The 144,179-nt window shown below is 45.0% G+C and overlaps 1 protein-coding gene and 1 non-coding gene across 4 annotated transcripts; one reads left to right on the top strand and one right to left on the bottom strand.

Annotated features, from left to right (window-relative positions):
- Positions 1-14,611: 14,611 nt before the first annotated feature.
- Positions 14,612-100,878, top strand: IRF2 (interferon regulatory factor 2). 3 transcript variants are annotated; one of them, XM_050792358.1, is made up of 10 exons: positions 14,612-14,820; positions 14,942-15,089; positions 59,985-60,077; positions 69,536-69,635; positions 70,396-70,572; positions 70,891-70,937; positions 80,796-80,913; positions 89,888-90,052; positions 97,864-97,910; positions 99,546-100,878. In XM_050792358.1, the coding sequence occupies exons 3-10, from the start codon at positions 59,991-59,993 to the stop codon at positions 99,852-99,854; spliced, it is 1,050 nt and encodes a 349-aa protein (XP_050648315.1). In that variant the 5' UTR covers positions 14,612-14,820; positions 14,942-15,089; positions 59,985-59,990; the 3' UTR covers positions 99,855-100,878. The 3 variants fall into 3 exon arrangements, with proteins under 3 accessions (XP_050648315.1, XP_050648314.1, XP_050648313.1); XM_050792357.1 differs by lacking the exons at positions 14,612-14,820; positions 14,942-15,089 and adding an exon at positions 15,157-15,211; XM_050792356.1 differs by lacking the exons at positions 14,612-14,820; positions 14,942-15,089 and having other exon boundaries at positions 89,894-90,052.
- Positions 57,049-57,132, bottom strand: LOC126955851 (small nucleolar RNA SNORD79). Its single transcript, XR_007726138.1, has one exon. It is a non-coding gene; the product is annotated as a small nucleolar RNA SNORD79 (small nucleolar RNA).
- Positions 100,879-144,179: the final 43,301 nt, after the last annotated feature.

Consider the following 144,179-nt stretch of genomic DNA (forward strand, 5'->3'; position numbering starts at 1 on the left):
TTTTTAAGGCTGGATATGAGCAACAGATACATATACACACATAAATCGATTTTCAATTACTCTGCTCTTTATTTTCAACCTGTTTTGTAAGGTAGACCTCAAATCCCACTCCCTGGGGGAAGCTTTCTGCACCTTTCCTTGGGTGTCCTCACTGGCTTCCTTGTTTACGATTGGCAGTTGGTCAGCTCTGTGCTTGACTGATGCCAGTGTCACCTTGAAATGAGGGACCTCTATCTCCTGTACCTCAGAAGGGTACAGTGGAAACTGGATGAAGACACGTGCTCTTCCCGAGGCCTCTGAGCTGGCGCTGTGGGCTTAGAGTAGTGTTGAGCAGAAATGTACATAGCACTTTGTTCTCCATGCACACTCAGTGCACCCGGCCCCACCAGCGGCTTCCTTCCTGGGGATGCATCCAGCCGGCCTGGAAGGTGCCAGGTCAGTTCTCTAAGGTGATGTAGGCGAACTCCATGGTATAAGGCAAAGGACTTCCAGAGCAGGTGCAGGACTCAGGCCAGCATGAGAGGAATGTCCCTTCACTCCTCACAGTTCTACACGTTAGGAAATTCTCATCCTTTAGACAGCAGAGATACACGGGAAGGGCTAAGATGGGCCGCTGTCACAGGGAGAGCCGGCAGCCTCAGAGAGAACTGAGATGATTGCTGGTTAAAAGTCTCCGTGTGGATCTACTGGGTGGCTTTGGGTAAAAGGACTCCTGCAGCCGGGCACGGTGGCTCACACCTGTAATCCCAGCACTTTGGGAGGCCGAGGTGGGTGATGACTTGAGCTCAGGAGTTTGAGACCAGACTAGGCAACATGGTGAAACTCTGTCTCTATGAAAAATACAAAAAATTAGCCAGATGTGGTGGCACACGCCTGTGGTCCCAGCTGCTCAGGAGGCTGAAGTGGGAGGATCACTTCAGCCTGGGAAGTCGAGGCTGCAGTGACCTCAGACTGCGCCACTGAACTCCAGCCTGAGCAACAGAGTCAGGCTTTGTCTCGAAAAAACAAGCAAAAAAAGGAACTTCTGCCAGAAGGCCCTTGGAGTGATATAAACATAGTTGGCAGTAAAAAAATATTTATAATTAATTACCCAGGGCAGGTCACACACACAAATACACACACACACACACACACACAACCTAATAAAACAGAAATCAGAAACTAGTGATTTTATCTTTTTAATTTTTTCATTTTCACATTTTCATTTTGTTTTAAAAATTTCACTTTTTTCAATATAAAAAGAATAACTGACCTATCGTCAAGGTAACCAACATTAATAGCTTGGCATGTCCACCTTTTTATCTTTTCTTAATTCAAACTTTTTGGGGGGTGTCACTGTTGCTTTTGCAAAAAGGAGATTATAATATGAACATTTATTTGCATCTTGACTTTCATTCTTTACACTACATCCTGTCCTCTTTCTAGATCAACAGATTTTTTTTCTTTTTTGAGACAGAATCTCACTCTGTCACATAAGCCAAAGGGCAATAGTGCATTCTTGGCTTACTGTAACCTCTGCTTCCCGGGTTCAAGTGATCCTCCCAACTCAGCCTCCTAAGTAGTTGGGACTACAGGTGCACACCACCAACACAGCTAATTTTATTTATTTATTTTATTTTTTATTTTTGTAGAGACGGGATTTCACTATGTTGCCCAGGCTGGTCTCAAACTCCTGAGCTCAAGCCATCCACCCACCTTGGCCTCCCAAAGTGCTGGGATTACAGGTGTAAGTCACCGCACGCAGTCAACACATAGTCTCAATTTGTTCATTTTTGTTGGTGCATAACATTCCAGAGAATGGATCAACCACAGTTAATTCAATTATTTAGTTACAAACAGACATTCAAGTTTTTTCCAGTGATTTTATCATTACAAATAAGTCTGTAGTGCTCTAATGTTCTACTATAATTATGTATTATTTATTTTAGAAAAACATTTAAAATATATTGATGAAAAAGAGATTAAAAGAAAGATAATTATACTATGAAGCTGGGAAACACCATACTATGTAATACTGTAAAGTCAATGATTTGGAATGAATACATAGAAGAATGCATTAAAATGTTACCTGGGAATGAGCTCCATGCCACTTCTCTCTTGCAATAATGATCTTTTCATTGCAGTGTATGTCTCCCAATGCACACTGCAAACACCTTAAGGTCATAAACCAGGCCTTTCTTCCTTGGCTCCTCCAAAGCTCTGAGCATAGCCTTGCCAAAGGCAAACAGTCCCAGGCCCACACATCCCACGGTGCCCTAACAGTTTCTTCTAAAAAAATAGCAGTTTAGACTTCAGAATGAAATTTTCCCAAGTATACAATGTTATAAACTGGTATAGTCTCATGCCAGCCCACAAACCCTTCTTTTAACCCATAATGAAGCTGAACTATGTACTTATAATATTATAGTTTCTTATTATTTCTGTGGGAAAAAAATGTTCTGAATTCCAAATGAGGATCTGGGCAGAGGAGCCCTACTCTGTGTGTGTGTGTGTATATATGCGTGTGTGTGTCTCGTGTGTGTCTGTGTGTGTGTGTCTGCGTGTGTGTGAGAGACAGAGAAGGGGAAAGTCCTTTCCCTCACTGCCCTCAAACAAGATGTTCTTGTCTTTCCTCTTCTGCCGATCTGATTGGGTATGGACATGGAGCGAGTGAAATAGACAATATGATAAGTAAACATGAAAATGCCAGAAAGAAAGCCAAAGAGCAAATTTAACATAGATGTCTGATATTTTTCTTTGAGTCCTCATTCATTTTTGAGATTTAAGAATTTGAATTTGATTGCTAAGAATATAGTAATTGAAATTTAATGTCAGCGAAATGAAATTTACAGTTAGAAAAGACATTTAGTTGTTACAGATTTCTTGGAATTCTTAAGCATATTTAAAACATGATAGTCATCAAAACAAAATATTATTTAGATATTGATGATGAGCATGGGATGTATCATTTATTAATAGCTATTGAGCTGGTCACACGTTAATTGATACATTATTTTTATACTTTGGGAGCACTGAATCCCAGCAAGTTTGTTCTTATATGTTATCATAAGTTCCTTCGGAGAGTCAATATTTGAACTGCTAAGATAAAAACAAATGCTTCTAAAAAGGAAGTATCTTGATGAAATGAAAGACTGGGAGAAACTATACAGCACTTGTAGAAAAAAATTTTCATCTATGTAACTTGAATATACACATAGATTTAAAAATTCTTAAAAGATGTGTTAATCAGTGCTTTCTGGTTTGAAGCATGGTAGAAAAACCAGCTAAGCATTACAGACAGATAATATAAAAAATCGTAAGCATATCAGGAAATAGGTTCTGAAATCACCTATAAAATTATGTAATTTTTTTTTTTTTTTTTTTTTTTGAGACCAAGTCTTGCACTGTCGCCAAGGCTGCAGTGCGGTGGTGCAATCTCGGCTCCCTGCAACCTCCACCTCCCAGGTTCAAGTGATTCTCCTGCCTCAGCCTCCCAAGCAGCTGGGATTACAGACACCCACCACTATGCCCAGCTAATTTTTTGTATTTTTGTATTTTTAGTAGAGATGGGGTTTCACTGTTGGCCAGGCTGGTCTCAAACTCCTGACCTTGTGATCTGCCCTCCTTGGCCTCCCAAAGTGCTGGGACTGCAGGCATGAGCTACTGTGCCCGGCCAGCATTTTGTCTTAACAAAAGTCAAATCTATTCTCAAAAATATTAACTTTTCAATAGGAACAAGAATCACCCATACATAGCCCATCACTCGGAGACACCCACTGTTCATGTTTTGATGTACTTCCCTGTGGTTTCATGTATGTGCCCATCTTTACGGTGGTCATACTCTTCTCCTCTTACTCTCAATGTATAGCAGAAATATTTCCAACTAACATGCTTAAGCTCATAATCAGCAAAAGTATCAACAAATGAAAATGTTATCTATGTGGTAAGATATTTCTAAGCATTGTGAGAGATGATAGAATGAGAGATAACGTTCCTCTAATTTCTCCATCAGCAAAAAAGGTTTGTCAGAAACTGTCTTAACAGTGTGACATCCACTGCACACATTGTGACACAAGTGGCCATAATGCTGTTGGTTCTGTGGAGTCTGGATAAGTAAGCAACGAGGAAGGGGCCCCATGGGGGGTGGGGGCTCATGTCGGGGAGGGCCCTAAGTGGGGAAGAACAATGAACAGTTGTAAGAGATGGCTAATCACAAACATCTGTGGGCACAACGACCTCTGTTTTGCACGTAGCCCCTCCAGCACGACCCTATTAGATTTCCCTCCAGCCCGTTTCTTTGCAGACAGCCCCTTCTCTGCTGTGCTGCCTGTTGCAACCTTGCAACGTATTTTCACACTTTCTCTAATCAATCTGCCTTTTTTTTTTTTTCCTACAACTATCTTGGTAAATCCTTTACCAACTGTGAAGCCTGCCCTGGTAGTAGCACCCATGACACATTCTGCATCATCAGAAAGACCAAAAGATCTTATCAAGATAGGAAATAAAACTAAATAAAACTGGAGGCATTTTGAGCATAATTTGACGATGATGGCCCTGTAATGTGGGTATCTCACAAGTGACTGCCTCTGCCTGGCTGCCCAACACGAACTTGCTAACTAAGGTGATGCTGGCCAAGCCGTCTGCTGTTTGCAGTACTGTTTCTTCTCTCCTTCAGTCTTACAGCATTTCAGTCATGTTTGGCTGTGTTTTCTTTCTTCTCTCTAATTATTTGAAATGAAGTAAAACTAATAGTTGATATTAATGATTTTGATTTTTTTCCTATTTTTTTAAGAAACATTATCTTTTTCCTAAATGACAGTCTACCCAGAACTTCAATATGTAAGACAGAAAAAAGCAGACCTTTGTTTGGAAAGGAGCGGTGCCTAAAGCCAGGATCCACAGTTTTAGGTTGAGAAAATACATGATGGGCTGTTGAAACCAGTATTTTCTTTCAAATTACAGCGCATTCAAATTTTACTTATGCTGATTGTTTTGCCAACAAAAATTCAGTTTTGCATAAACCATTTATCACACAAAGAGTTTCTGATGGAAATATCTGAAAATTTTTAGAAATCAAAAAAGTGAATACATTTGAAAAGTTTGAAATGAATGTTGGTTTTGTGGTGACACAATCTCTGAAAATTATTACTGTTCATTCAAGATGGAATGAGGAAAACTGTGTGTGCCTGAAATCCACAGTTGAATATACTTCTTCTTATTTTTTTTTGACACAAGATCTTGCTCTGTTGCCCAGGCTAGAGTACTGTGACACCATTGAAACTGACCCAATAGTCCCATAGACAGTTTTTTTTTTTTTTTCTTGGAAAACCATATACGTTGATCCTTCTGTTCTTAAAGCTTGAAATTTATATTTGTTTTATCTGAGCTTCTTCCTCAGGAAAGGACCTCTAGTTCTGGCAAAAAGTACCTAAGAACTGAAACTTACCAGATAATCGTATCCAGACAATGAGATGCCAGGCCCTCATTCATCATGATTGCTTCCTTGCTCCTCCCTAGTTTCTGCTTTCTTACACATTATTATGCTTCTTCCCTGCCACATAAACCCCTGATTTTGGTGGTCAGGGAGATGGATTTAAGACTGATCTCCCATCTCCTCGGCTGCAACACCCCATGAAAACCTTCTTTCTTGGCAATAATTGTTGTCTAGTGATTAGCTTTCTGTGAGGTGAGCAGCGGGACCTAGACTGAACCCCTGGCATTTTGGGGACATGGTCATGGCTCACTGCAGCTTTGAACTCCTGGGCTCAATAAATCCTCCCATCTAAGTCTCCCAAGTAGCTGAGACCACAGGCTCGAGCCACCATGCCCAGCTAATTTTTGTTTTTTGTTTTTTTTTTTTGGTAAAGACAGGGTCTGTTTGTGTTGCTCAGGCTGGTCTCGAACTCCTGGGCTCAAGCGATCCTCTTGCCTTGGCCTCCCAAGTACTAGGATTATACACGCGAACCACCACACACACCTGGCCTAGCTTTTTTTTTTCTTTTTAAAGTTGTTGTGTATTTGTGTGGGTGTGTTTCGTAAAATAACATTAATTAACTTTATTTGTGGAAATGGAAATTGGAGAGAAAGTTAAAGGGGAATAAATATTTTGAGTTAGGAATTCAAAAATAGAATTAAAAAGACTGAATTATTTTAGAGTGTTATAAATGTGTCATGCAACAGACTGAGAGGGCAATAAAGAACAGTTGGAAATTCCTCTAAGAAATCAATGATTTGTCAGGTGCAGTGGCTCATACCTGTAATCCCAACATCTTGGGAGGCTGATGCAGGAGGATCATTTAAGGCCAGAAGTCTGAAACCAGCCTGGACAACATAATGAGACCCTGTCTCTACAACAATTATCAAGGCCTGGTGGTGCGCACCTGTGGTTCCAGCTACTCAGGTGGTTGAGGCAGGAGGATTGCTTGAACCCAGGAGTTCAAGGCCGCAGTGAGCCGTGATTGTGCCATTGCACTCCAGCCTGGGTGACAGGGAAAGACCCCAACTCTAAAAAACTTAAAAAAAATCACAACTGAAGAAATCCTTGCATTTCATTGATGTTGGAGAGACAATTGGGAAATATAGTGTCAATTTTTAAAACCACAAGTTGATCTTATTTAGAACCCTTCAAAATCTTCCTGTTGCTCTTAAAATAAAATGCAAACCCCTTATTCTGGTCTCTTCCACCTATTCACCACATCCCTGTCCTCTTTCTGTCACATAACTCTGAAGTCAGTCATTTCCTGTCTGTTCCCAGAATATTGCCAGGCCCTCTTGCTTCCCAGACCTCTGTCCCCACTCTTTCCTCTGCTTGGGTGCAGTTGGTATCTGTGGAGGGTCGAATTGTGTTCTCCTCCTGCAAATTCATATGCCGAAGTCCTAACTCCCAGTACCTCAGAACATGGCCTTATTTGGACATAGGGTATTTGGAGATATAATTAGTTAAAATGAGGTCCTGTGGGAGTAGGGTGGGCTCCGTATCCAATATGATCAATATAAGTGTCCCTATAAAAAAAGGAAATGTGGACACAGACACATGTGCAGGGAGAACACCCCATAACCATCAAGACAGAGAGCGGGGTGATGCATTTACAAGCCAAAGCAAGCCCAAGCTTGCTGGCAAACCACCAGAAGCCAGGAGGTGTGGAAGTCTCCCCCAGAGCCTTGAGAAGGAACCAACTCTGTGGATGCCTTGTTCTCAGACTTCCAGCCTCCATAACTGTAAGACAATACATTTTGGTTATTTAGGCCACTCAGTTGTGGGGCTTTCTTATGGCAGCCTTGGCAAACTAATACAGGACCACATCATTCTTCACGTCTTGACTTAAATCTCATTTCCTCAGAGTGAGCTTCTTGACCACCTGGTTGGCACAGTATTTTCTACCAAAGCTCCTGTTGATTTCCTTCAGAGCACTGAGACAACCTGTGACTATTGTGTTGGTTTGCTTGTTTATTTGTCTGTTGCCTTCACCTTCACTAGAGCATCAGGGGCATGGGCGTAGAGGTCTTGTCTAGCTCTTGCTGTCTTCACAGCAGCTCTCAGAGTGCCTGGAGCATCCCAGTGCTCACTAAACATGGATGGTAAATGACGCCAAGATGAATCAAAGGTTAAGGAGACTGTGCCAAGAGTTGTGCATGTGAATTGCCATGCACATTTGGTATTTAGCAGAGATAAAGTTCTTTAAGGAAGTGAGAACTTTTAAAATGTTCTCAATCCTTTGTTTTATGACACTCTTCTGTCTTTCTGATTGGCAAATTTCCAAACATTTTCAAATAGAATAAAGGTGTATTATTCAGAATGCTATGAAGTTTGGGAAGGAAGAGAACACACTGAACATCATCACGCTTCATATGCTGAGACCAAAGGCTTACAGAGAAATAGTAAACGTTGTAGCACATGAACAAAGAACCTGAATAGACATTTTCCATACAAGACATACAAATGGCCAACAGGTGTATGCAAAAGTGCTCAACATCATGAATCATCAGAGAAAATGCAAATCAAAATCACGAAGAGATACACCTCCCTCCTGTTAGAAGGGCTATAAAAGGGAACCTTTGCACACTTGGTGGGAATATAGAGAGTTGCAGCCATTATGGAAACCAGTATGGAGGTTCCTCAAAAAATTAACATGGAATTACCATTTGTATGACAGTACCAAATGAAACCACCATGCAATCCAGCAATCCCACTTCTGGGTACATATCAAAACGCAATCAAACCAACATCATGCGGAGATGTCTGCTCCCTTGTGTTCACTGCAGCGCTATTTCCAGTGGCCAAGATGTGGAAACAACCGGGTGTCCACCAATAGATGAACAGATAACAAATTGTGGTTCATATATACGATGGAATATTATTCAACCATAAAAAAGAGAAAGAAATCCTATCTCATCTGCAACATGGATGAACTTGGAAGACATTATGCTAAGTAAAATAAGCCAGACACAGAAAGACAAATATTGTGTGGTTTCACTTACATGTGGAATTTATAAATGTTAAACTCATAGAAGCAGAAAGTAGAATGGTGGTTGCCAGGGATTGGAAGTGGAATGGAGAGATGTTAGCCAAAAGATAAAAAACTTAGTTATGTATAATATCGTAAGTTCTGGGAAGCTAATCACAGCAGGGGGTTCGCGGATGTTTTAATTCATTTGTGGTAATTGTTACACAATATATGTATCTCAAATAATCATGTTTACTTTGAACATGTTCAATCTTTATTTGACAATTACATACTTTATTTTTACTTACTTAAAATATTTATTTATTTATTTATTTATAGACAGGGCCTCCTTCTGTCACCCACTCTGGAGTTCAGTGGCATGATTACAGCTCACTGCAGACTTGAACACCTGGTCTCAAGGGAGCCTCCTGCCTCAGCCTTTCAAGTAGCTAGGACTGTAGGTGCACGCTACCACACCCTCCTAATTGTGTGTGTGTGTGTGTGTGTGTGGAGACTGTCTCGCTATATTTCCCAGGCTGGTTTTGAAATCCTGTCCTCAAGTCATCCTCCTGCCTTGACCTCCCAAAGCTCTGAGATTACAGGAATGAGCCACCATGCCTGGGCGACAAATATTTTAAAATAAGAAAACAAACATAAACACTATTAAAAATTTCTTCAAATATACAGATGACCAGTGAACCAAGTAGTCTCCTAAATTTAGGTTACAAATTTGAAATGTATTCTTTAAACTATCTTTAATACCCGAAACTATTCTAGTAATTGCTCTGCAGGACGTCAAGGCAAAGCTAGAGACACTGTGTCCCTCTGTCTTTAAAGGTAAAAGGACTACTTTATAGTTTGTCACCAGAAATAATGAATATTTCACATATTTCACAGCCATTTGGGAAATTATGCCAAAAAACACTTCAGGAAGTTTTCAAAGTTGAAAGCCTTCCTTTGGGGAGGGAAAAATGCACGCACGCACGCACGCGCACACGCACACACACAGACACACAGACACAGACACACACACAGAAATCCAGGCAATTTTAGAGAATGTGTTTTCCCTTCAGGGCAGAATGAGTATTACCCAAAACTGGGCAATATATTACTCAATGTAAACTCATGATTTTCAGAAAACAGTTGCAACGAAATGACCCCACTTCCCGGTTTCTTATAAAATGGAAGGAACTATTACATAAAGTAATAGTCAAACATGCTCAAGAATGGTTCGACTTGAGGCCAATGACCTTTGAACTTTGACTGATGGTTCTTTCAATCCCATCACTGTTCTACTGTCGCACAAAATTTAACTTGACTTTGTGTTTATTCAACTTGGACTTCACAATAATGTTCTTTGCAAGGCAGGACTGTTATCTGTGGCTTTTGTATTGGCGACTGCTCTGGCAAGCGTGGAACTTTCGTTTTCCATGACTTTCTAATCCCCTGAATTGCAGCACCTCGGAGGGGAGCCCCAGTGGCCAAGACAGAAGTGGTCCTAGTGATCCTGGGGAGAAAACTGAGCATCAGCTTGCAGACCTAAAAGTTCCTGATTTAATCATAGTTATAAATACTTAGGTTTTCACGCATATGCCTTCACGTTACGCATTCCTAGGTTGAATGTACAGTTCTAAAGTCTGTGATTATAGGTGGAGATGATGTTGGTGCCATTACTCGGATGCTACGGTGGAAATCAACATGTCAACCTACCAGACTGTAAGCAAACGGCTTAGAAGGCTGGGACTTTCATTCATTTGGTTCACTGCTGTATCCCTAGTGCTGGGAAATGTTCCTGAGCGCTCAACAAATATGACTTGAATGATTATTTTCTGAAACTTTGTTTCAATTTTAGGAAGCTAAATTAAAAACCCATTTGAAAGGGGTCAACTTTGAAGTGTCTTTACATTTCTTCCTTAGTTAAGATCTACTCGGAGAGATCCGGCACTATTGTGGTCAAGTAATACTGTCCTTACCCGACTCCGCTGAAAACAAATGAGTCCTAAGGCAGCCAGGCAGATCTTTTAGGATGTTCCATCCCACAAGTGAAATAGAAACATGCTTCACCCAGGAGATGACTCTAGTTTCACTATACAAGACCCTTCAACTTTTTTCACATTAGACTGAAGCGTTAGGTCAGATTTCCTCAGTATGGCAAAGGTGACTCTTTGTTTTGAGACGGAGTCTTGCTCTGGCTCTGTCGCCCGGGCTGGAGTGCAGTGGCACAATCTGGCTCACGGCAAGCTCTGCCTCCCAGGCTCACATCATTCTCCTGCCTCAGCTTCCTAAGTAGCTGGGACTATAGGTGCCTGCCACCACGCCCGGCTAAGTTTTTGTATTTTTAGTAGAGATGGGGTTTCACCGTGTTAGCTGGGATGGTCTCGATCTCCTGACCTCGTGATCTGCCCGCCTCAGCCTCCCAAAGTGCTGGCATTACAGGCATGAGCCACCGTGCCTACTTTTTTACACAGGCTTCCAGAAAGGCTGTAGTTTCCACAGAGATTCATTATTATATGCATCTCATCAAAGGGCTAAGAAATACTTCTTGACTATATCAGTACCATGCGGCTGTTTTGGTTCATTGGTACATATTTGGTTTGCAGTGATATGTCATCAAGGGCCTAAGAACAGAAATTCATTCTATCTTATGTTTTATGAGTTTAGGGGCCTGGAAAATTGCAAGCAACACCCATGCTTCAGGGAGGCCCCGGGACTAAGGAAAGGGGGCAGTCTGTGAGTCCTCCAGTTTCCCAGCTAATCAATGAAGTGAACAGTGCAAGGTTGTGGAAAAGATGTTCTCTCTGATTTGGGACATATATAATTTGTTGCGCCTGAGGCATGTGTAGGAGTTAATGTGTCCAGAGCTCAGAAGTTACAGATTTTGGAGTCATCAGCAAATAGTGATATCTGAAGCCCTGGGCGTGGAGGAGAGCACCCAAAGATAAAGCATGTAGAATGAGAAAATAAGAGGGTTGAGGATAGAATGCCTGGAAACACCATAATTTAGGGGGCTGGCAGCAGACGAGGAGCCGGCCAAGAACTAGAATAGGACAGCAGGCTGTCACATGGGCATCGCGGAGAGCAGGCTGCACAGTCAGCATTCTTAAATCCTACACAGAGACGGAGGAGATGACGATTGGAAATGGTCCCTTAGAAAGATCACTAGAAGGAAATACATAAAAATATCCACAGGTCTATTCCTGACTAGTGAGATGTCAGGTGGCTTATGTTCTTCTTTCACCATTCTTGCATCTTCCAAATTCTGTACAAAAAAAATGTGTTACATTTATATTAAAAAGCTATTAAAATATAATACAAGGCTCTGATCAAGTCTGAAATATTTTATGAGAGCATGATGAAAAGAGCAAGTACTTATTAATTCACAAGTATTTCGGTGCCTGTGTGCCGGGCACCATGCTAAGGATAAAACAATGAACAAGAGGACAGCTCTGTTGTTTGACAAAAAGGAAGGGAGGCTCGTTTGGCAACGGAGGGATGCAGGGCTTGTGGGGCACAGTGGCAGGAGATGAGGCTGGAAAGGTCGTTTGGTGCCAGATTACAATGGACTTTATGTGTCTTGTCAAATAATATGGCCTTTATTCTGAAGGTTACAGAGAGGCTTTTGAGGGGGCAGTGTTAGGTTTGGAATTGTGCTTTACCTGAAGTTAATTTTCTACTGAATTTTGGCAGTAGTGTGGCTGCTGACCTGAGGGAGTCCAAACAGGAGACCAGGAGCACAGGCAGCAGGCAAGTGCAATAACTGAATGAAGGCAGTGCCCTGGGCATAGGCCAGGCCCAGAGATATTTAGGGGTAGTGTCAATAGGATATGACTGATTGGATGTATGTTGAGCATCACAGAAGCTATCTGTACCCAGCAAGTGAGTTTCCAGTTAGCCTCATGCATGGATAAGTGGTTAGGATGCAGGATACAGGTTCATGGCCCCAGCTCCGTCTGGCTCCCCTGAAATCACACCACAGAGACAGCTGCCTTTTATAAACACAAGGCAGGCGGTGTTAGCTGGTCCAACTAGAACTCTTATTTCTTTCACCTGGGGCCTGTGCATGGAGGCTGATGACATGAGAGTGGAATCCCACGTGTGTGGTGAACGAGAAGTTCAAAGTGACACCTTGCATTCCTCCCTTCCTCTAGACTCTCCTCTTCCCGCTCCAGGGAAAATAAAGGAAGATGATTGTTTTGGTACAGAAAAAAAAAAAAAAAAAATACTAGGTTTTTAACTTGTGTCCCCGGGTTGGGTAAAGAATGACAACTATTCTACAGTTTGTATAGACTTTACCTTAGTGATCATTGCTATATGACATAAGACAGTCAGTGGCTGGGCCAGGCGCTGTTGCAGGCCTGTAGTCCCAGCTACTTGGGAGGTTGAGGCAGGAGGATTGCTTGAGGCCAGGAGTTCAAGGTTACAGTAAGCTATGATATAGCACAGCCTGGGTGACAGAGCAAGACCCTCTCTCTCTCTCTTCTTTTTTTATTTGTTTTTGAGACAGAGTTTCCCTTTTATTGCCCAGGCTGGAGTGTAATGGCACCATCTCGGCTCACCACAACCTCTGCCTCCTGGGTTCAAGCAATTCTCCTGCCTCAGCCTCCCCGAGTAGCTAGGATTACAGGCATGCACCACCATGTCTGGCTAATTTTGTATTTTTAGTAGAGATAGGGTTTCTCCATGTTGGTCAGGCTGGTTTCGAACTCCTGATCTCAGGTGATCCTCCTGCCTCGGCCTCCCAAAGTGTTGGGATTACAGGCGTGAGCCACCACGCCCAGCCTACCCTGTCTCTTAAAAAAAAAAAAAAGTGAATATTACAATAGAGGGAATAAGGAATAACGTGTATGTGAGGTCTATTTCTGAGACCAGAGTCACAAAACAGAATCCTGAACCCTTAGCTATTTCCTTACCACACAGGTGTTGGATACTTCCATTTTTCCAGTCTATATAATTCAATACTTTTGTGACAGAGAGGTGTTGGAGTTTTTTTTCTCATTTTTTTTTTTTTTTTTTTTTTTAGGCAACTGTTTACATACAAACAGCTATGGTCTCCCAGGAAGGAACTTTCTCTGTTGAATACAGAAGTCTGGGAAAAGACTGATGAAACTGCATGCGAGGAAGAAACAGGTCTAACTAAATGTGAATGTATACTTTTTTTAAAGCAAGGAACCACAAAGGGTAGGTCCCAAGGAAGCTGCATTGCTTGCTGCACCTATCACGCGGGCTGTACCTTCTTCTCTCATTTATTTCCATTTACAGCCTTGAAAACTGAGGCCTTAGGCTTTGGTTGAAAACCGAGGCCAAGGGTGCCCAGCCGGTGAGTTAAGGAGGCCCAAGCCGAATTTTGCTGGAAGTGCTCCAGTATAAAGCCTCTCTCAGAACCAGCCGCCACCAAGACGTCTTGAAGTCAAAGTAACTCACACCCTTGTCCACCTCGCCCTGCAATGAAGAAACTTCGGTCGCACAGGCTCCATAACTCATCTTGGCGTGAGCTGTGACTTACTGGGGGATGGGCCTCCTTTTCGTTCTAGCTACCAAGTGGAGCGGAGTGCCAGGTGGTGTCAGAGGGCGGGGCGGCCCCTCCAATGGTGGCACCCTCAACCACGGATAAGGTTCCAATTAGGTAAGGACGCAAGCAATGCTGTCGTTTCGGTTGACTGCTCCTTTCATTCCTTGGAAGTGGTCAGCGTCACAAAACGAATTTTCATTCGCTCTAAGCTGTCACACCAGCCTTGCTAACCGGATGGTCGGAGCCCCGTGCTTTCGCCGGACGCCCTCTTGGAACCTTCAGGCCACCCTGAGGATGGGCAGTCGGGTGCCCGCCCTCCTCCCCTACCGCCGCGGGCCTGCGCCCCCCACCCCGGACCGCGACTCGGGCGCTCTAGCGGCGCGTGCGGGCGCCCCTGGGTGCGAGCCACCGACTCACGAGCCGCTGCTTGTTGCTCCCGCCGCCGCGACCTGGGGAAGCGAAAATGAAATTGACTTTTCCGAGAAATGATGAAAGCGGCGCTGCCCGCCAATGAGCTGCGGCGGCGAACTTCCGCACCTCCCGGCCGGGCCGCTCGCGCCCTCCCTCCGCCTCCACCTCCTGGTTGCACAAGCTTGAAACAAACACTGGGGAGGAAGGGCGGAGGGAGGAGGGCGGAGAGGGGAGGCGAGGGAGGGAGCGCGGCCGGAGGAGGGCGGGGGGTGGGGGGATTTCCAGCCGCGGCTCTTCGCAGTTTCCTCTCCTTGTTTTGCTTTCGATCTGGACTGTTCTCAGGCAAGCCGGGGAGTAACTTTTAGTTTTGCTCCTGCGATTATTCAACTGACGGGCTTTCATTTCCATTTCACACACCCTAGCAACACTTATACCTTGCGGAATTGTATTGGTAGCGTGAAAAAAGCACACTGAGAGGTAACATTTTTCAAATAATAGTTGTGACTGTGCGTGTGTTTCTCTCGAGGGCATGTTTCTGGGGACTGTGGGGGGCCGTGTGTGTATGCGTGTCCTGATGCCTTGACACGATGTTTTGCAGACGGAAAATGCCGGGGTTCATAAATATTAATACCGATTTTTGGAGGAACAGTCGGCGCAATTATGGATCGCCTGATTTTAGGGGAAGCAGGTTCTGCTGCTGTTGCTGCTGCTACTGGGGCTGCTGAGGCTGCGAGGAGGAGGAGGAGGTAGAGAGGGAGGAGGAGGAGGAGGAGGAGGTTGGTGGAGGTTTAATTTCACTTTTGGATTTGCAGATGCGGAGAGGTGGCTCCATGGACACAGACCTGCTGTGTGTGCTTCTGCGCCCCAGGTGTTGTGTGTGGGGGTGCAGGTCCGCTGGAGTCGGGCCTCATTTAAAACAAAATTGTGTGTATGTGCGTGTTTGTGTGTGCGCGTGTGTGTGTGCAGCCACCGCCGTCAGCGGATCCGAAGGAGGGGAGCGGGTCCTTCTCGGTGCCCGCGGCGGCGTCTCTCCAGGCTGCCTCCAGCGTAAATAAGCAGGCACCGCCGCCCGCCCGGCTGCCCGCGCCCGCGCCCCGGCCGGGAGGAGCGCCTCCAGCCACGGCCAGAGGAAACTTGCTGGGGCGCCCCGCGGCGGTCCCGGGGCTCGCCTGCCTGCCGGGCTCGGAGTCGGGTCGCAGGCGTCGGGTGCCAGCGGCCCGGGCGGGACGGCGGGCTCCGAGCCGGGCCGGGCGCCGGGCCTGGCCGACGCGCCCTGCTTCCTGGGGGCTGGGCCGCCGCCGCCGCCGCCGCTCGGAAGGGACGCCGCGTCCTCCTTCCCGCCGGCCAGCGCCCGGTCGGGCCCTGGGGCTTTGTCATTGCACTTGTCCCGGCGCGCGAGGGGCTCGGGCGGCGCGTCCCGGGAGGGCACCGCGCCGAGGGGTCAGCCGCCCGGGCCGCGGCCTAGCGCCGTGCGCCCCCGGGTCTCCGCAGGCGCCCCCGGCCGGCCTCGCGCGCTGGGCCTGACCCGCCTCGGCTACGGAGCGGGCGAGGTGGGGGCGGGGAGCCTCCGGGGACCGAGCGGCGCCGTGGGGGCCAGCGTCCCCTCGGGGTCCCGGGGCGCGGGCCGCGGCGGGGTGGGGACGCGAGTGCCCGCCCCGTGCCCTCCGACCCGGCTCCGGGCGCCGGGTGACATTCGCCCGCTGGCCGAACATGGTTGGTGCAAAGCCGCGGCGGCCGCCACTTCCTTTCCGCCTCGCCGGTAGGGCTCGCCCACCGAGTGAAGCCGGCGGCGGCCAATCGCGGCGCCCGCCTGCTTCCAGTGGCACCGTCTGGGGGCCAGCGCCCGCCAGGGCTGGCGAAGCCGTTCCAAGTTCCAAGGGTCGCGGGTGTAACTCATGCCCCTCCCAGCACGCGCCGGCGTCTCCCCTTGGCCCCCGGTCTGGGTGCGTTTGCCACCGTCTCCTCCTTGTTCCCTAAGAAGCGGGGGAGGGGAAGGAGGCTGGCAGCCTGGGCCGGGCGCCAGGGCCGTGGTCGGGCACCAGGTGAAACGCCCGGGTCAGTCTGTGTAGGCCGGACCCTTGGCGATCGGCTGCGGATGTGATCCCGGGGACTGGCAGCCGAGGTAGCTCAGAAGAGCGAGGTGGCTTTCGCTCGTTTCTAACCCGCTACTGTCTGAAACTTGGGGACATATTACCCGCCCCCTCCCTCTTCAACCACCTCCCTCCCGTTGCTCCTTGTCCTTGGTTATGGAAGGAGAAAACTCAGTTCTAAATGAGGAAAAGTGGTGCTGGCATTTCGTCTTCAGCCACCGGCCTCCCTATGGCTGTGACTCGTCTGCTTTTGATGAATGGCCAGGAGGGATGGAGGATCGTTAGATTTCCTGTTGTGGATTTTCAGGAATCACCGAGACTGCTGTCGAGCCTGCAGTCAGTTACTAGTTTTCCTATCTACTGTAGGTTCTCTTCGAGCAGTTCAGTTTTTGGTGCTTAAGGGCAGGTGCACAAGGGGGTCTGGGGTTAGACCAGGCGGTGGATAACCTTGATGCCAGGCAGATGCAGTTATCCCCACCAGGCCCAGAGGGTGACTCTTTAACTTCACCGCGCACGAAGATTCAGGATTCTCTGATTTCCCCAACTTTCCTTTATTCTTCTTTTAGGGGGAGAAGGGGCAAAAATAGAAACCTAAAAAACCCTGGGAAAAGGAGCCTTTTCTGAGGAAACTTCAGCAGATGAAATATTTAAGACTTGAACTGGGATCTCTAGGGGGAACGTTGGAACATCTATTGATTGATGTGTCAAAGTCCGGAATTTCACGTAATTAGTGAACGATTATAACTTGTAACTTTGTTGTGTAAGAAATTACATTTTGGTCTCTTAGATCCAAGAGTTCTTGTCTGTTACGATTTGTAACTGCTTGTTAAAATTAAACATTTACATATTTCATTCTCAGTGAGTTGTCATTTTTTTGTTAGAGAAAGTTCCAGTTATTTCAGATTTACTTACCTGTAAAAATGTCATCATAATCAAAAGCAAGGATTTGTAGTCAAACTGGAAGCAAATTATGGCAAACACATGTGTGCCATGAAGTTCTGACAGCCCTATGAACAATGGTCCCACCTTTATCCCACTTTCTGAAACACTTTATTAGGCAAATAGCGCACCAGAGCGAAAGATGTTTAAACTTACTGGAAAAATAGAAACTTTGGATACTCCACATTTGATGTGCATCAATTTTCTCATGTTACCAACGATTTTATGTTTTTATTCTTAACCTCATCTCGTACAAAACTCTGTTGTTTTTAGAGCATTTTCACATAATATGCTTTTGATAGTGAAAAACCACTGTACTCTATCTAAATTGAGTATCTGGGTTATAGTTCCCTTATCTACCTTATACCAAAAAGGGCTTAACGCAGACGAGATAATTTAGGTAGACACTCAATAAATATCCTTAGCACATCTATTAAAAGCCAGACACAGTGCTAGCCTCTGTGTACTCAACTGACAGCGAGAAAGACAGTATCTTTACGCTAGGTTGTGTTCTGGTTAGTGAGCTGATCATTAACAACAAAAAATACATACAGTTACTACCTTTTGGGGTTACCTGTAAGGAGGGTAATAAAAATTCTTAACTATGTCTCATAGTGTTGCTTTCATGAACAATTGAGATACTGTATATGAAAGAACATTGCATAAATTATGGCAGTCTACAAATGTGTAAGGCGTTAACTTTCAAAATTCTATCAGATTATTCTTAATGTAAAAGGGCCAGATAATCATGACTGGATTAGACACTGTCTTTCTCATGGAATTTCCAGCAAGGAGGGATTTTACTTCTGAGCGTATATAAATAATGATAAAAGATTAAACATGGAATAACTGTTTTATGTAAAGTATCAAAAAATATTTAACAGTGAAACCCGATATTGTCAGTGAATTTCTTCCTTTCAGAAGAAAAGTTAGGTGGTATCCATGGAGACCAAATGATATGGAAATAATAGTGATTGGACCAATGTATTTTCCCTCTTTCTATCAGATAAGAAAATCTTCCCAAGCCTCTCTGTGGTTTAGTCTGAATCTTCTTCATTCTTGTGTCAGCTTCTTCATTATCTGCCATTGCAGGTGTGCACTGGGCTGATTTTAGTATTTTGCTTTTACCATCTTTTTTTTTTTTTTTTTTTTTTTTGAGACAGCGTCTTGCTCTGTCGCCCAGACTAGAGTGCAGTGGCACAATTTCAGCTCACTGCAGAACTCTGCTTCCAGGTTCAAGCAATTCCTGTGCCTCAGCTTCCTGCGTAGTTGGGATTACAGGCGTGTGCTACCATGCCTGGCTAATTTTTGTATTTTTAGTAGAGACAGGGTTTCAGCATGCTGGCCAGGCTTGTCTCGAACTCCTCACCTCAGGTGATCTGCCCACTTCAGCCTCCTGAAGTGCTGGGATTACAGGCATAAGCCCCCGCACCGGCCTGCTTTACCATCTTGGCTCATGTGCATTTATTGAATGCTTACTGTGTGCCCAACACTGTATATGTGACAACATACATGAAAGTAAATATAACTGATAGTATATATTTATAACCTATATTAAAATACATAATATATGCAAATAAACAAAACTGTGGTGAAATGTCAGTTATTAGTAAAAATTAGTTCTTCTTTTCATCTGTATGGGACATGATGTTCCTTCCTGCACAGGCATAGGAGGTCAGGACCTTCCGTCTCTGCCTGCCCCGTTGGCCCCCTGTGTTTGGCCTGAGTGTAATCAGTGGTCGGTGCACGATGCCAGCTAAATGCATAGTGTGCTGAATTGAGGAGTGGCTCTGGTGGCAGGAATGACTGATGGAAAAGTGGGTGAGGAGGTTCCATCAAACTTTAATTTATCACCAAAGAACAAAGAATGATGAATAACATATAGGGTCCAGATTTGAACATGAAGCCAGTATTTTTTATAGAGTACCAAGGAAACTCACAGGTCAAGGACCCAGCTCACAGGTCCCCTTTGTCCCTGGGACTCCATCTGGGGCTCTTTGGATTCAGAGCAAGCAGCAGGCCTGAAGTCTTGGCATTGACCTTCAAAGATCCCCTCAAAATAACGTTTCCCCTCAGAAGCTCCATCTTACGACAAACTGTCTCTAAAACAAATTGTGTTTATTTAAGAAGACTTCATGTACCCTTTTTCTTTTATTAGAGTCAAAGTGTCACTCTGTCGGCCAGGCTGGAGTGCAGTGGCTCGATCATAGCTCACTGCAGGCTCAAACTCCTGGGCACAAGTGATCCTCCTGCCTCAGTCTCCTGAGTAGCTGCGACAACAGGCATGTGCCACCCCAAAGCCCGACATACATTTTTGTGTAGAGACAGGGTCTTGCTATGTTGCCCAGACTGGTCTCAAACCCTTGGCCTCAAATGATCCTCCCTCCTTAGCATCCCAAAGTGCTGGGATTATAGGCGTGAGCCACTGCACCTGGCCCTTGTGCCCATTTTTATTCCTCAGAAACACATATGACTTTCAGTCAGAACTCCTGAATGCCTTGAGAAAAACGGGTGTTATCAAATCTAGTTGATCTTGTTTAGCCAAATGTAGAGACCCGTGGTGTGTTGGACAGGCTGGCCAGCTCTGTGTAGAGAAACTCACCATCCCGTGAGGCTTTCTGAGGCACTGAGACTAGCTGGGGCCATCCATCAATAACTTGAGGTCTGCTTGGGGATCCAGGGACCCCAAGCAATTATTTTAAATGAATAATTGATTTTGTTAAACATAGTAACACATTCAACAGTTTTCTTAAATGCAGACATTGTGTTATTATTTCATTTGTTTATTAACTATTTGTTGACAGCCAGCAGTGTACAAGGCTCTGTGGTGGAAGGTGCATGAACTCAGATGCCTAGAGTGGCCTTTTAGTAATCCAATCACTTCCCCCTCTGGAAGTTTTCACTCTGTAAAACGTGGCTGGATAGTTCTGTCTTCCTTAGGAGACAACCTATGTGTGTAATGAAAATTGCCTGGGGAGGGGACTTTTAGAAATTACACAGGACCCTTTAGATTTGAGATTATCTATAGCCCCCTTTCCCCTCCTTCCCCTTCCTGCCCTGAATAGCGAGCCTCTTATTCACCATTGGATCCCTGTTCCCTAGTCTCCCTCAGGTGTGTGGCCAGAGCAAAAATGGAAAGCCACTGAATCAAGGATCTCTTCCCAGGGCCAAATAGTTGATCTCTTCCTTGGCTCAGATTAAACCTCTTTCCACATTTTAAAGAGCTCTTTGGACAGGGGCCTGTGGTCACTGTGTTGGCTCTGCCCACTCGACCTTGCTTGCCCTACAGAAATGGGACTCATGTTAAGTTTGTGATACATTGAATTTTCCTTTTTTTTTCTTTTTTGAGACAGAGTCTTGATCTTGTCTCCTGGGCTGGAGTGCAGTGGTGTGATCTCGGCTCACTGCAACCTCTGCTTCCTGGGTTATACTGATTCTCCTGCCTCAGCCTCCTGAGTAGCTGGGATTACAGGTGCCCCACCATGCCCAGCTAATTTTTGTATTTTTAGTAGAGACAGGGTTTCGCCATGTTGACCAGTCTGGTCTCAAACTCTTGACCTCAGGTCATCTGTCTGCCTCGGCCTCCCAAAGTACTGGGATTACAGGTATGAGCCACCACGCCCAGCTGAATTTTCCATTTTGAAGAGGCAAGAAGGACTTTATTTTATTTTATGTATTTGCCTCTTTGTCCAGGAAGGCCATGGATAATTAGGTGTTTGGTTTGGTTTTGCTTCTGTTTTGGTTTATAACTCCTTTATCAGTTTAGTGTTCCCTTCTGATAAGCAAGAAAGAGCAGAGTTGACAGAGAATGGCTGCGGATGAGAAGCAGGTATGTGTGGTTCTTTCTGATTATGGATTCTAAGTATTTTTATCCCAGAGGCAAGACTAGTTCAGCAAAATACCTTAATTTAGGATTTTGTGTGATAAAAGCCTGTCCTGTTTTCATTAAATGAAGATTTTTTGAGAATTAACTACTTTCTGTGTCATTTTCATAAATAATTTCGTTTGGGCATACTTAACACTCTGTTGCTATCTGCTGAAGGCATTTGATACTCGCACACCTAATGCCATCAAAGGAGAGATGAGCATACATTTTAATTTGTTCTTATTGAGCGTACATTTTAATTGTTCTTATGAATGTCAGATTTTGGGAAGATCCAAAGAAGTACTCTGTAGATAGAATACGCTGTCCTGGCCCCCTAACCTTACAATCCTACCGATTTTCCCATTTCATGAGATTGACCTTTCAGATGAGGAGGAACTGCATACAAATTGCTTTATTTCAAGTAATATCTACCTTGTTATTTTTGAAAGAGTTCTTTTGTCCTTTTATCCTAGATCTATTGGAGAAGATGAGAAAAATTACAGTGGTGATAAGAGAGCGTCTTAACACCTAGATATGATGGGTGTGTTGGGTGATAGGAATGGGAGGCTGTTGGAAAGTGAGAGTTGGGGGATGGGGTGATGAAAAGGAAACGGGTGACTAGTGCCTCCTGGATTCTTGAATGGGAGAGAGTGAAGAGAGAATCAGGCAGGAAGATTTTCTGCACAAATGTCACTGAAAGAGTGTTAGAGGTCGGAGGGGTGAGTTGAAGTTGGTTAGGTAATTAGTAATAACCCAAGGACCAGTCAAAAGACTGGAGGACCGTCCACTGCTGACTTTGGGGTTAGACCCTTTTATCCTGGGGATGATAAAGACTGATGGGAAAACTGCTAGGCAGCTGCTGACATTATTCTACAAGGAAACATGAAGTTGTGAGTAGCTGTCACTTGGAGACGTGGTTGAAGTCACCTTAGGGGTACAGTTATGTTGCTGCATCATGACATTTAAGTCAACAGTGGACCACATGCATGACTATGGCCCCATAAGGTTATAATATCAGAATTCTACTCTACCTTTTTCTATGTTTAGATACACAAATACTTGCCATTGTGCTACAGTTGCCTATAGGCCTCAGTACAGTAACCTGCAGTACATGTTTGCAACGTGGAAGCCATAGGCCATACCATAAGCCTGGGTGTGTAGGAGGTTACACCATCTAGGTTTGTGTAAGTACGCTCTGTGATGTTCACACAATGACAAAATTGCTTAATGGTGCACATCTCAGAATGTATAACTGTGCCGGTGTTGATGCATTGTTTGAGGATGGGGAAATTGATACTCACTATGTGAGGTCCCAAACTCAATCTAAAGTTGCCTTTGGAGGCATCCACGGAAATACCGTAATGGCTCTCTTAGGCCCTTCTCCCCCCATACCAATCTTCCTTGGTACTGTTTTTATTTTATTTTTAAATCCTTGAAAGAATACATAATAGATGTACATATTTTCAGGGCACATGTAATAATTTAATGCATTCATATTTGTAGTTTGTAATGATAAATCAGTGTAATTGTGCCATTCCGATTATGGGAGTTAAATATGGAATCAGGGACATAGAATGGGCTGATAATGTGTTTTCCTAAAGAACAGATGGGACAAGTTAAAACTGAACTGTGAATTCCATAACTGGGTAGTGTGGGTCACTGAGTTGGGCACTCGGTACTCCACAGTGACTGTAGTCAGGATTCTACATTGAAATAAACTTTCTGGAATTTACCTTGGTGCTATATACTTAAAGTCTTAAAAATATTAAGCTCTCTGTTCCAGTAATTCTGCTTCTTGGAACCTACTTACGTGAAGTAACCAGAGATGGGAACAAAGATTTATGTACAAGGATGTTTATTGAATTAGCTTCTGTTATATAAAAACTTGGAAACAACTTAAATATCCAACAGTAGGGATACATTTGAACGAATTACGGCACATCCAGACAGAGTATAGGTAACTTACAAAGCTCGTGTTTTCGAGCAGCATTTAGTGACGGGAAAATATTTATGATCTATGTTGGTTGGGTGGGGAAAAAAGAATGTGAAATTGTGCTTCTAATTTTATTTTAAAAACGTGTGTGTATATTGGTGTATTAAAAAAAACCTGGAAGGAAACATACCTTTTTGATGGTGGAATTGTGAGTGTTTAGCTTTTTTTTCCTCCTTGAAACATTTTTGTATTTTCCAAATTTAAAACAGCAAGCACAATTACCAATTACCCTTTTAACCAGAAAATATTCTCAAGACAGTGCTCATAGGGCATCTCTGCCCTGACCTCTGGTCCACGATAGGTTAGGAAGAACACACTGGGTGCTGCTGAGGAGGAGGCTGTGCAGGGACGGGCCATTCTCGAGCCTTTCTGCCTCCATGTGTAGACCAGGCTCTAGAGCCAGGGCTTTCCTAGCGGGGCTGTTGGAAGCCCTTGTCCTCAGACAGCTGTGGCTACTTGGAGACACTTAGATGGGTGGCTTTTTGGTGAAGTTGGGACATAATGTTTTGTCAGTAACTGTGAAGGGCTTGAGATATGATCTCACTTTACAGTTAACATTCTTTATACATATGAATACTACAGAAACACAAAACACCTGGGTAGGAGAAGAGAGTGCCTTGTTGATATTTACAACTGGGGCAGCAGTCTCAGTGACACTGCTGTGTCAGGCCCCTAAACCTGGACCCTTAGGTGACACTGAAAACTGATGGAATGTACATGTGGGCTGCACTCTGTTGACAGGGACAGAGCAGCTGTCCCTCTCCCGTCCCAAAAGGAGAGAGAGAGAAAAGAAAGAAAAAGAAAAAGGAAAAACAAACAAACAAAAAACACCTTAGCTCCCCTGACATGGGATGAAAAGGTTCCAGGGGTCTTATCCTGACCTTTTAGAATGTGAGACACTTACAACCTGGGGATGTCTCCAAGGTCTGTTTTTCATTCCTTTTGAAACACACATGCCTAGGGAGATAGGTCTTCCTAGCACCTTGGGAACCAGTCCAGGCTGAAACTATTTGGTCCTCTTGAGGAGATTAGAGGTTTTATTATCCTTTTGGAAAAGAGCATTTAATGTACACAAATGGCTACAGACCTAATTCTCATGGTAAGTGAAGTATCAAATGTTTGTAGGGGAAGTGAGAGTGAACTTTCCCTATCTTCACATCCTATACTTTCCCTGTCTTCATGTCCTATATAGTCCCTATCTTCATGTTCTGTACATTCCCTGTCTTCATATGCTATACAGTCGCTATCTTCATATCCTATATGGTTCCTATATTCATATCCCATACATTCCCTATCCTATACATTCCCTACCTTCATGTCATATATGTTCCTACCTTCAGACCCTTTATGGTCCCTGTCTTCCTACCCTATACATTCCTTATCTTCATGTCCTAAACAGTCCCCATCTTCATATCCTATACATTCCCTATCTTCATTTCCTAAACATTCCCCATCTTCATATCCTATATAGTCCCCATCTGCATGTCCTATACATTCCCTATCTTCATATCCTATACATTCCCTACCATCATGTCCTAAATGGTCCCTGTCTTCATATCCTGTACCTTCTCTATCTTCATGTCCTATGTAGTCCCTACCTTCATGTCCTATACGGTCCCCATCTTCATGTCCTAAATGGTCCCTATCTTTGTATCATATGCATTCCCTAGCTTCATGTCCTATACATTCTTTCCCTTTGTATTGTATTCATTTCTGTATCTTAGGAGGTGAAGGCATTTTATAGGAACTCTGAGGAGTCTGGAAAGAAGCCTGGGAAGCTTTATTTTCCCCTCACACCTGCCTTTAAAAGACCTCTGTTGGAGAATGACAGTACAACTTAATCAGAGTGTGACCTCTGACTCTTCACAACTGAAGACCTCAAATCTCCAATTTTTATCTGAAAAAAATATTAGAATAGTTTCACTCTCTTTATGAATGTGGAGACGTTTTTAGATTGCTATGGAAGTAGGATTGGGCGTGACCATTATGAGTTCAGAGGCTGAATGCCGTAGCATAGCCCATCAAAATACATATATATACACACATATATATACACACACATTACACATATGTACATATATACACATATGTATACATATATATACACACACATTGTCCAATACGAATATAATGTGAGCCACATGTATAGTTTTAATTTTCTAGTAGCCACTTAGAGAAGTAAAAAGTATGTAAAATTAATTGTAATAATATTTCTCATTTAACTCATTTTATCTAAAATATTTCAGTATGTCGTTAATGTAAAAATATTAATGAGATATTTTACATTCTTCTTTCATACTGAGTATTTAAAATCCTATGTGTCCTTTACACCCATAGCCTGTCTTAATTCAGCCCAGCCACATTCCAAGTGCACAGTAGACCCATCTGGCTGGTGGCTACCATCTTGGTTGGTGCAGCATAAGGAAATGAATCAAGGTGTGAAGAGAATACAGGGGGAAAGTTTTAGTGCAGTCCTGAAAGGACTGAAGGAAAGGAGAGTTGGAGTGGTTGTTTTGATCACAACTGTATGAATCTCCTCGTGCCTCTCCCCACAAACCGTACCTGATCTCTTTAGCCTAAAACAATGAAATGCTCTGAATTTCTGTAGAAGCAGCATACTATACGTCCCATTCCTAGGGTAGTTAGCTATCTGCATCTTGATGAGATGAATGTTTTCTAGACTCTTGAACTGTTAAGAACATCTTTGATTATTTGGATTTTTCCATTTGTATCGCCTATGTGGTAAGTTATTTGAGAGCCGGGATCCAGTCCAATTTATTTGCATTCCTCACCAGTGTTTGACACCTTTAAGACCTAGATAAATATTAGTTTATTTGATTTTCAGCTGTAAAGCAAAGGTTAGCTTGAAAGGCTGAATTCCAGCTCAGGAAGGATGGCATCTAGTTTGTACTGGAAACCTAATGGTATATGAATTGAACACATAAACATTAGGATTTGTCACTTTGCATTAGGATTTGTCACTTTGTATTAGGGGTTCCATACCCAGAAGGTGAAAAATTGTTTGGTTTTTCTCCTTTGTATCCAGACCTTTAAAAAATCTTATCAGTTCATTCCTTTGATATTTAAGTTCCAATGATGATACTAGTACCTTCTGTAAGTATAAATAAGCTATATTTGGTGATGAACCAGAGATAAACATTTGGAAGCTGCAACTTTTTCCATGGGTTCTTTGTTAACAATAACTTTGTTATTAACAAACACAGCCCATGACATCTACGCCATGAAATTCTTTTGAAATCAAGTATAGTATTTTACAGTTGCCTTCATTTGTTCTCTTTGACTGTAATTGTTGGGTTGAAGCAACAGACTTACCAGAGAGCCAAGGCAATTTATTTTTACTGAAGACTACCTAAGAACTGCTTAGGTAGCTTTTCTCTGCAAGATTAAATGCAACCTTCATGGAATCATGTTAGCAGGGCCAGCAGCTAGAAAAATAAAGACTAAACCAAACCTTCAGCAACGAAATTCCCAGCTGCTCAGTGGCTCAGAGCTTTCCTGATTGCTTTCTTCCAATGAAAACACTGTAGATTAGTTTTAAGTGAATTCTAGTAGGTTTGGGGATTTGCAACTGACAGAAGAACAGCAAAGCATAATCTCACTTTAAAATAATAGTCCTGAAGGTAAATCTTTATTGGCTTTTTCTTGGGATGCTGGGATTTTTGTTCATATGGGAAAACTTAACTCATACACACTGTTTAGCTGACCTTTGAAGGTAAGGCCCTAGAAGGCAGACAGAGGCTGGACACCTGGGGATGTGCGTCAGGACTGCTGCTCCTCTTTCTTCTCTCCATTGTAGAGGCTGGAAACTTGGGGAGCCTGCGAGGAAGGCCCCTGTAGGGAATGTAGATGACCCGCTCTTTCCACTTTTGGGTGCCGTCATCCTGACGATTGGTGAAGTCAGGGCGAATTGAAAATGTTATAGGAGAGGATTTACTTAACTTATAGGTGCTTTTAATGCATTACGATTTTTTTTTTTTCTTGAAAGTCGTTGCAGTTTGGGAGATGGGGTAGAGGAGAGTGCTCAACTGAAACAGTTGACTATTTTGATCATGCATCCATTCAGTCATTTATTTAGCGGGTGTTTATTCCGTGCTAACTGTATGTAGAGGGAGATATAAAACGAAAGAAAAGCAATCCTTTTGGATTTGAGGTAGCCAGGTAGGTAGATGGTCTGCATTCCTTAGAGTGAGGAGCCTAATTTATCCAGATAGAGAAAACACAATGAGGCAAGTAAGATGACAGTTCCAGAAACGATTTTACTTATCTGTGAATCCCTTTTAGAGTTCTTCCATGGGCCCTGTGGGGTTGTTTCAGATTGTAGGGGAAGCCACAGTGCTAATGTGACAGATTTTTTGCCAAGTGTATACATTTTATTTTATTTTATTTTAAGAACAGATTCTTAATAGACTGTAAAATAGGCATAAAACAATGTATTGTTTTGTTGTTCTTTCTGTTTTCCACAATTGTCTCACATTGAGTTTGGAACGTGGAACTATGGTCTGGTGTCTTTTGTCATTAAGGAAAACTGATGCGGTTAAATCCTGATAATTATCTCCCCTCTCTACTTCCCCTTCCCTTGTGGGGAGACACTGTAACCAGCAGAGCTGCAGAATCAGTACTCCTGCCCCCCACGGTAAACTGAAGGAAGCTGATGAAAGATATCCAGGAACTCTTGGCACTATTTTTGAAATTTTTATGTGGATTTGAAATAATTTCAAAATAAAAAGATTTTTTTAAGGCTTCCCATTAGTGCTCTAGAGTTACTGTTGCTTATTTAAAATAACAGCCTAATAGAGTATATTTGTAAGTTCCTTTGTTTGCTTCCCCACATGGATCTAGAAGGGATTTTATGTAGCTCTTTTTCTAGGTAGGTCCTACTTTCACCTTGAAGGGAAAAGTGGCCCTTACTTCATTTTGAAAATGCCTTATTTTCTCTCTTTGCGTGTGTGTGTGCGCGTGCGTGTGTGTGTTTGACCATAGTGAATATTTAAGTTGCCTGAAATTAAGGAATAATTATCATCCATAAAAGGACTGAAGGAAACAGTGGCAGCAAGTAGGGAAGTCATAAATGCATGTTGAAGCATTCTTTTTTAAACTGTGGTAAAATTTACATAACAAGATTTACCATTATAATCATCTTAAAGTGTATAATTTGGTGACGTTAATGACATACACAAGGTTGCCTAACCATCACCACCATCCATTTCCAAAACTTTTTCAGTATCTGGATCAGAATCTCTATACCCATTAAACAATAACTCTGCTTCCTGCAACCCCTGGCAGCCAGCATTCTACTTTCTGTCTGTGAATTTGACCACTCGGGGTGTCTCATGTAAGTGGAATCATACAGTCTTTGTCTTTTCATGTCTGGCTTATTTCGCTCTGCAGAATGTTTTCCAGGTCCATCCATGTTGTGGCACGCATCAGAACTTCATTTCTCTTTAAGACTGAGTAATATTCCCACATTGTGTTCGTCCATTCATCTGTTGATAGACACTGGGGTTCTTATTAATTTGGCTATTGTGAATAAGGCTGCTGTGATCATTGGTATAAAAGTATCTGTTTGAGTCCCTGCTTTCAGTTATTTCGATTCTGTAGAATGGCCGGGTCATACGGTAATCCTATGTTGACCGTTTGAAGAGCCACCAAATTGTTTTCCATAGCTGTACCATTTTGCATCCCCACCAGCAATGCACACAGGTTCCAGCTTCTCCACACCTATTGCAAACATTTGTTATTATTATCTTTTTTTTTTTTTTTGGATAGGGTCACCCTAATAGGTATGAAGTGGTAGCTCATGAAGGTTTTGATTTGCATTTCCCCGGTAACTAATGATGCTGAGCACCTTTTCATGCGCTCCTAGCCATTTGTCCATCTTCTTAGGAGGAGTGTCTCAAGGGCTTTCTTCATTTTTGATTTTCTTGTTGTTGTTGAGCTGTAGGTTTGAGTCATTCCTTTTGTGGTTTTGAAAATGACACACTAGTAAGTCTGAGAAACTAAGATTCTCCCCATTACAATATATGTAGCATGTGGCAAAAAGTTCTGTTTTAGAATTTTGAGATGCTGTAAAGCTGATGAAGCACAGTGTGGGGAATTAACTTATGCTGGAGTGAAGTAAATCGGAGCGCGTGGGTAAGCGAGAATCCGATAGAAAGTACCTTCCCTTCTTGCACCATGCTGCAATTGGGAGTTTCCGTAGCAACGATTGCCAGCCCCCTCCCTTCATTTTTTCAGCTGCAGAAATCAAGTAACCTGCTCAGTGTATTGTGACCAGGTTAAGTACTCAGTATGTTTTGTCGAACTGTGCAGTGAATAATTTTTTTTCTGTTGTATTTTGAATCCAGAAATGTCTTGTGAGAGGAAAAATAGCAGTGCTTGAATATGGTAGTGAATTTATTGTCGCGGCTGCCCTTGTGGTAACCGCTCTGCTTGGGACTCATGAAAAAGGCCTTAGGGTTCTTCACTTCTGTGGTATTTCAAGATAAAAATTAGTAAAAGCAGCCTCAGAATAACATTTGGAGGCTTAAGAATTTAAATATAATCCATTCAATAATGGTTCAATAGTATTACTGAGTAGATGAAAAAAAATTGCCATAATGACAGATCTGTTAAGTAAAATGAATAAAAGCATTTGTGTATTTATTGTGAATTGTTCACAGCATGAGAAGCCATTCATTTGTTCTTACAAGAGCTATAGTAGATAAAGAAATTCAGTGAAATATCACAACTGTAAGGAAGCAAATTCATTGTTGGTTTAGTTTTATGTCCTGTGGAAATTTTTCTTTTTACTCAATCCTTTTGAAAAGTTGAACTTTATTGAATAATATAACCCGGCAAGGTCATGTGTGGATTATAACTGAGTTGTAAATAATTGGAAGAAGATGCATAATATATGTGTTTTGAAGCAGAGTGGTAAGAGGAGTTGCAAAAATTTTTGTTCTCTTTAGGTTTGGGGCAAAGATTTTAAAAATCCTTAAAATTAGTTTTAAGTACTGTGAAAACAAACATGATAATGATGAAATTAAATTGAAGACTCTCTTCTGCAAACAAATATCTTAAATAAAACCCTCAGAGGAATTCATTCCTTCAGCAGACATTTTTGAACAGCTGTGTGTGAAGCCCTATGCTGTGAAGATGTAAAGCTGAAAATTTCGGATCCATGCTTTCAAAGAGCTTATCGTTTGGTTAGAGAGACAAGCAGGTAAATAAGCATTCCTGGTCGTGAAAACAATGAAAGATGGGCTTCATGGAAGCATAGCAAGCCAAAGGCTAAGGGAGAGAAGAGGAAGAAGCTGTATCTTCTTTTTATTCTTTTTAATTTACTGGAGTTACCCATCATGAACCAAGAGCTATCTCTTTGACCAGAGAAACTGGGGCGTGCCTCACCACTGACTTCTGACTGGCCGGAAGGAGGGAGGCGATGTCATCTGGTGGCCAGTGGGTGAACAGGGCATTTTTGGTTGAAAGAACAGCAAGAGCAAAGACATGAAGGGTTGACAGTTCCTTCCGCTCCTGGTGCATGGACCGCTCTCCAGGGTGGCTGGGACAAACAGATGAAGGAGGGAGTGTCAGAGCCAGTTCCTGGTGGCCGCAAATATCTCACTCAGGGCATGTGTTCCTGTTTCCCAGTAAGAAACGGTTTTGTTCCAAGGATACAGCCAGCTTTTTTCTTTTTTCTTTTGGAAGGTTATTGAGGATTTGGAACATTTTCCCCTGTGCATTTCAGAAAATGATAGCTAATGACTGCGAGCAGCAGGGCGTGTCGCAGCTGTGCACCTGCAGTGTTGGAGAGGAGCTCTAAGGCGTGTGCATTTGTAGTCTGTGGTCCATTGCGGGAAGGACTGGGTCGTGCCTTTGATAATAGCCAGGCCTGTCTTTGAGGTGCTTTTATATAAGTTTCTAAGAGGAAATGATGAATAGGTACAAAAATATTTTTTGTACTATCTTTTGTTTGGTTTGAATCGGTTTGTGAAGAGAGTGTTTATGGATAAGTTTATAATCCCCAAGTGAGGAGGAATTCAAGACAGTGGGCTCCAATTCAGGTAAGAAACCCAAGTTAGAGAATCAAAGATAATGGCAAGACCCCCCAGAAACAATGCCTTCATAGGGCAGAAGTTAAGACAGGTCTTCCTATCTGCCCAGAGTGTCCCCAGGTCCTCCGAGTGACGCCACGCCAGGCCATGGAAGGGCTGGGAGAACACCTAAGGTGCAAACGTTAGCCAGCGGGACTCAGGAGCTGGAGGGAGCCCCGGAGCTGGCTATGCCATACTGAGGCTTCTTCCCTGCATTGTGACCACATGGATGATCCAGGAAAATTCACCTCTGTCAAGGTCAACAGACAACCTTTAAATCGACTGCCTCCTTAATTCCCATTTGTCACATAACACAGTCTGTTCACAGGTCGCAGAGGCTAGCATGTGGGATACTTGGGACGCATTATTCCACCTGCATCGTGTTTTAACCAAACCGCCTCACGCTCTTCATCCCACGCAGCTACAGAGTGGCTGGGGAGGTGTGACCATCAGGTGCCGAGGCCCTCACAGCTGGGGTGACCGGCTGCGGTGATGGCATTGATTGGACGTTTGCCAGACTCTTCACTTCCCTGGGGGGATAAATTGGAAGGTGTTATTCAAAGGCCTAGATATTTCTGTGGTTTATTTCGGTATTTCACCGTCTCCCCTCTATTGTCAGTAACTGCCTGTTTTGAACCGGTTATGTGTTGTGGAGGGCTGAGCCACATGACTCGCGTGGTCTCGGTACCCTCATACGCGTTGGCTGAATTCAGTTGCAGTGATTGACTCGGTCCTCCTACTGTTATTTCCTGTCCAGACACAAAGACGCCTGCAGGACATTGGTGCCTCTGGGCTCAGGCACTGGTGTTTCCCGGTAGGGAAGGCGGACCGGGCAGCAGGAGGAAAGCGCGGTCAGCGGGTGTGTGCCCTGGCTGGACTGGGGGATTTCCTCCACTTAGTCGGCAGGGACCCTCGCTAAGGTGCAAGAACACATGGCTGACTGTGAACTAGCAGCTTGCAGGGAAACCTTCCAGCATTTTCTCCACCGCGGCTCTCATGTTCCCTGTGGAGCAGCTTCTTTGTATCACCAATGGCTCAAACATGTGGTCGTCCCCGGTCATTTGCCCTTGTCGTTGTTCTTCCTTTTGTTGGGAATGTTCTTTCTTCTCTTCCACCTGACGATCCCTCGGCTTCCAGGCCCAGTTCAGATGTCCCCTCTTCTAGGAAGCCTTCCAGAGTCCTCTCTTTCTTCTGGGTTTTTACATAAAATATTAAAACTCCCCCATAGGCCTTTGAAAAAATTCATCTATTTAAAGTGCAGAGTCACGTTATTGTGAGGCGAATGAACCAGTGGGGGTGAGTCTGATGCAGAGAGGGAACCCAAACCGAATGTGTCAGACGCCCGTAATCAGTGTGAGCAGTGGCGGTGGGTGCGTGGCCGCAGGGCAGCCGCCCGCTCCAGTGTGCTCATCCCGGGGGCTTCGACTCACCTCCAGGACACCACGTCTTGCTTGAAAGCTTGCTTTAATGCTGACGTGCCTGCCTTCGTCTTTGCAGGGTAAGCCCTTGGAGGCCAGAGATCATGTCTTCATCATCTTTGCATACTCCACACAGCTTTAGATAATGCTTGGCACACAGCGATTTTCATGTGGTTGGCTGGTAAGGTTTTTGGAATGAAAAGTTGAACCAACGTAATTCAAAAGTGTATTAACATCCTTAGCTGGATTCACCCGGAAAATGGCATGTATATAGTAAAATTGTTTTTTCGGTTGCATGCTTTTTGTAGTCATTTTGTTTTCCTTGATTATCATTTGTTCATAAATTTATCCATCACAACATATAGTTAATATCATCTGCTTTATCTTCCTCAGTCCTTGCCCTCAGTGAGTTTTCCCAAGAGGAATTCATCCACTTTCTTATCAGTGAGTGATTACTACATGTCATTATGTGCAAGCTACTGTACTTGATGTTTTGGGATGAATGAGATGGGATTCCTCCTTACAGGACTTTATACAGAGATAAGCCTGTTGCCAAGTACGTGGAGCTGTAAGCTTTGGTTGCATCAGAAGGTGGAAGGAGGCTGAGTGCAGTGGCTCATGCCTGCAATCCCAGCACTTTGGGAGGCTGAGATGGGAGGATCACTTGTGGCCAGGAGTTCGAGACCAGCTTGGGCAACATGAGGAGACTCCTTTCTCTACAAAAAAAAAAAAAAAAAAAAAAAAAAAAAGGGAAAGAAAAAGAACAAAAAGAAGAAGGAGGGGAGGGGGAGGGGGAGAAGGAAGAAGAAAGGAATCAGTGGGATAAGGGGTTAGAAGAAAAAGGTGGAGGGAATCAGTGGGATAAGAGGCTAGAAAGGTGGGATGGGGATGAATTATGGTGGCCAGGAGTCTGTATTTTATTCAGTGGGCATTGTGGAACCATGGAAGGATTTTCTGCAAGGTGAGGAGCCATTTGGGGAGATTAATCTGGCCAACAATGTGCAGGGTGGAGAATATGCTTCTATTACAGAAGGTGGACCCTGGACATTGTCTTGTTCCTTGTGGAACACTCTGGCTTAGTCAATGCTGTTAGGTGGAGCACGGGCCCTACTGTTTGAAATTTCTTTGAGGAAGTCTTAGGGGAGACCAAGGAAATCTCACCTCATACTTTTCCTCCTAACATAAACTATCCTTTATCTATTTCTTCTCACGGTAGCTCTGCTAAGTTGCTATTAAGATCTCTGTTTAGCGACGAGGAAACTATGGCTTGGACAAGTTAAAGGTTATGAGTAGTGAGGTTCCAGTTCAGGTGGGCTTGAAGCCAAATCTGAGCTCCCACCACCGTATTATGCTTTAACAAGGAGAGGGAAAGAAAAGAAACCACTGTGGTCCTGGGAGGGGTTGGCAGAGAGGGGAAATAGTGACCATCCGATGGATGCCGAATCCAACCCTCCAACCTCTGGCTACCATTCGGAAACTGGTGAGAGGCAGTGGGTATCTTCCAAAAATATTCGAAGACAGTTCTGCAGCTTGCAGGGGAGACGTGCATTCTTGCTTTGGAGGTATTCCTGTACTTAGAGTGGGTAGCAGTTTTGGCTCTTTTTCCAGTTGGAATTCATTGGTGATTGGGATGGTTTATCCCATGAATAGAATCAAACTATCGGAAACTGTAGTGCGTGAGTTTATAGTTTGTGTGCTGGAGCTTGACCAGATTTGAACATAAAGAGTTAAATTGGATATCTCCATAATAATTAATAGTGATCATAGCACCAAAAATAGCTGGTAACCGTTATGGAAAGCTTCCTGGCAGAGGGGACAGCTCAAAGGAAATCCTCAGAGGAAAAGTGGTAGCAAGAAGCAGACCGTCAGGGCCAGCCTGTGCATGTGGAGTGTGGGAGGAAATCATTTTTTGTCATCCAGGGGAAAAGATAGTGCCCTTCAAAATCAACCTTTCAGAACAAGTTATTTTCAGGCAGCTGGTTTTTGGGAAGGTGTTGGTTTTCAAGGTAGTCTGCTAGTGATGTGATTGAAATCAAGAAAGCAGCAATTTTGTTGCTCAGGTTCCGGTTCCAGTATGCTGGCTCTTTGAGTTTCTGTTATTTGACTTTTCACAAATACTGACCACACTGACATCTCCTCTCTTGTCCCCTTGTCTTTTCTGTGTTCCTGAAGGGGCAAAACACACCTTTTGAGGTCTGTGGAGCTTAAAAATGAAGTCAAAGGTGACTGGGTGACATAAACAGCTCAGGTAATTCAGGTCCTGCTGCTTCTGCCATGCTCCTCCTCCTCAAGCCAGCATGGCTCAGTTATCCACTTTGATGTCTACCCTTTTCCCACGTGCCTCCTCCTATTGAACTTGTTCTGTATACTGTTACCTCTCCAGTGTCTGCACTAGAGGACGGAGCGGTCTTTTCCGGCTTGCATACTGCAGGCTGACACAGTCTTAAAGGAACTCCCCACCGCACTCCGAGGAGGAGGAGCTGAGCCTTCCCGAGGTCACGTTACTTCTCCTGTACTGCAAAGGCAGTGCTCAGAGGACGTGCTGATTAAGGGAAATATAGGATCACTTCTTTTCCCATTTTCCATATGGAAAGAAGCTTTGAAAATGCAGTATGTGTTCGAGTCCATATGCTTCGAAATCTGTGCATGATTCTTGCTTTGCTGAATTGCAGAGGCTGATGCCATCTAGATGCTGCGATCCAGGGCCAGACACACCTAAGGGTCCCAGCATGAGTTTACATTTATGAAAACTTTTAAAAGTCAGTCTACCCTTTTAGGTCTTAATGGCCTTGCATAAATTTTTCTAGAAAAATTTTTCTAGAAAATGCTCTTTAAAAAAATGATGGAGTAAAAAAGACTCTTAGATTTTCATAATTTAAATGTATCTGGAAGGTAATTTATCTGCAATTCACAGTTCTCTCGTTATCTGTTTTTTTACAGAAAAGAATATTACATTTGTATCTGCATCAAATTTCATGATCCTTGTAGATTTTTTTTTTTTTTAATTTTAAGACAGCATGTTTCACACATGATTAGATTACTTGGGAAGCATTCCTAGAAGTGATATGGCTGGGTCCAAGGGTGTGTTTTTAAAAGTTTTGATACCTATGGCCTAGCTGCTGTTTGGAAATTTTGTACCTATTTTATACTCCCACCCATAGTGCATGTAAGATGCAAAACACTATTCTAGATATTTCATATGTTTATTTGCTTTTTTCTTTTCTTCTCTATTTCTTTCTTCTCTCTCTCTCTCTTTTTTTTTTTTTTTTTTTTTTTTTGAGACAGGGTCCTGCTCTGTTGCCCATGCTGGAGTGTAGTGGCATGATCATAGCTCACTGCAGCCTCTACCTCCTGGGCTCAAGTGATCCTCCTGCTTCGGCCTCCCAAAGTGCTGGGATTACAGGTGTGAGCCACCGCATTGCCTTATTTTACATGCTTCTTCATTTAATCCTCACAAAGCCTGATGAGAACAGAGAAGGTCAGTAACCTGCCCAAAGTCACAGCTAAATGATAGAGCTGGGGGTGAAAGCAGGCAGTGCAGCAGAGCTCCACGGTCCATGTTGTTGCCCATTCTGCACTTCTATGGCAGCAGACATGAGAACATGAGCAAAGAGAGGCTGTGATGAGACGCCTCTCTTTTGGGAGCCCTTAGATATGGATATGGCCTCGACTTTCACTCTCCTCGATTCATCAGATAGGACAGGTGCAGAATGCTTTTCCTGGGCCAAAGCCTATGGTCTTCACATTCTGTGTGCAGCGGTGTAATTTGGAAAGAAGCAATGGTCACTTTGGAGAGCCAGCCCCTTTCCTCAGCTCTCCTGTGCCCCTGTGCTGCTGTCATTGCCCCGTCACCTCTGCTGGCATCATTTCCCATGACTGCAGTGCTGGGGGGGACTTGGGCCTGGCCTAGGGTCTCTACATCACCTGAGGAGGGTCTCCAAATAGAATTGTGAAGGTTTCACAGTGTTTCTGTAGGGATTGCAGGCGTTAGACCCATGCTTGTCTCTGCTGCTGCATTTGGTGTGATGGATTTTGCAAAAAATGTGCTTGTTTTCATCGGGGCAGCGTAGGGTCATATTGGGTCAAAAGGCTTCCTCTTTTAGGAAAAGTCCCAGACAGCTGCTCACTTATCTTCTTGTTCCCTCCCTGCTTGTGGGGGATTTGTATTTTTAATTGTCTTTCATTCCGAACAAAGACTGAGCAAGCAGAAAGTGTTGAGAAGGGCCCCAGGGAACATTCTGGCTTTGTGTTTTCTTTCTGATCTGCTGGCCTGGCCTGCGGGACTTCAGTGCTCACGTTCCTGAGAGGAGGCGACAACCTGGGGACTAGTGTGGTGTCCAAGGCCAGCTGGGGAAGCACACCAGTTTCCTAGCAGTTCTGTTTGAGGATCAACGGCACATGTAGAAAAATACTGTTTCCCAGGGGTTTTATATTGCCAAGAATACCCCTGAAGATGAAGCCCATTTTTGGATCCTCAGTTCTCATGATAATGGAGTTTGATGACCTAGAATCAGCTTTGGCATGGGCTAAGCCAGAGCACCCTTTTAAAATGAGGATAGTAATGAGACCAACCCCATCGGGTTACTTTAGTGAGGGTTACATGAGATAATGTATAGAGTTTAATGCTGGGTGCACCATGGGTGCTCGGTAAATAGTCATTGCTGTCATGATCCCCACCACCACTGTTATCTCCTAGACATCAGGAGAACATTTTTATGAAGCCACTTTGGACTTTTGCATGTAATAAATAATTCAGTGCCTGCAAATGTAGACGCTGATTTAAGTACCTTGGCCGTTATGGTAGGAAGGTCTCGGGGCTCCTTCACCTTGACCCTCATTACCTTTAGTGTTTTTTCTTTCTTCACACTTTCATGGGGAAGTATGTGCCTCTCTGAACTGAGTTTTTCCCAAGCACCACAGAACCTAAACAGTTCAGTGCTTTTTATACTTCTCACGTTGCATGATATTTGTCGTTTGATTCAACATTACGTGATAAAAGAAATGGAGGAGGTAAACTTGCCAGACAATTCCTGTGTATGGTTTTGCATTTGTGCCTCTGGGTATTGAGTCTTTTCGGTTTGCACCGAGGCTTCCGCGGAGGAGTAGGGCATGTTAAATGGAGCAGTTGCTTATGTGCTCATCTCAGTGGATGACGTGGATGTCATTCATAGTGCACGCACAGCAACCAACAAATAAACAAATGTCATTTAACTTGATACTTGGAAGGGTATTTTCACAATAACTTTAGTTTTTTTTTTTTTTTTTTTTTGAGACGGAGTCTCGCTCTGTCGTCCAGGCTGGAGTGCAGTGGCCGGATCTCAGCTCACTGCAAGCTCCGCCTCCCGGGTTCCCGCCATTCTCCTGCCTCAGCCTCCCGAGTAGCTGGGACTACAGGCGCCGCCACCACGCCCGGCTAGATTTTTTGTATTTTTAGTAGAGACGGGGTTTCGCCGTGTTAGCCAGGATGGGCTCGATATCCTGACCTCGTGATCCGCCCGTCTCGGCCTCCCAAAGTGCTGGGATTACAGGCGTGAGCCACCGCGCCCGGCCCTAAATAACTTTAGTTTTTAAATCAAATATTTAGAATGTCATGGAGAAAGAACAATGATATTACAAATGCCATCATAAAGGAACCTTAGGGAGACTATTTCAAAGAAATTTTGAATCTAAATATTTAAAGCTTTTCTTATTTTATAAGTAAATATTTTATGTATTTGATTGGTAAGCTAAAGCACGTACACATTGTTAGGTAAACCTGATTTAAAGGAAATAATACTTGTAAATGGCTGCTTAAGATATCAAATTTTATAAAAATGTTCAGGAAAAGTATTTTTCCACTTTCTAATAAGCAGAAATAGTTTGTATTACACTTTTTTCATTTCAGAACTAAACAGTGCTATTATTCACTACATTAAGCATAGTGTGTGCCAGATTAATTTGTAATATAAATACAGTTTAAGGAAAATGATGCTGATTTTTCTGTATAGCATGATAACAATAATATATTCCAAGGATTGAAATAACTTGAAATCTACTGCAAGCCCCAAATCCCTTATTTGCAATCCAAAACGCTGTGAAACTGAAAGTGATTATCGTGACTCATTTGGCAGGGTAGTCTGCCCTGAGTTGACATGAAGCTATTCATAGCTTTTATTTATCCCAATCAATGTGAATGTTCGTGTTTTCGCTGCAGAAATATTAACTGTGTTGGATTAAGGGGTTCCGCCCTAGATACTTTCCGGGGTGTTATGTTCCTTGGGGTATATGGTATATGTGCTGCATTATGTTGCTAACATCCACACACTTCTGAATTCTGAAGACTTTATCTGGCCCCAAGATTTTGAATAGAAGATGGCGAGCCTGCGTCAGTACACCTGGCCCCTACAACTAGAGGCTTCTCACATCCTGGTGTTTCCAGGAACAGTCGCTCTTTATATCTGTTTCAGGTGTTAGTATTAATGAGACCCCATTCACAGTCAGAAGTGCTGCATTTTGGCTTGGTCACCATACTGACCACATACCATAGTTCTTGGTAACGGCCAACGCGGTGTTGGTGAACATCAGTACGTTTCTAATGAATTCCCATGTATAAAATAAACAAGATCTACATAAACAAGATTCCAGATTGTATCTTGAAAACCTAAAATAATTTAAAGCATTATTGATAAGGTATCCCCGACTGCCTGTCTAGACAGCATTTCCCATGCATTGGTGCATGCTTCCTTTGATGGCAGTTCATCCTTCTCCTCACTGTGATTGCCTGTGTCCCTGTCTTCTCTTTCTAGGCTGCAAGCTCCTTCTCCCATTGCATATCACTATGCTGGGCGTGTATAGCAAGTTCATTATTTAATCAACTAATATTTATTGAGCATTGGCCTCTGCCGTACTCTGAGCGCTAGGAATAGCATGCTGAACAAAACAGAATTGGCTTTGGTTCTCATGGAGATTCTTTTTTTTTTTTTTTTTTTTTTTTTTTTGAGACGGAGTCTCGCTCTGTCACCCAGGCTGGAGTGCAGTGGCCGGATCTCAGCTCACTGCAAGCTCCGCCTCCCGGGTTCACGCCATTCTTCTCATGGAGATTCTTGTCTACAGATTTGGGGGCCTGGCCTGGCGAGATGGAGAAGGCTTGCTGTCGAGTGACTTTGAAGCCAAATCTGAAAAATGAGTAAGAGGTAGCCTGTGAGAGGGGATGCTGTTGAGGCTGAGGGGTGACAGACGCAGAGCCTTGGGACAGACCCCTCGCTGGAGGCTTGTGGGGTAAGGAAAGGCTTTAGGCTTGTGGAATGACGAGAGTCTGTTTTTGCTTTTGGAAGGGTGTTCCGGCTGCAGGGCAGAGCTGGGGTGGGGTTGGCGGCCGAGGAGAGCAGTCTGAATGGCTGCCTGGTCCAGGCTTTGTGGAAGGAAGGAGCGGTTCTTCACCCCTGGTTTCGGTTTCTGTTCTGAGTGTGGTAGCTGTTCTTGGACAGTGCTGTGTGCTCTTCTCCGGAGTCTGAGGCCAGGGGAGTGACTGCAGTGTTCAGCCAAGTACGAGCCAGTGGAACTGCTGGTTATTCAGGCTTCCGTCTTGCACACGTCGAGGAAACGTTGTAAACAAGAAACTAAAAGCAAAGCCCTCACTCATAGTAGGTCTTCTCCGAGCCAAGTGCTTGAAAAGCTGTGGGAGTGGGAACTGTTGTCGTGACAGTGAATGAAACTATGCTGGGAATGCCAGCTTTGGGGCGCTGGGAACCCTGAAGTGTCCTGCAGAGAACTGGGGGTGGAGGGGCCTCTGGAGGATAAACATCTAAAATTTGCAAATCTATCAGTGACCAGCGATGGCACTTCTGGCGATTTTCTTCCACCTTAACTTTGAGGTGAGGCAGTGTGACTTGGAAACCAATTCTGGGCTTTAAAATATAAAATATAAATAACGTCTATTGAATTCGCACAGAAGTTTGACGCCTAAATCTGAGCGCTTTCTCTCAAATACGCAGGAGAGCTCTTCGGTGGTCTTGTTTTTCCTCTTCTACACAAGCGAACAATTTAAATGAATTATGGACCATCACTCCTCGTCTTCCCCAGGAAATGAAGCTTAGAGGCTCCTTGTTCAGCTAATTGTTGCTTGATGAAGCTGCCCCTTATGGACGGATAGATAAAGTGATTGATGCATGTGCTTATTAATACCGTCCTGGTGCGCGGATGGAGAATAAACCGCCAGCAGCTTAATTTAAGCACCACAGAGGGGGTTTCTAGAGTTTGTTGTATTTGCAGAAAGGCTGTGGTCTTTCCCTCTGTACTGGAAATTACTTCCCTACCTGGCACTGTCTTTCTCGCCAAGTCGTTTTCTTTTGAGCTAATTTCAGACTTCCACCACGGTTCAACAACAGTACCAAAAATTATTTTTCTGCACCTTTGGAGAGTAACTTGCCAGTACTGATACCCCATCACTCCCGAGTACTTCAATGTATCTTTGCTGTGACAAAGACACTCTCCACTGAGAACCAGGCATGGCCATCAGAATCAGGAAACCAGCACCACTGCGTGAGTCACCCCCCACCTGCAGACCCCGTTCCTGTTGGAATGTCTCAGTCACGTCCCTTGTAGCAGGAGAATCTGATGCAGGGCTAGGGGTTGAATTTTGGTGCCCTGCCTCCTTCATTATTCCTTGACTTCCATGAACTTGACACTTTTGACAATGATAAGGCAATTATCTTAGAGAATGTCTATCCGTTTGGGCCTGCTGACGTTTCAGGTTATGCATTTCTTACAAGAATATCACGGCGGTGAGGCTTTCATCTTCTTGCATCCTTATAGGTGACACATGCCTTTGATTTGTCCCTTAATTGGTAACGTTCATTTGATCTTTTAATTAAGGAGCCATCAGTCAGGCTTCTCCATGATAAAGTTAGTCTTTTTCCTTTTGTCGTAAAAAATATTTTGTGGGACGTATTTTTGAGGCTATGTAAGTATCCCATTTTTCACCAACCTTTTACCCACTGGTTAGCATCCACTGGTATTTCTTGGCTGAGTATACTTTGATAGCTACCAAATGTCGACCTTCTAAGTCCATCATTCTTCCTGTGTTTATTCGTTTGCATTCTACTTTATGGGAAACTTTCTCATCCCCCTGTATTTATTCATAGATTCCAATTTTGTTCAATGACAAATACATTTCAGTCATGTGTTTAGGTGCTCAGATTTTCTTAGGTGTGGCCAGTGGGAGCCCCATCAGGTTGGCTTCTGTGTCTCTTTTCCTTATGTTGCTATTATCTTTTGAGCCCTTCCTTGTTTTCTGGCCCGGTCTTATCTTTTGCTTTCCCTGCCCCAGCTCTGGAGTCAGCCGTTTCTCCAAGGACCCTTGATTCCTTTTGGTGGAGGATGGTGTTTGGAAACCAAGATTTGGACACTGCCTGTGCTTGTTGCTGTTGGGGTCTTGCTGTTCCCAGGCCCTTTTAGTGGCAAGATTAAAGAATATGTGTATTAGTTACATACATACTTACACATATGCATGCTTTTTTTTTTTTTTTTTTTGAGACGGAGTCTTGCTCTGTTGCCCAGGCTGGAGTGCAATGGCACGATCTTGGCTTTCTGCAAGCTCCACCTCCCGGGTTCAAGCAATTCTCCCTGCCTCAGCCTCCTCAGTAGCTGGGACTACAGGCGCGTGCCACCACGCCTGGCTAATTTTTTTTTGTATTTTTAGTAGAGATGCGGTTTCACCATGTTAGCCAGGAAGGTCTCAATCTCCTGACCTCGTGATCCGCCTGCCTCCTATGCATGCTTTTTTTTACCTCTGTATTTATTTCTGTGTTTATTGAGATAAATGAAAAAGCACAAATTCCAATGAAGTCCTCCTCTTCTAGTGCCACAGCCTGGGTTATTATAGTTTTCTTTCTTTCTGTATTTGTAGCTTCCTTCTCCAGTAGTCAAAAGTCTGGCTTCCATTACCCTGGTATATAATATAATTTACTCAGTTGCCTGTGTGTATGTGGTCTTGTGTCCCCACTGCTGCCCCACCACAGTGATGATGCCCTCCTCACCTCCCTGCTCTGGCTCCCAGCCCCTGCACAGGGCTGTGGTCTCCCTCCTATGTCTATCCTCACTGCCCACATGGGCTTTCATATTCTGTGTGCTGGGTGGCTGCTGCCCCAGCCACCCTAACAGGTGCCCTCTTTCTGCCAATACCTACCCTGGCTGCACCTGCCCCTCCACCCCTAGTGTCTGTTAGTTTCCTGTGGCTGCCATAACAAATAACCACAAACTGGGAAGCATGAAACAACCGAAATTTATTCCCTCACAGTTTTGAAGGCCAAAAGTTGGCAATTAAGGTATGGACAAGGCTGGTTCCTATTGGGGACCCTGAGCGGGCACCTGCCCCAAGCCTCTCTCCCAGCTTCTGGTGGCTGCTAGCAATCCTTGGCCTTCTTTGGCTTATGGAGGAGTCACTCTAATGCCTGCCTCTGTCTTCATTAAACATTCTCCTTTCTACTATGTGTGTCTGTGTCCAAGTTTCCCTCTTCTTATAAGGACGCCAGTCATATTGGATTTAGGGCCCATTCTAATCTGATATGACCTCATTTAATTTGATTACATCTGCACAGACTCCATATGCAGAAAAGGTCACACTCACAGGCTCCAGGTGGACACGAATGTTGGGGGGGCCACTGTTCAACCCAGTATATCTTTGCTGTGTTGCATCGAATGGACTTTTGGAGTAAATCATTCATAAAGGAAGGGTGGAGGAAGGAAGGGTAGAAGGAAACTCAGTTGTTTTGAGAAGAATGTTCTCTATTACTATATTGTTCTTCTTCGTCTTCTTTTTTTTTTGTGATGGAGTCTTGCTCTGTTGCCCAGGCTGGAGTACAGTGGCATGATCTCAGCTCACTGTAACCTCTGCCTCCAGGGTTCAAGTGATTCTCCTGACTCAGCCTCTCAAGTAGCTGAGATTACAGGCACGCACCACCATGCCTGGCTAATTTATATATATTTTAGTAGAGACGGGCTTTCACCATGTTGGCCAAACTGGTGTCGACCTCTTGAGGTCACGTGATCCACCTGCCTCGGCATTCCGAAGTACTGGGATTATAGGCGTGAAATACTGTGCTGGCCTATTGTTCTTATTTTCTCATCTAAAATTAGGGCACCCTGCTGACATCAGGACAGTCTTAGAAAACTCAGGACTTAAGAGTGAGCACAGGATGGCACTTAGTGTGATGACATTGGGCTGTTCAGGAGACATGTTCACCTTCTGTTCTGTGCCATCCTGGCGTTGGGGCACACCCCCGACTCCCGACCCCCAAAGGCCCAGTTCCAGGTCAAACAGCTGTCTCTTGGTGCATGTTGTCAGCCCGGTGCAGGCTCTGAGTTCTGTAAGTGTGAGTGAACGGGGAACTCTGACTGTCATTGGTGCTGTGGGGGAAGAGAGCAGTGTATCAGCACGTGGACTCAGCCGTGGGGAAACCACCGTGGTGTGGAGGGCCTGGAAGTTTGTGCGTAGTCCTTGATTGCCCTGATGGTTAAAACCACCTGCTTCCCTACTTTTTTTCACATGATGTTCTGTGCATTCCTGCACAAATTAAATATTCTAGAGGGTAGTTCTCCCTTATCTGTGGTTTTGCTTTTAGTGGTTACAGTTATTCATGGTCAACTGAGGTCTGAAAATATTAAATGGGAAATTCCAGAAATAAACAATTCGTAAGTTTTAAATTGTGCACTGTTGCAAGTAGCATGATGGAATGTAACATCCCACCTTTTCCTGCCCAGGACATAAATCATCCCTTTATTGAGATAACGGGATCTGCTGTAGCCCCCATACTCCATTATTTGACTCTATTACATTTTCTTTCCACATCTTCCTACTGTCTGGTATTTGGGTTAGTCTTGCTATTATAAATAATGCTCTTTGAGCATCATTGACTATAAATTTGTGTCTGCAGAAACTATTATTTGTTAAATATTGACTATTGATGGATCAGGTACCAGGCTAGGCACGTCACACATCTTATTTAATCCTTACCACAAACTGTGTGGAAGTTATCCCGTTTTACAGAGGAGAAAACTGAGGCATAAGGGTCTTGGGTTCTGTTACCTTCTGCATTTGGTTCCTGAAGCAGTTCCCTGGGAAGTGGCTATAGTTGCCAGATGGAGACCTGAATGGCTTCTACAGATGTGGAGACGGTGACCAATACTAGGGGATTTCTGAAGCTTTAGGGCAATGGCTTGTTGATTTCTCATTTAAGGTCTCATTTTTATCACTACACTGTACATGAGATAAGGATAGGGACCTTATCTCATGTACAGTATAGTGATAAAAAAGCGTCACTAGCCAAGGCTGGCTCCTGCCCACTTGTCATGGATGCAGGAGCCGCTGAGGTCTTCCCTGTTCTCTGCCCTGCCCTTAGGTGGCTGTGCTGTCCTGAAGTCATGTGGCTGTCAGACCTCGGGTGCCATCCTGCATCCTGCATTGCAGCTGCCATCCTACTCCATGATGAATAAGGATAGGCCTGTGAAGGGCCTAATCAACTCATTGGGAAGTTGCATGTTGCCAAATTAATGAGCTAAGGGTCAGACATGATTGATCATTAATTTGGCAACATGCAACTTCCCAGTGAGTGATTAGGCCCTTCACAGGCCTATCCTTATTCATCATGGAGTAGGATGGCAGCTGCAACAAACCATTTCCTAGGGCTGTCATCTCAGCAGGAGTTGTGGTCATAGACGAGTCTACACTGGCTACGGAAAGCTTTCTGGGATGGGTAGATTTAAAACTGTCTCCTGGATTTCTCAAAGAACTAAAAATAGAACTGCCATTCAACCCAGCAATTCCATTCCTGGGTATATACCCAAAGGAAAAGAAATCATTCTAGCAAAAGATACCTGTACTTTTATGTTAATTGCAACATTGTTCACAATAGCAAAGATACGGGCTTAACCTAGGTCCTCATCAGCAGTGGACTGGAAAAAGAAAATATGGTATATATACACTATGGAATACTACGCAGCCATAAAAAGAATGAAATCATTCACAATAACAAGCATGGAGCTGGAGGCCATTATCTTAAATGAATTAACACAGAATCAGAAAACCAAATACTAGCACATGTTCTCACTTATAAGAAGGAGCTAAACACTGAGTACACATGGACATGAAGATGGGAACAAGAAACTGAGGATTCCAGAAGGGGAGAGAGAGGAAGTAGAAGTGGGGCAAGGGTTGAAAAACTACTTGTTGGGTACTATGTTCACTACTTGGACAGCAGGATCATTAGGAGCCAAAACCCTGGCCAGTATCATGCAATACACCCATATAACAAACCTGCTCATGTACCCCCTGAATTTAAAAGCAAAAACAAAAACAACCTGTAATCCCAGCACTTTGAGAGGCTGAGGTGGGTGGATCACCTGAGGTCAGGAGTTCGAGACCAGCCTGGCCAACATGGTGAAACCCCATCTCTACTAAAAATGCAAAACTTAGCCGGGCATGGTGGTTGTGCATGCCTGTAATCCCAGCTACTCAGGAGGCTAAGGCAAGAGAATCGCTTAAACCTGGGAGGCGGAGGTTGCAGTGAGCCGAGATCACGCCCCTGCACTCCAGCCTGGGCGACAGAGCCAGACTCCATCTTAAACAAAACAAAACAACACAACCTCCTCCCCACCAACACACACACACACACAAAGTTATCTTCTGAAGACCAAGAGAGAAGTACTTGGTATCAAGTGGTAAAAAACAAACAGGGCTGAGAGATTTAAGTAGGTTGGAGAAAGGAGTTTTGGGGCACAGGGGTTTTGTACTTCTTAGAGGTCTTGATACTAAAAATGAGGTCATTTTTAGAGTGGGAAGCAAAATGGCCCCATAACGAAGTGTTTGCTCTTCATATGCGCTGAAATGGCAGGACGTGGAAACTGACAAATACTGAAGATGCTTATTAGTACTTCAGTGGTTTTCAGTACCTTAAATAAATGCCCATGTGACATTAACATTAAGATAGTGGAGTGTTTGCCTTCTGTGGGACTTACTTGTGCTTCTGAAATAGTTCTTCAAGTTAATCAGTTATGGGCTGGGCAGGGCACACTTTCCTCCCCTTCTGCCTTCAAAAGACCCTGTAAGCACCCAGGTGACCCTGCTTTATGGCAGACGCAGCAACTAACATGAAACAACTGGAGAATACACCCAGGTGATGCAAAGCTAGGAAAAAGCAGTTCTCTCTTGTTTTCTTAAAGACAGCGTGGAGGGGAAGGGGTGGCGAGAGGGCGAGTGTCTTTATTCTGGAGTATGGGAGTGTTTTCCTGGTCCGGACTACAAGAGGAAAGCCCGGGTTGGCCACAGGAAACGCAGCATGTGTTGTTGATGCCAACTCGCCAGGGAAGTATTGAACGGGGAAGGAAGTGTGACTTTAGAAGGGGTTGCATAAAGGAGGCTGGGAAACTGCTTCCTGTGCACCAGGGCCAGCTCAGGGGCTGGAACGGTGCTTGCCAGGCTGTGGGGATCTTGCGGCCCTGGCTGTGTCCCCTTCCACACAGGCTCCCAGTGCAGATGCCAGGTCAGACGGAGGTATGGGGCCCTCTCTGCCTCTTGATGTGAACCCTGGTTTGGCCTGCCTGTGCGAGCCTCATATCCAAAGGCTAAGTAAGGGCCTAGGACTCCAGTTCAAATACAAGTTCTGCCATTCAGTAGCTCTGTGACCTTGGGAAGTTACTTAACCTTATGTGCCTCAGTTTCTTCGTCTATAAAATGGGGACCACAGTGGTACCCACGTTCTTGGGACGCTGTGAATCAGGTGAGCTTATCCTCTTAACGTGCTTAGAACGTGCCTAACACTGTTAAGCGCTTAATACTTAGCTATTGCTAGTACCCTCATGGTGGAGGTTATTGACAATATCCTGGCAAGTGGGACACTCCCTTCTGGCCAGCTGGTATCATTTCCAAGGGTTTGCAGGTCTAGACCTGGATCAGGCAGTTACTCACACAGACGCTCCCTTGCTTACCAACAGGTTGTGTTCCAAAGGTGATGAAGTTTGCAGAGTGTGCATCAGGCTTTTTAAAACGAAGCTTTTCTCAAAACAAAGCAGTTTCAGTGTCAGGCGCTCTACGGGGGTGTCCCCAGCAGGTATTTTCTTTCCACCGGACACCTGACCACTCCCTATGATTTGGAAAGATTGGAACTGGCCTGGAAACTATGTTTCCATCTTTGATGACAAAGCTTTCCTCATCATGCTAGCCACGTTTCAGGCATTCAGGAGCCACCTTGTTGACTGCCCTGATAGGTAACAAGCCAATTGTTGCAAAACGTCTACTGGAGAGTGCTGGTCTACACTCACTGGGTGTTTGCTGGGTGCAGAGTACAAGGCCTGTTTAGGCCTAAGGAGCGTTGGTCTCAGTGGATTAAAGCACATAACAATGAACCGGTGACTTTAGGGCAGTGTGAGATGCGTGCTAACTCACTGTTAGAGGCAGTGAGTTTTCTGACTTCAAGGGCAAGGGGCATATATGTGTCTTGTGCTGGCCAGGCCAGGTGATGTGGAAAAGATGACGTTTGAACAATCTTTCAAGGTATGGCTGGACGTTTCCAAGCTGGGCCTTTCTCCTGAGCTCCAGCCTCGCACAGCTAATAGCGCAGCCACCACCTCTTCTTGGGAATCCCAAAGATCTCCAACTCAGTAGTCCCCAAACCACTCTCAGTATCTCTCCTCAAACATTCCGCATCTTCTCTTGCGGAGTGGCACTCCCACGCGTTATAGTCTAAGAAAGGGAAAAAGGTCACACCCCGATGCGTGTAAAGAGGGAGGGGAGGCAGACATTCAGAAAGGAGAGCCTCGCAGATCTCTTTTCTCTGTGAAGCTGGCGGCAGGGAGGGATCTGAAATTGCACCTGTGGAAAACGGGAACAGCACCTGAGGAGAGGAAAGCGGGAAGATCTGCAGAGACTCTGAGAGCTCAGATGAGGCGATCAACCGTCCATCTGTTTTAAGGTGCTCCAGCCTATCACAAATGTTTGCAGTGTGAGCAAACAAGACGGAGGCGTGAGGCCCGTTTGTGGTGGGAAAGTGTCAGGCCACTGTGTGGGAAGCAGAATGGGGCCAGGGCATGGGCATTCTAGGGAGCAGGGCAGGAGGCCTCCGTAGCTGGAATCCATGTTAACGTTGCTGCCCGTGTTAATATATGGGCCTACATAGTCTGAGTAAGTATAGGCCTCCACTGTGTGGAATGGGGAAGGGGATTGCAGGGAGGGTGGCCAGGACAGGGATGCTGCAGCAGCTCGGGGCAGAGTGGAGCAGCCCCTGAACAGGCTGCAGTGGGAGCATGGAAGAAGGCCATGGGTAACAGGGATGGTCCAGTGGATGGAGACTGCACCCCTTGGTGGCTGACATGGCAATGGGTGGGGGGGGCCAGGGAAGTGGCTGCTGAGCCAGGGAAAGTCGAGAGTGTCAGCAGAGAGGTCTGGCTGCTTTCCCATTCGTGTTCTTGCACTGTGTTTCTTATATCTGCCTAGGGAACTGCCTTTTGAGAGTTTGTGGGGGCCTTTCTCAGAAGAGCACACATCTGGGTGAACGTAACACATTGCATGTATTTTCAAGGCTTGATCTCTGGATGAAGATCTGCTGTTCTTGTTAGTCTGCATTGAGAACTGTTCTCTAGAGTGACCACTGGGTCGTCTGCAGATCCAAGAGCCAGTGATAGGCAGGTGACTTTTGTGCACACACACATAGGGGCCCCAAGTCAGTTGGCTCGATTGGGGTTGTGATGCAGCCCACATTTCAGGTACCAGAGGAGTTTGTGGTCAGAGACAAGGTAAATTTTAGAAAGTAGCTATGGGAATAGCTTCCAAAAGGATATAGAAAACGCACCTAATAGGAAACTTGTGCATAGAATGGCAAATATGTAAAACTATGATCTGGATGATTTTCAGCCTGGAAAACTAGTTTTGTGGTATTTAAAAGCATTTTAGACTTTTAATTTCATATTCATTTATATTTCATTAATGATGAAATCTATTCACCACTGGCCTCCTGTTTTCCCATGACTCAGCTGGAGATGTTTATTAAACATCTGGAATCTGGAAGTCCATTGGGTTAATGGATACTAAATAACAGTGAATTGCTTATCAAAATTACTCTAGGACAATAAAAAAAATCTGGTTCTTATTTCATTAGAGTGGGGTCAGGGACTTATTTTTCCCCCCTGCCTTTTTTTTTTTTTTTTTTTTTTTTAAGTTTTAAGGTGATAGCATTGCAAGACAGTTTTGGGCTAGTGGTATGACCAGAACAGAAAAGAATAAAGGTGGGTTATGATGTATTTGGAGAGCAGTCCTGCCCCATCATTCATCCTGAGAAATCTACAGAGGAGGAGAATTCGTGGTTGAATTGCTTAAAACCTTCTGAGGAAGACTGGCTGGAGACTCCCATTCTTAAATGAATCTATGACTTTCTAAAGTTCAACAAAACTTATAAAAATCAGTTTTGCGTTGGTGCAGATCATATGTACACTGAGAGGCATGCTTTTTACCGTATCTGGCCCTCCATCTAAACGTTAAACGTCTTTCTGATTTCAGGACTGGCAATGGCTGACTTCAGCCTTCAGGGTTCCATCAGAGTCTGGAGAGTGATTTGAAAGTCACAGGCAGAGCAGGATTAAGCATGGCCACATAGGAAGGTCTCAGGCCACCTCTCTAATATACAGGTCCTATTATCTTTGCTCTGAACATGCTATTTTCATGCCATGAAGTTCTTGTCCGTTTTATTTCTACCTCTTAGCACTCAGTACAGCTCTTAGGGTCTGCTTCTCCTTGTTTTCACATATCCTGTTTTCCTGCATTCTACTTCCCACAGCGTCCCCTCCCTGTCTGCACCATCCACGTGCTTACACACACCTGCACACACACCCTCGGGAGGCAGTCCAGCCTACTTCAATGTTTTTATACCCCTTTGACCCCAGGACCAGTGTAATATAATGTGATGTGACATTAAATGGAAGCAAACGTTTTGTAGAACAATGCTTACTTCACTTTGTTTGGGGTGCTCCCTCATTTTCCATTCTATCATATTGTAGATTAAAATTAAATTAAAAGTGCTGATCTTAATGCAATAAACGATCCCATGACCCTCTGATGGGTTGTTAACAGAGACTTGCAAAGCACTGGTCTAGAGGTTTCTGGCATATTCTTTGAAGTCAGACGGATCTAGATTTGAATGTTTGCTTTACCACTTAATGGCTGTAAGTGGAGCTTTGTAAGTAGCTTCATTTCCTCATCTGTAGAATGGAGAGTAGCTACTCTGCCTTATGTAGCTTGTTGGAAGATTAAATGAAATAATGCATGAAAGGCATTTGGGCTGAGGGTCAGGCTCCTAGTAAGGGCTGGAATGGTATTAGTGATGGGGATGACGATGATGATGTTCAATTTCTAACTCCAGCTTTCTCTCAATTTACATAACTTTCATGGAAATTCTTACTTTTGCTGAAGAAGCACACAGAAGTCATTGTGAGAGACTTGCAAGAAGAACTTGCATTTGGGAAAAGACTGTTGTGTGCCCAGGAAAAATTACTACTAAACACTGCTGTTAGATTCCTATACGCGCGTCATCGCGTGTTGTTTTTTTTTTTTTTTTGTACATTTCCATAGCCATTGTCCTGACCTGGAGCAGTAGTTTCTAGCTCCCCTCCTTCCCTCCATTTGGCTCTGTATAGAGTGCTGGATGGCTCATGAAACTAAGCATGGTTTTTCCCAAGTCATGCACTCAGAAGCTGTTAGCCGCCTGCGTAAACAAGCTCAGACTCTAGCTGGGCGTCCGAGACCCTCCTGAGGTTCAAATCCTGGCTCCTAATCTAGAGGCGTGGGTGTCTTGGACATTTTCTTTTCTTTCTGACTTCTTCTTTTTTGTGGGGGCTGCCTTTTTGGTTATGCTTTTCCTCATCTCTAAAATGAGGATAATAGGCTGGGCATGGTGGCTTATGCCTTTAACCTTAGCACTTTGGGAGGTTGAAGTAGGAGGATCGCTTGAGGCCAGGAGTTCGAACCACCTGAGGCAACATAGGTAGTGAAACCCCTGTTTCTACAAAAATATTTTAAAAATTAGGCCAGGCACAGTGGCTCACACCTTTAATCCCAGGACTTTGGGAGGCCAAGGCAGGTGGATCATCAGGTCAGGAGTTCAAAACCAGCCTCACCAACATGGTGAAAACCCGTCTCGACTAAAAATACAAAAACATCAGCCGGATGTGGTGGTGGGTGCCTGTAATCTCAGCTACTCAGGAGGCTGAGGCAGGAGAATTGCTTGAACCCGAGAGGCAGAGGTTGCAGTGAGCCGAGATTGCACCACTATACTCTAGCCTGGGTGACAGAGCGAGACTCCGTCTCAAAACACAAACACAAAAACAAAAAATTAGCTGGGCATGGTGCCTGCACCTGTAGTCCTGGGTACTTGAGAGACTGAGGTGAGAGGATCTCTTGAGCCCAGGAAGTCGAGACTGCAGCGAGCCAGGATTGCACCACTACACTCTCGTGTGGGTGACAGAGTGAGACCCTGTCTCAAAAATAAAATGAAAAAATAAAATGGGGATACTAGTATTTAACTGGTTAGAGCTGTTATGAGAGTTAAAAATGATTGATGTGAAATACCCAGCGCTTGCTTCTCACACACCAGTGACTCTTATATAGAAGACACACATGTTGGTTCATAAGACAGTTGCTCTGCTCACATCAGCAAACACATCTTCAGTCCTGCTTTGGCCGCCGATACCAACCTTTTACCTCCCCTGGCTTGCCTGCCACCTTCTCCCTGCCTAGACAGCACCTCCCCATCCATTAAGGTCTTCCTTTGCCATAAAGCTTTCCCTTACCATAAAGCTTTCTCTTACAAGCCCATTTAACAATGATTTATGTATTCCTTATGAACTAGCTAACTTAGCTGGCAATTAATAATACACTACCTTCTGATCTTTATTGCGTAGTCTTTGATTATTATAATTATAGGATTATTAGTTAGCTTTATGTGATTTATCTCTCATATCCTTAACTTATTTGTTCCTTGAGGGTAGTGATCATATCTCACCCATCTTTGAATCCCCCACAGCACTCAGCACAGTTCCTTGTGACAATGTGTGTTTAATGAATTTTTGCTGATCCACTGGGTGACTGGGTACCAAGAAAAGGCGTTCCATGGCCGGGCACGGTGGCTCACGCCTGTAATCCCAGCACTTTGGGAGGCCAAAGTGGGCAGATCACGAGGTCAAGAGATTGAGATCATCCTGGCCGACATGATGAAACCCTGTCTCTACTAAAAATACAAAAATTAGCTGGATATGGTGGTGGGCACCTGTAGTCCCAGCTACTCTGGAGGCTGAGGCAGGAGAATAGCTTGAACCCGGGAGGCAGAGGTTTCAGTGAGCTGAGATCGAGCCACTGTACTCCAGCCTGGCGACAGAGTGAGACTCTGTCTCAAAAAAAAAAAAAAGAAAAAGAAAAAAAAAAGAAAAAGAAAAGCTCCAGAGATAATATGAATCCTCGGATAATGTTATGTTCCTCAAGATTTGATTTATATTTGCTTTTGGTAGTTCCAGGTCATTTTCATTTGATCAGGGATTGAGATGATTCAAAACTGGGTTTCAGCCTTTGATATTAGTTTATTTCTACTTAGTTGTATTACTTACAAAGCTTGTGGGGGTGTTTCCAGGAACCCCTTTTCCTAGCTGGGTCCTGTCTTCGATTTTTGTCTCCTTAGTCACCTGAGTGTGTCAGACGCTCTGCTCAGTTTCAAAGCCCCGCAGCCTCCTCTTCAGAAATGAGCAGCTGTCCCCGCACTAGGATTACAGCAGCCCTGAATGTCAGGTTCACCGTCCTGGGGTTCTTTTTCTCCCAGATTTTGCCCCCCTAATTTTTAACTACCTTGTTAGCTCTCTGATGCATGTAAATGGATTTTAAAAATATATTTTGTCCATGTTTCTTAGCTAGTCAGCCTGAGAGTCAGGTCTGAATTACCTATTGCACCATTACCAGAAGCACCACCCCCGTCTCAGCTAAGGAATTTATTACCTTAAGTCCAGCAGGCACATTTAGAAGTCTCTGGAACAGAGAATTAACATGATTAAATGGTATTTTAGGAAGATGACTGTCAGTGGTATGCAAGACAGAGAGGAGTTTGGGAAGTCTCAGTAAGTAGAACAATTAAGAGGTCATCATAACTCAGTGCTTTCTAAAGTAAGATGAAGGCAGAGGTTAGAGTGGATAAGCCTGAGCTTTTCACGTTAGACAGGCCTGAATTTAAATGAGAGTCTTGGCTCTCTACTTACTAGCAGGTGGGAAAGGATAATAAAGTCCCTACGTCCTAGGGTTGTAAGGGTTAAATGACAAAACTTGTAGAAAAGCCTAGGTTTTTTATTTTTAGAAAGGGGCTCTTTCTGCCACCCAGGCTGGAATGCGGTGGTGTGATCATGGCTCACTGCAGCCTTGAACTCCTGGGTTCAAGTGACTGTCCCACCTCAGACTCCCAAGTAGCTGAAACGACAGGAGTATCCCACCATACCTAGCAAGAAAACCCTAGTTTTAATGCCTAGCACATAGTTAAGTGCTCTATAAGTGGTCACCGTTGCTCTTACTATTCCAAGAACCAAAATTCAGTTATTTGGGTGAAAATTCAACTTCATTGTTGATAGCACTAATCATGGCCATAGTACTGTCAACTTCATGGAGGATCAGTCGTGACTTACGAATCACAACGAATAGCTTGCATGCCTTATATAGCAGGCTTGGCACCAGTGATATTCTCAGTACCCACCGTGGGCTGAATTGACTTATGGCCAGATGCCACGGTTTTGAAACCAGTCCCAACCTCAAATCTCAAAGGTGATTTTATAGATTGCCTTTCGTCAGGCTCCAGGGTAGATGCTTCAACTCTTTTACCTACTTTGAAGTACAGGTTGCTCATATATTAGGTTTGTAGGACCATAAAATTTTAGCATTTTTCTTCTAAAAACAACCTGATGTACAAGAAGAGAAGCTTACAAAAAAAAAATATCAAATTATGATTCATCGTATCATGGATAACCCCAGGAATCATCTGTTTAAAACGTCCCATTTTTCTAGATGATCAAAGTGTGGACAGAAAGATGGAGTGATTAGCCCAAGGACACACACCAGCAATGGCAGAGTCAGGGCCGTGGCACAACTGTCCTGACTTCTGTGCATTTTGTTCTTAGACAAACATAGCCGCTCTGTGTCATCTCCACTGAGTTACCTGCCTGCTCTAACTCGGTTCGAGGTTCACATGGCCTGGCTGTTAGTGCCTGTGGGAGGCTTGCCTTACAGAAAGACCAGCACGTCACCCTGACTTTCAGTAATGGAAGCTGGATGATACCTACCGAGTAAGCATCTTGCTTTCCAGTCCTCAGTCCCCTGACCCTCTGTGCCTGTCATCTCAGTCTTTTAATCTCTGGAAGCATAATTAATCTATTTTTAGTGTCCAACTAAATGATCCGTTTCTGGTGCTAGGCTTGAGGTAGATTCTGCCTTTGCTGTTTTTCACAGAAGTAAAGATGTATGCTCACCCTCTGCTAGTCTAGAGAAACCTATGTCAAATGGCAACCTTTATAACCTCTCGCATGCCAAGCGCACTGGTAATGCACTGCCTTCCTAGGGTGGGAGATGAGTCAGGGGAGAAAAAAATCAAGTCACAAAGGAGAAGGGCCTCCATGTGACTGGGTGAGCTTTTCATTGCGTCTCATTGGAGATGTCCTACCAACAAACAAACACAAACAAAACCTGAAATAAGTATAGACCTTTTTAAGTTTTTTTTTTTTTTACTCTGATAAAATACTTGTTTGATTTTTTGCCTTTTCTAAAAGTTACTTATAATTAATAACAGTCCTGATTTAAGATTATGAACTTTTCCAATAAGCTTGAGGTTTGGCAGAGCTGCATCCTTACTAGACAGGCACACTGCGCAAGTGAGGAGCGGACCCAGCCGGTGGATGACAAGCCCGGCAAGCCGACCAGCGGAGGAGTCTATCAGAATAGCCAAAATGACCACACGGCAGGAGCATGGGAGATCCAGGCCATTAAGCATGGAAAATAAGGGGACTCTGGAGCTTTGCTTTCAGAGTGTGACCCAAGGACCTAGGGGCTTGTCAGAGATGCAGACCACAGGGGTTGCCTGGAATCCACTGACTTGGGATTCCTGTGTGCATTCAAGTTGGTGAAGCGCTGGTCTGGATTTGACAGTCAGCTCTTCCCTTTACTATTGGCCAAACTGACCCTATCATTCTTTTGCTAAAATCCTTCGGTTTCCTCTTTAGTCTTAGGTCATGGTCATGACCAAAATCCTAGGCATGGTCTTCTGGGTGAGCTGGGTCTCTGGGCCCTCCCTGTCACTGACTGCCGTTCACAGGGGCCACCTTGCCTCGGGGCCTTTGCAGCTCTCCCTTCTGTGTTAGTTGCTCAGGGCTGCCATAACAGATGGTTTTCACACAACAGAAATGTATTCCATCACAATTCTGGAGGCCGGAAGTCTCAGATCGAGGCATCAGTAGGGCCCTGCTCTGCCTCACGGCTCTCAGGAGAATCCTTCCTTGCCCGTTCCAGCTTCCAGGCATGGCGGGCTGCAGCAGCCTCACTGCAGTCTCTGCCTTTGGCTTCATGTGCCCATCCTCCCGGTGTCCGTGTCTTCACGCGTCATTCTTCTGTGTGTCCGTGTCCACACTTCCCTCTTCTTATGAGGACATTCGGTTCCTGCGAGCTACTGGTCACAATATTTTGTCAGCTGATCATTGTATATAACCTTGTCTTACGTGTTTCTGTTTGAAGATACCCTCTGTAATATTTACTGTTGATTGATTAGCACTGAACTCACAGCACTATTAATGCATGCCTGAGAAAGCTTATCTAATATACATATTTTCCCTGTAAAGCACATCATAGCCTTCTGGTTCTTAGGAACCTGGGAAGGCATTTCAGCACAATGCCTGGGGGCCATTTGAAACAACAAAGTCACCAACAAAAAGCACAAAGATGCAAAAATGTCGCACTCCGTAGCCTGTGAAAAGGACACTTGTTTGCCATAGGAGAGCAGGAGCAGGAAGGCAGAGTGTGGCCTTGTCCAGCTTCAGCTGGGAACACGTGCGTCAGATGACTTGAATTCAGCACACGTCCGCAAGTGACCACAAACGCACCAAGTATTGATTTGGGGGTTGCGGAGATGTTTTAGTGAGTAGGCAAATTCACAGATACAGAATCTGCGAACGGCGTGGATCGAATGTGTCTTCACACACAGGCTTTAGTTTTAAAGACAGAAAGTTGGGTTTTTTGTCTTGGTGCTTTGCTTTACCTGACAATTGACTTTTCAACTACTGTTTCCGTTTCAAACTGATCTTCATTGTCTTTCAGAGAGATTCTCGTCTGTGTGAACTTTGAAAGCGATCACTAACATGAGAACAGGAACCACCGTGGGCTGGTGGGGGCACCTGAGAGGAACCATACCATATGGCTTTTTGAACTATTTCAGATGGGACTCCCCCCCCCACCCCCCGCCCCCTGCCCAACTGGGTTATTTGTGAGAAAGATAATGGAGGAAATGTGATATTATTCTGAGTACTAGCTGGAAGCAGGGCCACTTCCACACTCCGCTCATGTTTCCATATTGCTAGGCTCAGGCTCAGCTGCAGTGCCAGGGACCACACACAGCGCTTCTGCACATCAGGCTGCCAGGAGAACTGGCATCTGTTGCTCTCCACTCGTGACCACTGTACCTACCCCTATCCTGTAACTACTCTTCCCTCGCTCTTCCCTCTACTTTCTTGACTGCTCTGGATTTAGTGGTTTCCAATCTGTGTCTTGAGGTCTTTTCCAGAGGGAGGATCAGGCTGGGCTGGTGGTCACCACCCTGGCGGGCAGAGCTCTTGCAGGGTAAGCCTCTGAGGGGTCGCCAGTGCACTCGTCTGTGCACAGCTTTCCCCAGCACTCCCCAGACTTTTCTGAAACTCTTTATCATCTTGTAGCCAGGAGTCTTCGTGGAGCATGGTACCTCCCTTCTTTCCAGTGTCCTGTTAGATCGGGAGTGCCTAGACGGTAGGGAATGTCATCTTTCCCCGTTCCTGGAGCATCATTCTCAATACAGGATCTTTGAATGAGTGGGTGAACAAATGAATGAATGGAACAAATGAATGAATGGAACAAATGAATGAATGAGACCAAGAGCAGCAGTATCTGCAACTCCTTGCGGCCATTCCGTGTCCTCGTGAAGTGTCTCTAAGGTTCCTGTTTGTGTCTCAAAGATTGGTGGCTGGAGCCTCCATATGAGTGGATGAGGCCAGCCTCTGACGGCACCCCACCTAGGCTGTCATAGCGATCTTCAGAGCTGGCCTGAGCCTTGTAGTGAGTGTTTCCTGTGGCAACATTTGGGCTTTGTAGGACTAGTAAAAGACCTAGAAGAAGGCGGAGCATGGGAGCTCATGTCTGTAATCTCAGCACTTTGGGAGGCCAAGGTGGGAGAATTGCTTGAGCCCAGGAGTTGAGACCCCATCTCTACAAAAATTTAAAAATAATTAGCTGGGCGTGGTGGCTCACACCTGTGGTCCCAGCTGCTCGGGAGGCTGAGGTGGGAAAATCGCTTGAACCCAGGAGGTTGAGGCTGCAGTGAGCCGTGATCATGCCACTGCACTCCCATCTGGGTGACAGAGTGAGACCCAGCCTCCAGAACAAAAGAAGGTGATGTTCTTGCTATGTAGAACTTAAATTTGGTTAGGAAAAGAGAGTGGAGTGTACACAGCTGAGAAGTATATAGGTAAAGCAAGGGATAAGATGAAAGACTTCACTTCAAACAACTGCCCTAAAGCAATGTTTGATTTTTCAGAGGAGCAGTGTAGGATTAGTGAGTATCGTAGGAGCTGGAGGCAGAGGGACTGCTTTAGGCAGGAGTGGTCTCGGAAGCCCCTGTGGAGGAGGAGGCTGGGTCTTAGAGGGCGGATAAGGACCTGCAAGGCCAGGGAATGAAGAGCAGAGGGCATGGGATGAGCACGGAGCAGGAGGTGTCTGCAGTATTCAGTGGGACCGACTGCGGGAGGCGTACAAGGAAAAGGCTGTGGACTCCTGCAGGCCCGGGGTGAGGCCGGGGGGGTCATGGAAGGATGCTTGTAACTCTGGCATGTTCAGGGCACAGGGAATAGAGGAGAGAGGAAGTTCATGGCAAGCTGGAAAGGAGAGTTATTGAGACATCAGCCCAAATGCCAATGAATAGAATTTTCAGAGCTCAGTTTTGGAGGAAATGAACCAAAAAGAAGGGACGCATCAGGATTGAGAAGAGGATTACAGTGTCACACTGTCCGTGAGGTCCTATAGAATGGAGGCTTGCACCGGAACCGTCTTCACTTTTGGACCCCAGATTAGAAGTAAATGCAGGCATAGATAGGGTGAAGATGGGTGGGGGGCAGTGTGGAAGGTACTTTGTTAGTGATTCCCCTCTGGATCTATTCCGATGGACAAGGGGAAGTCTATCTTAGAAAGGCATCTGGAAGCAGCGGGGGCGTTGTGTGGGCTGGCGGAGGAATGGCGGTCAGACTAGGAGAATGATTTTCAAAGGGAAAGTAAGTTAAAGGAAAGGGGGTGATGTCAGGTCAGAGGGGAGGCTGGCATTGAAGAAAGACACTTGGGTGAGAGATTGCACTCGGGTAAAAGCAAAACCAAAGGAGATACCTGTGCAGGGTGCCGGGGGCTCTGGAAATAAAGTTGGGAGGGATGGGTAATTGGTGGAAAACTTTGGGAAAGCCAAATTAACTGATTCCTTTCGAGCTTTAAATGTTAATATTGGGGGTTGAAAGCGTTTGTATAACCCAGATTCTCAAAAGGAATGGCTTGACTGTCAGTGCTTTCCCACAACTGCTTTGCTCTGCCCACCCCTGGCTCTTGGAAGGATAATCCCCAAAGGCATTGGGGCCTCCGAGCAACTGAAGCCTCAAAATACGGCCAGGGTAGTGGGGATAAAGCCCCCCTCGAGGCAAAGTCCCGGGGAGGAGTGCCGGTCCTCGTCTCCAATGTCCATAGGACCTTCCCAGTGGAGGGCAGGCCTGGACCGCCCTGTGTCCCCAGATAGCCTCCTGGCCAGCACGAGGGCTGGGCTTGCACAGGTGGCTCTAGGACACAGCCCCTGAGTACACCAACCCCCCAGTTCGCCAGTCCCCACCCCAGGAAAGGAGAGAAGGAAAGGGTCAGGCGGGGTGTAGAACTCTGCAGCGCGGACACCACATTGAGTGGCACCAACGCCTGACGCTGTGTTTCTCTCCCGCAAGGGCACCATGCCGGTGGAAAGGATGCGCATGCGCCCGTGGCTGGAGGAGCAGATAAACTCCAACACGATCCCAGGGCTCAAGTGGCTTAACAAGGTGAGTGGATCAGGATGGGTGTATGTGTGAGAGAGGTCCTGGCTGAAGCACGCCCAAGCAGACTGCCGAAAGTAAAATTGTTTGTGTTCAAAATCTTAGGCTCATTCATGACAAAAAACAGCCAATGCAAAATGATCATAAAACATCAAGTTATCATCTCAAAGGCTTTTTTTCTTTTAGAGACAGGGTCTCACTATATTGCCCACGCTGGAGTGCAGTGGTGCGATTGCGACTCACTGCAGCCTCGACCTCTTGGGTTCGAGTCATCCTCCCACCTCAGCCTCCAGAGTAGCTGGAACTACAGGTAAACGCCACCACACCTGGCTAATTTTTGTATTTTTTTTTTGTAGAGCTGAGGTCTCACCATGTTGCCCAGGATGGTCTTGAACTCCTGGGCTGAAGTGATCCTCCCACTTCAGCCTCCCAAAGTGTGGGGATTACAGGCATGAGCCACTGAACCCGGTCGCAAAAGGATTTGTATCCTCTCCGACTATAGCCTCAGCCTGGAGTCTCCAGTGTCTGCTCACCTTTGCTGTCTTGGCTGACTGCCTATGGAAAGCTCCTTGCTGTGTTGTTCTTTGAGGATTCTTACCCTCTTCCTTCTCCAAATTCCTTTTTTTTGCTTCTCCTGGCCTTTTAGGACTAGAGGACATGGGAACTCCAGGGTTTTATATTAGGAATGGAGCATTTCCTTTTCAATGTTCTCTATTTAAAGAAAGCTTGTTTTTGTCTTTAAGAAAAAACCTTCTTTTTACCTCTGTAATGAAGCCCATCTGTGTGCCCACCTTTCCTGAAAAAGCAGCCAGTCCTTTACAACCTGCCCCTTCCATGCACAAACCCTCCCTTACTTTGCTAACCTAAACACTCTGAATTTAATTGATCCTAGCTATTAGGGGTGAATCAGAAAGAGATAATGTAGGTAAAAATGAAAAACTTCTAGAACTATATAATCTAGAAAAACAACTAAATATATATCATGCCTTCTTTAAGGAGGCCCAGGAGAGAAGTTCCTCTCCTACCAGGGACACTTCTGAGTAAATGCCTTTTTCCTCTTCTCCACTCCCTCCCCTTTTCTTTTTTAATCTTAAGGACACAATGAATAATTTAGCTGGCCAGGCTTTATCTTTGTATCAGGTGCAAGAGCTTAGAGCCAGATTGCAGTTTGTAGCTTGCTTCCAACAAGGGAACAGGATATTGCAGTATAATTTTTTTTAACTAATATCATTCCTGGCCTTATTGGGTCTTTTCAGATATCTTTTAAATCTTATTTCTTTTTGTCCTTTTCCTTTTATCCACTTATTTAGATTTTTTTTTTTTTTCTTTAAACAAGGTCTCCCTCTGTCGCCTAGGCTGGAGTGCAGTGGCACGATCTCAGCTCACTGTAACCTCTGCCTCCGGGCTCAAGCAGTCCTCCCACCTTTGTCTCCCAAGTAGCTGGGACCACAGGTGCACTCCTGGATAATTTTTGAATTTTTTTTGTAGAGATGGGGTTTCACTATGTTGCCCAGACTGGTCTGGAACTCCAGGACTCAAGTGATCTGCCTGCCTTGGCCTTCCAAAGTGCTGGGATTACAGGCATGAGCCACAGTGCCCAGCCTTATTTTGAATTTAATGTTACTGTGTTGAATAGCTCTGTTTGAGCCTTTCTGAAACAAGGTGGGGCACTAAGTAAATAGAAATGAAGAAACCATATGCTTATTCCCTGTGACCTGTCACATATCTCAAGGTCTTAATGCAAACAATGTATTTTTCTAGAGTTGCTCTATCTATAGTGTTTTAGATTTACATATGTAATCAGCTTCTTCCAAAGAAACAAGAAATGGAGGTGCTCCTCGGTCAGCTCAGTTAGCAGGGGTGCCATGGAGGTATAAGGAAGCGGGGACCAGAGTAAAGGGGAGCTGGGGAGCCAGGGTAGCAAATGACACTGAATGAAAGCTGACGAGTACTCAGCACTTACTGTGTGCCAGGCACCCTTCTAAGCAAGGTACATGCATTAACTCACCTTCTGCCACCATGGGGTAGGTACAGTTAATATTTTCCATTTTACAGACAAGGAAACCGAGGCACAGAGAGGTTAGGTAGGATTCTGTCTTGAGGAACAGGTAGCATCACTGTTTGATGTGGAGTGGAAGAGGAAAGCCTATGCTCCTGTGTTCTAAAGAGAAGTAAGTTGTCTGTTTTTGCTTTTCCTTTTTTAAAAATACCTGCACCAGTTTTGGTTGGCTTGATGCAGTGGAGAACAGACAGTGTCTCACACCAATCGTGTTGCACAGGTGCCTGGTGTGTTGACCTCTGTGATTGGTTTAGACTAACCATTATTCCCTTCTTGGTGCGGTAGTGGATGGAACTGTGGCTCCCCGAGAAGATATGTCCACATCCTCACCCCCAGAACCTGTGGATGTCACCTCATTTGGAAAAAGGGTTTTTGCAGATATGGTGAAAGACCTTGACATGAGATCATCCTGGATTTTCTGGGTGGGCCCTAACTCCAATGAGGAGTGCCTTTATAACACACGGAAGAGGAGAAGGCACACACAGAGGAGAGGGGCGTGAGGACTGAGGCAGAGACTAGAAATAGGCAGCCACAGCCGAAGGAATCCAAAAGAGGCGAGGAAGGAATCTTCCCAGAGCCTCTGAAAGGAGTGAGCCCTGGCTGGGCACGGTGGCTCACGCCTGTAATCCCAGCACTTTGGAAGGCCGAGGTGGGCAGATCACCTGAGGTCAGGAGTTTGAGACCAGCCTGACCAACATGGTGAAACTCCATCTCTACAAACACAAAAATTAGCTGGGTGTGGTGGGGGGTGCGTATAATCCCAGCTACTTGGGAGGCTGAGGCAAGAGAATCGCTTGAAACCAGGCGGTTGAGGTTGCAGTGAGCTGAGATTGTGCCACTGCACTCCAACCTGGGCAACAGAGCAAGACTCCATCTCAAAAATAAATAAATAAATAAATAAAAGGAGTGAGCCCTGCAGACACCTTGATTTTGGACTTCTGGCCTTCAGGACTGTGATGGAATACATTGTTGCTGCTGTAAGCCACCCATTTTGTGTAATTTTTCACGACAGTCTTAGGAGATTGATGCACCCTCTAAGGGTCACCTCCTTACTGGGACTCTCGGTTGAGATGCCTTCTCTTCCATCTATTTTGTCCGTGTTTTTCTGGTACAGGACCAGAAGGCAAATGGATTTCTCTTTGTGCAAATGAACACTTGGCTCCTTTCAGGCAGCCCTTCCCTGCGGAGCGTCGCTCATCTGACTCTTGGCTCGAGAGTTCTCTTCCCGAGGCAGGGAAGGAAAGGAGACCTCTGTCATCTCACTGGGCTCCTCTGCTAGAGCTGGACGTGAGCCAGGCTGATGAAGAAGAGCGTGCCCGTGGCTGCCGGCCCGTGCCGCCTCTCAGCACCGCCCTGGCACAGAGGCCAAGGCCTGCACTGTGGCCCCGAGGCCCTGTCAAGCTGCATCCTGCTGAGGCCTAGCCAGAGTGGGCACGTGTGCTGCTCGTGCACATGGGCACTGCCATCACTGTCACTGCAGACCTCGGCTGGGGTCAGGATCTCTTCTCTCCATACCTACACTCCCACAGGGCGTCTTTTTATAGGTTTCCGCTAACTTAGGCTTGTTGGCATTCATCCGTCCATATAAATACTTAACGGAGAGCCTAATGTTCTTCCCTCCCATTCACAAGCTTTCTGCCTGGAAATCCTTGTTTATATTTTGAGTGGTTTGAGATCATTCCAAGATACCTTTTGCCACTGAAGACTGTTGTGACTGTTAGAAAACACTGTCCCTGGGGCTGTGGGACTCACTTCTGCTTCAGTCGGCATTCAGGATGTGTTCGTGTTTACCGTGAAGTGCTCCAGGCTGGAAGCCCCATGCACTGGTGCCTTGGCCGTCTTTATCGTGTCTGCGTGCTCAGGGCCAGGCCTAGTGCCTGGTAAGTGGGAGGCCCTCTGTCAAAATTGTTCTGGGAATACGCAGATGAATGTCGTGGTCTTGAAGGGGAGCAACGTTGGTGGTATTTTTGTTCTGTTAAGATAATCAGATTTATGGACACTGGGTTGGCAGTTGTCACATGGCTCTCAGAAAGTCCGTTCAACCTACTCCATTTTTAGTACGAGAGAAAGAGTTGGTTCGTTAACGCCTTACATTTGTTTCCATCCCCTATTGTCTTAGTCTGTTCCCTGTTGCTTATAACAGAATACCTGACTCTGGATAGTTTGTAAAGAAAAGGAATTTATTTCTTACAGTTATGGAGGCTGAGAAGTCCAAGGTTAAGGGGCTGCATCTGGTTGAGGGCCTTCTTGCTGGTGGGGACCCTCTGCAGAGTCCTGAGGCAGTGCAGGATATCACCTGGTGCGGGGGACGAGTGTGCGAACACAGGTCTCTCTTCCCCTTAAAAAGCCACAATCCTACCCCCATGACAGCTCATTAATCCATTAATCCCTGAATGGATTAATCCATTCATGAGGGCAGGGCCCTCGTGACTCAATCACCTCTTAAAGGCCCCACCTCTCAGTCATGCCACATGGGGGATTAAATGTCAATATAAGTTTCGTAGGGGGCAAATATTCAAACCATAGCACCTACTTTTAATAAGTTTGAAGGAGGGTGGGAATGGAATGGGTCCCTTGGATTCCTCTGAAGGAACAGCAAGGAAGTTTGGAAAAGTGCTTTATAATCAGCTTATGAATGAGGCCTTGGCTGGGCCATTTGCCTTTGGTTATAGGTATTTGCAAATGTGCATAGCATATTTGAGTAGCCCAATGACCAAAAAAAAAAAAAAAAAAAAAAAAAAAAGAATAGGACAGCAAATTTTCATATGCCTGCATCTAGATGTATGAATATTTTGCCTTATCTTTGTGTGTGTGTGTGTGTGTGTGTGTCTGTTGTATCTGTGTGATATTTTAAGGCAACTCCCTGACAGTGTACATTGTAAGACATAAGGACATTTTCTTATATATCCACAATATACCATTGTTAATTGGACAAAATTAATACTGTTTAATATCATCACTGCTCCATTCATATTCAAAATGCCTTGAGTATTCCCAAATAATCTTGTTACAGTTGATTTGTTCAAATCAGAATTCAAAGGCTGTCCACAGGCTGTGTTTCGTGTTTATGACTCTACGTCTCTGCTGACTGTGGGCAGTAACCTCTGTTTTTTTCCTTCTTGCCATTGACTTGTTGAGACCAGGTTAGTTTTGGGTTTGTCCACGTGCTTGCTTGTGGTTCCCTGGGCCATTTCTTGAGGAAGGAAGGAGGCAGCCACATCCGGGGTCCCAGTTTCTCTCACAGCTCCGTGTGACCCCCAACACTGGTGGGGTTATTGATTTCTTATTTCCTGGGGGAGATCCTCCTGGATCCATGCACTAAGGCAGGGGAATCATCAGACCTTTCCCTCGTTTTCACTTTGAAAGTAGACTTGTGTTTGTGTAAACATCAGGCTGTCTCTGACTGAGGTAAGGAGTCCAAACAAAAATAGCACAGTAATTGGAACATCTTGCAAATGCTGGGGGGAAGAAGAGGCAGAGGAGATAACGGAACTAGTTTCCATGTGGGGCCAAGGAACATTTTTGTTCTACATTGCTCAAGATAATCTCAGATGCTTTTCTGAAGTCAAGCAGTGCTCATCTCTCCTGCCTTCCTTCAGATGGGCAGAGTTCTGCACACATGTACAAACGGTGGGCCCTGGCATGGGGCGTCTATCCATGCACAGCGTGTACCACCACCACATGTGCAGGACTGGTCACTCGGGGATGGGACACCTAGCACGTACTGACGTCATAGGGTCTACACACACATAGCAACACCGTCATGTCCCGTGGAACACACAGCTTGTGACCAGAATGTTTGCTGGTCAGAATCTCTTTCAGTTTTAAGATGAATCTTGCTTTCTCTTACCTTTTCATATGGTCTTCTTCAAAAAAAAGAATCTGTGATACGATTTTAAAGATATTTCTGATAAGTTTATTAGTCTTTTCTTTTTTTTCCTGAAATATGAAAAACTAGTGAAAAGTGACATGTAGTTTAAAAAATATGCAGCCATCACCACTGTCCAGTTACAGAACATTTTATCCCTCCAAAAGGAAATGCTATATCCATTAAGCAGTCACTTCCCATTTCCCTCCCCACTAGCTTGTGGCAACCACTAATCTCTTCTCTGTCTCTATGGATTTGCCTTTTCTGGATATTTCATGTAAATGGAATCATTCAATATTTGGCCTTTTGTGTCTGGCTTCTTTCACCCAGCATAATGTTTTCAAGGTTCATCTACATGGTAGCATGTGTCAATACTCTATTCATTTTTGTGGCTGAATAATATTCCATTGTATGGATATACCACATTTTGTTTGTGCATTCGTCAGCTGATGGACCACTTGGGTTGTTTCTCTTTCGGCTCTTGTGAGTAGTGTTGCTATGAGCATTTGTGTATAAGTTTTGGTTTGAATGTTGGCTTAGAATTCTTTGGGTGTATATCCAGGTGTAAAATTACTGGGTCATCAGGTAATTCTGTGTTTCACTTTCTTGAGGAATGGCCAGACTTTTTCTGCAGAGTTGGCTGCACTGTTTTGCATTCGCACAGCAATGTATGAGCATTCCAGTTTCTCCACATCCTCACCAGCGTTTGTTATTTGTGTATCTGTTTTTGGAGACATGTCTATGGGTTAGTCTGTTTTGTGTTGCTATAAAGGACTACCTGGGGCTGGGTAATTTATAAAGAAAAGAGGTTTCTTTGGGTCAGGGTTCTAGGCTGTACAAGAAGCATGACCTTGGCATCTGCCTCTAATAAGGCCTCAGGATGGGAGACAAAGGGCATTACATGGCAAGAGAGGGAGGAAGAGAGAAAGGTGCAGGCGCCAGGCTCTTTTGAATAATCAGCTCTCACAGGAGCTAATGGAGTGAGAGCTTACTCATTACCATAAAAGCGACACCAAGCCATTCATGAGGGATCCTGCCCCATGACCCAAACACCACCCACCAGGCCCCACCTCCAACACTAGCGATCACATTTTAATGCAAGATTTCGAGGGGACAAACATCCGAACTCTTCCAGTCTACTCAGGCCTGTCACACATTTCAGGAGGATCCATAGTGGGTAATTGCTAGGTTCGGTCAGCGCTTTTGTAGTTGCAAGACTTTTGCGGTTTCTGTGGGACTAGGTTTGGTTGTGTGTGTGTGTATGTATATGCATGCATGCGTGCAGATGCTTAAAAAGATCTACTTTATCGGTATCAATTTTGTGTCTTGCAAGTTAGATTTCAGATTGTGTCACCCTAGAACTCCTTTGATCTAGAAAAAAGTGCAACAGCAAATTCTTAAGAATCTTGGTGTTTAAGCATAAAGCTTTAGATTCTGGGCGTGCACTTCAGGAAAAGTTCTTTCACTGAAATCAATTTTCACTTGTATTCATTTTCATGTGAACATCAATAAATGGCATTAAGTGATTTTGCTGTCGATTTCATCTACATTAAAGCATCAGATGTCACTCAGCCCCTTTCTGATCACTGTCTTTTGAAATTGGCTAACCTGGAGCCCTGTCTGTGGATGGTACAGAATGAACACCAAGGAATTTCTGAAAAGAGTCTCTCACTTTCAGTTCTCCTTTAATAACTGACTTTTTAGAAGATGGTAGAATTTTCCTTTTAACAGGTTTTGGGAAACTCTCCAATGTTCTGAAATAGTCTTAGTTCTGGCTTTGTGATTGGTTCTGTGGAGAGGTGCTGAGTCTCTTTGGGGACAGCTGGACCCTTTCTGCATGTCACTGTGTGAGACCGAAGAGGTGGAAACCCCTGCTGACATTTCCTCTCCTTCCTCAGCGTCTAGTGCGGGGACCCGCATACCTGGCAATTACCAGAACTGCCTTGAGAGCTTTAAAAGAGTACGGCCTCCTGGGCTTTAATCTACAGAATCCAGGTCTCAACCGGTCTGTCATAGGACAGGGACTCTTCCAAATCTAAAAGCTGGGAGATAATGAGTGGGTGATTAAGTAATAGTATATGGAGTTGCATGACCTGGAGTTTGAACTTAGACACTTACTACCCTGCAAGTTCCTTGACCAAATAGTTAAAATCTGCTTCTCGGTTTCTTCAGCTGTAAAATGGAAATCGTAACATATACCTCACTCAGGAGGCTGTAGGAGGAAAACAAAGCTGAGGTCCATGTGGACGTGTAGGCAGATGCACAGTGCCAGTGGGACCTTAGTACCTGAGGTCCATGTAGACGTGTAGGCAGATGCACAGTGCCAGTGGGACCTTAGTACCTGAGGTCCATGTGGACGTGTAGGCAGATGCACAGTGCCAGTGGGACCTTAGCACCTGCCGCTACCGCCACAGGAGCTGCTTGGGCCAGGTTCCTCATCTGTAGCTTCACTCAGAAGACGGCTTTCTTAGTAAACCATGCGTTTCCAATTTCCAATCATTTGTTTTTCAGGGTTGCTTGAGGCAGTTTTGAATTACAAACCTCAGTTACATTGAGAGAGATGTAGAGATAGTCTGATATAAGGATTGTATTGAGAGATGTTTCTCCAGAAAATGTGTCATCTCATAACCGCTACCTCTTTGTTTGCACTCCTTGCTATTTCCTGCAGGCGGTGGACCCGCGGGGATTCCAGCATTACTTTCTATTTCTGTTGGATGCATAGGCAAATGGAGATACTCGGTTTCTGCGACAGTGGCCCAGATACACCCGACTTCTCTGTAGCAGCATCAAGGGTTTTGGAAAGTTGTCTCATTTTTAATTTACTGAAGATAGCTGGAGTTACTATTTACCAAATGATGAGAATAAATTATAAGAATAAGCATTAGAAGTTTCAGTAGGTGGCCATTTTTCTGTGGTTTTATAAAAAGAGGCACAGGGTCGGGTGTGGTGGCTCACACCTGTAATCCCAGCAGTTTGGAAGCCTGAGGCGGGCAGATCACTTGAGGTCAGGAGTTCGAGACCAGTCTGGCCAGCGTGGTGAAACCCTGTCTCTACTAAAAATACAAAAAGTGACCAGGTGTAGTGGCGCATGCCAGTAATCCTAGCTACTCAGGAGGCTGAGGTGGGAGAATCTCTTGAACCCGGGAGATGGAGGTTGTAGTGAGCCAATATCGTGCCATTGCACTCCAGCCTGGGCAACAGAGCGAGACTCTGTCTCCAAAAAGAAAATTAAAAAACAGAAAAGTGGCACAAATAATGGAACACACTGGCATATCCCAAATCATCACCTTTGACCTTGGAAAACATTCCTGCTCTGCAAGACTTCATGGGACTGACTGTCACTTGGGGTAGGCTGTCAGGATTTGGGATCCAGCGGGGGAAGTGGGTTTGGTTTACGGTAGATTTTCTTGTCAACAGTCAACACATTCAGTGATGCTTGGTGGGGAATCTTGCTGGCTAGACCTTCACAACCTTTTGCAGTGGTGGGTCAAAACCCGTGACTGCGGTTGTTCTTTACCTTTTTTTTTTTCCCTTCAGGAAAAGAAGATTTTTCAGATCCCCTGGATGCATGCGGCTAGACATGGGTGGGATGTGGAAAAAGACGCACCACTCTTTAGAAACTGGGCAATCCACACAGGTACTAAAACTCCCTGCGGCGTTTATAGAGGCAGGCACTCTTGCTTAGTTTTGTTTTTATTACACATAAAATATCCTGGCTTATGACCTCATGAAGATGGCTGTGAAAAACCTGTGACTTGTTGCTAGGCACATCCAGGACACATGGGGTGCAAACTACAGCCGTCAGAAGTAATGCTCCCCTCATCTCGTAGACTCTTAGTCCTTCAATTTCCTATAAATGTGGTATTCTAAGAAGTTCCCTAGGTGTTACCAGGGGAATAGAAACTCATTTGTTCTGATGCCATGAACTTTGATCAAATTTATCTACCCTACAAAAGGTAGTCAGAAATACATTTATTTATTACAACATTTACATAGGGAGCTATTTACAGGAATGGACTCTATTGGAGCGTCAGATGAAAAAGAGGCACTCAGGTTCCCTCTGCCTGTTGACTTTGCAGCCTCTCCGTCTTCTGTATTTTTCTTACGCTGGTGCTCCATTCTTCCAGCATTTATAGTTTCCTCAAGCTGTTCAGTAGAACCAGGGTGACCAGCTTGTCCCAGTTTGTCTGGAACTGTTCAAGTTTTAAAAACAAAATTCCCACATCCCAAGAACCTTCTCACCCCCAGGTACACCAGGACGATTGGTCACTGGAGGTATAGCCTGGAGTGAAAAGGTTTCCTCATACTGCCTGACCAGCAATACTGTGTTTCCAGAAATTTCTTCCTCTGTATCTAATGTTTTCTCTCTCTTTCTTAATCTTTATCTCTTTTGTTAGGAAAGCATCAACCAGGAGTAGATAAACCTGATCCCAAAACATGGAAGGCGAATTTCAGATGTGCCATGAATTCCTTGCCTGATATTGAAGAAGTCAAGGATAAAAGCATAAAGAAAGGAAACAATGCCTTCAGGGTCTACCGAATGCTGCCCCTATCGGAGCGGCCTTCTAAGAAAGGTAAAGGCATTTACAGACTAAAACAAGATCACTCAATTTATGTCATCGTGCCTTCGTGACCTCTTCATTTCTACATCTGCAGTCACTTCGCAGGTAGAATAGCCTGTTCATGCTGTGGGGGATCATTCCGCCCCTACCTGGCTTGGAAACAAGACTCTCAATTCACCAAAGGCAGTAAAAGATACATGTGGAATTTTGATCATGTACAGAGTAAAGCAACAAGTTCATTGAGAGTTTCAGAAAGAATTTAATTTGAGGGAAATGTTTCTCTGGAGGCCCTTCATGAATTAATACAAAACTACATTTTTGTTGCCACAGGAAAGAAACCAAAGACAGAAAAAGAAGACAAAGTTAAGCACATCAAGGTAATCTTGGGTGTTTCAGAGAGAAAGCCAAAGTTGGGTTCCTATTAATGACTCATACTCTGCCTCGTAAAGACGAGTCACAGGACCTCTGCGGAGTGTGTCATCTTTCTTCCTTTGCTCGTGTCTTCTGCGCTTTACATGTTTGCTCTTCGGCATGTATCCACTTGCAGACATAGGTACACAGGGCCCTGCCTCATCCCGTTTCCCTGGGAAATTTATGAATGAAGTCACAGATTCTCACTGTGCTCGGCAGGCTGCGGCCTCCATCTGGCCACCACGGCCGTTGCCAGCGGTCATTCTGTGCCAGTTAAGCTCCACAACAGCTTGTGGCTCATACTATTAAGCATATTTTCAGGCTATTAAATATACGTTAGTATGTATTGAATGTTCTCTACCTCTATAAAATGTGTGAACTGTATGTTACAGACATCCGTCACGGGCCCTTCGGTGGGGGACCAGTGGTTAGCTTCAGCGCTCCATCAGCACAGCTCTCAATGACTGCCTTCTGCCCCCTGCATCGCTCGCACCCCACAAGGGTTTCCCGTGGGATGTGCGTGTGTGTGTGAGTTCTCACGAGGCTGTGTGGTCTGAAGTCCCCTGCGGTCTGAGGGTCTCTGTGCACAGATGAGGTGGCCCTTGGTAAACAGTGAGAGAAGAGCTGAATATGCCCCGCAAAACTGGGGACAAACCTCAGTGGCTGAGCAGAGAGCAGACACTGCAGCCACAGACCCAGGGATCTCAGAGAGATTGTCTAGCTCGCTGGCCTCCGTTTGCAGATGAAGAAATTTAGGCAGCGTATTTCTGCACTGATACTTTCAGTTTCACTTTCACTATTTTTTATTTTTAACTAAATTTAAATATTGCACTGTATTAAAGGCCTGATTGTGCTTTAACTTTTCATTGTGGAAAGATTTTATGCACATAGAAAGGAGACAAATGAGTAAAATTTACTTCATAGGCCATCATTCAGGTTAATTTTAACCTTAATCAGCTCCCGGCCAGTTTTGCTTCATCAATAGCTCTTCCCATTTCCTGACTTCTAACATGAAATTGCAGCCCTTCAACCACTTTTGACTTACAAAAATAATTTGTGTATTTATTTATTTATTTTCTTTTTTAATTGAGACAGAGTTTTACTCTGTTCGCACAGGCTGGAGTGCAGTGGTGCGATCTTGGCTCACTGCAACCTCTGCCTCCCGGGTTCAAACGATTCTCCTGCCTCAGCCTCCCGAGTAGCTGGGACTACAAACGCACGCCACCACGCCTGGCTAGTTTTTGTATTTTTAGTAGAGATGGGGTTTCACCATGTTGGCCAGGCTGGTCTTGAACCTCTGACCTTAAACGATTCTCCCACCTCAGCCTCCCAAAGTGTTGGGAATACAGGCGGGAGCCACAGCACTCGGCCCAAAAACAATTCTTTATAGTTCAGCTTAATATAATGTTTGAAGCAAATCCCAAATCTCATAGCATTTCTTCCATAATAGTTCAGTATATATATTTAAAAGATAAGTGCTCTGTAAAAATACCATGATGTCATTATTGTACCTCAAATAGTGCACGGTAATTTCTCAATATCAGTGAATATCCAGCCAGTGTTCAGAGTTTCAGTTGTTTCATACATGTTATAATTTTCACGTGGTTTGTTTACTTAAGACCCATATACAATTCACATGTGGTTTTTGAATGTCTTTTAAGTATTTTTTAAGTGTATATGTTTCTCCTATATTACCTCTTAAAATATATATATATATATATATATTTTTTTTTTACAATTGAACAAACCTAGTTGTTAGCCATATCATTTCTCACAGATCTTTTTTTTTTTTTTTTTTTTGAGACAAGGTCTTACTCTGTCACCCAGGCTGGAGTGCAGTGACGCGATCATGGTTCACTGCAGCCCCAACATCCCGGGCTCAGGTGATCCTCTCGCCTCAGCCTCGCTCTAGTAGTCGGGTCTACAGGTGTGTGCCACTAAGCATGGATAATTAAAAAAATTTTTTTATAGAGGTGAGGTCTCACTCTGTTGCCCAGGCTGGTCTCAAACTCCTGGCCTCAAGTGATCCTCTTGCCTTGGCTTCCCAAAATGTTGGAATTACAAGTGTGAGCCTGGCCGACTTAGTATTTTTAAGGCCTACATTTTGATTCATGATATTTAGTCAGAAAAGTATACCTTTCTCACCAATGTGTGAGAATTTGCTACAATTTCAAGTGTGACTGAATCGTATTTACTACTGTTTTCCCATCATCTAGCTCGGTGTCTGGCCCAGAACAGACCACTAATATGTATTTGATTACTGAATAGATGCATCAGCGTTTGTTGACTAAATAGATGCATAAATAAGTAGGATATGTGGGGTGGGAGTGAGGGGTTTTCCATTAGGATGCAGATTTAATTTCCGAATCACAGTTAATGAAGAAATATGTTGCCTTTTCAGCACACGTTGCTCACATGCATCCACTGTATTCCATCGAACGCCAGATGCCAATGATGCTAAGATGCACTGTTATTTTGTGTATCTCTTAGAAAAATTGCTTCCAATGAAACCAGGACACATACTGGATTGAAAGGCACGTCCTCTTTCAGGGATGTGGCAATGCGAGGAAATGTCCGTCTTAGTAGTTCCTGCCACGTGGTGGTCCCGTTCGTCCGGGATCTCTGCAGCCACATCGGCACCAGCAGTGTCTTCACATGGCCCTAAAATGAGCAAGTTGTGGAAGGTACAGTCCTAGGTGGGCTTGACCATCCTGGCCCAGGGAAGTAAGTGAGAGATCCCCTTACGTGCAGCCATGTGGGTCAAGAGCCACCTTAGCCAAGTGTGTTTCATGAAATCCTTGTGCCATGAGGATAGGATTGACACCTGAAACTTTTCTTTTGAAAGGACCTGATTCCTTCAGCAGAAGGCAGGTGATTCATTAGGCCTACACACAGCCTAACTTCGGAATTTCGATCTACTTGCATTGTGCTGTACGGTAAAGCAGGGAAGCTCGGAAGAGGCCAGTGGGCTTCCCGAGTTCTGTGCTTCCTGGCTGTTCAAGCCATCGTGTGGACTCTGTCTCTGTAGAGTGTTTGAAAAGTGAACTCCCCAGGGCGTCTGGAATTGGAAAGTCAGAGGACAATTACTAGCTGTTAATATATTACCTTTTAATTGTATATCAAAACACCCAGGGACTGAGTTAATATACCCTGTGCAAATATACTAAACCTACTTAGTCTATCCAAATATGTAACCGGATACACTAAGCAGGTTTCTTCTGAGGAAATTTGTCTTTCATGTGGTAACTAGGTATGAAAATTTGCTGTTGAAGCAAGCTCTTCCCAATCTTCAATTCAAGTTGAAGTTTTAATTAGCAAACTGTTTACGACATGTAGGCCAAGTGTTAGAATTTTCTTGGGGTCACTCATGATTCATCTCCATGCTGTATGTCCCCCAACAAATAGTCTCCCCGAGACTGGGAGACCCAAGGCCCAGTAGCCATGTGGTATGTGCAGAAATGGCCTCAGTATCCTCTGACATTTCCTTTTGTGAGCATATCCCTGCATACTCAGTGAACCATGTTTTCCTTGAGCTAAGCCCCACCTGTGCAGCAGTAACTGGATATCTAAGGAAGTGAAAACAAGAAAAACAGCTGGGTACAGTGGTACATGCCTGTAGTCCCAGCTGCTCAGGAGGCTGAGGTGTAGGAGGATGGCTTGAGCCCAGGAGTTCGAGGCTGCAGTGAACCATGATTGCACCACTGCACTCCAGCCTGGGCAACAGAGCAGGACCCCTTCCCCACCTCAAAAAAGAAAGAAAAACAATAGTGAGAAATCCTGGATGCTACATCATCAGTGCATACATATGTTTCAGAAAATATCATGGAATGGTTTGCTCTGTGAGACTTCACACAAGGCCAAGAACAATAAGGATAGAAGTAGTTAAAACAGAGGGGTGCTCGTTGATATTTTTCAGCTGATTCCAAGTTCCCAGCTATGATTATTGTCTCATTGAGTTCTCCCTGTGATGGGCAGGTCGTTTCCCTTGTAGACATTTAGGAAATGGATGCACAGAGAAGCTGATTCATTTTCCCAAGGCTGCATTGCTTTACAGAGCTGAGATTTGAATCCAGGTTTGTCCACCGGGTGCCTTGTAGCCTTTGGGGCCTAAGCCAGGCCTTGAGGGGTGGACAGGGTCAAACCATGGTCCTTCCCCCACACTAGGGGCATCAAGAATGAAGGCCTGGAGATTAGAGTTGGTTTGTCTTTCCTGGATGAGACAGGAAACTGGCTTAATTAGAGCAGAAGTTTGTGCGAGGGGACAATGGGAAATACAGGCGTGTAGGTGAGGCGAATAGAAATGGGTGCTTCCTGCTTCGGAGGGTTGTTTGCGGCTGAAACATACGTACCTTGAAACTGCAAAGTGCTTCCAGATCAAAGTGTTAGTGTAATGAAGGAGACAGAATTGGGAAGGGCTGCCAAAGTCGCTTGGAAAAGATTAGGCCTGGTCTGTATTCGTTCTGAGCGCAGACCTATGGGTGGAAGTTATAGAAAAGCAGATAGGGGTTCGGCTGCTCTTTCTCATAGAGTTGTTGGCTCTAACAGTGACATGAGCTGGATTAAAACACGGGACACTCCCTGGCAGGGCTGCTACTGGAGTGATCCCTTCACTGGTTGGAAGAGGTCTTCAGTTTTTAAATTGTAATCAAATGAAAACACACGCCAGCAACTCACTTGAAAAACAGATAAGATGAGAGATGCCCTGGATGAAGCGGGTTATCAGGCTTATTCTGCCTGCCCGGGATCCTCCCTTCCCAGTGGTGGCTCAGAACGGGACCTCCGAGCCCAATTTGAAAAGTTTTATGGGATGAGACGCAGTTGAACTCCTTCGAGCACACTTAGAGCAGGAGGGAACTGGTGTGAAAGGGAGGCCTTTCTCACCAGGATAGGAAGGAGTGGGGGCAGAGACACTGCTGTGGAAAGGCAGTAGCTGGTGCTACTGGCATGGAGGGAGGAGACGTTTCTCCAGAAAGTGGAAGAGGGTACGGAGGATGCAGATAAGAGTGGCCTAAAGAGGAGGTCCCTGCGTCTTGCACCTTCAGACGGGAGTGTTGGGAATGGAGGTCGTTTTGTGGAGAGGGTGTTTCGCTTTGGACATGCTGCCTTTGAAGTGACAGAGAGCCCTGAAAGTAAATGCCAGCTAGAAAGCTGGAGAGCGTAGCACTTGAGTGAGTGCCCAATGGGCAGATGTGTGGTCATTTACTTGAGAATGGCGTTGGTAGATTTGGACACTGATGGCTTCTCCAAGAGAGAAGCTGTGTGAGATGCAGACAAAGGCCTGCAGAGAAGAGGCAGAGAAAAGCGAGCTAAGGAAAAAAGTCAAGAGAGAAGCTGCAGTGAGAGAAGGGAGGAAGAGAATGACGATGGCCTCATTCTAAGGAAGGAGTGGAAGGAAGGTGGTTCTGGGACCGGGCAGGAGGCCCCAGCCTGTCTTACGAGAGCTTCTGTTCTCAGTGGCGTTGCAGCCTCTGTGCTGGGTGCGTGCACTCGCCAGGGTCCAGTTCCCTGACCTACTTGTGAAGTCCAGCTCTCAGCCTACATGTTCTGTTAGCAGAGACCTAGAGATGCCCTTAAATTTGATGTTCTTAAATCTGGCTTCAAAGAGATTGGCTTTGCACAGATGAATTAGAGCATTTTGGAAGGTGGGAGGTGGGCTGGAGGCCCATTAAACAGGGCTTCAGGGACAAGGGGCATTAGCACAGGGCTGAGACAGCATAGGCTTGGAGCAGAGGGGAGTCCCTCTGCTGTCCTCTAACTCTGGTCCATCCCCAAGCCCATTCAGCTTGTGTAGCTTCAAGACCAGCTAAAGGTGTATTATTTTACAGGTCTAAAGAAGCGTGCTCCTGCCCCTGAACTCTCTCTTTTGCCAGTTTGCTTCTGCTTAAAATCCCTTAAACCATAGACCAAACCTTGGATTCTGTAATTACAGCAAAGGTTCTTGAGCGTCAGTGTTTGGCAGAGTTCATGCCCCCGTGTAGACCAAACCTTGGATTCTATAGTTAGAGCAAAGGTTTTGAACATAAATGTTTGGCGGCGTTTATGCACCGTGGAGGAGTCTGGACCCAAGCGGGGTCTTTTATTTCTTTTTTTATTTTTTATTTTTTTTAATCTTTGGAGTAAGTTGAGAAAATTAAAAGTCAAGAAAGCTGTGGGTTACTTGATTTACAGAAGAGCCTCTATCTAAAGTGAGAAAGGGAGCAGAAAGAGGAGACATGAATCCTGGCCAGGATTCACCAGGCCAGGTTATGGTGCAGCAAAGCAGGAGGCAGTTGAGCCAGGGCAGGAGTGGGGCATCGGGGGTCCAGGAGAGGCTGCGGGTGAAGGCTGTTCAGGGGCTGCAGGATCTCTATGTTCATTTTACATATAGAACTCCACACCCCTTTTCTTCATTTGAGATCCTTGGATTTTTAATATAGCTTAGATTTAGATGTTTCTACCTCCAATCATGTCAAAAATTTTGACCCTGTTTCGTGAAGATCCTTCTCTCCTGGGCCTGTTCTGCACTCTGGATGGAGGCGTTTCAGGAGGTGCTGGCTCCATTTTACTGTGCCATTGACTGTACTGTCCGTCCAGAGTGACAGTATCAGTGAGATGATAGCTTTGAAATGACGGTTTCTTTTGAAGTGGGGTGAAGGGAGTAACACAGTGTTTGGAATAGTCTCTCCCAGCCTCCATCGGTGGAATATATGATGCCATTATAGAAGTGGTCAGTGCAGGATACAGGGTAAGAATGGAGAGAGTAGAAGTGCAGTGGTTCATGCCTATCATCCCAGCACTTTGGGAGGCCGAGGCTGGCAGATCACCTAAGGTCAGGAATTCGAGACCAGCCTGGCCAACGTGGTGAAACCCCATCTCTACTAAAAATACAAAAAAATTAGCCAGACATGGTGGCAGGCAACTGTAATCCCAGCTACTTGGGAGGCTGAGGCAGGAGAATCTCTTGAACCCGGGAGGTGGAGGTTGCAGTGAGCCATGATTGCGCCATTGCACTCCAGCCCAGGTGACAGTGTGACTCCCGTCTCAAAAAAAAGAAAAAAAGAAAAAAGTATGGAGAGAGTAGAACACTGTTCAAAAGAGTGTCTCAGTCTCCACTGGAATTAGGGCAGGATACAAGGGCTTCTTAAGACAGAAAGCTCCTGGAATTGAACCATATTTCGTGACCAAGGACAGAGTTCAGTTCCGGTGTCTCTGCAGGCTAAAAGTAGCATGATCTTGGAAAATTAATTTAGACTCTGAGTCATCGTTTTCTCAAGTGATAAAAGTATCACTTGTCACTAATTAAACTGTAGATAATGTGTAACATTTAGAGGTCTTCAATGGAGAAATCAGAATTAATTTAGCTTTTTAAATATATGCAAGCCTGACTGCCTCATTAGTTTTATAAGAAACCTAGAAACAGAATGAATAAAAAAATAAGGTCAGACAGCAAAGGAAACCCATACAAATGAGCAATTCTCTCGTCACTTCTTCAGAGGCCTGTGCTTAGTTCTTTTAGAGGGAGTTGAAGAAATGGAGGTGGAAGAGTGAAAGGTGGGGCATGACTTGGGGGAGGGAAACTGACCAGGGTCATTGAGGACGCCATTGAGAAAGGAGGCTGCTGTCGGAGAAGTGGAGAATTGCAGCAGTGTCAGTCCAGGCGGCCATGGAGGGACAGCACGGTCCATCAGAGGTCAGAGTATGGGGCCGGGGGAAGGGATTTGAGAAAAGGCCATTGGATTTGGGAGAGCAGAGTTTTGTTGGTGACCTTTGGTAATGGTGAGTACTTATTTACTAATAAGTGCCATGTACATGGTTAGCTCATTTAATCTTCACCTTATCCCTATGACGTGGGTCCTATTATTGTCCTCAGTTTACAACTGTCCGCGGTGCCCTAGGGTGGCTTACAGAGGTTCGATAAGGAGCCGCAGCTAGTGAGGAGGGGAGGTGCCAGACTTTGCCCCAGGCCCTTCTGATTCCAAAGCCTGAGCTCTCAAGACCCGCTGGGAGCTTGATTCTGGAGGTGGAGGGGAAGCGAGACCGCAGGAACTAATGGGGGCCCAGGTGGAGAGGCCAAGTCCGGAAAGGCAGGCGGGGGATCGGAAGTTTGGCCGTGAAGGAAGGGAAAACCTGCTGACTCACCCACGTCACAGGCAAGTGTTTTTTTGTTTTTTTGTTTTTTTTTCCCAGAAAGGGCAGGCTTTTTTTTCCCCTTAAGAATCAGGCTCTCACTCTGTCACCCAGGCTGGAGTGCAGTGACATAATCATAGCTCACTGCATCCTCGAACTCCTGGGCTTAAGAGATCCTCCCAACACGGCAGTTTCCCAAGTATCCGGGACAAGAGGCATGCACCACCACACCCGGCCAATGCTTTTATTTTTTGTAGAGACAGGGTCTTGCTATGTTGCCCTGGCTGGTCTCCAACTCCTGGGCTGAAACGATCCTCCAGCCTCGGCCTCCCAAAGTGCTGAGATTCCAGGGTGAGCCACCGTGCTTGACCCAAGAAAGGGCAGACTTCTTCTTTAGAACTTGTAAGAGAAGAGATGCAAGATGCTGGGGGAGGAAGGAGTAAAAATCGTGCCCGGTAGGGATGGATGTTCTGGGCCTGCCCTTACGTTGGACCTTCGGGACATCTGGTAAAGCAGGCAGCGTATCGTTTATTTAAAAACCGAGCTATACAGTGGAGCGATGCCTTTGAAGTCATGTTATTGAGGTGGGAGTTTGCCAGGTGGGATTATGAAGGAGGAGGTTATTTCCCCTCCTTCCGTTAGTGACTTTTTGAGGATTTTGGGGGGATTGATTCCAGCTAGTGTATAAATAAACTGATGAGAACACCCACCATGTTTCAGAGCCGACCGCTGTTGACTTTTCCAAACGCAGTCACATCTACTTGCATGATCCTCTGCTTCCAGTCCTGTGTTCCTTCTGCTCTCCACCCTCTTCTTCCGCTTTGGATTCCTTGGGTGTTGTCCTGTGTGGCTTTTGTCTGACTTGATTGCTATCGTAGCAGCAGAGGCAAGCTTACCTTGAGAGCTGAACGGCAACAGGCACCTCAGGGCTGGCTTTTGCAGAGCTGTTTAGTACAAGGGAATGGAGGGTTCTGGTGCACTTGAAAAAAGCACACATTCAGAGCTCCAATAAGGGGAAGGAATTTGTTCTCATTATTTCATTAGTGCGCGCGCAGAATTCTTGGGCTGGATGGGATATTCAGCCACCTGAAGGGCAGTTACGTAAACCCCATGGTATGGGGTAGCCTGGCTGGGCTCAGGCCAGGGTACGGCCCTTGTGATCAGCCAACCATCCAGTGCAGGGCCTCAGGTGGCCGGAGGCCATGGCAAAACTTATCTGCAGAGAATTCATCTACAACTTCCCCTAGGCTCCTGTTCTTGGGCCAGTCATTGGGGCAGAGCTTTTCCTAAGAAATAACTGTGAAAGAGGTGGCATGATTCCCCCCTTAGGAGAAAGCCAGGCATTGATTCTTTTGAGCACTCCCTCAGAGGAGGAGAATGTGGAATCCACACAGTGCGGCATTTTACAGAGACAGTGATGCAGCTCTGCGCAACCCCAAAGCTGTTGTCTGCAGGTGGAAGCACTTCCTAAAGGCGAGCCAGATGGGCCGGTACCGTTTCCTTGAAGGAAAATGGAAGGAGCTGAATACCCAGCAGTGTACCGTGTGCAGAAATGTGCTTTAAAACAGGCCAGCTTAAAGAAGCAGGGAATGAATGTATTCGGCAGCTGAGCATGAATGACCCTAGCATTAAAGAAAGTAGGCCGAGGGTAGAATTTCAGCTAAGAGAAGGGAGGGAAAGGAAGTGTTCTCAATTCTTTTTTCTTTTCTTCTTCCTAGCAAGAACCAGTTGAGTCATCTCTGGGGCTTAGTAATGGAGTAAGTGATCTTTCTCCTGAGTATGCGGTCCTGACTTCAACTATAAAAAATGAAGTGGATAGTACGGTGAACATCATAGGTAAACTGTTTTGACATCTCATTTTTTTTATACATACGAGCAGCCCCCTGGGGCCTAAAATTTGTAAAACAGTGAACTTCAAATAACATAGTCAGTGGGAGGAGGTCTTGGAATCATCTCAGAATGCAAGTTCCAGCCCCCGGATTTCAAGGCTGAGAAACGAAGGCTTTTGAGGATCAGATAAAGGAACTGAGACGGGTCAGTCTCCGTGGAAGAAGGCTGGGGTGACCTCCCAGGAGAAATGTTTGTTTCCCGGCGGCTCGTGGCTAGCAATCCCAGTCTTTCACTATTTGGTTCACATGGACAAAAGGGTATTTCTTTAACTCGGGAACCAAGGAGAGGGAAGACGGTCCTCACGAGTCCTCTCGGCAGCTGCTTCCTGGCAGACAGAGAAACTGAGGCACAGAGACGTGTTGCCAAAGGGCCCACTCTAGTTCAGCAGATGTTTTTGAGCACCTTCTGTATATCAGACTCAGTACTAGGAGCAGGAAATAGATGGAGGAGGCCCGATTTCTTTTTTCATGGAGGGACGCAGATAGTAAACAAAGACACCCACAGATAACTGCAGTGTTACCATGTGTGGTAGATACTGCAAAAGAAAAGAAAGGAGAGGGAAAAACCAAGGCACCAAATTTAGATTGGAGGTCTCAGAGGAGCAGTGTGTTCCCTCCTTCGTGACAGTTGAACAACTTCCAGATGTAGCTAGCTGTGCCCACCCCCGAGGAGGGCAGGGTCTTTACAATGAAGACATGTCATCTGATGTTCCTTCTCTCCCGTGTGGCCAAATGCACAGGTGTGGTGCCCAGAAGACCTCAGCCTGCTTTCCCTTTAAGGGGAAGGAGAAGAAAAAACTCCTTTTTATTTTTACTTTCTTTTAGCATTGAATTTTTGTTGTGTGCGTGGCGACTTCTGTTTTTAGGAAGCGGAAGAAGCCAGCAGCATACTGGATTGTCCTGACAGGCCTCCGCTGGCCTCTTGCCGAGGTTAGCAGTGCTTTTTTGTATTGAAACCATCTCCCCGGCAGTGTAAAAAGTTTGCAGGTGTGGACATTCTGTCTGACCGGCCTAGGCAGTGCTCTGTAACCCTGTTGTGTTTCTTGATAAAACACAGCCCCACCCTTTAATAAAGCAAAGATTGCTATAAAACCAGAGAGTCTGTTCATTACTCTGGAGTAAATAGAGCAGTCTGTAGGGACTAGACATATGGCAATTAGGAAGTCACGGAGTTGGGATTTTTGTCTTAATTTTGGCTGCCCAAAGTGCCCCCATAGGATATTCTTTTTTTGGTGATTGTTTCCAAGCTTGCCTGTCGTTATCTACAGTAAAACTCAAGCAGCTTTTTAAGGCAGGCCTGCAAACCCAAGTATCAACATGGGCTCCCGAAGGCGCAGGAGAGCAGATCCACAGCTTACTGGCCAGTGTCAGGGTCCCTGTGAGGGCCACCCAGTTGAACTCAAGGTTGGCAGACTCTGGCCCCAGCACTTGCCATGGTTTCAGGATGGCCAGAGGTGACACAGGGCTGTGGCACTGGGTCTTCATCTCTTCCCATATCCTTTGTTTCCCCTTATTTTTGCCATGTTTTATTATGCTTCAGATAGAAATTTTATTTATAAGATAAAAAGTAGCTCTGGGGCCGGGCACAGTGGCTCACGCCTGTAATCCCAGCACTTTGGGAGGCCGAGGTGGGTGGATCACGAGGTCAGCAGATCAAGACCATCCTGGTCAACATGGTGAAACCCTGTCTCTACTAAATATATAAAAATTAACTGGACATGGTGGCAGGTGCCTGTAGTCCCAGCTACTCAGGAGGCTGAGGTAGGAGAATCGCTTGAACCCAGGAGGTGGAGGTTGCACTGAGCCGAGATGGCACCACTGCACTCCAGCCTGGGTGATAGAGGGAGACTGCCAAAAAAACAAAGATTAAAAAGTAACTCTGGGTGAGTCTTTAGATGGAGGGCACCCCCTCTAAGAGATCACCTATGCTGTCAGCCGTGCCCATGCCTTCCTCCTGGAAGCTGAGTTGTTCACCCCTTAGGAGAAGGGGCCTGAGACAAGGCATTCGATTTTATCCACACCCCTAGAACGCTCTTAGCAAGATGAAACACCATATGAGATGTGAACCCTTACATTGCAATATGCCCAGACACAGAACCCACAACAACATACTTTATTCTTGGCTGTATTGGACCTGGAGCGCCTGGGCACTGAGGTGAGACTGTGGGGCCGCTCCTCAGTCACCAGGTGCCAACTGAGAGACCTGGGCAGTGGAGTTGGGCTGCTGTGTTTTCAGCCTTAAGAAGTTTTTATTTACTCAAGAAAGCTGTCATCTTTTTGTGATGCTATATATTGTTTTCTTCTTCCTTCTCTCCCTGGCTGCCACCACCTCATTTATAATTAACTGTCACCTCCTCCTGTCTTCCCTCACCGTACTTCCCAAGTCCATCCCTTCTGTTGCAGACACTGTGTGTGGGCCTGCCTTGGCTGTCAGCTGGGCTCTGCTTCCATTCTGCCCCCCATTTATTCTTCTCACAGAATAAAGAATGCCAGTGTCATCATGTCACCACTGACCCCAAGAAAAGGAGTTGAGTTCCCCCAGGTCCCCGCGGTCTGGCATAACCTGGGCCCTGCCCACCGCTTTCATACCTGTCTTTGAACTTGAATTACTCTGAACAAGTTCAGCTCCCTGTGGCTGCTCATGGAGACAGTGAGGTTGGTGGTGGGCCTCTTTCTGGTGGAGCAGCTGCAAAGGCTTTGTCCACAGGGCACAGTGAGGAGTGGACATGTGGCAGTTCCAACAGGAGGTGTAGCTCTAGCCCAACACGTCTCATCCACACTTCTGCTCCCTTTGAGACATTGACCCTTGAGACATTGGTTACCTCTACTGAGTTTTTTTTTTTTTTTTTTTTTTTTGAGACTGAGTTTCACTCTGTTGTCCAAGCTGGAGTGCAGTGGCGCGATCTCGGCTCACTGCAACCTCCGCCTCCCGGGTTCAGGCGATTCCCCTGCCTCAGCCTCCCAGGTGGCTGGGATTACGGGGATGTGCCACCATGCCTGGGTAATTTTTTTTGTATTTAGTAGAGACGGAGTTTCACCATGTTGATCAGGCTCGTCTCAAACTGCTGACCTCAAATGATCCACCTGCCTCGGCCTTCCAAAGTGCTGGGATTACAGGTGTGAGCCACCGCGCCCGGCCTCTACTGAGTTTTTTCTGGGATACATCCTGTGCTTCCCTTCGTGTAGTAGCCTGAGATGCTGTTTTCTCACGGGGTGCAGGGTGCACGGTGCCCTGTCCTACTGTTGCCTACTACTGCACTCTGTCACCCTGGTGAGGTGTGTGCAGCCTGTAGTCAGGGACAGCATGGCCCAGGCACCTACAGATCCCTGTCTCTGAATCACCGACCCCACGGTGACTGTCTCTCCCACCATGGCTCTCGAGTGCCTAAATCAAATCATGGCTGTATTTTATACCAAAAGAGCACGAGATTGGAAGTCAAAAGATGTGGGTTCTAGACCTGCTTCTGAAGTTTTTTATTTACCATGTGATTTTGGGCAAACTCCTTAATCTTTTGAAATTCAATGTCTAGATAGATTGGAAATAATATATAATTATTTATAAAATGGAAAAATTTAAAATTATATAGAAAATGGAAATAATCATACGGATCTGGCCCATCTCACAGAGTTACTGTGAGGATGAAGTGAATGTACAGATACATCACTCTGGGGCTAGAAGGGGGTAAAATGATATGATTATGATATTACCAAAATCATATTAAAATACATTTGATTAAGAAAGTAGCCTCCATCTGTGCTGTGTCATCAGGGCGGGTGTGAAGTTTAACTCCTGAAACCTTCAGAAGGGCGGGGGGAAGTTCCCTGCGTGAGGCCCTGCTGATGGCCTGATTTTATATGCGTGCTAATCAATTTCATTCTTGACTCTGCAGCTACTTGGGTGACCTTAGCAATCTACCTGACTTCTGGGTTTCAGCTTTTTTCAGCTGTAAAATGGTAGGACCAAACCCCCTCCAAGGACCCCTCTGTTTCTAATAATCTGCTTTTAAGCACTTTCTCTGAGGCGTGGGAGCAAGCTGCTTTCTCAGGTGGAGACCTACATTAAGTCAACAATGGCTAATAAAGTAAGAATGACCTTTTAAGGAATCAAACTGGTTCATCGGTAACCAGCCATAAATAATATTGTTATAATTCTCAGCAACTAGATTCAGTTAAAATTGCATTCCTGTGGGTGACTCTTTTCAGATGTGCTGACTTCAATAAACTGGAGAAACTTGGTGGATTTCTCCTTCTTCTAACTGAGAGTTTTCCTAGCACACAAGAGAGAACTGTTGAAAAGAAATGTCACTATTAGTTATGAGCCTGAAGACTCACTAAGGTGAGATTCAAAAGTTTTTTATGCTGATAGGGGCTAAGAAAGCCAACAGTAGCTCAGTTCGGACTTCATTAACTCTCTCTGTTAGGGAGAGCATATTGTAAAGAGTTGAAATTCGGAGTCAGGTAAGGCTAACATTGACTCCCGGTTCTGCTGCTGATTGGCTGTCTGACCTTGAATTAGTTATGTGGTTATGTCTCGTCCGGTTGTTTCAGCATGTCTGGAATGGGGATCACTATTGTGCCTTCCTCATGGGCTGTGAGGTCTTGGGAGGTGGTAGGTAGAGGCAAAGATAGGTGCTCAGAAAGTCAGGTTTTGTCATTATTATCAGTCAGGACACTCTTGAGTACCCAGAGGAGTGCCACTTCTGACTCTATTTGCTGTAGCAGGTAAGTTTGTTATTCATGCGTCTTTTCAGCTGTCAGGAGTCAGTGTTGCTGTGAGCGGTTCAGGGAAATCAGTTCACATGGCAGGAGACAGAGAGAGACACAGATAGAGACTGGTTGGTGATAGTGTTGATGCTCATCTAGAGAGCATTTCGATACTGGGGTTTCCCTGCTTCTCTCATGGGCTTTCACTCGGGAGCTGGAAAGTTTCTAAAGTACCCAGGATGTTTGGATGGAGAGAAGCCATTGTCCTTTACCAGGGCATCAAACAGCACACGCCTGTGGGGGAATTTGGCCTGAGAGATAACATCATTATATTAACTTGGTATCCAGATCCTAGCCCAGAAAACAAAGATTGACTTTTCTGTCCTGGTCACCCGCATTCAGGATACACCTAAAATCTGCGTGGACATGCTTATCTACTTTTTATCCCAGGTCATGTGTATTAAGTGAAATACGGTAGAAGTCACCCCTTTTAAGGCATACAGTCCTATAAATGTTGACAGATGCACTCAGGGATGTAACTACCACCATACTCAAGACAGAACATTGTCATCACCCCAGCACGTTTCCTCCCTGGCCCCCAGCCCTCGCACCCGCAGCCGGCTGTCTTTATCACTTTCCAAAGGCTTCAAGAGTCCGCTTGCCAGAAGTCTTGACGTTTTCTAGAAAACATTAATCGTCACATCTCGTAATTGCAGATCGTCACAGTCTCCTGCAGGACTCGACTCTGGCTCCAGTCAGTGAGCCTCAGCCCATTCATGTGTCCATTCTCTGGCTCCAGTCAGTGAGCCTCGGCCCCTTCACGTGTCCATTTATTCAGGGGAGAGTCCCTGAGTGCCTCTCTGGTGGGAGTTGTGAGTGTGTGTCATGACGACACAGAAAGTTCATGCTTTCATTGAGGAGAGATGCCATTGACCAGTTCAAAGTTCCATACGGGTATATAGAATTAACCAGCAACACAAGGCCGGAAGTCCAGAAGTGTCGCAAGGTCACGCCCCGTTGTAGTTTCGGCCGAGCGACGGGGACAGTGAGTGAGAGGCACCCAGGGGACAGAGGCCGGTCTGGGCTGGCGGGTCAGGAAGGGACTCCAGAAGTCAGGGGCATGGTGCATGCTGCCTTTTGCTCAACCCCCACCCCTGTGCCACTGCCTCACTGAAGTCTTTGATTCCTCCAACTAGAAAAAACACCCCACTTCTCCAGCTTCCATCGTATGGCCCCCTTCTTTTTCTTTTCTTTCTTTTCTGTGTTCACGGCCTTAAACTTACTCTCTAGATGGTTAGTTGCTGGCCTATAGCCATGTTTATGAACTTCTTACAAGCCGGATGCTTGACTGCATCGATCTTCCGCTGCTCCTTCTAGCCCTGGGAGGCCAGGGGTGCAAAGCAGGTGTTCCATAAATCTCTGTTAGTTGAATAACCGACTTGGATGTCATGGGGAAAAGCAGTGAGAGAAAGAATTCCTGGTTGGAACAAAGGGATCTGACTAGGGGGATACTTGAGCTGCTGCCATTGTTTGTAGTCCCAGCTAGCTTGCTGTCTTTCTATTAGGAGCAACATGCAAAGGAGAGATGAGTTTTGAAGTATTGGAAGTTTAAATGGCTTCGCCTTAAGTCACATTTATCTAAGGCCTTCATTGCCTTAGTATGCAAAGCATCACTGTGCCCTCCCTCCTCAAACTCACCCATTTGGGTTCTACCTCCACCCACCAGCTGCTTCTTAGGACTTGGGCTAGGGCAGGACGTTATCTTGTTTTCCTGCCATTTTATTTTACTTGGAGGGAAGAGGCAGAAGAAACTTGAGAGAGGTCAGTGTAGGTCAGCGTCAGTCTGTGTCTAGTGACCTGCATAATTGATGTCGTCACCCTCAAATAGGATAGTCCAAAGGATGAAATAAACAGGCTTGGGATCTGCCTGCCATATAGAGCCTGCCTGCCTTTTCTTTAATTTTATCCCCCCCAGGAAAACCTAAACAGGATCCGGTTTCCTTCCATTCTGTATGCTGTGGCTTTTGGACTCTTATCACAGCCCCAAATCCCCTGTCTGAGCCTCTTCTGTGCCTTTCCTTTCTTTCTTAAAGAACCTATGAATTGCCACTGCCCTCTAAAACCTTCCCTGCGTAGCAATCAGATAATGTGCTTATCACTCCACAGAAAGCAATTAAAACAGGAACCTGTTTATAAACAAGAATACTTCAGAAAATAAAATACTTGGAGTGATTAAAACAGGAGCCTCTCCATGACGCCTGGCGTCTCAAGGAGACTGGAATGCATTCTAACCTGAATACTTTGCCGATTGGTGAGAAAATGTCAGCAACATAGAGCACCGCATATACTCCAAGCTGTGTGAGTTTGGACAAGTCACTCTCCCTCTCTGTGCCTGAGTTTCTTCATCTATAACAGGATAACGCTGCTTTCTCTGTCATCCTTGTGGGATAAAATGTTAAAATAACATATACGAGGACCTTGGGAATTATTTCTTCACCTTTATTTATTGAAGCTAATTTTCAGGGACATTTCATCCAACTGACAGTGGTATGAGGTCAGTTTCGTTTAAAATTAGGGCAGGACCTTAGGGATCTTCAAATTGAAATGGCAATGAAATATCATTACTTACCTATGAGAATGGCCAAAATAAACAGTGACAACATGAAACGCTGCCGGGGCTATGGAGAAATCTCATCACTCAGACGTTGCTGGTGGGAATGTAAAATGGCACGGTCACTCCGGGAAGCAGTTTGGCAATTTCTTGTAAAATTAAACATGAAATTACCATATGACTCAGCAATTGCATTCTTGGGCATTTATCCCAGAGAAGTGGAAACTTGATGTTCATACAAAACCTGAACACAAACATTCATAGCAGCTTTATTTGTAATAGTCAAAGGCTTGTATCAACTCAGTCATCCTTCGGGGGAGAATAAACACACTGGTACGTCTATACCGTGGAATACTACTCGGCAATAGAAAAGGAACCAATGACTGACACGCACAACTTGGGTGACTCTGCAGTGAATTCTGCTGAGTAAAAGCCAGCCCCAAAATGTTACTATATGAGTCCATTAATATAACATCCTTGAAATGAACAAATTAATGAAACGGGGAACAGATTAATAGTTGCCCAGGGGTCCCGGACAAAGAGATGGATGGGGAGGTACTGAAGGAAGGTGGCTATGGTTACAAAGAGTCACATGAGAGAGACTGGTGGTGATGGAACTGTTTGGTGTTTTGACAGTGGTGGTAGGTACATGAAACTTCATGTGTGATAAAACCACTTAGTCCTGGCGCAGGTACACACTCACACAAAAGAGTGCAAGTAAAACTGAGGAAATCAGAACAAGATGGGTGGATTGTTATTAATGTCAATACTCTGGTTGCGATATTGTATTCTAGCTTTGCAGGATATAACCATTGGAAGAAAATGAGTAACAGGCACACAGGATCTCTCTGTATTATTTCTTACAACTGTATGTGAGTTTACAATGATCTCGAAATAAACAATATAATTTTAAAAATTGAGGCAGATTTCAGAGCTAGGGTTGTCAGATTCCGTCTTACCAGTGTTCCGGGGAGCTGATGCTGCTAATGTTTGCCAGAATTGGAAATCTGACTCTATTCCACTGTGCTGATATTTCAGCCAGTTGGACATGTTGCCTGCAGAGCAGGAAGGGAGCTGGGAGCGTAAGCAGAGCACCCCACAGCTAGATGTGACACAATTGGGTGATTTTCATGGTCCTTCCTCTTTGGTAAGGTTTGATAATGTCTCCCTGGATCATAGAATCCAGAAAATCAGCACAGCGCCTTCTTTTGGAGCAAGTGCAGGGGGCAGAAATCGGTCAGGTTCAAAATACTGTCATGTCTGGCCCTGGGGCTGGGGCTGGATGCTCCCTCTGGTCCTGTGGCCTTGGCTGTGACGGGGTTGAGTGTGGAATTCTGCTGAGCTGGATAGGACATGGCTACGGTGCATGCCATTGGCAGGCATGCTGGAGACAGACCTGGGGAGCCAAGTGCTGGCCGGCTGCTCCCTGGGAGACATCACCTCAGAGCTACAGAGCTCAGGCTTGTTCTTCAGCCCCATGGCGGGGGACAGATAGTGATGGGAGCCTGGCAACCTGGCTCTTTTGGGGAAGACTTTCTTTCTTGAGAAAGTGTGCTAGAATTGTGAGGTCAGGAGACTTTGCATGATGGCTGTCTTTTCTTTGAAGTTGTAGGACAGTCCCATCTGGACAGCAACATTGAGGATCAGGAGATTGTCACCAATCCGCCGGACATTTGCCAAGTCGTAGAGGTGACCACGGAGAGCGATGAGCAGCCGGTCAGCATGAGCGAGCTCTACCCTCTGCAGATCTCCCCCGTGTCTTCCTATGCAGGTGAGCAACAGCGGGAGGCTCTGGGAGGCCTGGAAACTGGCTGCGCAGTGCTTTGGTCTAGGGTCACCCATCTCACCACCCCACGGAGCATCTCTCCTCTGTCCTAGGAGTTATTCTTCCTGGAGTTTTTCATACTTTAATTATCTTGATCAGCATCTTCTTGGACACTTTTGTTCTCAGGTAGAGGACAGGATCACAACATTTCTTTACTCCGTTGGCCATAACATTTTTTTTTTTTCTTTTTGAGACGGAGTCTCGCTATGTCGCCTAGGCTGGAGTGCAGTGGGATGATCTCGGCTCACTGTAACCTCTGCCTCCCAGGTTCAAGCGATTCTCTTGCCTCAGCCTCCTGAGTAGCTGGGATTACAGGCACACACCACCACTCCAGCTAAGTTTTGTATTTTTAGTAGAGTTGGGGTTTCACCATGTTGGCCAGGCTGGTCTCGAGCTCCTGACCTTAGGTGATCTGCCCGCCTCGGCCTCCCAGAGTGCTGGGATTACAGGCTTGAGCCACCGTGCCTGGCCTCCCATAACATTTTCATGTATGGTTAACAGATAAGATTTCTTTAGGGCAGTGGTTCATCAGAGTCTAATTTGTTAGTCCAAGTTACTAGAAATTTGGCAGTGCTTTAATGGATTCTCAGTTTGAGCAGACTGGATAGGACCTTAGAGGTGATCTCTTCCTGTTCCTTCATTTCTGAAAGGGAAGGGACTTACTCGGGGTCCTACAGTCAGCACGTGTCTGGGCCAGGACTTGACCTCAACCTTCAGACCCCAAGCTCATTGCTAGATCCATTCCATTCCAGCAAGCGTACTTGTCCTTTCCACATATTTTCTCTTTCTTTTTATATCTAGTACAGGTTCTAATTAGGCCAGATGACTGAGCCCATTGCCAATTCCCCAGGGAACTGGCGACATAATGACAGGAGTTGGCCCGGGCAGAGTCACAGGAGAAGGAACAGATCCAGTTGGTTCTTGATTCTTACAGAGTAAAAGGACGGCTCCTCTTGTTCACCGGCATGACTTCATCTTCTCCTCTCTTCCTGATGATCTCCGTTTAACTTTGTGGAAATCAACCGTAATTAGGAAATATAAATCCTGAGTCAGTGTTACTGCTTGCAGATATTAAAAATAAAAAGCAGAGGCCCCATCCTAGGAAACTGCAGTTCAGTTCTAGGAAATTGTTCAGGGATTCTTCCCTGTGCTCTTTACACGCTGCCAAATGGGGTGTCCTCCAGTAGGTGCCACCCCCAACAGTGGCTCAGACCCGCGCTGGAATTAAGGACCGTTGTTTGTGAATTATCAGCCACTAAATCTAATCTCATTTTCCCTGAATGCCAACTTTCTTGTTTTTTCTTTTTTTTTCACTTTTAAAAATTGTGGTAAAATACATTAACATAAAATTTCCATTTTAGCCATTTTTAAGTGCAAAGTTTAGTAGCGTTAAGTGCATTAATGTTGTGCAGCTGTCACCGGCAGCCACCACCAGAACGTTTCTCATCTTGCAAAACTGAAACTCTGTCCGCATTAAACACTAAGTCCTCTTTTCCCTCCTCCACCCTAGCCCCTGGCAACCTCCTACCTATTTTCTATCTCAATGAATTTGGCCATTCTGTGTACCTCATATGAGCGGAATGATGGTGTTTATTGTTTGGTGACTGGCTTACTTCACTTAGCATAGGTTCTAGTGTACATTTATGCTAGGAATGAACGTAAGTGGGATGTGAGAATAAACCTTGGCTACAAGAAGACTATAATCTGTCAAACAGGATAAGCTTGTCATCAGTGATTTATTCAGCAAATGCATTTTGAACTCTTATACGTGCCAGTCCCTATTTGGTCCTTGCCAGTATTCAGTCACAAGAACCACCGTTTGTTGCAAGTTTATCGTGCCCTGGGAACCATGCTCAGTGCTTCGGTACAGGGGACTATTTGTTGTTGTTATTGTTGTTGTTAATAGAAATAGGGTTCTGCCATGTTGCCCAGGCTGGTCTAGAACTCCTGGGCTCAAGTGATCCGCTCACCTCAGCCTCCCAAAGTTCTGGGATTACAGGCCTGAGCTGCCAAGCCTGGTATGATACAGTTGACTTGTTTAATTATAATTAGAGTAACCCTGTCAGCCAGGTATCATCATCATCCCCTTTTTAAAAGTGATGAATCTGGCTGGGTGTCATGGCTCACGTCTGTAATCCCCGCACTGGAAGGCTGAAGTGGGAGGATCACTTGAGCCCAGAAATCAGAGACCAGCCTGGGCAACATAGTGAGACCCCACTTCTACAAAAAATAAAGTTAGCTGGGTGTGGTGGCATGTGCCTGTAGTCCCAGCCACTTGGGAGGCTGAGGCAGGAGCATCACTTGAGCCCAGGAGTTCAAGGCTTCAGTGAGCCCTGATTGCACCATTGCACCCCAGCCTGGGAGACAGAGTGAGATTCTGTCTTTAAAAACCATATATATATATATGGATCTACGGCTGTCGTAGGTAAAGCTGTGTGTCTGAGGGAGGAACGATTGGGAGCACAGCTAGAACCCATGAGCCGTTGATGCCAAAGGCTGGTCCTTAACCCCCCCAGCCTGTGTTGCTGCCCTGGACAGCTGCACGGGCTCTGCCATTCAGAACACAGCCACATCCCGTGATCTCATTTGATTTTCACAAGGACCCACCGAAGGAGGCAAAGCCGAATGTTTATGCCTTAATTTTACAGTAGAGCTAACTGAAGCGTGAAACACTCAGCCACTTCACTTATATTTACATAGTTATGGCTAAAAACCCGTGACTTTCTTCTGTATCCTGCCGCTGCAGGCATCATTACGCTCCATGTGGTTTTCTTTTTCTCTTCTTTTTTTAGGGGGTTGGAGCTTTAGAATAGACTTCTATGTTTATCTGTTGAGTAAGACTTCTCTGAGGTCTTCTTGGGGATTCTGGAAAGGCCTCTTCTTGCCGTTCTGCCAGCAGTGGCATTTGCTCAAGCAAAAGAATCCGGAGAACAGCAGATCCATGCAGAGAAATGAAAATTTTGTTACTGTCTTCAGGACATTTGCATAGATTTGAAAGGAAGGCTTTCAGTGCCAGGATGGCCGTCAACAGGAGGTTTGGCTGGAGCCTGGCTTTTCAGCCTGGCCTTGGGTTCTTTCCGTTGTTTTCATTGTCTGGATTCTCCAGAACCTTGTGGAGGGAGGCTTACTGGATGGGACCACAGTGTTCCGTCGCTGCTGCTTTTCTAGAGCGCACACTGATATAAAACATTTCCCCGTTACTGACTGTGGTTAATTTTAGTTCCTCCGTCAGAAATTGCATAGCGTGCTGCCAGGAAAGGCGGCTTTCTGCGTGTATTCACCTTTCTTGCTTTGTGTTCTCCAGTAGAGCCGGCCGTTTGCCTGTTTTTCATGATGGAGTTCCTTTGTTTGGGCTGTTCATCTGCATGTCAGCCTCCTCTGACCATCTTTATTCATCTGTTTGGGAAACTGGTATTTAGAGGCTGCTGTTTGCTCGTTTTCCCCTCTACTATTCATTGAACTATAATCCCAGTAGTATAGTAGAAAACCACATTCAGTTTTGCAAGTCTGTCTTCTCCTCTATGGTCTAAATATTATGGTGAGAAAGAGAAGAGACAGTACTTGCATTGGATGTTTTAAGACAACATACACTTCTAGTGTGATTCGTAAACCTTTCGTACTAGGGAGGGACATTTCAAAGTGCCACTTTGGGAAGCTCCGGCGGAGAGACATGTCATGTTTAAAGATCCATCACAAAGGGACCGCTTGCCTGATCTGTGGCATCAGAATTGTATTAGGTGGTTGATGGTTTAATAAAAGAAAACCACAGTAGAATAATGGGGGAGGATGGGTAAGAGGGGCTGGAGAGTAGACTCGAGAAGAAAGCATCATCTGAAGGACTCACTGGCTATAATGAGAGAGTGGAGATCTTCTACTGACTGGCAGCCATCAGTAAAGGCTTTGAATCCTTCGGGAAACAACACCAGGCTTGCATTTTGTTGGGCGGAGCAAAGACACAATAGCTTTGAGATTAAGAGGACTCCGATTTGAAAATAATTTACTCCTGGTAAAAGTAATTGAGAATATGATCAATAGAAAGACATTCAAATCAAACTTGTTGAACAAGAGCCTTCCAGAAAGTGTAGCAGAATGTCAGAGGGCAAAAAGGCTTTCAGGTAAAAATGTATCATCTCCCTTCCAGCAGTATTCCTGAGATGGTTAGACAATATGTGTGTTCTCAGGGAGGCATTAAAAACTGGTCTGGAATAGAGAGTTAACTACAACCAGCGTCACCCTAGAACTGGAAGAGCTTTGGAGATCATCTAATCCAAATACTCCCCTTCCCTCCCAGCCCAGATGCTTTCGGGAAAACTGAGACCAGAAAGGTTAAGTGAATTACTCATGTGCCTGTTGGTGCCGTGTAAACACCTTCAGCTTATTCAGCTTGTTTGGAGTTGCTAGAGAGACAACTCCAGACTTCTTTATTCCATTATATTTGAAGTAAGTAATAAACAAAAAGCAAAAGGAAATTCAAACTAATCAAAAGGGAAAATGAAATAACAACTTATGTTGATAGTTCCATAGTAGCACTGATCTGGAGGCACAGCTGCAGTCAGCTGCCTTGTGTAAGAAGTCAGCGTGGAAGTGGGAGTGGTGGAGTCAAACCAAGGAAACAGAGGACATGGGGCGCGGTGCATCCACCAAAGCACTTTGAGTCACTGATTCTGGGGTCGCAGAGAGAACTGCTGCCCTCAGCGGGAGGTTCAGGGTTCTCTGCTCCTAAGGTACTCAAGGCCCCTTTTTAAAACTGTCGGTGTCCTAATATGGCGCATCTTCCTGACGACTTCAGATGCTGTGGACCTTAATCTAGACATGACACTCTTTAACTCGCATTTGTGTCAGCTGAAAACAGAAGTTCAGAGCGTGTGTATCTTTTCTTATCTGCAGCTATTTCCCTGAAGCTGAAAACTGGGTACTTAAAGGAAGTTAGCATCCCAGTCACATTCATGGGCTGTGCAAGGTCTCGCCCAGGAGCCTTACCCCAGGATCTGACTTCCAGCCCTTCCTGCACCTGCGACTTGGGCTGTGCTGGAATCCCAGCCCCCAAAGCATGCTTGGTGGCGTTTCTTTGTTTGTATTTGGAGGGGAAAGGAAAGAAGACCGTGATATTTATGGAAAGTCATTAGGAGTGAAGAGCCTCTGAACCCATATGAAAGGAAGAGAAACCTTGGCTTTGGAGCACAAAGAAAGCTCAGCATAAAATGGAAAGCGGATCTTGAAATTTCGTCAGAGGCCAGAAGAGCAGGGAAGCAGGGCTGCTGTGTGCAGTGTGCAGGCCCCGGAGTCAGAAGTCCGGTTTTGTTTTCTCTCCTCTGTGCTGTCTCAGTTGGCAACTCTGGCAAGTTTCTCAACATCTCTGTTCCTCATTTTTCTTCTTGGGAGTGGCTGTTCCGATTCCTGCCTCCTCGGGATACTGAGCCAACACGAGAGTTCTGTGAGGAGGGGAATTCTGTTTTCTGTTGTTTTTCATGTGTTTCTGCGTGGAAACAGTTCTTGTGCTTAGCACTGTCAGCTCATCTTCATAGCTGGGATCTTCGTCAGCTGAGGCTGAGGGCTTCTCTGGGCCTCTGTGGCTCCCAGCATGGGATGTTTTGGGGAAACATGCCCAGTCCGAGGAGTGGAGAGATCTGCCTTCTGCATGCTCATGGCCAGCCCCCCGCGATCACTCAGGCTTGTGTGAAGTCACTGGAGAACAGTGGCTGACAAACAGGCCCAGAGACTCCAGGCTGGGACCAGTGGAGTCCACGTTCTTACTTTCCTCGTTTAAGGAATGCACCTGTGGCACAGTTTGTCCATTTGTTCTTTTGCCTTTAATTGATAGACAGCCTGGTCTGGGGCTAATGCTCTCGGTGGAAGAAAGGGCTCTATCTGGGCTGGAGCCATCTCATCCCAGCGCTGCCACCAGGAAGATATGAGACAGAAGCCAGCCCCTCAGCAGGGACCGGGTGGAAAGCTGGAAGGCACTGGAGCATAAGAGCTCTTCTGCATAACGGGGGATAAGAGCAGCTGCTTCCTGATGTAGGACCCCTGTGAGACCTGCATGCAAAGCCTGTGGCATGGCATTGACCCGTAGTGCTCCCCTCTTTTAGAATGTTCGCTTCCTTTAGAACATGAGCTTCACTTTTGGATTTTCTCGTGTTTTGAAATATACGTCACCTAAAATTTACCATACTTTTGGGTATGGGGTTATTAAATTCAGAGTTGGAACTAAATGGGAGGAAAGGCAGTTAAAGGTTACCATCAGGAAGAGAAGCTATTGCAGTTACTCTTTAGGCCTTGTCTGTACAGTGAATGGCTCAGGTTAAGTGATCTCTAAATGCCTAAATATTGCACAAGCTCTGCCCTCTGTGATTTTATTTCTCAGTGGTTATGGACACTGGAAAAATAGCACACCATTGATATTTTATTTTACAAAATCAAAATGTTTTTATGTTTAAAAATATTTTTATAAGCATAGGTTGTGTATAATCACTAGACTTCAATTTCATTAATCCAGCCTGTTGTGCAAATCCAGGGTTAAGCAGTGCTGATGTACGGAGTGTGTGCTGTGTGCCAGGCCCTTGCTAGGCCTTTTCCATGTACCCTCTCACTCACTCTCCATGTAATCCTCTTAGCAGGTGGCAGTGCCCTCATTTTACAGAGGAGAAAACTGCAGCTCAGTGAAGTTGAGAAACTTGCCCAGTGTCTCACAGCTGGCAGGCCAAATGGGGATGGTAACTGATTGGCTGCCATAACCATGAAACCACAAACTTAGTGGCTTGAAGCAACACACATTTGGATCTTACAGTTTCTGTGAGTCAGGAATCCAGGCGTAGTTTAGCTGTGTCCTCTGCTGCAGAGTCTTGCAAACCTGCCATGGAGGTGTTGGCTAGGGCTGCTGTCTCATCTGAGGCTCAACTGGGGAAGGGTCCACTTCCAAGCTCACGTGGTTTTGGCAAAATTTCGTTTCTTGCAGGTTGTTGGACCAAGGACCTCAGTCTCTTGCTGGCTGTTGGCTGGAAGCAGTCCTTACTTCTTTGCCATGGGAGCCTTCCCAACATGGTTGCTTGCTTCAGCAAGGCCAGCAAGGCAGAGTGTTTCCTCTCCCAACAGGTTTCTGTGTTATGTAACATGATCATGGACACAGGATCACATCCATTCCATCCCCTTTGCTGCATCTTATTTATTAGAAGCAGACACACATTCCATCCACACTCAAGGGAGGCAATCCCAAAGAAAGTGAACCCGAGGAGGTGAGGATCATGGGGAGCACCCCAGGTCTGTCCACCTACGGTAACCCACATGGCAGATGCAACTCTAGAAATCCAGGATCTAAGTCCTGAAGGGGTGAGAGGTAAAGGAAGGATCTGAGTGTGATGGGGATAATGTAGGACAACCTTTTCAAAATGGTCAACTCTGCATTGGAACTTAAATGAATTGGTTGGCATGGATTGGAAGACAGGACCCGTGTGGGCATTGTGGACAGAGCTGCAGTGAGGAGGGCCCCAGGGACCAGTGCCCCTTCCTGGGAGGTAGTGCCCAGTGTAGACACAGCCCGGCCCTGGCCAAGGGAGCCTCCTCGCAGCTCTCAAGCCTGGTTCTCTGAAGATTACAGAGTGGAAATTCACTGTAGCTTCTTCCATGTAGAATGTTTGACTTTACAAAGGGAGGAGGTGATGAGTTTAGTTACTCAGTCTCCTTTTTATAAACACTGCCCGAGCCTGGGCATGGCTTGAGGGACAGGAATGATGGCCCTGTGTTTTTCTCTCTGTGAACAGAAAGCGAAACGACTGATAGTGTGCCCAGCGATGAAGAGAGCGCTGAGGTAAGCCGCTGCCCTGACCGCCTACGATTCTGCCGAGGAAAAGCCTCCCCACCAGCTCCGGGCTTTCCTTGCTGCTGGTTACACACCTTTCCTTTAGATCACAAGCTTCACTTTGGGATTTTCTTGTGTGGTGAAATATGCATCACCTAAAATTTACCATACTTTTGGGTTTGGGGTTATAAAATTCGATGTTGGAACTGAATGGGAGGAAAGGGAGTTAAATGTTACCATCAGGTAGAGAAGCTGTGATGGCAGGAAAAGGGAATGAAGTGGAGGCCAGGAAATGCTGATGCTCTTACCACTTAAACATCCTACTTCACTGGCAAAAATAGAACAGCTTTCCCAGCCAAAAGCAGTGACCAGTACACGTCAGAAAATGCTAAGCAAAAGCCTCTTCCACGTGTGCGTGGGTTCCCTCCCTCTGTGACCCATGCCCAGAGCTGGTTGTGTGCCCCATCTTGATTCCGAGTGGGTCCCATCCCCTCTCCCTCCGGTAGATGGGGCATGCACAATGGCAGAGAGTGGCTGGAATGGAGATGGAAAGCATTCCTGCTGGCCACCTGCTGGGGGTCTGTGCTTGAGTGAATGAGAGAGAGCAAGAGGGAAGGAGAAAGAGAGAGGGAAGCTCATGGTTGTTTGAATTAGTGGTTTCCCATGTACTAAACACTTTCAGAAAAAGTGCAGGCATTCTGAAAAGACAGATGTACACACTGACATACACCCTGGCCTGATTTCTTCAAGGTTGCAGGTCTAGTCCCTTCTCTGAATGAAACCAGCCCTTCATTCAGAGCTCCACACTGTGGAGCTCTAAACCACCCCCATTTGAAAGCAATCAAGGGGCATACATTGCAAATCACTAAGTTCCTCACTACCTTTTCTCTGCAAATGCAGGTTGGCTCAGGTTGACTGGGCCAGCTCTGAGGGACTGAGTCACTGTGCCACACTGGCTGTGGTGACCTGAAACCTATCGAGTAATCGGGCCGAGCGGCAGAGCATACGGGAACCAGAAACCAAGCTGCTGCCTTCTTTTCTTGCCTTCAAGAGTAGTCTGGAAAGTATTTCTGGGAGGTAGCAAATGGGAATTGATTTAAAAAAAAAAAAAGAAAAGGGAAGAAAAACCATTACTTGGCATGTGAATAGCTGGGTGCAATAGATTTCACTTGAAGGATATAGAAGTGCTAAGCCTTTGTTCATTCTGCAGTTCTTAAAAAATTCAGCTAAAGCACCAACACATGGAAACAGTGACACATTTTTCATTTTTAAATTTTATTTGTGGGTTGCTGTTTTGAGACAAGGTCTCATTCTGTTGCCCAGGCTGGAGTGCAGTGGCGTAATCATAACTCACTGAAGCCTTGACTTCCTGGGCTCCAGTGATCCTCCCACCTTAGCCTCCCGAGTAGCTGGGGCTAAAGGTGTGCACCACCATGCCTAACTAATATGTTTTGTAGAGATGAGGACTCACTACATTGCCCAGGCTGGTTTCAAACTCCGGAGCTTAAGTGATCCTCCAGCCTCAGCCTCCCAAAGTGCTGGGATTACAGGGATGAGCTACCACACCTGGCCAGTGATGCATTTTTTAAAAAGCCATCCAATAGAAGGAGAAGGAAATACATATCTTAATTACTTTCTTTAAAGGGGCGGCCACACTGGCGGAAGAGGAATATTGAAGGCAAACAGTACCTCAGCAACATGGGGACTCGAGGCTCCTACCTGCTGCCCGGCATGGCGTCCTTCGTCACTTCCAACAAACCGGACCTCCAGGTCACCATCAAAGAGGAGAGCAATCCGGTGCCTTACAACAGCTCCTGGCCCCCTTTTCAAGACCTCCCCCTTTCTTCCTCCATGACCCCAGCATCCAGCAGCAGTCGGCCAGACCGGGAGACCCGGGCCAGTGTCATCAAGAAAACATCGGATATCACCCAGGCCCGCGTCAAGAGCTGTTAAGCCTCTGACTCTCCCCGGTGGTTATTGGGGCTTCTTGGCTTTGTTTTGTTGTTTGTTTGTATTTTATTTTTTTCTCTCTGACACCTATTTTAGACAAATCTAAGGGAAAAAGCCTTGACAATAGAACATTGATTGCTGTGTCCAACTCCAGTACTGGAGCTTCTCTTTAACTCAGGACTCCAGCCCATTGGTAGACGTGTGTTTCTAGAGCCTGCTGGCTCTCCCAGGGCTACTCGCTCAAGTTCAAGGACCAACAAGGGCAGTGGAGGTGCTGCATTGCCTGCGGTCACGGCCAGCAAGGTGGAGTGGATGCCTCAGAATGGACGAGATAATGTGAACTAGCTGGAATTTTTTATTCTTGTGAATATGTACATAGGCAGCACTAGCGACATTGCAGTCTGCTTCTGCACCTTATCTTAAAGCACTTACAGATAGGCCTTCTTGTGATCTTGCTCTATTTCACAGCACACTCAGCACCCCCTTCTCTGCCCATTCCCCAGCCTCTCTTCCTATCCCATCCCAACCCATCCCATCCCACTCTTTTCCTACTTTTCCTTCCCTCAAAGCTTCCATTCCACATCCGGAGGAGAAGAAGGAAATGAATTTCTCTACAGATGTCCCATTTTAAGACTGCTTTAAAAAAAATCCTTCTAATCTGCTATGCTTGAATGCCACGCGGTACAAAGGAAAAACTATCATGGAAATATTATGCAAATTCCCAGATTTGAAGACAAAAATACTCTAATTCTAACCAGAGCAAGCTTTTTTATTTTTTATACAGGGGAATATTTTATTCAAGGTAAAATTCTAAATAAAATATAATTGTTTTTTATCTTTTCTACAGCAAATTTATAATTTTAAGATTCCTTTTCTTGTTTATCAGCAGTTGTTATTACATCCTTGTGGCACATTTTTTTTTTTTTTAATTTTGTAAAGGTGAGAAAAGCTTTTATGAGCTCATGTAGCAATCAGATTATCCTGTGGATTGATAATAAATGAATATGATATATAGTTAAATTTTTAAGGGGCATCACTCCTGGCTTTGTCTGTGTCTGCTTTAAAAGAGCACAATCACGGAATAGGACTGACAAAGTATTGTTTCTTTTTGGGGACCAAAATGTTTTCCCTTGTTGACCACAAGAAACCCTGGAGGTTCCTACTGTGAGGCCGCAGATGACTTCTCTTGAGTGCTCGCCTGAGCAGGGGCCTGTGCTGAGCGTTTTCCATGAGTTCCCGTCTTCATTCATCACACTCGTGCTGTAGAATAGGCATTCATCTCCGTTTCACGTGGAGGAAATGAAGACAACGTGAAGATGCCTTTACTCGGCTCACAGTGGCACTAAGAGGCAAAGGCACAAGTTGGGCACAAGTTGAGCCCAATTCCCTGTGCTCTGAAGGGGGTCTTTTTTCTTGTAAGCATATCTGTTATCTCAAATGTCTGTCTTCCTTTGTGTTGGGAGCGTTCCCTAGGGAGGGGAGTATTTTAGCTACTCCACTGGTTACCTTCTCTGCTATGAGCGAGGTTCAGCCACCTCTGTGTCCTTCCTGTTTTCATCCTTAGGCTTACACGTACGACGGACGTTTTGTGTTTATGTCACTTAGAGGGGTGCATGGATAAGACATTTTCCACAACAGGAATTATGTGTTGGGCTCCAACACCATGTCCGTCGCTATTCTTCCTAGGACCCAAGGCCTTGCACATAGACCCTGCCCTCAAAACTTGGGGGTCTGTCTTGTGGAATAAAAGGGGTGACTTCAAGAACACCAGTCTTTATCATCCACTTGGTGTTTGAAGGTATAGTCTTGGCCTGGAGAAAGCCACAGCAGCAGCCTCCCCTGCATCCCCAGTATCTTATTCTGTAAAATCAGAATATGAAACCTTCGCTACCTGCCTACTACCTCTGGGGGGTTGTGGAGGAGATTGCTAAGTTAATATTTGAAGAGGTTCCTTTAATGAAAGGACAAAAGGCTATTTCTGTGCCTCTCTCCATGTGTGGCAGCAGATATAATTAGCGGCCATAAAGTTATCCAGCCCTGAATGGAAATCGACTGGAGCATTTTCCTGGCGGATGCGTTGTAGTGGAAATGCCACACACAGAGGCAGGGCTGCTTCGGGAAAGAGCACCTTCGTTGACTGTCTCAGTTTCTTAGTGAAAGGGGAGTTACCAGGAGGAAAGGGATGCTGCCTGGCTCCTTGGCACCCTGCTTTTCAGTGAAGACCTGCTCTTCCCCCAGGTCCTAAATGGAGGAGTTCACTTTGAGACTTACATCTAAAACCTTTTACTGAGTCATCCTGTTCTTAAATAAATTAACAAAACAGTAATGGAAGGTTGCCCTGAGTCACATGACCTGGTTATCAAAGGGTTTAAGGTGGCTCAGGTCTTCTCCCCCACCTCCCCCTTCCTTCTTCCCAACACAGGCTCAGGGCTTCTTCCTGCATCTCAGGTCCCAAATGCCATTCCTGCTGCCCTCCCCCTGCTTCTGTAGTGTAACCAGACTTCTCAAACCCCATCAAGTGGAATAAAATTCAGGACTTGAAAATGCATCATTTAAGCTCCAGAGATGATACTCCATTGCCAATAAGGCCATGAAAAACAGAATCATGTTTAAAATACTTCTGAGAAAGCCTATATTGTTTCTAAGTGATCCTTGTGAGCAACGTAGGAAAACAAGCTAGTCTCAGGACGCCTAGGGTTGACAGGAAGAAAAAGGCGATAGAGCAGCTCATGGACCCAAGCCTCAGACCTTGTCGTCACTTAGAGGAAGTACCAGGGACACATGCTTCTGGTTGGTATTTGTGCGAGCTGATAGGCTTTTATGATGGGCTTGGGTGTGTGTGTGCACGTGTGCACTTAACAGCAAGTTCAAGTTCAGTGTAACTGCCTTTGGAACAATAGTTTCCATTCTCTGCAGCCAGTTCCTGGGTCACTCCCTTGATAACGGGCTCGCTGTACAGCTGTGAACTGTGAATTCAGGGACGCGTACGTCTGCCCAGCCTTGAGGTTGCCAGCACCCAGCACATCCACATGCCTTGACCAAAGGGGCTTCTGGTATGCCATTTGCGTATCTAAATAAATCCACCCTCAACCGTACCGTTTTGTCCGTGTTTTGATGAACCACCGCCAAAGGTGATATTGAGTCTATTGAAAAGGATTTGTAAAAAAGAAGAGAGATACATGGCTGTGGAACACAGATTCTTGAGACATCAAAACCCTAACACAACACCCTTTCCCCACCTGAATCCAAAGTGTACCATGCTATCATGTAGCCACCACTGAGACAGATTTTAGAAGTGAAGAAGATGAGTGATTTGATTTCAGGAGTCTGAGTTTTCAAACTTGTGCTTTTGGAAGTACTTTGCATATGAATGAAAAGATGGTAAGCCCCAAATGGCCTCCTGCCCCTAATTCCGAGAGATGGAACATGAGACGTTCCTTCTGCTTGAGGCCACTCTGCAGCGCTGCATTCATTAGGCTGTAAAGGCCCCTGCTATTGTAGTTATGGACAAATAAGCCCAGATCAAAGGTGAAAAAAAAGAACCCCACTGTTCTGCCCAATTTCTCCTGATAGAAGACAAAAGCTAGAGAAAGGTTTACACACAGGTGGCCAAGATGAATTCCTGGCATTCAGGGGTCAAACAGCTAATGGCTGAGTACCAGTGTGGTTTGGAGGCAGAAACTGGTTTTTACGTGGTACTGTTCAGCCACCTCCCTCACCCTGAAACTCCATCCCACAGCACAGTGACATGCCCGGGACCAGAGTGATCAGAGCTGGCAGGACATGACCCTGACCTCCCTCTGTCCCCAGGCTGCAGTGGACCCCTCCCAAGGGCAGTTGGGTGACACCATCAGCTTCTTGAGGCTGTTTCTCAATCTCATTTGCACCCCAACATGTGAATCAAGGTTGGGTACTACTAGGCTGTCATACCCGGGATCTCCTCCTTCCCTGAGCCCCACCATCCTGGTGTCAAAAGAACAGGACTGGGACTCTTGGCTTCACCCCCTTAGGAATGTGTCTAACCACAGGCCTGGAGATGAGAGCCCAGCTGTGCGAAGCCGTCAGGTCTCAGGTCAGGAGATGCAGGAAGCTGGCAGGAGTCGGGGAGATGATTTCTTGTGAGGCTGCCTGGCCTCTGGGTCCCCACTGGCCCCATGGGACACTGGTACCTTCCCCATTCCCTGTCTGGGCTTGGGCATCACTGGTCCTGCTGTGCAGACAAATGAGGGTTTTGTAGAGGGTTTTCTTCTGTGGCCACACGAACAGCAGGTGCAGAGGCGCTGTGTCTCTGCTTCCGAAAATAGTGCCTGGAAGGAAGGAAGTGGTCAGGCCTAATAGCTGGTTTTAGCAAAAATGTTAAGTCTGTCCAAGAACCTGGGTTGTGCTGTGGAAGGATCAAGATGTAGCACACTTCAGAGTTCACATAGTCTGAAAAGAGCACGCTCTGGAGTCTGACCAGGTTTCTTCAGAAGGAAAGCAGTGTGTGTGCTTCAGTTCCTGTAAGCACACTGCCCTTTGGAGGTTTGGTCAGTTTCCCCATATCTGCTTTATAAACACGTCCAGACAGAGGTTGCTGGTGCTGTGGAATGTAGTGCACTGGGATCGTGCAACTGCTGCTCAGTTAACCCCTTACATGCGTGGCCGGAGAAACAGCAATATCACGTGCAACAGCCTGTGTTGCGAAAACAGTTCATTTTAAAAACACAACTTTTTTTTTTTTTTCCTGCAGGTGCAAAATAACTCCACAGTGATAGCAGCTTTAAGTTTCACTTTTGGTTGAGAAGCACATTTTAAAATACAAATATCTCTCCACGTGAATCATCAGGGAGAGGATATCCAAGATGTTCTGGCAGCTTGGGTTGTGTATCTGAGAATACTCTTATGCTCCAAATTTTCTCTAATGTGCCAGTTCAAAGGCATTGACATTTTCAAATCCACACATGGCACCGGAACTGACTGCCTGAAGTTTCAGGATAATGTTAGCAGCGAGATGGGAGTGAGTTCCTTAATTGGGGGAAGGTGATGACTAAGCCTTTATTCATCCCCAGAATTCACATTGATCCATATTCTCTGCCGAGTTCACTCTGCTGTCTCCCAAGGGGACTTGCCCAGTGCTGGGACTCTAGAGCATATCTTTATGCTGCACTATCTTTTCTCTGGGAAGCTCATGTTTTGAATGTAACTGAGATGCAGGAAAGATGTCACAGGCTCAGCTCTGCAATACTCAGGGTACAAGCAATAGACATTGTAGTAAAAATCATAAAATACAGCCCAAAGCCATTGCTTGGATTTTACCTGATGGTTCCAGGGATCCTGTGCAACACAGCTGATATGGGAAGGAGACCACAGGTGGATTTGTGTTTTCAAACTTTTATTTGCAAAATTGATCTGAAGAAATGTAATTACAGTGCCTCTCTCAGCAACTAACATATTTAATTAGGGTAACCAATCATCTTCGTTTGCCCAGAACTGAGGGGATTCTCAGGACGTGGGGCTTTTAGTGCTAAAACCAGGAACGTCTCAGGCAAACTGGGAGGGGATGTCGCCTAAATGTAATGCTGAGTTACACAGCACAAATGACATTTTGTGTTTTTGGAAGATTTTTAAAACCCAGGTAAATGTTTCATGAGGAGGTGTTCTTGAGAATATCTTGTTGATGACCCTATTCATGCATTAATTTAAAGTAGTGTTTTGTTAAAAAAAAAAAAAAAAGTAGATTTCGTTCATTCAACCCTATGTGCTGAATTCCCACTATTTTCTAGTCCTGTTCTAAATGTCAGAGAATTGTTACAGAAGTGAACAAAACAAAGTCTTTGTTCTAATGGAGTTTAAATTCTAGTAAGGTGGACCGTCAACAAATAATAAAAATAATCTTTGGGTGACAATCAACTCTATGGAGAAAAACAAAGCAGAATATGGAGTGATGAAGATATTCAACGCTTTCATTTTAGAGCTTAAAGGATTGATTGCAGGGTTGGCGGTTGTGAAAACCAGCAGTTAGAGGGAAAGAAGGAAAACAGCATATATCAATGGGGCTTAGTTGCAGGAAACAAAAACCACGCCAGCTATTTTAAGCAGAAAGGCATTGTCTAGAGAGAAGCAGGTGTTTACAACTTTGTTGGGAAGGCTGAGGAGCCGGCTTGCGGGTGCTTCCACATCTGCCACCACCGTAAAGGGAGGAAATCAGGAGCCTGTGGCTGGAAATAGTGACTCTGAAGACACATTGTCTTAGCTGAAAGCTGCTTATTAGAAAGTTCTGTCACCACCACTTTAACTGTCTCTCAACACCCATGCAATCAGTGGCTGAACTTTGAGACATGGCTTCAGAAAGCCCCAGTGTTACCACAATCATGCTTGTCAGTGTTTACAGTCAATCAGGAGGAGGTGGCTTCTGCCTCCATTCTGACTTCCAAATCTCTTGCATATAATTGGTGGAACCTAATTCACAGTTAGAACCCCAGCTGCAAGTGAGACTGGAGAAATGGCCCTCAGAGTTCCCGCCTCTGCAGTACAGGAAGAGACTCCAGAAGGAGTTGAGAATGGGTGCTGAGTGCCTCTTCAGGATGTCTGTCACACCTCAGGAAACCTGCCAGGAAACAAAGGGAGTGAAAAATCCAAGGTAAGAATATCCAGAGAATGAAATCTGCATCCCATACCTTCCAGCGTAGATGGGAAAGCAACATATGTAGTGGGAAGAGAAGACGTTTTTTGAAATCAGATAAACCTGGGTTCAGTCTGCTCTTATTTGCTGACGACTTTGGGAAATCTCTTTGTATCTATGAGAAAAAGGTTCTTCACATATAAAATGGGGATATTAACACCTTACTTGCAAGGTGAGAATTAGATAAGATAATGTAAAGTTTGAAGTATGAAGTACATTATAAGCACTCAGTTATATCAGCCACACCATCTGCATATAAAATAGCTAAGATCCATATTTTAGAGCACTGATTCCAAGCTACCTATCCTCTCTCAGACTTACATGAATTCAAGATTTGACCACTGAGGATCTCAGAGCTCAGACATGTGACCCCAATTTCTATATAGCTAAAATTAGTCTTTCCTTCTCTGAGCTATCCTTTTTTTGAGCAAGCCTAATTCTGTTGTCAAGTGGCATAGAAGGAGCTGAGAATTTATTCCTTTCTGGTAGAAGTTGAAGGGGATATAAACCTGCTGGCAGTTAATTTAATTTGATTTTTGTTTTTTAAGACAGGGTCTTGTTCTGTCACCCAGGCTGGAGTGCCGGCCTACAGCAACCTCTGCCTCCTGGGCTCAAGCCATCCTCCCACCTCAGCCTCCTGAGTAGTAGCTGGGAATACAGGTGCATGCCACCATGCCCAGCTAGTTTTTTTTGTGTGTGTTTTCTGTACAGACAGATTTTCACCATGTTGCCCAGGCTTATCTCAAACTCCTGAGCTCAAGTGATCCACCCGCCTCAGCCTCACAAAGTGCTGGGATTACAGGTGTGAGCCACCATGGCTGGCCAATTTTATTTTTTAAACAACATAGATTCAAACAAACTTTTTAAGCTTCATAAAGCCACCCAGTGGAATTACATTAACTTTTGATTATTGAAGTGATTCTGATTTGCTTCATTCTGGCCATTGATACAGTTTCCCTTTGGACCAGTTGGCATTATAATTCCCACTAGATGCTGGGATTCATGACATTTTGACTCAACAATTTTAAAACTGGGAATATTTCAACATATTCATAAAACAGAGCCACAAACATTAAGCTCTTGTGCTTTCTTGGTATCTTTCTACCCTATGCTAGAATCTTACCCACACTCAGGACAGAATGAGGGAGCTTACATGGCAGGTGCTTTGTCAGAGCCTAACCTGTGCCAGACATGAGGGCAGGGCCAGGCCTTCTGTGTTATCTGTTTGCATAAACAGATTAACATAGGGGCTGAGGAGGCTCCTGGGAAAAGAGCTAGAAGAGCGTGCAGAGAATGGATCCCAGGAAAAGAATCTAGCCTGAGGATGTGACCAGCTGGGGCCAATTAGGCTCTGAAGGTGGTGGGAGGTGTTCTTGGTACAGTGTCTTGACTGCTGCCTGAACCTGTGAAGACACCTGCCTGCTTCAAGGGGTGTGCATACCTTGAAGAGAGAATGGCTGGGAGTGTAAAACTGCCACTTCCGGTCCCGGTTATCCTTTGTATTAGCCCGTTTTTATACTACTATAAAGAAATACCCAAGACTGGGTAATTTATAAAGGAAAGAAGTTTAATTGACTCACAGTTCCGCATGGGTGGGGAGGCCTCGGGAAACTTACAATCATGGCAGAAGAGGAAGCAGGCATGTCTTACATGGTGGCAGGTGAGAGAAGCCAGTGAAGGCAGAACTGTCAGACACTTACAAAACCATCAGATGTTGTCAGAACTCACTCATTATCTCGTGGACAACATGCAGAAACCACCCCTATTATCTAATCACCTCCCACCAGGTCCCTTTCTCAACAGTGGGGATTATGGGGATTACAACATGAGATGAGATTTGGGTGGAGACACAGAGCCAAACCATATCACCTCTATTAAGCAGAGGTTTCCATGGCTATTTCTCAGTGGCCTGAGCCTGGGTGGCAGATTAAGTAGAAGATGAGAACTTCCCCAGTAATGACACAGGCATGTGTCCCAGTAAAAGTTACTAGACATCCTGGAATAGGACTGCATCAGTAGATGCTATGGTCTGAATGTTTATGTCCCCTCGAAATTCATATGTTGAAACACAATCTCCAATGCAATAGTATTAAGAGGTGGGGCCTTTGAGAGATGATTAGGTCATGAGGACTCCACCCTTATGAATGGGTTAATGCCCTTATTAAAAAGGCCTGAGGAAGCTTGTTTGCCCCTTTCACCATGTGAGGACAGATAGAAGGTGCCATTTATGAGGAATAGGTCCTCCCCAGACACTGAATCTGCTTATGCCTTGATCTTGGACTTCCCAGCCACCAGAACTGTGAGAAATAAATTTCTATTGCTTATGAATTACCAAGTCTGAGGTATTTTGTTATAGTAGCCCAAACTGACTAAGACAGTAGGGAAAGCAGAAGCCTTAGCTAAGGAATGAAAATTGCCTAAAAGCAGAAACGCAGTAGGTAGGCCGCTGGCCCAGGCAGTGGCAGCTCCAGGGCTAGGGAGGGCAGAAGTGTACTTAGTGGATTGACACACAAAAGCAGAGAACCCTGGATACTAAAGGTGGAAGGGACCTCAAAAATGGTAGTGGAGGCTGGGTGCAGTGGCTCACACCTGTATTCTCAGCACTTTGAGAGGCCAAGGTGGACAGATCACCTGAGGTCAGGAGTTTGAGACCAGCCTGGCCAACATGGTGAAACCCCATCTCTACTAAAAATACAACAATTAGCCAGGCGTGGTGGCAGGTACCTGTAATCCCAGCTACTCAACAGGCTGAGGCAGGAGACTCGCTTGAACCCAGCAGGCAGATGTTGCAATGAGCCGAGATTGCACCATTGCACTCCAGCCTGGGCAATAGAGTGAGACCAAAAAAAAAAAAAAAAAAAAGAGGTAGCGGCAGGGGGTGCTGCCATTGATTTCCTGAGGTTTCATAGGCTGGGCTCTCAAGGTTAGGACTTGAATGTTTAGGACAGCTCATATAGTAGTAATATGACATCATGTGTACCTACAGGTTGGGAAGCCCTGGGACACTGAAATTACAACTGGATAATAAAAACAGAGTTTTTTCCTTGTGACGTGACCACTGTGATGTAAAGCTGTATCTTCTTCATTTCATCAAGAAATTCTTAACATTCCCCCCAACTTGCTTTCATCTTTCTCTTCATTGCCAACTCTGTAAGAAGTACCACCCCTTTTCTTTGAATCTGATTCTCCTCTGAGAAGGAATGCTTCTCTGAGGCTTTCGCCTTTGCTCACATCAAAGCCCCCACAGCGAATAAATACCATCCTTACATGCCCTTCCAAAGACTCCCCTAATGAACGAGCTTCATCCAACAAAAGATTACTGGGAAACTTCAGCAAAAAGACTGTTGATGAAAATTTGCTGTATTTGATTATATAACTAAGACTAAAATGGGAACATAGTTGGAATTATACTAAGTAAATATGATATGTTCTCACCAAGTAGAAAGAATGCAACTAAATAATACAGAAGAAGAGGGAAAGTAAAACAATATTGTTTACAATTTTATAGGTATTGGGTGTGAGTTAAATTACACCACTTAAAATGAACAGGACAGTAAAAAGTGAAGAAAAAAAGACAAAGGTATCATAAAATATATACATTCAGAGGTATTGAAATATTTATGCATCAAAACAACTATGGCAAAATTCTACTGATTCAGTATTATGCCTATGAAAATTATTCAGTTCAGTGATTTGGAGAAGAGGGTAAAGAAATGTTTACACATCAGAATCTGTGGAGGGGAGAATGTGTGTCTAGAAAGAAAATGGTATTTTGTCTCATTGGTTTGATTTGTTTTTAGTTATAATATTTCATCAATTTTGAATTTTATAAAAATGACAGTAGTGTATGTGATTTTTATGCTGATGAAGAGAAAATGGATTCAAAAAGGTTAAGAAACACTAATCCAAGGGAGCTTCCAGAATAATTGTGGCCATCTAATTTGGACCTCCTCACAAAACCCTTAAATTCAACAGAAGCACAAGATAATCACCTATGGTCCATGCCTTCAGCATTAGTGGAAGATGGAGGATACCACAAATGTTAAGTGACCAATAAGTAGAGAAACAAACGCCATATTCCAAATGAACTCCCATCACTTATACCCACTGTAAGCTGTGTGCAGAGAGTGGGAGAAAGAAGACTTAAAATCCCCAGGAAAAAGAGTAAAGAGGCAGGGAAAACTTAGACATAGCATAAACAAAATCACCTCCAGAAAGTAAAAGTTTCACTGCTAAGTGACACATTCACAGCACAGTTAAAGGGAAGGGGATTGAAAATAAGCAGAACCAGAAATAGCAACTTCAAAGAAGCATTGCTTCTTGGGGAGAATCAGATAAACTAAGAAAGAGTAGTGCCCCTTAGAGACTTGACAGTGATGAGAAAGAAGGAACTAAGAGGGAAAAATGGAGGACCTTGCAGAAAGTAGAGAGAAATAAGACATGATGGCCCACTATCCCATTACTACCCATTTCTGCACTGCACTGACAGGAGAGGATATTCTTGAATTAGAAACCTGTCCAAAAAACTTTAAATTTAAAAAATCAACCTAATTCCATTAAGAGTTGCTATTAGAAGAACACATACACGCAAAAATGAGAATCATTACAGTTTAACTGATGAGAATTCTTAACCAAAACCAACCAAAGAGCAGAAGAAAAGTGTAACCCAACATTCCAAACTGAAGTAGTTATCTTCAAACAATGGGATATATTTAGGAAAAAAAAGAAACCCAGAATCAGAAATTTTATAACTAAGGCCATAATGAGCACAAAATAGGAAGACATGCAATGAGTTGATTGAGCTATGGAATGAAATTCAAGAAAAATACAAAATCATTTCAAAAATGAAGAATAGATTACAAGGTACTGAAGGATAATAGATTTGAACATTGAACAATTTCAGCATTGAAAAGGGGGCAGTAAAATAACGAAGAGAATAAAGAATGATGTAAACAGGGTTAAACACAAGTGATTGGAATGGAGGATGGGCAAATAAGATCCAACATACATATAATAGGAGCTCCTGGAGAAGAAAAGCAAAGCAATGGAATGGAACTGTAATTCAAGAAAACTTTCCAGAAAGAAGAGAAAATATAATTTACATATTGAAGAGGCCCACTGTATATCTAGAAAAACTGACCTAGAGAGAATAACTGAGATATTTTTAGTAAACTATGAGGCTTTAAAGATACACACACACATACACACACACACACACGCACACACACAGATAATCCTCAGGGCCTATGTTAGTTTCCTGTGGCTGCTGTAACAAATGACTGCAAACTTGGTGGCTTAAAACAACAGAAATGTATTATTTCACTTTTGGCCAGAAGTCCAAAATCAAAGTGTCAGCAGGGCTATGTCCCCTCCGAAGGCTCCAGGGAAGGATCCCTCCTTGCCTTTTCCAGCTTCCAGTGGCTCCAGGTGTTCTTTTGACTTGTGAGTGCCTGACTCCAAACTCCACCTCTGTCTTCACATGCACTTTTCCTCTTTATCCCTGTCTCTTTCCTCTATTGTCTCTCTCAAATCCCCCCTGTGCCTTTCTCTTATAGGAATACTTGTCATTGAAATTAGGGCCCGCCTGGATAATCCATGATGATCTCGTCTCAAGATCCTTAACTTAATGGCATCTGCAGAGACTGGTTTATCAAATAAGGTAAGATTCACAAGTTGCAGGGACCTAGACATAAACATATCTTTTTAAGGCCATTATTCAATCCACTACAGGGCCTCCAGGCAAAGAGCTCAAATTACTTAAAAGGATAAGAATACTAAACTGGCATCACACTTCTCGTAAGCAACAGACAAAGCAAGTCAATAATGGAACAGCCTTTTAAAGGACTTATGAACAGAGTGTGAGCCAATGTTTTTATATCCAGCCAGGCTCTTTCAAATATCCAAATTAAAGTAAAACAGTTTCAACATACAATAACTGAGGGATACTATACACATGTACACTAGGGCTCTCCTAGAGAATGAGCTTTGTTTGAGCAAAAGTAGAAAAATTTTAGCAACAGGACTGGTGGTGAAAATATATTTTGTGGTTGATATGGTCTGGTTCTGTGTCTCACCCAAATCTCATCTTGAATGGCAATCCAAATTGTAATCCCCACATGTTTGGGGAGGGAGCTCCTGGCAGGTGATTAGGTCATGGGGACAGTTCCCCCATGCTGTTCTTGTGATAGTGAGTGAGTTCTCATGAGATCTGATGCTTTTATAAGGGACTTTTCCCACTTTGCTTGACACTTCTCTCTCTCCTGCCACCATGTCAGGAAGGACATGTTCGCTTCCCCTTCTGCCATGACTGTAAGTTTCCTGAGGCCTCACCAGCCATGTGGAACTGTGAGTCAATTAGACCTCTTTCCTTTATAAATTACCCAGTCTTAAGTATTTCTTCGTAACAGCATGAAATGAACTAATACAGTAGAGTATATTGTGTGGTGAAAATTTAATATTTTTAATTGTATAGCTAAAACACAGGCGAGGACATGGATTAAAGAGTAGTATACATATATTATGTGTTCTGAAAAGCAAAAATTATGCAATCAAAAAGAAAAGAGAGGGGAAGAGAGAAAGAAAGGAGAAAGCAGAGAAGTAGAATTAATAGTTACATAGATAAAGGGGGAAGGAGAAGAGTATAAATGGTCATACCAGACAGTAGAATGTTCAGTAAGAAGAAAAGGAAGTTAAAAGGGATGAAAATGGAATAAATACAACCACTGGAACAAACACACAAACATTCTGAAATGCCAAAAGAAATGAAAAAAAAATAGCAAATAAAATATGGCAATTAAAGAAGGAAATATGGTAAGTATGACACATGGAGTAATTATAAAATAATATGATACTTGAGACCAAATATATGAGTCATACCAATAAACGGATTGGGCTTTACTGGTTTCCTCTCTTTTCTTGTTATAGTGATGAATAAGCCCATTCTCAAATTGGCCCACAAAGCAAAACCTGACCTCATGCTATATTTAATAGACATATATCAAACATGATGATTCAAAAGGCCAAAAATATAAAAAACTGGTTAAGATATACCAGAAAAATACAAACAATAAGAAGATAGGATAGTGGTTATTACATCAGATGAGTTAATTCAGGCCAAAAAGCCTTAAATGAGACAATGGAATGTACTATGCAATACTGAAAACCAGGTTTCACAGTTCATGTACAATAATTATGACTATCTATGCACTGAATAACACAGCAACCACCAATATAAAACAGAAATCACACAAAGTGAGAATAGGAATAGAATATTAAACACATTGATAGGAGACTTTAACATCACAGCCAGTACAAGGCAGATTGAATGGGAAGAAAATAAAGTTGTTTAAATAGCTTAATAATAAAGTAGACCTTACGCATATTCAACACTGTGCCCTAATAATAGAGAATGTATTTTCTTTTCAAATATACATGATCATTTTGAAAAATTGGCCATATAAGGCCAGGTATGGTGGCTTACATCTGTAATCCCAGCACTTTGGGAGGCCAAAGTGGGAGGATCACTTAAGCCTAGGAGTTCAAGACTGCCAATATAGTGGGACCTTCACTCTACAAAAAAAATACAAAAATTAGGCCGGGCGCGGTGGCTCAAGCCTGTAATCCCAGCACTTTGGGAGGCCGAGACGGGCGGATCACGAGGTCAGGAGATGGAGACCATCCTGGCTAACACGGTGAAACCCCGTCTCTACTTTAAAAATGCAAAAAACTAGCCGGGCGTGGTGGCGGCGCCTGTAGTCCCAGCTACTCGGGAGGCTGAGGCAGGAGAATGGCGTGAACCCGGGAGGCGGAGCTTGCAGTGAGCTGAGATCCGGCCACTGCACTCCAGCCTGGGCGGCAGAGCGAGACTCCGTCAAAAAAAAAAAAAAAAAAAAAAAAAAAAAATACAAAAATTAGCCAGGTGTGGTGGTGTGCATCTGCAGTCCCAGCTATTCGGGAGGCTGAGGTAGGAGGATAGCTTGAGCCCAGGAGGTTGAGACTGCAGTGATCTGTGATCACGCATTGCATGATTAGCCTGGGCAACAGAGTGAGACCCTATCTTAGAAAGAAAATTCATCATATATTTGTATTTATGGTTGCATTAAATTAACCTGGATAGGCTTGGTAGACCTCTGCTTTTACTCTAACTTCTGCCATGGTCTTTTCTAGTATAGTCTGAGTTGCATGTGCAAGAAAAACAGTTCTCACTTCAATGTGTGATTAAATCCAAAAGTTGACAAGTAATGCTGTTCTTCTCTCTGACCTTTTCCAGACATAGCATAATGAGTATCTCCTTTTTAAGCACAGGATGTGGGATGATTGCAAATAAAATGTGCTTTCACATACAAGTGTCAAGGGATGGATAACTCCTTCACGTCTGCAGGCCTAGTTGGAAAGGTATTAATATTTGATGCTGCTTCTCCTGCAAGCCATTTGGCGTGCCAGTCAGCTGGGCTGTGTGTTCTGTGCTATGGCCTGCGAGATGTACGATGTCATCACATGGCTTTTCGGCAGGGTCAGTGGGAAACACGAGACATGATAGGTTAGTTGCATATGAAATAAGTGCAGAAAAGAAAAGCTGAGCAGTCCTTCCACAGAGCATACAAAAGCACTGCTGCTTCTGCTACAACGGTTATGTCGTTTATTATAAAGTATATGTGATGGCTAATACTGAGCATCAACTTGATTGGATTGAAGGATGCAAAGTATTGCTCCTGGGTGTGTCTATCAGGGTGTTGCCAAAGGAGATTAACATTTGAGTCAGTGGGCTGGGGAAGGCAGACCCACCCTTAATCTGTGGTGGGCACAGTCTAATCAGCTGTCAGCACAGCTAGGATAAAAGCAGGTAGAAAAACATGAAAAGACTAGACTGGCTTAGCCTCCCAGCCTACATCTTTCTCCTGTGCTGGATGCTTCCTGCCCTCGAACATCAGACTCCAAGTTCTTCAGCTTTGGGACTTGGGCTGGCTTCCTTGTTCCTCAGCTTGCAGACAGCCTATTGTGGGACCTTGTGATCTTGTAAGTTAATACTCCTTAATATATATATATATACCCACATCATTTATTTTGTTATTTAGTAATTCCTTTTTTCTTTTATGATAAACAATTTTGGCAAAATGAGATTTTAAAAAATGCATGCATGCTCAATGAAAAATTGTTACTGTCTTTTGACACTCAGGAAGTTCATGACAAATATGTAATTTGCACAAAATGTTTCAAAACATTTGCCATCCAACAGGGACTGTGGCTATATCACTGACCTCAAGAAAACCTGTGGATAAAATCTGCTAAAGAAGTACCAGCATCTATGTCAAAAGTTAGTCATTATTTTAAGAAGACTGTGCTGGAAGACGAGTATTTAACATAAGCAGATACAAAAGGTGCAGTTACAAGTCACTGTGAAGCAGTGATGGCTCCTTATTTAGATCAGACATCTGCTCTTCCAAATGCATTTTTTTCCACTTGCAATAGTGGTTCCCAGGGAAGGGCTGCGGGTACTGATGGGACTGACGGCGGGTGGAAAAACCCAGGCCTTCTGTGTGCCACGCAGCGATGTTCGGTAACGTCAAAAATGAAGCCTTTTCCTATAAAAGGGATCAACCCAGGTAAGTCAGGTTTATCGGAAAGCCTTTGTGCTGAGGGAGGGGTTACATGTGGAGGATTTCATGGCCAGGAATGAAAGGAAAGGGTTTCTAGCTGACCCAGTAGGTGGGGGTGGAGGGTGGTATTCTTTATTTTCTTTTGGAGGGGGACAGGATCTCACTCTGTCACCCAGGCTGGAGTTCTGTGGCACGATCTCAACTCACTGCAACTTTCGCCTCCCAAGCTCAAGCAATCCTTCGACCTCAGCCTCCGGAGTAGCTGGGATTACGATGCACACCACCATGCCCGGCTAAGTTTTGTATTTTTTGTAGATATGGGGTTTCATCATGTTGACCAGACTGATTTTGGACTCCTGGGCTCAATCAGTCCACCCGCCTCGGCCTCCCAAAGTGCTGGGGTTATCGGTGAGAGCCCCCGCGCCCGGCCGGGGATGCTGTTCTTCACTCTCCAGCAAGCAGAGTGGCTCCAGAAGGGAGGGCGGGGGCTGAGGGGCAGAGGCCTGAGGTCCTGTTTGCTTTATCTTCTGGTTCCAGTGTGTGTGCAGGGCTGCGAGCGCTGGCAGGGGCCTCTGGCTGCCCAAGGCACACACAGGGCCTGCTCACCCTGGGCCCTGAGCAAGAGCGACACTGAGCCCAGACACGGTGACTCTTCCTTCCAGAGCTTTGAGTCAATTTCTTCCAGAGACATCTGCATCTTGGCGCGGCTTGGCTTTGCCCTCCTGTATAGGTTCTTGTTATTTATTTCCGGAATTTCCGGAGTGGGGGATTTACTCTTCATTTTAAAGGACTGGCTGGGTGGGAATTGTTTCAGAGGTGGCAAGACACAGCTCTTACTGGTAAGAAGAAAGGGAGGAGCTTTTGTGTGGGGACTTTTAACCACAATGAAAAGGTTGTTTGCTTTATAACTATTGAAAAGAAGGGGAAAACCTCCCACCAAAAGCAAAATAACCACACACATGACCACACAAAGCTGCAAAATTCTTGGAAAGGATTAATTTCAAATTCCTTGATTAGATTCAAGTTGGTGTTTCGCAATAGCCACGTCATTACTAATTTAAAGGAAGTTCAAGGCCTTGGGAAAGAAAGCCTCCATCTCTTAGCACAGCCATGAAAATACGCATTTTCCTGTCAGCCTTCAGAAAATGACATCTGAGCTAGAAGAAATTAACCTAATGGCAGTTCAGGCAGGAAGCTTAAAATAAGCTTAACCGTTGTCTTCTTCCTTTTTAGATTGGTTTCCCCTCCAAGCTGGGATTTGAACTCTCTTATCTCCAGGGTTAGGGTTGGAGACGGAGTTGTAAGGACAGAAAGGGAAGAGGAATACACAGATTTTTTGCTGACGGACTTGGCCCCAGCTTTGCAGGCTAACTGAAACTCCCAAGGCCTTGAGATTTTTGAAAACTGCCATATTTCCTCTAGTTGAAGACTCATTTTATATTTTTTCACATGTTAACATTTATGAAATTGGGATGTGTAATGTATGCCCTGTCAAAAAAATTTCCAGCAGCTGTGCAGAGGAGTGACATGCCAGCGTGGCCTACCTCGCCTGCGGCCACACCGCCTTCCCCAGCTTCGTGGAAGTATCTGTTCATCCATTGTGTCACTCTGTTTTGTTATTTTCATTGGTAGGCACAGCACACTGTTAACTTAGATTCATGTTCCTAATTGCCACTGAAAGCGTCTCTCACAAGATAACTCTGCTTTACTGTATTGGAGCAAAAGTCATCATCATGCGTGCAAAAGATTGCCTGGCATATGCCAGGCATTAAGCATTGCCCCACTGCACAGAGTAAATGGTACAATTTTCAAAGCAAGGGGAAATTGGCATGACTACTTCATGCATCATTAAAAAAAAAAAAAAACAAAACTATTATTCAGGCTCCAAAATCTTTAAAAGCTTCTAGTGATTTTCAAAAGAAGTTACTTAATGTTTATCTTTAAAATAAGGAAAAACAGAATTATAAGTTTAGCCAAAGAGGAAATGCCAATAAACCACTAGGATTCTCTATGATACCCTAAAATTACATTGTCAATCTTAAGCGTGCTGAAGAGGCCAAGCTCATAAGCATGGCTGGAAAGTGGCGTTCTCCATCCCGCTGTGAGTAACTGTGGGTGTCCGAAATCATGTGGAAGAATATTTAGTCTCTGATAATGAAACAGGCCAGAGTTAAACTTTGGTAATGAAAGCAGCATGTAATGGCATGGATAAGTGAATTCCAAAGTCATTTAAGAAGACACACAGTAACATGTGCCTCTCTCTCTCTGTCTCCCTTTCTCTATCTCTTCCTTTCTTTTCCCCCTTTTTTCTTTCTTTCTTTTTTTTTGTGGGGGGGCAGAGTTTCACTCTTGTTGCCCAAGCTGGAGTTCGATGGCACGACCTTGGCTCACCACAACCTCTGCCTACTGGGTTCAAGCGATTCTTCTGCCTCAGCCTCCCGAGTAGCTGGGATTACAGGCATATGCCACCATGCCCAGCTAATTTTGTATTTTTAGTAGAGATGGGGGTTTCTCCATGTTGCTCAGGCTGGTCTTGAACTCTCGACCTCAGGTGATCCGCCTGACTCAGCCTCCCAAAGTGCTGGGATTACAGGTGTGAGCCACCATGCCCGGCCCCTCCCTTCTTTGTTTCTAATCTCTCTTCCTTCCTTCTTTTCTTTCCTTCTCCCACTGAAATGCTGCTATTAAATTGATAGAGTATCTTATAATTGATGGCATCTTAGAACTGGGGAAATAGAGTGTTTGTCAGCCTGCTTGATTTAGCAACTGAGGGTTGAAGGGATGGGGGTAATTTCAAATCAGTGAGATTACTGGATTTCTTTTTAAAAGGTGCTGAGGAGATAGAATCACCATAACAGAGTCAGGCACAGATGAAAAGATCAGCAAAGGCCAGTTTCCCTCGACTTATTTTGAATGGATGGAGAAACGGTGAATCTTGGGTTTGTGAGCATGACCAGTGGGTCATATGGGCAGAAAAGCAAGTGGCAGTCTCAAAAGAAGAGGGCATTTAGAATCCGAGGTTCAAGCTGGAAGAGATCTTGGTCACCTGCTTGCTGAATGCCTTAATTCAACAAATGAGGAAAATGGGCTCATACGGCAGTAATAATCTATAGAACTAGGACAGGATCCTAGGTGTCCAGCCCCTATTCTATGGATTTTCATCTGGAGAAGTCAGTCATGTACCTGTCTCAGGGCCTTTGCACCTCTTTTCTCTTTGCTCAGATCATTCTTCCCCTAAATAGCCACATGGCTTTCTTCCTCATCTCCTTCAAGTTTTTGCTTAAATTTCAATTTCTCAGTGAGGTCTTCTCTGACCATTTAGACCAGAATATGCCATCTTAAAATATGACTATAGAAGACCAGAATATGCCACCCCAAAATATGCTTCTTGGGCATAAGGATTATTTTGAGCTGATTATTTTGAGAAACTGCAGACACAGGAGTTCTAATCTGAAAACAGATCCCTGTGCAGGGGAAATCTACATCTATAAAGGAAATCTCCGCTTGTAAGAGTATCTCCCTCTCAGTATCAGGGCAAGAAGGATGTGTGGAAGTCACTGGAATCTCTAGTCAATGAAGCAGGTGCTGACTTGATTCTGTATAACAAACCTTACCCTTGTCTACCATGAGTTTCCTGGTGACCTCCCCACAGCACTCCGACCAGTAACGCAGGAGAGCTGAGGTCTCGGCATCCTCATTCACACCTGGTATTGCCACTTCTTTCTTTTTAATGTTAGCCATTCTCATAGGTGTTTGTATTTTCAACTTATACTTCCTTAATTACTGATTATTATCTTTTCATGTTTAATAGGACTGAAACCAAGTTAAACAGATTTCTCTACTGCAGCAGGACTCAGAGCTTTTTTGAATTGCCTGATGGGCAGATAGCTGGGAATTCTTTTTCTATGGTCAAGTAAAGATTGCAAGGCTAGAATTTCAGTGAAGGTATTTTGGCAAGTCCTGACCTACACGATTGAAGGGGTCCAGAATATGCCACCCCAAAATATGCCACTTTGACATATGGTTTATTTGGGGCTGAAAGCAATTGAAAATGAGCAGGTGCAGGATGAATCCTCTGCTCTCTCTTTTCGTACCTGAAACAAGGGCATAGCATTCCCTTTGTGGAAGGTATTCCTCAACTCCCACACCAGGAAGTGTAGAGCAACTCTTACCGTCAAAGATGGAGGGTCAGCATTGAGATGAGTCTGCATAAACATGCTTTGTTTCAAAAAGTTTCCTCCATTAATCTCCCCTACGTATTTCCTAGTCACTTTCCCACAATTTGTCATCCCTTTCCTTTGTTAAAATGATATATAAGTCTCTGAGCCTAATCACTTTGCATTTCACCAGTTTTCTGTGAACTCCTAGGTATGTAAAAATATAAATACATTTGTATTCCTTTTCTCCTGTTAACGTGTCTTGCGTCAGTTAAATTTACAGGCTCCAGCCATTAAACTTACGGGACAGAAGAAAGTTTTTCCTCCCTAACACGCTCAAGCACCTGTTCTTCTAGAAAGCATTTCATCTGTTTCCGACCAATTCATTTCATATTACTTCCTTCTGGTTTCTATTCATAACAGAAACATTTTGGGGTTATCAACTATGCTACCTTCAAGCCTTTGCTCACGCTATTCTACCTGCTTGGAACGCTTTACCCTTTTTCCTCCTCTCACTTAATCTACCCAGCCTTTCCAGCCTTCCTCCTGCCTCTTCTGTCAGAAATGAGGCAGGAATAATACAGGGTGGTCGCAGAAGAATAGAAAATTCTAGGCAGGCATTTCACATGACTAGCAAAAGGAAACTGTTGAAATAGCCACAGGAGCTAAGAGCTGATAGGACCCTGAAAAACTAGGGTGTAGGCCAAGCTGGCTAAGACCAGCTAGACCCAACATGGTGCTGGATTTGACCGAGGTTTCTCTTAGGACCTCATTATTCATTCATTAGCATACAAATCGCATAGCCGGCAGCACCATGACAGTTCCAGGAACACCCATATTTGGTGTAAAAGTGGGTGGCACCACAGTTCTGAGAAATCTCCACCTTTTTCGAGGAATTTTCATGAATATTCCACCCCTTGGTTAAAGAAACTCATACAAGTAGCAACCCTAAACACCCTTGCACACAACTTTCTCTTGAGTCCACCTGCACTCCCCTATCTTGAGTGTGTACTTTTCACTTTGCAACAAATCTCTGTACTTTCACTATTTTCTGACTCATCCTTGAATTTTTTCTCCCGATGATATCAAGAGCCTGGGCACCGGCTGGGGTTAAGGTCCCACTTGTGTTTGGGGACCTGCCCAGCCCACCAGTATCCATGACTGGGACACTCATGGGACTCATGATTAGACCCTCAGTAGCTTTTTTCTATATTTTCCCAAAGGGGTTCTGCTCCATTTTTCTAACTAAATAGTTAGTGGAAGGCCCTAGTATCCTAGACCTTTTAAAAAGTCCCTTGATACATTGAGCTGAGCATAGCTATTGCTTACAAACATTTATTGAATTCATATACAGTAAATCAACAGGCATTTATGTCAGTTCACTTAAATGTTAGCTCTTCATTTAGCCAGCTACCAAGAATAAATGCCAAAAAAAGAACTTTGTTTGTAGTTCCTGGCTAAATGGGGAGAAGACATTTAATTGGAAATTATGCAGCTCACAGCTGGGTTTCTTGGAACTTGTGGATGAAACTAGAAGTGTATGGCCAAGCCTACCAACAAACCCCGAAACCGTGACTTCTCCTTTGACACATCATTCATGAAATGAAGGAATTAGAGAGGAGATCACCCAGTCCACACTTATCTCCAAACTGAATTGCACCCAAGGCTGGAAGAAACAAATGGAGCCCATGGCATTCAGATTTCTGTGCCCCGCTCTCCTCTCCTTGGTACTCTCACGTGTTTTGTCAAATTTCCCATACCCAGCTCCTTAACCAAAGGGACTGGCTGGGCCAGGCAGAGGTTGGGTTAAGAGTGCTCAGGTGTCCCAGGATGACTGTTGAGGGTGGTGGCAGCTCTCCTATGTCTCAGCCCCCCGGGAGCACCTCAGCCCTGCAGCAGCATCAAACTGGGTGGCACTCACAAGTATGGAGCCAGAAATCAGTCAGTGGGAATATGATGCACCCAGTTTTACAGTGACTGTGTCCTGAAACTCCCTGTCCTTTGTTCTTTCAACAAATATAGATTGAGCAGTCATTATATATCTCCTATCTATCAGGCACTACAAGAGTTCCTGGAGGATACTGGTCTGAAGTTAGCATGACCTTGACCCAAGAAACTTATGGTCCTGATAAGAACTTCCATCAGAACTCCAGATGTAAGTCATGCTTCCTGGGTTATGCTATTGGTGGTGATGGTGGGAGAGGGAAGGAGGGTGGGATGAAGTAAGAGCCTACTAGTAGTCACTAGTAGGACTACTGACTCCAATTCAGTTTGGAGATAAGTGTGGACTGGGTGATCTCCTCTCTAATTCCTTCATTTCATGAATGATGTGTCAAAGGAGAAGTCACGGTTTGGGGGTTTGTTGGTAGGCTTGGCCATACACTTCTAGTTTCATCCATGTGTATGGCTTTGACTGCCAGGCATAGGAGTCTGGTAGTTTTGAGGGTCTATCAGTATATGAAGTCCTTTGATCTTCTTGGCTTCCAGAAGGTAGCACAGGCCTTGCTGTTTGCCCAGGCCCATGGGGTCAGTCCTCTTGGGTACCGTGGCATGCAGATGAGGGTGCTCACCCAAGACACCCTGTAGTGCTGATTACTGACTGAAGGCACTGAATATCTGATATAGTTTGGACAAATCTCATGTTGAAAGTAGATCCCCAGTGTTGGAGGTGGGGCCTGGTGGGAGGTATTTGGATTGTGGGGTCAGATCCTTTATGGCCATTTGGTGCCATCCTTGTGGTAATGAGCAAGTTCTTGATCTACTAGTTCCTAAGAGATCTGGTTGCTAAAAAGAGTCTAGCAGCATCCTCCGCTCCCTCTCCTCTCTTACCATGTGATATGCACACACTGGCTACCCTTCACCTACTGCTCCAGCGCCACGCTTCATGTACAGCCTGTAGAACTCTGAGCCAAGTAAACCTCTTTTCTTTATAGATTATTGACTTTCAGGTATTCCTTTATAGTGACAGGAATAGACCAAGACAAAATCTATGTATCATCTATCTATGTGTCTCCCTACTCCCACTTCTGTGACGGGAGACTTATCGCCTGGTCCTGCCCTCAACCCAAGCTTCTGTGACCATCTCCCACTCAAATCTGCCCCAACAGTAACCTCAAGTGGGCTTGAGTCCTTGTTACCCCAACTTGCACTAATTTTGTTTCCTATGCTTCAGAATTGTACTTGTTAATATATAACAATATTCGGGCTACCCTAGTTCACGTAACACCTTTGAGAAGTGGCAGTGAGCAACTGCTTCCGCCAGGTGCACACAGCCCCACACCAGTGTGCAGGGTCTGGTCAGTGGAGGACAGCCTAGGTTGCAGCTGACTCTTACCTCATCAGGGCACAGCCAAGCCAGGTCCTGAAGGCATGGCCCCTGGCTGGATTATTGCGAGGCAGTGGACACCTTCACAGCTATTCGCTTTATCTTTATGACTGTTTCCCAAAGGTTCCCCTGACTTGAGCTCAAAGGAAGGTCTCTCAGGGCCGCCCATCCTGACTTTCTGGTCACATCACAAATGACCCTCCCAAGGGTCACATCTTCACTAAACACACCTGGCCTCTTCCAGACCCCACCATTGCTACAAGCCTGAGGCAAGAGGGTACCCACTTCTCTTCTCTGTCTCAACACATCCACCTGGGCCTGGCTTTCACTGACTCCTCACAGCATGGCCGAGACCACAGTGTAATGTTTAACAGGGTTTCATCAGAGGTCAAGGCTAAAGGAAGGAATGTAAAACCACATAGGGGTGTTCTGGCTACACGATAACCTCACAAAGACATGATATCAATATATTTCCCAAAGTCTGGTTTCAAAAAGTCTTGGGATGCAGCATTACATGTGGGCTTGCTGTGAGAAATACACATACTCCTGGACTTACGATGGGGTCCCATTCAGACAAACCTGTTGTAAATATCACAGTCCCTTAGCTCAACTCCCTTAAACATGCTCAGAACATACATCAGCTTCAGCTGGGCAAAGTCACCCAGTGACACAGGACAACGTAGAGTATCATCATTCACCCTCATGATCGTGGCGGACTGGGAGCTGCATGCAGCCCACTGCCGCTGCTCAGCATGGAGAGGGAGTATCGGACCACACATCACTAGCCCGGGAAAAGAGCAAATGGCAAAATTCATTCCGAGTATGGTTTCTATGGAACACGTGTCACTTTTACACCATCATAACGTCAAAAAATCGTAAGTTAGAGACCATCTACTTAACAAAGATTTCAATGAAATAGTGCCTTAAATTATGAAGTATATATTAATTCATTGCATTATTAATTATGACTTAAAAACTATTAATGTGCCATCACAGCAGCCTCTCTTGGTAGAAGCTCTGTGGACTGGGCTAGAGTCGCTGTGCTGATTTGCAGGCAGAGCTGATCTTGTTCCTGCAGCTTCAGGATGGGTTGTAAGGAAGGGGTGAAAGAACATCATGCAATATGGCAGGTTGAAACATGGTCACAAATTCTTTGGCACTTTTCCCATCAAGAGGCAGAGGCTGTGTCCCATCCCTTGGAATCTGGGTCTGCTTTGGCCAATAGAGAATGGTAGAAGTGATACCATATGACTCCCAAGGTTAAGCTATGGAAGGCAATCTAGACTTGCATTGTCGCCTGGGAACATTTGCCCTTGGGGCTCTGAACTTCCCTGTGAGCGGTCCCAGGAGCCTGAGGTTGCCACATGCTACAGTGACCACAGGTAGATGCTCTGGTCACCAGCCCCAGCTCAGCCAGCCTCCAGCCAGCCCAACTCAAAGACTGGACACAGGAGCCAAGATGTTGCCTGAGCAATGGGTCATCCAGCCCCATCCAGCCTACCCCCAGCCATGGGACTCATAGCTGTGGCCCCAGACACCTCGGAGAAGAGCCACACCTTCTGTTCTCTTTCCAGATTCCTGACCTGTAGAATCTGGGAGCATAAGGATGACATGGTTGTTTCATGGTTTTTTTATGCAACAATAGGTAAGTGAAACATGCAGCTTCTTCTTAATCATTTCCTTAGCCTTAAGAATTAAATCCCACATCCTTAGCTCTCCAAGTAGAAGTCTGGACAAGTCATGCTGCTTATTTTCCCTTCTTTCATTTCAGTTGCAGTGGGAACAAGTTTTGCAGGCCTATTCGTTTCCCAGGGCTGTTGTAAGAAGTTACCACAAACTTGGTGGCTTAAAATAACAAAATGTAAGGCCCGGGGAAGAGCCTTAGAATGTGTTCAAATGGTCATATGTTTATAAAATTTGCAAAAGTAAGACACTTAAACAATGGAGACTGCTGGTTCTTTCCATTTTTGCCTCCTCTCTGTTTCTGTGTTCCTTGCGTGGGTGTTGGGAGTGGCCCGGGATGTTTTTCCATACGTGCTTTAGTGGAGTTCAAGTCAGAGATATATTTAGTTTTGGTTAAATGGGACCTATTTATGTGGTTTTCCGACAATTTCACATATAGCTGAGTTATGAATAACCATCCTGATGAGCAATGACTTCCAGGAATACTCCCTGAGCCCACTGGGCTGATTTTCCTGAAGTCCAGACATAAATGTGCAGAGTCAGAGAACACAGGGCAATTGATACCAGCCCTGGAAGTGTGTGGGGAAGGGGAGGAAAAACAATGTTTGAAATATGTGGAACCAGCAGCTCGTCTGTGGAAAATTCTTCCAGCCATCACAGGATAAAACTGTTGGTAGAGGACTTGATTCTTAATGATGCTTATTCAAAAGTGTAGTTCTCCCCAGTTCGGAATAACCTTGGGGATATAGTTTGGATACGTGTCCTCACCCAAATCACATATTGAAATATAATTCCCAGTGTTGGAGGTGGGGCCTGGTGGGAGGCGATTGGATCCTGATGGCAGATCATGAATGGTTTAGCACCATCCCTCTTGGTACTGTCCTCATGACAGCAATGAGTTCTTGTGAGATCTGGTCGTTTAAAAGTGTGTATCACCTCCCCCTCGCTCGCTTGCTCCGGTTCTGACCATGTGACGTGCCTACTCCCCACTCGCCTTCCACCATGATTGTTAGTTGCCTGCGGCCTCCCTAGAAACTGAGCAGATGCCAGCACCATGCTTCCTGTATAGCCTATGGAACTGTGAGCCAATGAAATCTATTTTCCTTATAAATTACCCAGTCTCAGCCATTTATTTATAGCAATGTGAGAACAGAGTAATATACTTGGTAATGCAGAGTATACAATTGTAAGTTCATCATATTTATATTTTTAGCTTTTGATAGGAATTGCATGAACCAAAATTGACAGACTTTCTATATTTACTGGACAGAAATCTGTAACATTACTATAAATAATGAATATGTCTACAAAAGCTCCTGTATGAAAGAAAGGCCATAGAGATTTCCTCTAAACTTGACAACAACCCAAATATTTATATGACATCATTAAGAATGAATTGTGAAGCCAAAATAAACTTTTCCAAGCTTCTTGATAATAAAAAACAAATTTTGACCAAATATGCTGGATAAAAGGCTGCACTATATTTCCATTCTCCATACTTAGTCTTAGCCAAAAGTCTGAGCAGCAATTATATTTCTATTCGTTTTATTTAAAAAATTATAAAATAGCCAGCTAATAAACATATGGAAAAAGTATGATAGAGATATTTTAAGCAGTTATTTAAAGAAAAATCTTAACTGTTTGGACTTCATGTTTGTGTTATTTGCCAGTTTAAAAAGTTATTTGTCTTGTGTTCTCTTCTTATTCTAAATATTAACACTCATATATAATTTTATATTTATAATCTTACTTTTTTTCCTTAAACAGGATGCCTCAAATTTCATAAGCTTTGGGATCCCACAAATCCTGAATCTCCCCCTGCCTCTTTCTTTAATCTACCCAAACCTGACTGGAATTTCTATTATTCCCTCCTCTACTTGCCCATATTGAGGACTGACCTGGGAAGAAGGTAGCCTGCACTGATATCTAACTTGATAGATAGTTGTTGACCAGGGCAAAAAGTTTATGCTAGGTTTACTTTGGATTACTTTTTTGGAGCTCAAAGCTTGAATGAGCTTTGATGTAGCAGGAGAAATGCTACTTGGACAGGGAGTCACGCCTCATTCATTCTTCAGTGGGGAAAGGGCTGACGAGTGGGTTTGTGGATAACGGGGGAGGCAATGGCATGGGTTCCCAGACTTTAAAGAGGCCTGTTAAAATGAAAGTTATCCTGGGCTTTGAAGCAAGGGAAATAACACTTCCTTTCTATTTTCAAACAATTTCATGCATCCATGACAAAGAAATATTGAAGATGTGGCCTCTTGGGAACTGAGAACACCAGAAGTTGAATTTATGTAACATTTTCAGAAATAACTATGGAATAGAATTGTTCAGTGAATTTTCCAAGTCTATAATGTCATCAAAATCTTTCATGAATTGAATAACGATGTCAAACTGTAGAAAGACCTTTCAAGATCCCAAGAATGGGTAAAATGATGTTGGATTCTCTTAGCCCTGCAATACGAAGTTAGGTGAATGAGGAAAGCAGCAAGCAGTTCAGACCCTGCCTCTAACATGATTTCCCCTGTGACTCTTGTTACACCCTAAAGACATGCGCGGGAAGGAATCCTAACACAGGCCTGTGGGTATCACCGGGAAGGACAAGGAAAACAGAAAGGGGGCAGCACTTAAAACAGAAAACCAATGAGTCCCTGCTCCTGACGTGTGCCAATCGCCCCCATGAAGTTGGGGGAGCAGAGAAAGAAACCAGTGTGATTGAATGAATCTTCAAATGCAGAACAGATGTTGTTACATGTTTACTTTTTCACAGCAGTATCTTTAAGTCTGAAAAATGGAAAGCTTCCAGGTCACAAAGAATGTGAAGGAACTCAGTGAAAGCTAAGACTCCTACGATGTGTGGAAATTTATGGGCAAATTCTCGAAGCTCAAAAGAGGTAGCTTACAGGCTGGTGAGGGTAAGTATTATCTGACACTGTGGAGAGGAGGCTCTGGGGACTCTGGCATGCGAACAACGTAGGGTAAGGAAAGGCTATGTGTGTAAACAAATAAACAACCTCTATGTACATATAATTATTTTTTACTACTCCCAAGGTTTCCTCAGATGCCTCAGAGGGAGGAGTAGGAGAACTTCAAAGTGATGCTCAGCTGTGCTAGGAAATGTGAAGTCTGTTGTTCAGAGAAATGAGAAACAGCCTGTCTTTGAAAGCAGGACCTGGGTTTGAATCTAAGCTCAGCCACTTACTACCCTCTGTGGACTTAACCTCCCTGAATTTTAATTTTCTTATCTGTAGCATGGCCATGAGAATCCTTTTCTCCACAAACTCACAAGATGTTGTCAGGATTAAATAAGATAATATGTGTAGGACTTGACAGACTGCAAACAGTCAATAGATGACATATCTTTTTTTTTTTTTTTTGAGACAAAGTCTTCCTCTGTCGCCCAGGCTGAAGTGCAATGGTGCAATCTCAGCTCACTGCAACCTCTGCCTCTCAGGCTCAAGTGATTCTTCTGCCTTAGCCTCTGAGTAGCTGGGATTACAGGCGCCGCCACCACACCTGGCTAATTTTTTTGGTATTTTTAGTAGAGACGGCGTTTCACCATGTTGGTCAGGCTGGTCTCGAACTCCTGGCCTCTGGTGATCTACCCGTTTTGGCCTCCAAAAGTGCTGGGATTATCACAGTGAGCCACTGTGCCTGGCTGATGGCATATCTTATGAACTCATTTGCACCTATACCTTCTTAAGGCCTTTGTTACAAATAAAATATTATAAAATATGTGTATTTTTACATGTGAGCGTTTTCATCTGAAGTCATTGGTTCATGGCCTTGCTCTATTTATTTATTATGTATGAGGGGCATGCTGGCAGGGGTCCTTCCTGTAATTCCATCCCACTGCTGCCCTCTAATGCAATCGCAAATCTTCCATTCTATCAAACCTTATGAAATTACTTCTATCAACAAATGTCAGCTTTGGAATTCTCCTTACGAAAGCTCATTTCAGGCTTCCTTGGAATTCTTAAATAACTAAGCAAGCATTTGAGATCTGATATGCACCGGAAAGCACTGGCATAGGAATAGATAAACTTCTTTAAATGCACACACACTCACAAAACAGGCATTGTTCTCAGCACTTTAATGTTTTGGGGGCCAAGCTACCTATCAAATGCTACCCAATAGGCTTCTTCTGAAATCAGCCTCCAGCAAGGCATTAGCACCAATTCTGAGAGCTTCTATTTATTTTGTTTACAGTCCCTGTGCAGTTTCAGAACACTGCGTTCCCCTTCTTGTAACGGCTAAACAGCAACAGCGCCACGTGGCACTGGACGGGCTCCCCACTTCGTGCTGGCGTTTCCTTTGGGCTGGCATTTTTTGCACACAACTTTGGGGCCTCTAGGTATCCGGTACAAAGGAAAAAGCATGGGCTTTAGAGGGATTCAAACAAACCAGGGCTCAGGTTATGCTGTCGTGTGCTATGTGCTTACTTAATCTGACTCTTAGTTGTTTTCGTTTTCTTCTGCAAAAGGGAAATAATAAAATTAATGTCTTTGTAGGATCAATGTGAGGACTGAATAAGACAATGTGTGTAAAGCATCCACTATAGTGTCCAGCAATGTGAAACACTCCAATAAATGAAGTAATTATTTTAATAATGGCGGTTAGGGAATGGGCAATGTGCTTTTCTTTGTTGTGATTTCCAGTGTCAAACTGCCCTGCCTTTGCTTAAAGAATTCAAAGACACGCAGAAAAAGGTTTCACGGTGGAAGATTCTGCTCAATGGTATGACTCTTAGCAGTAGTAACTATCTTTTCCAATGTTCTGGTGGCCTGGCAAAAAGGCTGTATTGGTGACGAGTTGGTTACTCTCTGAATTCCTGCGGCCTTTTCAACCTATCTGGAGAAAGACAAGGCACACTTCCCTGGTTTGTTAACTCTGAAGAAGCAGAGGCGAAGAGAAGTGGACCTTGTACTTCCTGTCATGATGGTGACATGAACACTTACAGGAATCCGAAACAGCTGTTGTAACTCTGCAGCCCACCCTTGGCATGGCTGAAGAGGGGTGGGTGTGGCCAGATGATATGTTGTTCATATGCACAGTCATGTGCAATGGACACTCACTGTTCAATGAAGATGTTTTCTACAAACTTCTTGTACACGGGAGTTACTCTATCAAGGTGAGTGTACCATGCTTACTGTTAGTGTCCTGAGAAGGCTCACTGCGGTGAGTCTTATGGGGGGGATGAGCAGGTGGGTGTTTGCCGTGTGTGTGCTAAGCATTTACTCTAGGAGGCTGGTGGCAAGCATCCCGCAGCCTGGTGGTGGGGCATGCATCATATGGCACGTAGGAAGGAGAGCAGAGCTTAGAATTACATAGGCCTGGACTCCAGTCTCAGCTCGGCTGCTCATCAGTGACCTTGAAGGAGCTGTCTAACCTTGCTGAGGCACCTCATTTTAAAATAAAAGCAATAATGTCTACCTTGCAGAGCTGTTGTTATTATGATAGATGAAAACTGTATTGTATTTTGCACAGTGCCTAGTATAATGAGATAACAATAAATCATGGCTTATATTTGCCATTCCTTAAAAATAATCTAGATTTACATAGAGTGATGGGGCCACAGGGCAAGCTAACTCATTGTGTAGATAAACAGATCTCTGAGCAGGTCTGCTTACCTTCAGCATTGAATCCCGCTATTCTGTCATTGGTAGCTACTCACAGAGGAAAAAGAACACCTAGAGTTTATTACTGAGTGAAATCCTGGCCAGCGCCTAGCTCCACAGCAAGTCTTCTTGACACCTGAGCCTGCCCTGGGCGCTGCATACTCTAAGGTGGTCATCTATCACTGAGCACCAGAGGAACATGCTTCCCTTTCATAAGAAGCTCCCATGTTTGGTTGGCCTCCTTGGTGAAGGAGCACTGGAAACAGGGTGCGCGGGGCAGACCTAGCCTCATCCATCTTTGCTGCATCCCCACAGGAAGGACCATCTCCCAGTTCCAAAGCACTGCTCCAAACTGATGTAATACAGATCAAGACAGCAAAGCATGGTCTTACGGACCTGCTGGGACTAGGAGCGGTTTGATAATCTGTGGCGCTATCCCACAGGCTGGGGCTGGGCAGAATCCAGTGTAAGTGACATGGCGGCCAAAGGTTGGATGCTCATCAGGGAACTCTGCTCCCCTTCTCTGTTGCTGGGAAGTAGCTGCTCAGCCAGAGAGATTTTTTTTTTTTTTTTTTGAGACAGAGTCTTGCTCTATCACCCAGGCTGGAGTGCAGTGGCGCGAGCTCGGCTCACTGCAAGCTCCGCCTCCCGGGTTCCCGCCATTCTTCTGCCTCAGCCTCCCTAGGAGCTGGGACTGCAGGCGCCGCCATCACGCCCGGTTAATTTTTTGTATTTTTAGTGGAGACGGGGTTTCACCGTATTAACCAGGATGGTCTCGATCTCCTGACCTTGTGATCCGCCCGCCTCGGCCTCCCAAAGTGCTGGGATTACAGGCGTGAGCCACCGCGCCCGGCCAGAGAGAGATGTTTTCAAGAGAGACCTGCATCTCCTTAATAATTTGGGCCAGGCGACAGTTCTGGCTGTGGGAAGCTAGGAAGAAGTGACCTATGACACTTCCACACCTGGCCCACAAAACCCTCCCGTCCATCCTTTGCTCTCCGATCCTGTCTGTTGGCAGCAGTGCTGGGGACATGCCTGTGGGATGGCAGAGCCCGTCTCAGCACAGGCTGCACAGGATTGTGTGGCACTTCCCTCATTCTTGCCTTGTGCCAATTCCTGCGTGAGTGGGAAGTGAATTTCTGTTGTGTTTTACCACTGAGGTTTGGGGGCTTATGTGTGGTAGAAGCTACATTATCTTAATTCAAGGTGATTTGTGATTCACTTTCTCCAGAATGGCAGCCCAGGCCTGCAGGAGATTTGGCTGTGTAGTGACCAGATAATTGAGGGTATCTGATAGAGCATTACCTCAAGTAAGACCAAGTTACTTTGAGCCAACACTCAGTACCTGTTGACACATTTCAGGACAAGAAGGAAGCTTGACGTTTAAAATTTAATCCTGGGACCTTGATGCTGAGTAGATTTCTAATGCAGAATAAGCCCCAGAAACAGACATCTATTTACTACAAATGTTTATTATTTACTTATTGTTATTATCTTTTGAGACAGGATCTCCTTTTGTGTGCAGTGGCACAATCACGACTCGCTGTGGCCTTGACCTACCTGGCTTAAATGATCCTCCCACCTCAGCCTCCCGAGTGTCTGGGACTACAGGTTGGCTAATTTTAAAACCTTTTGTAGAGACAGGGTTTCACCACGTTGTCCAGGCTGGTCTCAAACTCCTGGACTCAAATGATCCACCCACCTCAGCCTTCCCAAGTGCTAGGATTACAGGCGTGAGCCATCGTGCCCAGCCTACTACAAATTTTTAAAGGCTCTTTCTTGGAATTTCATTATCCAAGGGAACATTTTGGGAGTTACCTGCTCCATAATTATTTACTGAGATTTCTTTAATTGGAAAAGAAACACCAAGGCCTGTATATTCCCCATCCTAGTTTATGCAAAATTGGTTAGATATCTTAAGCAAAGAAAATAATAGTCCCAATAACAACCACTTGGATTTCTAAATGCCTTAAACAATATACCTATAGGCTACTAAACTGGCCAGATAATATTACAAAATTGGCTGTGCTGTGGTTTTCATTTCAACCCTTTCTCTGTTAGGAAGGGTCCCCAGAAAAGAACAGTTCACTTTCACTTCAGTAACTGGTGGAGATGATCCTCCCCTCCTTTTTCAGACCTGTCCCATAGACTTCTTGCACTGGGAAATTTGCCAAATTTCTCCCATTTAGCCACATAAGGCAAAACTCACCGGAAACATGCATTTCCCTTCTCTCCCAGCAACAATGACTTTACCCAGAGTCACCAGGAAGTCCTGTTCACTGTCAGCTGTGCAGACTGTGTGTGTGTATGTTTCACCCAAAATGTGGCATGAAACGGACTTACATAAAAAACAATAGAAAGGCGTTTTTGCAGCACTGCTTGGAAAGCCTTCTTCGCTGTTTTACTCCTGCAGGGGCCACTCCTGCCTCAGCTGGGCGGTGGTCCCCCACCTCGCCTGTGGGCAGCTCATCCTGGCGGACACGGATGGGTGACGGGTGCCTATTCTCACTTGTCTCTAGGCACAAACATTCTGCTACTTTTCTTTTCTAGAGAAGTGATTCCCTTCCAGAAAATATTTTTTTCTTGCTTCAAGTAAAATAACCTCTATTTTTTTTTCTTTTCTTTTTTTTTTTTTTTTGATACAGGGTCTCACTCTGTCACCCAGGCTGCAGTGTAGTGGCACAATCATGGCTCACTGCAGCCTTGGCCTCCCCAGGCTCAGGTGATCCTCTCATCTCAGCCTCCTGAGTAGCTGGGGCTACAGGTGAGCACAACCACTCTCAGTTAATTTTTGTATTTTTTGTAGAGATGGGATTTTGCCATGTTGCCCAGGCTGGTCTTGAACTCCTGGACTCAAGCGATCTACCCACCTCGACCTGAAACAATGAAGGCTTATAGGTTTGAGCCCCTGCACCCGGCCAGCACTCTCAGAATTGATCCTTGTCATGTTCCTCTCACCCATCACTGTAGCTGAAGTCCCGGAGAAGCCACTGATTACCCTCTAATTTTCCTAGGTGTTGGTTTCTCTGTTAACATAATGGCTATAATTAGAGCTCTTAACCAGGAAAACTTCCCAAATATAACTTCAGTGAACATATGTGCACTGCTCATGCCTGGTTCCCCTGGTACTGTTGCTGCATAAGAAGTCACCCCTTAATTTAGTGGCTTAAAAATGATCACCTTATTTATGCTCTCAGAGTCTGTGGGTTTGGAATTTATTTTATTATATTTATTTATTTATTTATTTTTTAAGATGGATTCTCATTCTGTCACCCAGGCTGGAGTGCAGTGACATGATCTCCGCTCACTGCAACCTCTGCCTCCTGGATTCAAGCAATTCTCCTGTCTCAGCCTCTCGAGTAGCTGAGATTACAGGCACGTGCCACCATGCCTAGTTTTTTTGTATTTTTAGTAGAGATGGGGTTTCACCATATTGGTCAGGCTGGTCTTGAACTCCTGACCTCGTGATCCGCCCGCCTCAGCCTCCCAAAGTGCTGGGATTACAGCCATGAGCCACTGCGCCCGGCGGGTTTGGAATTTAGACAGCAGGAGTGGCTTGTCTCTGCTGCATGATAGCTGGGGCCTTGACCGCTGGGGGTAATGCAGCAGTTGGGGTGTATTATCATCTAAAGGCTCCTTTCCTCACATGTCTGGCCCTGGCCTGGAGCACTGGAGGATGATGTCTGCTGACTGTAGCGTCCATCCGGGTCCTTCCCAGGCGCTGTGGCCTCCCTCACGGCATGGCTGCCTCGGGTACTCGGACTTCACATGGAAGCCCAGGGCTCCAAGATCAAATGCCCCAGCAAGACAGAAGCTCAGCCATCTTTGATGACCTAGAAGCTAGGTAGCACCCGTTGTACTGCCTTCTATGGGTTGTGAGTGAGTCTCAAACCTGCCTTGACTCAAGGAAACAGAATTAGACTCTACGTCTTGATGGGTTGTGGCCAAGTTCTGGAAGCACATGAGTGGGGGATACTGTGACATTTTCATCTTTGGAAAACACCATCTAGCACACCTGAATCTGCTTTCAGGGGGTGTAAAGGGATTTCCACAGCAAAATTTGAAGCCACATGTGGTCAGCACTTTGTACTGTGGAAACAAAGTGCTCTGGGCATCCAGAAAGGGGGTAAGTTTTTTCTTACTGGGATAAATCTGGCTGCATTTTAGGTAATCCTGGAAAATTGATCGACAAAAGCAAAGGACCAAGAAAGCTGCTTATACCAGTGTCTCCTCCCACCCTCAGCCTCCAGTAGCATCGCTATATTTTTCCATTTTATTTGTGTCACTTTAAATAAAGTAAGCTCTCCTTTGCTGTTCTGGTGTATTTAGACATACACGTATCTTGCTATCTTGGGTTCTCACGATTATTCTCTTACATCTTTGCACACTTCATTTGGACCCCTTCCTAGTACTTTGATTTCCCCATGACTTTATTCAAAATTTGGAGAGAATAAACCCACTTGGCTCTCCTCTCCCTGGTTGCTTTCTCCGCTCATTCTGGCATCTCTTTGCTCCATAAAATTATGCTCAATCAAGTATCACATTATTTTTATCTTTAGTTGTATATGTCGTTCCTGTGTCAAAGAGCTTACCCTGTGGGTGCTGTCCAGCCATCTTGAACATTTTGCAAGGCAAATTTATTTATTTATTATTTTAAGACAGGGTCTCACTGTGTCACCCAGGCTGGAGTGCAGTGGTGTGATCATGGCTCACTGCAGCCTCGAACTTCTGGGCTCAAGAAATCCTCCCACCTTAGCCTCCCAAGTAGCTGGGACTTCAGGCAGGCACCACCATGCCCAGTTAACTTTTTAAATGTTTTTCTAGAGACGAGGGTCTCACTATGCTGCCCAGGGTGGTCTTGGGCTTCTGGGCTCAAGTAATCCTCTTGCTTTGGCCTCTTAAAATGCTGGGATTACAGGTGAGGGCCCCTGTGCCCGACCTGGCAAATTTATAGAAAATTGGGGCAATATTGAATCATCTTTGTATCCCACTGACGAGCAAGAAGGTAAGATACCATGACTGGCTCAACACAGCTACTACCTGTAAATACACTTCTGTGATATTCAAACCAGGAGTCAGGAAGGAAAACTGATTGAAAAATATCTTCTGAGTATCTGAATTGGGCAATTGCTGTGGGGAACAGAATGACAAAGAAGCAGTACCCTGCTCCCTAAAGGAGCTTCCCATCTGCTAGGGGTGCCAAAGCATGAACACATAGAAAGGTGAATAGCCACAGCATGGCAGGCAGGATAATGACACCCCTAAAATGTCCACACCCTGATCCCCAAGCCTGTGAATGTTAACTTACACGACAAAAGGGATTTTGCAGATGAGATTAAGTTAAAGCTCTGAGGTGGGAAGATGGGCCTAGATTATCCAGGTGGGCCCAGTGTATCACTAGGGTCCTGATAAGTGGAAAAAAGAGTCAAGACAGTTGGAGTTATGCGAGTTAAGATCGGACATGGCTGTCTTTGGAAGACGAGAGGGGCCTTGAGCCAAGGAGCGAGAGCATCTCTAGAAGCTGGCCAAGGCGGGAGGGAACACAGCCCTGTCTACACCCTGATTTTAAAGGACTTCTGACCTTCAGACTGTAGGATAACACAGTTGGGTTGTTTTAAGCCACCAAGCTTGTGGAAATTTGCTATAGTAGCATTTGGAAACTAATACAAATAGCAAAGTTAAGTGAGATAAGAATCCGAAAAAAAAGTGTCATAGGTCAATGAGCCAGAAATCGCCACAAACTGGAGTTTCTTTCTTTTTTTTTTTTTTTTTTTTTTTGAGACGGAGTCTCGCTGTGTCTCCCAGGCTGGAGTGCAGTGGCCGGATCTCAGCTCACTGCAAGCTCCGCCTCCCGGGTTCACGCCATTCTCCCGCCTCTGCCTCCCAAGTAGCTGAGACTACAGGCGCCCGCCACCACGCCCGGCTAGTTTTTTGTATTTTTAGTAGAGACGGGGTTTCACCATGTTAGCCAGGATGGTCTCGATCTCCTGACCTCGTGATCCACCCGCCTCGGCCTCCCAAAGTGCTGGGATTACAGGCGTGAGCCACCGCGCCCGGCCACAAACTGGAGTTTCTACTGCAATCTCGTATGTTCATCTGCCTCATCGCCCACGAAAACTCTCATTTCTGGAAAATGAAGGGTGAAAAATAATTAGCTTATGGGAAAAGTAGAGGCAGACCATTCAAGACCTATGGAACTTATAACCAGAGCCTTGTTACTGTTACCAAGAACAGTAACGATGTTAACTGAAATATCAGCTGGCATCACATCTCCCTCCCACAGTACATCCTTTGCAGTTTTATTCCTTGGGCTTCTGGTTTCCTCCTTGAGAATGGAGCATTCTTTTTTTTTTTTTTTTCAACTTTTATTTTAGAATTAGGGGGTACATGGGCAAATTTATTACAAAGCTATAATTTCATGATGCTGAGGTTTGGAGTACAAATGAATCTGTCACCCAGGTAGTGAGCATAGTACCCAATAGATAGTGTTTTTAACCCTTAACCCCCTCTCCTTCTCCTGCCTCTTGTATTCCCCAGTGTCTACCGTTCCCATTTTTTGACCATGTGTACCTAATGTTTAGCTCCCACTTATAAGTGAAAATATGCAGTATTTGATTTTCTGTTTATGAATTAATTAGCTTAGAATAATGGCCTCCAGGTGCATCCATGTTGCTGCAAAAGATGTGATCTCATTCTTTTTTATGGCTGCATAGTATTCCATGGTGTATATGTGCCACATTTTCTTTATGACATTTCTTTCTGAGACTGACCTGCTTCATTAAAATAAAAAATACAACCTGAAGGTAGCCTGTTTGCCCAAGCATTTCTTTTTAAACACTGGGGGATATGTCTTTGCAGATTCTTCATCTTCACTTACAACTTTCCCAGATTTAAAAAAAAAAGTCCAACTAAAAATTATAAAGCCGGCTCCTACTTGCATTAATGGAAGATACTTCTGCCAGTAGTCCAATTTTTTTTTTTTTTTTTTTTTTTTTTTTTTTTTTGAGACGGAGTCTCGCCCTGTCGCCCAGGCTGGAGTGCAGTGGCCTGATCTCAGCTCACTGCAAGCTCCGCCTCCCGGGTTTATGCCATTCTCCTGCCTCAGCCTCCCAAGTAGCTGGGACTACAGGCGCCCGCCACCTCGCCCGGCTAGTTTTTTTTGCATTTTTTAGTAGAGACGGGGTTTCACCATGTTAGCCAGGATGGTCTCGATCTCCTGACCTCATGATCCGCCCGTCTCGGCCTCCCAAAGTGCTGGGATTACAGGCTTGAGCCACCGCGCCCGGCCAGTAGTCCAATTTTTTCTTAAAGTTTTCATACAGTGCTAAAGTTTTCTATTTAATTCTGAAAACCCTATTGCTCATGGCATCAAAATATCAATCTGCTTGGGAAAACCGATGAATAGCAAACTGTAATCGGTAGATGCTACGAGGGCTGTTGGTTCAAATAAGGGTGGGAGCGGGTGGGGGAGGCCTCTTGCTGGAGGTGGGCTTGAGCTGAGCCTGGAGAATAAGTCAGATGGCAGCTTACAGCATCACTTTCCAGGTGGGAGGAGGAAAATATGGTGCCCGATCCAACAATGGGGTGTCCCTGGTGGGCTGTGTTTGGCTCAGACACCCCAGTTGTTGTGGTTCTATTGGCCAGAGCAGCTGCTCTCCCACACCCGAAGCTGCTGTTCTCGTGGTCCTGGGCTTGGGCCTGGAGAAGCCCCTCTCCAGGAGGCTGGGCCAGCCCTACGCTCACACCTAGAGATACTGCAGCTTCCTCTCTTGGCCTTCAAGCCACATGGCCCCTAATTTCCCCTTCAAAGCAGGCTCCTGGGCTTTTGAGGGATTGTCACTCTTGGAGGAAATAAAAATGTAGAAAAATATAGCAGAGCACTCTAGAGAATATGTACTTTCTCAACTTTCCTAGCCACCTTCCTTTAAGCAGTTATAACGCTTCTGGCTATCATAGGACATTGAGAGGGAAAAGGCCTCATCGACATAGCAACTATAGGCTAGGTGGGCCTTTGGTGCACATAACCCCCTGCACCCACAGATATCCAGGCCTCCTGTGTATGAATGTGTGCCAAGAATTTAGACCTACTTCTTGCCTTCCGGGCTCTCTATTCCTCATCCTCCATCCAAGTGGCCGTCTTGTGCAGGTAATTCTTTTCTCTCCCCTCACCCTTTCCCCCTGCTTCTCCCTACTGTCTCTCCGCCTGTTTCTCTCTGAGTCTCTTTCCCCCTTCTGCCTTCCAGGGCATCCTCTGCAATTCGAGGTCATCCTCTTCTCCAGCTGCCGCTGCAGAGCCCCAAGTGTGGTCCCCACGCCCCCTCACTGTACACTTCGGCAGGAAGGCGCTTCTGTGTCCCCCGTCCTCATCCTCCACTGCATCTGTCCTGCTTCGTCTCTTCCTCCTGGACTCAGGTTGGCCTTAGGCCCTGCTCCAAAAGGAGGACATTCACCAGAGCTTCAGACTTCCTCCTGCTGCCGCTGCTCCTCGGAAGCCAACCTGGTGACTGCGGATGTCTAGGCCCAGACCGTGCCTGGCAGAGCAGCCACGGGGTGGAGAAACAAGTCCTCAAGAGGGCTGCGAGGAGAGCCACAGAGACGGGTCAGGGAAACTGAGGCCACACAACTGGGAATAAGAAGGTGGGGTGCTGGGGGGCTTGTCATTGTGGTTCTTCCACAGAGGATGGGAAGCCCCTTCCTTTCTGCCCAAGAAAGTATCTTCAGCATTCACCGAAATCTCCCCAAGGGGGAAGCGCCTCAGGAAGGGGAACTAGGAAGGAAATACAGGCTGGTGCTTACTCCATCCCCATCACAAAGAGGCTCAGAGAGAGACTTGGGAACGAGATGCATATGCAATTTTTTAAATCACTCATTCAAGAAATAATAATGAAAAATGAGTTACAGGCGATGGATTAGTAAGGGCTGATCAGATTGACTGTGTAAGTGAATTACATTTAAATTACACTTGAAGGAGCTCTATCAAGAGCAATTATGGGTCCTTCGGGAGGCTTTAAAAAGAGGAGGGATGAAACTTGGTTAAAATGGGGGCTTGTTAAAGGCAAGAAGAGTACAGAATGGTTGAGGTGACTTTCTCTGTGCCCCACTTTCAACCCTGCTCTGCCAAGCAGGCTTGCAGGTGGGAATATTTGCTTGCCCTGGGTTCAGCAAGTGCTGCCTCACCTAACCGGCTTCCAAGGTATCAGGTTTTAAGCTGGTGTGGCAAGAATGATATTGGCCTTTGTGTTCTAAAGGAGTGGCATGAAGCACAGTGGACCTTGATCTTCAGTTGACGCCACAATCTCCCTAATCCACTGATCTCCAGTCATCCCACTAGATTAGCCACCCTATCAGGCGGTATTTTTCCATGTCCCATGTGCTCAAGGACGAAGTTCTAAAAGCAAGCTTGGAAGCTTACGCGATGCAGTACAGTGTCAGGGGTGGGCAGGGGAGAGAAAAGCAAAGGATTTACATTTGTTTTAGAAACTGCTGCCTAAAGATAAGCTTGTCTGTGCAACTATATGACTTCTGACACCGAGGCAAGGAGGATTGTGAAACCAGGATAGAAAGAATTTCAGACAGCAAATAAATACACATTCGCTTTAGCCAGGGGGTGGGGTGGGGAGGTGGCTGGGAAGGGACTGAGTCTATGAAGAGGCCTAGAGTAATAGTTTTTGAAGCGTTACTTATCTAGTGCTAGGCGGCAGAGTTCATGTTGTTTGTATGCAGTGATTATTTGCAGTCTACATGCAGAAAACCAGTTTATCTAATGAAGCGCAGGGCTACAAATAAAGGTTTCTTAATAGACCCAGGCGACTGCCATGGGCCTCACCCTAACTGAGGGGACACAGGGCCTTACCATCAGGGACTAGGCTTTGGGAGGCACTGAGGCAAGTTGGAGAGTTAGAAAAGGAGTCAGCCATGAGTTATGTCCTGGTTATTACCAAGAAATAATCTAAAAAATGAAAATAAAGATGCATATCAGGAGTTGGAAGCAATGTTTTACTGAAGGGCAGTCCGGAGACATGCATCTGTCTCCAGGTGTTCAAATGCACTTTCCTCTCACTGAGGGGGCCTGAAAGCCTCCCCCTGGCTGCTCTGGGTCCCAGGTGCGTCCAGACGTCGCCAGACACAGCTCTGTCAGGTGAGGCAGGCACCAGGGGAGGAGGCCTTGGCTTTGTTAATTGTGCAGAAGAGCGGGGACTTTGATGACAATTTTTTTAATCTAATGACAAGCTATTTCCTTTACCAATAGCGTCCCGAAGGGCAAATTCTAAAACCAAGGCCATTTGATAAAGCCTGGGGAATTTATTGCAAGGCAGATGGACACAGCAGCAGCACATAAGAGTACGTGCGTGGGGCTCCAGCCCGGCCACGGTGGGAACTTTTCTCAGCAAAGGGCAGCCCTGCTGGCTTTGCTGGGGCGGCCTTCCCAGGAAGATCCCAGGGGAGATGGTCTGAGGTGTGTGAACACTGTGAATGTCATGGACAAAGCTCAGCGTGGGACCCCATGGGACTTCAGGTTATTAAGATGTAAATGTTGGCCGAAAGCTTATGTGTGAATTTTATTTTTAAGTTGTGACTTCCTTTCTGCCTGGGCCAGTGCACAAGCTGGAGGAGGGAGAGTCGGTATCACTCTGCAAGAGAAGTTTCTTCAGGTTTCTGGGTGTGTTCTTGAGTTAATAGAAATCTGACACCACTGAGAAGTAACTGACAAAGGCTTTCCGGCCCCGAGGCAGGGTGTCACGTACTGGCCCTGACCAATCCCATTTGGAGCTGAAGACTCCAGAACATGGCAGAAGGTCATTTCTGCAGGAGTGTTAGCTGTTCTGCAGCTGAAAGAGGAACTACAATTGAAGGCAGGAAAGCAACGTTGTGAAAATGCCTATGGCTGCCACTGAGAGTTACCAAACAGCCTCAACAGTCTCCTAAGAAATGATCGCTGGGGACACATGTTTTCAGACTCTCATTGCATGCCCTGTATGTACCTGTTGTAAAGTCGAGAAATCACACCAGCACCAGCACTGCTTTCCTGGTCACCTGTTGAAAATGTAATGGACATGAAACACTAAAAACAGCATTAAATTCAGCGGCTTTAAGTCAGTGGCTTCCCAGTAGCGTTTTTTCAAAAAATTGTGTTTAAAAACATTTTTCTATAGGCAATATTCACCTAGAATGAAACACTTGGCTAGAATAGCTTATTTTATGATCTTAGATTTTCTCTGTGTTGCTGTGTCTCTCTCCCCCCATTTCTGAGTTCTGAGTTCTCCCCCCATTTCTGAGTTCATGTGTAATGATCTGACCACTGAGCTTTTTCACAGAACTAGGCTAGGAGGACGAAATATTGAGTTAGGAGAAGTTTTCAGCCAGCAATTTCCCAATAGTACATGATTTCCCTTTTTATCTCCTTTTTCTTCTTCAGAGGAAAGCAGGGTGCGTTCTGGAGTGAGGACATGACTATAAGTTGTAGGCAGGAAATACTGTTTCATGACACCAAATTTTAAAAGAAAGAGACTTTAGAAAATGGTCATATTTTGGTCGGGCACAGTGGCTCATGCTTGTTATTCCAGCACTTTGGGAGGCCGACGTGGGAGGATCACTTGAGGTCAGGAGTTTGAGACCAGCCTGGCCCACATGGTGAAACCTCGTCTCTACTAAAAATACAAAAAATTAGCCAGGCATGGTGGCGGCGCCTGTAATCCCAGCTACTCGGGAGGCTGAGGCAGGAGAATGTTTTGAACCCGGGAGGCGGAGGTTGCAGTGAGTTGAGATCACACCACTATACTGCAGCCTGGGGGACACAGCAAGACTACGTCTCAAAAAATTATAATAATAATGATAAAATAAAAAAGAAAATGGTCATATATTTAAAGTCTACTGTTAATATTTTGTTAGATGTCCCTAACTACTTAATGCTTTGTAGACACTTAAAATGTTGTTCACAAATCCCAATGGAAGCCCATGAAATTGACCTGAGTGGTTACACTTTTCCTAAAACCCTGGGGATTTTGTTTTAAAAGGTTAATGTGGTTTTTTAGTTAGTCAGAAGATAATTATAGATCCTTCCCTGGGTGCAAGTGATGTCAAGGGTCTTTGGGGATACGAATTAAAGAGCAGACTCTGGCCCTGATCTCTGTATTGACAACCTCCTGAGAAGGGAGGCCTTGCTCGTGCTGAAAGGAGCTTTTGCTACATGGGGTCCCACAGGTTTGGGTGCAGGCAGGAGGAGCGGCAGTAAGAGGGCCCACTGTGGGCCCACAAACATTGGGCTGGGACCTCAGATTCACACTTATACCTTGTTCTGGGGAAAAAATGAAAGCGGCTCAAGCCTTTCTTAACCCCTGGGAGACACCGGCAGGGAAGAGACCACAAAGCGCAAGACAGCTGTGACAAGTGCACAGTCACCCCAGGCCTCAGGGCTCTCCTGTTTCCACACACTGTCCAAACTCATCATCTAGCTCTTGGCCTGCTCTGCCCAGCCCTCTTCCTGACCTTTGATGCTTATGTCTCCACTCCCAAAATAGATCAGGAAACTGTTGATGCCACAGAAAGATCTGGCTTTGGAATAAGTAAGCCTGGGTTCAAATCACCTGCCTGTACACATTTATAACATTGGACTTTATGTTCCTACCCTGTACAATGGGAACACAGGACCAATGATTCAGGGTGCTGGGGAAGTCTAAAGTAGGTAACATGTGTCAGACACATAGTGCAATGCCTGGCGCATGACAGCTGATCCGTAAAGGTTACTTGTCCCTCCTGCTTGTCCTAGGAGGAACTACTTGTCCCTCCTGCTTGTCCTAGGAGGAGCTAGTGCCGGGATTCGCCTTAGCGGCATGAGGCTGTTGGAAACAGGGCATTGCGTCCAGGCTAAGTGGCTTGCCAGATGCAAGATCATCTGTTTTCCTGTTTCTAAAAAGGAGATAACGTCATAAGGTTACTGTCAGGATTAAAATGAAAAATGATAGAGCATGCCTGTCGCATCATAGGAATTTGATAAATGTTGGTTTCTGTCTTTAAACTTCTTTGAAATATGCCATCCCCCACCCTTGTGATGGCCTCATAGGCAGTTGCATCCCTTGAACTCTGTTCTGGACCACTGGCCACCCCTGCCTCTGCCTCACGCATCTGTCACTGCCGTGGGAGGGGTCTACGAGGCACTGGGTGACTCAGCCAGGTGCAGAGGCAGACATGAGGCTCCGTGGCAAGGCTGTGGGATTGTCCCTTGCAAAACAAGCCTCCCTTCCCTTTCTATCTTTATGACTACCCTTGCTGTTCTGTCACCTGATTTTAT

This window comes from Macaca thibetana, chromosome 5 (genome assembly GCF_024542745.1).
Source record: "Macaca thibetana thibetana isolate TM-01 chromosome 5, ASM2454274v1, whole genome shotgun sequence".
Classification (NCBI taxonomy): domain Eukaryota; kingdom Metazoa; phylum Chordata; class Mammalia; order Primates; family Cercopithecidae; genus Macaca; species Macaca thibetana.

Coding starts and splice junctions, on each gene's coding strand:
- IRF2 (XM_050792358.1), top strand. CDS start 59,991: ATGCCGGTGGAAAGGATGCGCATGCGCCCGTGGCTGGAGGAGCAGATA. Junction 70,938..80,795: donor ACAAAGTTAAGCACATCAAG/GTAATCTTGGGT, acceptor TCTTCTTCCTAG/CAAGAACCAGTTGAGTCATC. Junction 97,911..99,545: donor GCGATGAAGAGAGCGCTGAG/GTAAGCCGCTGC, acceptor CTTTCTTTAAAG/GGGCGGCCACACTGGCGGAA.